General features: G+C 39.3%; 5 protein-coding genes across 15 annotated transcripts in view; 2 read left to right on the top strand and 3 right to left on the bottom strand.

Moving 5' to 3' along the window:
- Window positions 1-16,732: 16,732 nt before the first annotated feature.
- mtnr1aa (melatonin receptor 1A a) lies at window positions 16,733-41,455 on the bottom strand. The gene is made up of 2 exons (XM_046842496.1): window positions 40,584-41,455; window positions 16,733-17,960 (listed from the first exon to the last, which is right to left on the bottom strand). Exons 1-2 carry the CDS (start codon window positions 40,759-40,761, stop codon window positions 17,098-17,100), a joined length of 1,041 nt encoding a protein of 346 aa, XP_046698452.1. The 5' UTR covers window positions 40,762-41,455; the 3' UTR covers window positions 16,733-17,097.
- A 4,320-nt stretch (window positions 41,456-45,775) lies between these two features.
- Window positions 45,776-103,210, top strand: LOC124381476 (dentin sialophosphoprotein-like). 6 transcript variants are annotated; one of them, XM_046843163.1, is made up of 20 exons: window positions 45,776-45,923; window positions 48,282-48,367; window positions 48,674-48,766; window positions 77,449-77,523; window positions 78,580-78,672; window positions 79,257-79,331; window positions 80,722-80,829; window positions 81,535-81,609; window positions 82,658-82,750; window positions 83,342-83,416; window positions 95,974-96,066; window positions 97,262-97,360; window positions 97,561-97,668; window positions 97,781-97,867; window positions 98,548-98,652; window positions 98,870-99,347; window positions 100,863-100,940; window positions 101,022-101,088; window positions 101,174-101,233; window positions 101,700-103,210. In XM_046843163.1, the coding sequence occupies exons 3-19, from the start codon at window positions 48,675-48,677 to the stop codon at window positions 101,215-101,217; spliced, it is 1,845 nt and encodes a 614-aa protein (XP_046699119.1). In that variant the 5' UTR covers window positions 45,776-45,923; window positions 48,282-48,367; window position 48,674; the 3' UTR covers window positions 101,218-101,233; window positions 101,700-103,210. The 6 variants fall into 6 exon arrangements, with proteins under 6 accessions (XP_046699119.1, XP_046699122.1, XP_046699123.1 ...); XM_046843166.1 differs by lacking the exon at window positions 48,674-48,766 and adding an exon at window positions 76,850-76,924; XM_046843164.1 differs by lacking the exons at window positions 45,776-45,923; window positions 48,282-48,367; window positions 48,674-48,766 and adding exons at window positions 75,056-75,203; window positions 76,640-76,704; window positions 76,850-76,924.
- On the top strand, window positions 52,660-73,208 carry LOC124381475. Of its 2 annotated transcripts, XM_046843161.1 has the most exons (17): window positions 52,664-53,044; window positions 54,407-54,481; window positions 54,878-55,000; window positions 55,327-55,419; window positions 55,505-55,594; window positions 56,433-56,522; window positions 61,361-61,940; window positions 63,175-63,276; window positions 63,370-63,433; window positions 63,559-63,639; window positions 65,589-67,511; window positions 67,758-67,914; window positions 68,073-68,327; window positions 68,432-68,671; window positions 69,739-69,996; window positions 72,186-72,479; window positions 72,595-73,208. In XM_046843161.1, exons 3-17 carry the CDS (start codon window positions 54,921-54,923, stop codon window positions 72,707-72,709), a joined length of 4,422 nt encoding a protein of 1,473 aa, XP_046699117.1. In that variant the 5' UTR covers window positions 52,664-53,044; window positions 54,407-54,481; window positions 54,878-54,920; the 3' UTR covers window positions 72,710-73,208. The 2 variants fall into 2 exon arrangements, with proteins under 2 accessions (XP_046699118.1, XP_046699117.1); XM_046843162.1 differs by lacking the exon at window positions 54,878-55,000 and having other exon boundaries at window positions 52,660-53,044.
- A 2,293-nt stretch (window positions 103,211-105,503) lies between the features above and the next one.
- LOC124381480 lies at window positions 105,504-119,687 on the bottom strand. Of its 5 annotated transcripts, none has more exons than XM_046843174.1 (23): window positions 119,617-119,687; window positions 118,513-118,553; window positions 118,162-118,284; window positions 115,998-116,084; window positions 115,794-115,877; window positions 115,610-115,675; window positions 115,382-115,432; window positions 115,082-115,165; window positions 114,217-114,880; window positions 114,051-114,123; window positions 113,850-113,942; window positions 110,638-112,563; window positions 110,394-110,550; window positions 109,852-110,277; window positions 109,103-109,507; window positions 108,468-108,920; window positions 108,040-108,291; window positions 107,699-107,938; window positions 107,304-107,561; window positions 106,935-107,225; window positions 106,349-106,606; window positions 106,152-106,232; window positions 105,504-106,023 (listed from the first exon to the last, which is right to left on the bottom strand). In XM_046843174.1, exons 3-23 carry the CDS (start codon window positions 118,266-118,268, stop codon window positions 105,957-105,959), a joined length of 6,123 nt encoding a protein of 2,040 aa, XP_046699130.1. In that variant the 5' UTR covers window positions 118,269-118,284; window positions 118,513-118,553; window positions 119,617-119,687; the 3' UTR covers window positions 105,504-105,956. The 5 variants fall into 5 exon arrangements, with proteins under 5 accessions (XP_046699130.1, XP_046699131.1, XP_046699132.1 ...); XM_046843175.1 differs by having other exon boundaries at window positions 118,513-118,582; window positions 119,617-119,632; XM_046843176.1 differs by lacking the exon at window positions 118,513-118,553 and having other exon boundaries at window positions 119,617-119,674.
- Window positions 119,688-128,597: 8,910 nt separating this feature from the next.
- klhl5 (kelch-like family member 5) overlaps window positions 128,598-129,936 on the bottom strand; it is a 19,907-nt gene continuing 18,568 nt past the window's right edge. The window contains 1 exon segment of the mRNA XM_046843178.1: window positions 128,598-129,936. This exon segment is cut by the window's right edge and continues 528 nt beyond it. The gene's annotated coding sequence lies outside the window, so the exon portion shown is untranslated.

Here is a 129,936-nt window from a genome sequence, read left to right on the forward strand (position 1 = left end):
AGCGCTTCCCTTGTGTATGTGACTTGTACGTTGTGTATACCCTAGCCTAACCTTGATGTGGTCCTTTGTTCTTGCCTTTTTCTGGTCTGTTTTCTAAGTTGAAGTTTTCATTCAAGAATCTGCATTTGTATCTGCCTGTCTTGTGACAAGAACCTCAGATCCATACTGTATGCATATCCAAAAGCACAAGCTAAGAGCTAACGTAGGATCATCTTCAGTGGTGTTCTTATTAGATTGAGGTTTGGGTTTGTGAATGAAACTTAGCATAACGGTCCTTGTCGAAGGTCATTCGCTGTTTGCAAATGGCTGCCAATAAGGTGTGGGAAAAGTGGGGGCGGGGCTAAAGACTTAAAAAAATATATATATTAATTCAGACTGTATTCTCAATAGTGGTACAAGATGAGCTTTGATCCTAAAATGAGCATTTTATTTGACTCTTTTGCCTCGAGTAGCATCTCACTGGGACTTTGTCGCTGTCACTGGTGCGTCACAGACATGTCAATCAAACGGAATGATGTTCGGTGGTAAAACTCTAAAATGTACGTCATCTCTGGAGTCCTGTACGCGCTTTACTGCAGTATTAAATGGAACGAGGTGCTTCTGTCAGCTGTTACCGATCTGTTCAAGTTCTCGCTGTCAGGGATTCGTGGGAAAGATCCATCAGCGTGCCGAGTACGGAAATGCTGCTGCAGGCCATTAAATGAATTAATTAGTGTTTGCGAGTAAAAATATTAAATATGAGACACTTTGGCCAAGAAAATCTGAGTGTACGAAAGGCAGGACGGGGAACAAATCAAGAGTTCTGATCTCCTTAAAATGTATCAATATAGATGCTGATGAACAGCTGACAAACTACTCACTAGTTAAGAAGCTGTTCACTTTAATTAATTCATCAAGCAGCTCGTTAAAAACAAGAAATCTGACTCAAACTATATAAAACTTCAACACGCAACTGGTTCTGCTGTTTATCCATTTTCCCTAAAAACATTTCTGATGTTTATTTTCTTTTGGCTCTTTACAGAGATGAAGCGGTTATAAAAGAATGTACACATTTGTTCCTTATATTTCAGAAAACTTTGTTTATCTTAATGATTGAGCCAGTGGCCACTGTGGTGAGGAAAAACTCCCTGAGGCTTCATGTGAAAGAAACCTTGAGAGGAACCAGACACAAAAGGGAACCCATCCTCATCTTTAACATGGAATGTCCATGAAAACAAAATAATTAATGTATTGAAAACTTCATCTTCACTGTTGATCATTGTATTATTTTCTTACACTATAGTCAGCAGTGGTGGTCCAGAGGTTAAGCATGAAGACTATGGTCACTGTTCATAATGCCACAAGGCACAGCATTGGCAAGCTGGGATATCTAAAAACAAAAAAAAAAAAAACAGCAAACGGGGACTGATGATCATCATGGCACTTGTTAGTGGGCGGATTTATTCATTAGTTTATTCATTAGCATCAAGTAAACATTTTGTCCTCAAAATTGATGGACAAGCGTAAGGATTTGAGCGAGTTTGACAAATTGTGACGTCTAGACATCTGGGTCAGAGCATCTTAAAAACTGCATCTCTTGTGAGATGTTCCTGGTCTGCAGTGGTCAGAATCAAAAGTGCTCTAAGGAAGGAACAGTGGTGAACCGGCGACAGGTCACAGCCGAGGATCATTGATGCACGTTGGGGGAGCGAAGGCTGGTCCGTGTGGTCCGATTCAACAGATGAGCTCCTGTAGCTCAAACTGCTGAAGAACTTAATGGTGTTGATGCTCGATGGCTCATGACTGTTTTGGCAGCAAAAGGGGACCAACTCAACAATACATTTTCAGGGACGTCCTGTTCTTGACATTTTCCACACATGTTAAAGTAGTACACTATTTGAACAAAAGTATTGGGACACCAGGCTTTTCCAGACTTTGGATGTATGAAATTTTCCATTCAAGTGAACTAGGAGACCCAAAAAACAATGTCTCTATGTACAAAGCCAGCTTCATGAAGATAGCCTTTCCATGGTTTGGAGTGAAAGATCTCTGACTATATATCTCCATCCCCACTGATCACCTTTGGAATAAATGTGAATGCTGACTGCACCCCCAGGAACCTCTTTCTAGGACTTTACTAACACTCTTGTGGCTGAATGTGCACAAATCTTCATGTCCTGTACGATTGTGTGCCTCCAACATTGTGGGAAGTGTTTTGAGTGAAACCACATATAGTTGAAAAAGTCAGGTGTCCCAATACGTTTGTCCAAAGAGACTAGATATAGGTGAAAAAAAGTTTACTGAGATATTCTTATTTTATAGGAAAATGAATGCTTCTTGATGAGCCAGACTTGTGCTAATGTTCATGCTTTGTCCAATTTGATAATCTCTAGAAAACTGTGTAGGTTCTACACACACACACACACACACACACACACACACACACACACACACACACATCCGCATAGTTATACAATCAGTACCATTGTTGCTCATCTTTACCTTGTGCTTTCAATCCTTGTGTTAATGGAGGATTTTGGTAACCTCTTGACCTTGGTTTAATGATCTTCTTAAACATGCTCGGTCGTAGGTGTCAGGCAAGAGAAGAAGAAGAAGAAGAGAGAAAAACTCTCCGCTTTCTTTCAGTTTTCTTTCAGCTCGTCTTTCTTTCAGTCTCAGAGACAATGCCGATCGGTTTATGGATTTGACTTAAATCTATAAAGCATGTGATGAATTTGAATCGCTTATTAAGAAGAAATACCCCGGGGCATGTTCTCCGTACACGCCTTTCTTTCCTGAGCCATTAATATTGTAGCCCGATCCATGACCTCAAAATGCGATTCTTCTCAGAACTCGTTCGGAAACGCATCCATGAGGACAATCCACGTTCTCCTCTTGTGATGGATATTAAAGGAAAAAGCGAAGTTATTTACTGATGCATTGAAGAGTAACGGATTTTACATTCGGGTGTAATTTAGGTTCAGATCATATATGCAGGTCTGCCAGAGAATTAGCTGTTACCATAGCAACATCCTCCTATGAGTGTTATTGGGAACTAAGCGAATTAAAAAAACTTTTGGTACGTTTGTGAATGTTTTAAAATCCATCCTGGAGAGTGTTGGAATGAAAGAAAAATCAAACTACACACGATATAACACACACACACACACACACACACACACACACACACACTTGATGCTGTTTTGCTGTTTTTTTATCTCGCTGTCTTCTGTGAATTTTCTACACTAGGGAAAGCAGAGCTCACGTGCCAAGCTAACAGCAACAAGATGCTAAAAATAATGCATACACACACACACACACACACACATAAACACACACACACACACACACTCACATGTATATTCACATGGCCTCTCACACAACAGTGTGTCTGTCTACATTGCAGGAGGTTAAAACAGTTAAACATGCACCGACTTGTGTAAACGCTGGTTAATATACAATTAGATACACAATAAACACCACAACGTTTATTGGAAATACCCAGAATTCAATTTGCTTGATTTCTGCTGATTTGGATGAAGTCGATCAACGTTTTGGGTTCACATAAAAAGTCTTCATTGGAATCTAGAGTTCGTTGTCACTGAAGAGAGGTGGGCAAAAGAACCACTCCGTCCAGGTTCTATCGACTTCTCAAAGTTAATTGGGACAGAAAAGTGAATTTATAAATTTCTAAAGAGAACATGTGCATCAAACAGAGCTGTGAGGAACATCAGCAGGATGTGCGAAATACGGACATTTGCTGTGTGGTAGAAGTGGGTGCTAATGCTAATTCCAGGAAGAACAAAAAGTTCGGAATCAGAATGGAGCGTGCCTCACGTGTTTCAGATCTATTCATCAAAGTCATAAAAAGTCTCAGGGCTTCTGTAGGAAATGGGTTTGGGGTGGAGCTATGCACGAGCTCAGACCTCACCAAACAACTACATTAACCAATCATCTTTACTGCTTTTTTTTTTTTTCAGCTGTCCACATAATTACTCCTGAATTTGGGAGGTTGTAATGCAAACATGTCATTTGCATTAATTTGTAGGGTTCATAAGCGTTCCAGTTTCTATAGAAACATCATGTACGTGCAGAAAAAAGAATCAGTAAACTTTGTGTTTAATATTAATGAAAGGAAGGAGTCTCCAGTGCAAGGTAAATCTAACGGAAGGTTTCAGGATTTTTTTGGGGGGGGTCACAGGACAAGCTTTTTAAAATTTTGTTATTAAATTCAAGAAATAAAGTATGAGGAATTGTTGCAGATGTAACTACAAAAGGATCACAATTAAACAAAATGTTAAGTACGTTCTGGTTTCAGACAATTTTTTTAATGCTAGCTTTTTTATACATCCGTCCTTATGAAGTATGTGAAGATCAAGCCATTGCCTGCATGAGCAGTGTTTGAAAATCAAACCCAGTTTTCTAGTTAGTGCACGATTATGAGGGCTCTTCCAGCAAGTGCACTCATGAAACTCTATAATCTGATTTTGTGGTTAGAAATTGCCTCCTGGCAGAGGTCGCATGTATCGCTTTTTTGTTTGGCAGAGAAAAAAATGATGATTATGGTGTGGTTTAAGTCTACAAGATTGATCCGTTCATGGATCGTTCATTTCTTTTCTGACATTCTGAATTTTAAAAGTGGAAATAAACAAATTTTATTTCTGTCTTCGCTCAACCAGACAAAGTGTAACAAATAAAAATCTCACAATACTAAATATAAGCAAAGCACTAAAGTACATTATATTTTCAATCTAACATCTAAAATACCATCCAATCCAAACCTGGATGTGAACGAGAATTTTATTGGTGGTCTCTTTTTAGGAAGAATTTTACATTCTAGAGACAATTTTCCAAATTATAAATATGTTACAAACTAAATCATCATATTCAGAGAACGCAGACAATCTAGTAGAACATGTGGAGCTTGGTGGGGCAGGGCAGAGTTTGATGGGGCAGAAGGTGGTTGTTTGTGGTTGTTCAAGGGTCCCACAAACCCAAATAACTCCGTCACGACTGAGTAAACTGAGGAGTATTGGAAATATTTTGAGCAGAAAAAAAAAAGTTTTTACATAGACTTATTCATTACATTTTCAAATTCCACACACAGACCATGTTTATGTAGCGTTGGTACTGTATATTTAGCCCTCGCTCATTTATCTGAGTGGGGTTTATTTTTGGACTTTGTTGCTAACATCAAATATTTAGCAACATGTGCCTGAACGTGGCTACTTTTAGCCCATAAACGGCACGTTCCCCGAGCACTTAGAACATCCGAGAGCTTAAAATAGACCTCACGTTTTGTGCAGAGCGCTTGCTAACCCTCCGGGGCATTCAGATCACTCAGCAAACCTGTCTCGCTCTGTAGCTGACAACGCTTCATAGTAGTACAGGATTAGCTCAAACTTCAGCTCCTCTCTGAAATAGTATCGTTGAAAAGTGTGAAAACGCCGAGAGTTTATGGAGTTTGAGAGACATGTGCATGTTCCTCTTGATCCTATGCAGCAAATGGCAATGTAAGGGGTTGAAGATTGACTTTTACCAAACAAATCTAGAAATGTCCAGAAAATTATTTACATTGAAAAATCCTCCCTTAGCTTTTCGCAGTCTTGAACATTTATTTTCTTTAAACATTCAGATGAAATACTTTGCCGTGCCTCTTCTAAATCTTGCTAAAGATGTTCTTCACTAGTTGGAGATTTCTTTTTTAATCCCAGACTAGTACAATAGAGTTTAGTGGCAGTGACTGGGCAGGCTAAATAACACTCCAGACGACTGTTTGCTTTCTTAATAATTCTTTCAGAGATTGGTCGTATGCTTCCGCAGTCCAGACTTAATTACATGGCTTTGAAGTATGGAATGGTTGCCATGTTGTTCAAAATTCCTTTCACTATTTGACCTATAAGTATATAACTTCTGGTAGATACTAAATTGCATTTCGTTGCTGTGTACCTATACTATGCAACGACAGTACAGTTCTATCTGTCTGCCTGTCTGCCTGTCTGTCTGTCTGTCTGTCTATCAGTTATAGACAGAAACATGTGAAGTGGAACATGACAGAGCTACATGTATTTCATCCAAATGCTACTCTTGATAGTTTAAAATAAATTAATGCAATAAACCTGTATGTTGCCTCTAAACAAAAGGAACATTCATGTGTCCCAAAAACCATAAAAGACTAGATGTTTCCAAACTTTAACTAGGAACTGTGTATCTTACAACCAGGAAAAAACGTTTGCACGAATGGAATGGACTTTGACTTTGCCAGTACTTGGTTACTAGCATATCTGGAAGTTGAGTCATGTCACTTGGACTTGTTCTATTTTGTAAATTGGAAACCTTTTGTTACTCTTCTGAGCAGCTTCTTTAGTCTTGGTTAATAGCATTATGCTGGTATTTACATTTCACACATTCATTCCTGGTTTCCTCATCTTTTGTCTTTATAGCTGATTTTTTTTTTTTTTTTGCTAGCTATAAAAAGTGTGTGTATTTAGCCTACCATAGTTTTTATTTGATTAGTAATAATACTAACTAAAATATTCTCCTTATACGAGAGCATGTTAGCATTTCCAACCCAACAGCTCACTCGATAAACAGATTTGATGACACTGTCATTTTCTATCGAACTTTTCCTGCTAATCACTGTTACGCTAAAAAAATCAAATTAATTAATTAATGAAAAACTGCTGAGCGTCACAATGATGGCACTCGGAAACGCAGGGGTGATTTTATGCCGCGAACATCTCCACCCATGTTGCCGGCTGTTGTGAGTGCTGAAGAGCATCTGTGTAAATATTCAGCTAATCACAGGCTTTGCCGTGCAAACACGCTCAGTATTTAGTGAGCTTTTGCACCTCAGCATACGCGATGCGGCACGGGAACGAGACACACCGGACGCTGAAAAGAAAGACCACTTGATGAAGCAAGGCAGAGGTCAGATGAACTCAATTATTAGCAAGAACCAGGTGATTGTGTTGTGGGAGTGGGAATAAAATGTCAATACCAGGATGCAGTGACTTCTCTCATCTAATGTTCCCTGCGATTCTGGATCAGAGTGACTCTGACCTGGGTACTTTATGTAGGGGGTTTGAGGGCATTGAGAAATTTGAGCTACATTTGTGGAAACTTAAATTTACTTACAATTACGGCAGTTGGCATACACCTTTATCCAGAGCGACTTACAAATATCTAGTTTAAACAACTGAGCAGTTGAGGGTCAAGGGCTTTGTTTAAGGACCCCACAGTGGCAGCTTGGTGGTGCTGAGATTTGATCTCCCAACCTTCTGATCAGAGATCCAACATCTTAGCATTCCTAGGACTGGGGGCATGGGGTATCGCTTTTTCCTTACATCTCTAAAGGTTCAGAGTTCAACTTTTACATTTACGGAATTTGGCAGATGCCCTCATCCAGGGTGACTTACATTATTCTCATGTATTACAACTGAGCAGCTATGGGTAAAAGGGCCATGCTCAGGGGCCCAAAAGTAGCTAGAGGAAACTAGAGGAAAACCTGGTTTTCCCCAACAGTCCAAAGACATGCTATCTAGGCTAAATGGTGTTTCCAGTCTGTTGATACACTTTGTGATTGTGCCCGGCAATGGGTTGCCAATGATGTTGCCTACCTTGTCCCTCAAGTTTTCTGAGATAGGCTCCAGGATTCCTCCCCCAACCCAGTGTTAGCTCTAGAAAACAAATGGATAGATAAATACTTGAAACGTGAAAGCTTTATCTGAAGTGCAGAAACTGTACCTTCTTTCTTTCAAGGAATTTACACAAATTCCAAAGATATAACCTTCTACCTAGCTGCAGATCTCGATATGAATCAAATCTTTATTGCTTCTCGTCCATGTTGACCTTAAGCGTTAAAAAAAACAAAAAAACAACTTGACCTTTTAAAATGCTCAGAAGGTGTCACATGTTCATTTTCTGCTGTGATGGCTCAGCATTGGAGTGCACGTGACCCTCCAGAAACATTCCTTGAACGATGGAGAGATCACACCACATCTTGCTTTAGCTTAATTACTGTTAAGCGAAATGTGAATGGGTTTCATTGAAAGCGGGGGCGTCTAAGACTCGGGGCACAGAGCAAGTGCAAGACCTGGTCTTTGGCCTATTTTTAAACCAGGTGTAATTGCAGGTGTTGTTAAGATGCACATTTCCATGGCAACTTGGTTATCTTATTCTGGAAAAGAAACAGCAACGTGTTTGCACACTGCACATGTATAAATAGAGCATGGCACACTATAACCAAGATTCAATTACATTTTATTTGTATAGCGCTTTTTACAATGGAAATATATGTTTTTATAATGGTAATAAGGTTATATAAAACAATGTGTAAGTTATAAAAGAAAATTGCCTATACGTTTGTTCTTTATAATTGTATATCCCTGAGCCAGTGGCAACTGTGGCAAGGAAAAACTACCTGAGACGTTATGAGGAAGAAACCTTGAGAGAAACCAGATTCAAAAGGGACCCTGTCCTCATCTGGGCGGCACTGAATGTCCATTCATTTTAATTACATTGTTGAGGTGTGCAGTAATGGGTGCGTAAATGAGGATTTACTCATGCAAACTGTCCTGAGCCACTGTAGTAGTTTTTCTAAAATCTTGGAGATAAAGGGGAGGTTTGATATTGGCCTGTAGTTGGACAGCTGACAGGGTCAATATCAGTTTTTATACGTAGGGGGATGATAACTGCAGTTTGAAAGATTTAGGAACAAAACCAGTGCTGATGGAAGAATCTATTATATTTAGAACAGGATCAATTACATCTGGAATTATCTGTTTGAAGCAACTTGTATGTAAAGGATTTAGAACAAAAGGTGGAAATAAAGAAAAATCCATTCACTTGAACAGGAGTAAATCTTTGTAATTAATTATCTGTTATAATTAAAGCAGAATCTACAGGGTTATTTATAGAATCAAATGGATTTGAATGAATTGAACAGTACAGTACAGGTGTCTGGTTACTATAAACATTATGTAATGCCTTTTGGGCTGATCAGTGCACAGTCTGTCATTCAGACCTTCTGTGACATCAATACTGAACTCTACAAGTACAACTAGTTTGCAGGTCAAGAACTTCACCAGTGTCCAAGCTGTAGTATGTAATAATTTCTCAGTGTAGAGCGGGTAAATATCGGTGAAAACTTTTTTTCATTATCTTAATCAGTTCTCGAACAGTGGATGTCTGAGGATAATGGCCAAACTGGTTCAAGCTCATTGCAAGGATACAGTAACTCCTCTTTCCTCCAATGGCCACTCTTTACAACCACAGCATCTCAGAATGATCGGGAATATAGGAAGGTAAAAATCGGATCAGAAGTTAACAAGCAAAAATAGCATGTTAGCTTTTCAGTCTAACATAATCATTTCATTGTGTGATGTATAATATGTAAGCGTGTGACAATTTGCGGTAGAAACTACTTTGGTTCCACATCTGGACCTTTTAAATTTTGTATAATGCTTTTCACAGTGGAAATGGTCTTCAAGCAGTTTTACAAAATGTATGTATATAGAACAACAATGAAAATAAGTGAATTGTGTGTATCGCCGTTGAGCAAGTCCTGGGCCAAGACAAAACGGTATGCGGAAGAAACCTTTAGAGGAATTAGATTCAAAGGGCGAAGCACATGCTCATCTGGGTGGTTAATCCTCATTGTTAGGTTAATGTTCTGAAGCTTGGAGGACTGCGATTGTAGAAACACACAGCAACTATTTTATTTTAAGGCAACATGAGAGGTTTTTTGATGCCAGATGATGATTGGGGAAAGCGGCGAATCCGGAATCTTTTCCCCCATAGGAGGCTGTGCACGTTAGCGTTAAAAGCAGGTAAGTGGAGTGTGTGTGTCTCGGTTTGTCCCTTCACAACCAAAATAACCCTCGCGTCCTCAGGGATCCGTACAGCAATCTAAAAGCATGCTCTTCTCCACCTCGGTCCACTTCAGTCCCACAAGCTTTACACTTTATTTATTTAATTGTGTGTGTGTGTGTGTGTGTGTGTGTATTTGAGAAGAAGCTCTGACGTTTTTTTTTTTTTTGTGAATTTGATTTTATGCACAAAACAGTCTCATTACTCTACAGATCAGGCTTTAATATGGCAGTGATTTGATGCCTTGCCTAATAAAAGACTAATTAACAGCTCGAGTTCACCTGCAGTGAAGATGTATTGACAAGTACACGTCTCATGCTGGAATTAGCCTTCTGACGGCTAACAAACACACATCCATTGAGAGTTCAATAAGTTTGTTCGAATTTCAACTAGGTTTTTTTTTCTCTTCTTGTATCTTGTTATATGCAAGAAACCAAAACTGGAACAGTCCGGTTCAGACCCCAGGTTGTGCTAGACCATTAATACCAATGGTTGCTTTACATTTACCCTAAATACACCAGACAGGTCATACCAGGTCTATAAATTCTGCTGGAGGACTTGTTCCGTAAACATCTGCTTGCAGAAAACCTCAACATTTTGAACCCATTTACAGTGTACATCAACCGTACTATGATGACGGCTGTCCTTTGCAACACTGACTTACGAAGGTTGGTGCTCCTTGTGACTGTGCGTGCAGCCTTGTGCTGCCATCTGTTGCCGTTTTACAAAACTAGTCTCGAAACTTTTTGCTAAAGCAACAAGAAATGTTCTTATGATGTGCAAAGGGACTGAATGATGTGGAGGTTGAACAATTCATTTTGAGAATTTCATTTGTGATCTGAGAAACGCTCCAAAGCAACGGAGAAAAACTGTAAGCTGGTGTTCCAGCAATTCAATTTACAGTCTTTTTTAGGTTGAGCCTTTTGTCCTCCATTTGTAGATGTATAAGGTTCATCTCCATGTCATTTTTTTAAGTTTCCTTTTAAAGATGGATGTTATACAGCTATTTGGCAGGCAACTAGAAAGACAAAATAAGTTAACACAATTGAAAAAGTCTATAATACTATCACAAACCAAATATTTAAATGAGAAAGGACAGCTTTCCCCAGGGTGAGGGATGTGGGGGTGGACCCCCAACTGTTTCACGGGCCTCAGCCTGTAAACAAAAGTACATGAATTACTAAATTACATGATTTCAGTAACAGTTTATATTTCGATGATATGACCCTGTTGGAGAATGTTATGTTTCATTTTGACCAGGCTCAGAGTTCTTCTGGCTCCATAAGGATTAAACCTGCTAAAACATGAAGCTGTGGTTAAACATTTAAAGGATTTAGTTATTTAGTGCTTTATTATTTTAATGTTTTTTACATATCATTTTACAAATCAACCAAATCAACAACTCTGACTCTGAGACATGGACAAAAAATGGACTTCACAAGATTTGTGAAGGAGTGTGTGGTATCTGGGACCTGTAAGTTGTATGTAAGTGAAGTGGGGCCTCCATGGATCAGACTTGTTTGTCCATAACATCCCACAAATGCTCGGGGGAAATTTGGAGGTTGAGTCAACAAATTTGTCTGCTTCATCAGCCTGTTCCTGAACAATATTTGCTGTGTGGATGTGCAGGGAGCTTTATCCTGCATGTCCTCATTTGGTAGATGATGAATGATGAATGTGAGGACCCAAGGTTTCATCACCCAGGGCATCACACTGTCTCCTCTGGATTGCGTTGCTAAATTACTGAACAGACTTGAGACTGACGAGATCTCGTCTGTGGGATCGGAACGCTTAACTAGAGTTTTTTTGCTCCTACATTTACATTTACTTTATCCAGAGTGACTTACATTTATCTTATTCACACAACTGAGCAGCTATTGGGTTAAAGGCCTTGCTCAAGGGCCCAGGACTGGCAGGTTGATGTGGCAGGGATTTGAACTCATGACCTTCGGGTCCAAAGTTACTGGACTCTGTTTCCTAGTTCACTGGTTTTCCTTTGTTGACCAAATTTAGGTAAATGCTAGCTCCTGCTGGACCTCATATTTGTTTTGACCTGGTTGCCCAAACATCAGTCGGGCCCTGGTTAAAATCACTCAGATCTTTTGGCTTTCCTATTTTCCATGTCTTCAATTTTGAGACCTGAAAGTCTACTTGCTGATTGATAGAAACCATGACAGGTTCATTGTAATGATATAATCAGTGATATTCAGATCACCTGTAGATTTGGTGGCCAGGGTTTCCTTATTAACCATTTAAACTTTTTTTGTTTGTTTGTTTTTTCTTTCTTTTATTTAAAAAATCACAATCAGGTCTTCGTCTATCCCCGATTCTATAATACCGACATAACAGCACCATTTATTACTTATTAATAAAAAAAACCCCTCAATTTTAACGTTTATTCTTTAAGAAAAATGGTCAGTACACATCGTTCTCCCACATATCTCTTACACACACACACACACACACACACACACACACACACACACACACACACACACAAACTAGGCCATGAGAAATGGATTAAACCCCAGAAACTATACAGATGGGAGATTGGACATTTTATAATGACTCACTGATAGCATCCTAATCCATTCATGCTTTTTCTGTGCATGCTGCAAAATACTGACACACACACACACACACACACACACACACACACACACACACACACACACACACACGCGCACGTGCCCACGCCTATAACCCCATCATAATCCAGTCATCAGAAATAGCAGAAAATACACACACACACACACACACACACACACACACACACACACACACAGAAATATTTTTAATGCAATTCAGTGTGAGGTTTTTCTCCAGTTTGTGCTTCTGTTCTGGGAAAATCCCATAATTTGAAAAAAAGAAAGGATTTCACATCAATCTTCCTCATCCCCCTCTTCCTCCTCCTCTTCCTCCTCCTCCGTCTCTATTTGCCGTAACATTTTTTAGTGTGTTGGCTTTTGTATTTGTTGTGGAATTTCAAACCCATGTTTTGAAGGTGTCAGGATGAAACCTGTCAGTGTGCGGGAGAGCGAATCCTCTGATCCTGACTGGAAAGAGCTCTGTGTTATCAAACAGCAACCGCTGTGTCGGCAAATATTTCAGTAGGGAGAGAAAGGGGTGAGAGAGAGAAAAAGAGGGGAAGAAATGGAGAAAAGAGTGCAAAGGGAGAGAGAACTAGAGAGTGGTTGAAGAAGGAGCGAAAGAGAGAGTACGAAGCGAGAGAGAAGTGTTACTGGAATTTAAACCCATGAGCTTCCAGTTAGAAGTCTTCAAACTTTACTTTTATCAGAGACTCATCATTAACAAAGGAGGCTACAAGGACCTTTTTGAGTTGATTGTCGCTCAGTTCTTGATGTTTTTCCTTTAAAGAATTCTTCTTTGGTGATTGTCTCCTGACTTGACGACACAGGACGTTCTCCAAGTCAGGGTTCTGCAGAAATAATAAATTAATGAATGAATTTGCTTTACGTAATTTTTTTATTTATTTCTTTAGTCCCGTTCTAGACTACAAAACTCTTGTAATGTCCGAATAACATCCAGGAGAAGATTCTACCATCGTCAAGGGTTCCTGAGTTCCTCAGAGACCTGTATATTATAAGTTCCTACAGGATGTTCATCACTGTTTAAAGAAGCATAGAGGAACCCTATTCAGGTGGGATTAGTTATAAGTGGTGTACATCTGCAGTGAAGCGTACCAGCATTTAAGTGTTTCGGGACTCCACACGTGCAACCCGAAGTCAAACGATTTCCGATTCGTTTTCCAAGTGCATCCCAGGATTTCCTTATCGATTTCCGTTCGATGTCGGCTTTGTGTCGCACGAGTGCATAAAGAGCGTAAAAAGAAAGCTTTGGATTAGAAAGCATTAAGTGTCGTCAAAAAGAACAATGGAGTCGAATCAGATCTTGAATTAAGGGGGTTTATTAATGACTTGCTTTTATGAATAATTAATTGCTTTTATGAATAATTAATTGCATTTATGAATAATTCGAAGAACAATCATTGGGTGACAGCAAGCAATCAGTTTTATTCGATTTTTTGTGAGGAAATAAGAATTGTGGTGATCCGAAATGCTCTGACGTTTTTTCTCTTGAAAAAAGAAGTAAAAATACCATGAGAAACTGCACTTGTTTTTCGGCTTATTATTGCTTAAAACAGAATTCATGACATTTATTTAGCAGTCCATTTATTCCACCTCACCCAGGTAAAAAAATAAATAAAGGTTTGCCTAATTTCTTGCAATTCTGAATTTATTTTGCGCAATTCTGACTACTTTTACGCAATCAGACAGTCACCCACTCTGTAGTGCCAGAAAGCTTCACAAATGAAGATTAGGCAAAGTGTTTATTTTTTGTGGCGGGTTTCCATAGAGACTAGTGCACAAAGCAGCTTTCCAGAAATAAATAGATTGAGAACATTCGTCTGAAATGAATTTGTTCATCGCTAATGTGCGAGCCAGAGGTGATGTTGTGGTTAAGACACTTGACTTCAGATTAGAAGCTTGTGACCACCAAAGCGACTGCCTGGCCCTTGAGCAAGGTCCTCAACCTTTAACTGCTCAGCTAACTGTAAGGATCAAGGGTCTCCAAATGCTACGAGGGTATGGTGAGGGAAAAACATCCTGAGGTAATATGAAAAAAAACAGAAGAAGCAGACTCGAAAGGGAACCTATCCTCATTCTCGAATAAATCTCTTCTATACCTGCGTACCAAACAATTATTAGCCAAAAAATAACACCTGAAATGACTGTCTATGGAAACCCTGAAGATGACCGTGATGAACATGGAGACTTGAATGCAAAACTGTTCATCAGTGACCAGTTGATAACCACAACAATACCGAAACTTGAATGAATAGATATCCGGTGTTTAGATGAGCATGGATTCGCTTCCGAGTCCCAAGATTTGTACCTCATAAAGTCTCAGGAAGACACATTTCTTTAAACTCTACATCCTGAATCAGTTGATTTCCAGAGATCTGCTTTGCTCATAATAGCCATGCTGACTGATGCATACTTGTGAATGCAGCCCTGAAGCCACGTAGCAGAACAGGATTAACATGAGGAACAGGGTTCATGGCGGAACCATACAGGTATACCTTTCATTTAACGAGCGTTTTATTGAAAATATTTGTGTCTCTGCTGTGAATGTTATTACCCTCATTAACTGTGTTCCAGAGCCACAGCAGGGGCAATAAAATGTTGCTTAAACTTATCGTTATCGCTAACTTTCAGATCTCCACACAGCAGTGTTTTTTTTGCTAGCTCACAGAGTGTTACTAGCATTCAGGAATCGTAGTGATTGATGGTGATCAGTGGTTCAGATGTTTGTTTTACAGACTTGATTATATTTCTTGCGTCTGTCACGGTGCAGATAAGCCGGGAACGGAGCTCACGCGGAGGCGGCTACGGAAATACCACGTCTACGCTCCAACCGGGTTTATTTATTTTTTTATTTATTCTTCTATTATTTATTTTATTTATAAGATATTTTCTTGTTCTCTGTTTGATTTGCTCTGGCGCCGTGTTTTCTGAGTGTCAACAGAAAGTGAAGCTCATATCGAAGCCCTCTGATCATCACACGCTTTTATTGTTCATCCCTCGTTCTGCATATAGACCTTATGGTTCATCGATATAAGTGTGTGTGTGTGTGTGTGTGAGAGAGAGAGAGAGAGAGAGAGAGAGAGAGAGAGAGAGAGAATAAAAACAGATAGAGAGATATGCTGAGAGAGACATTGAGATAGAGATGGAAAGAGTGATAGAGAGAGATGATGAAAGACATCCTGAATGAAACAGAGAGACAAAGATAAAGTGATAGAAACAGCAAGAAAAAAAGAGAGAAAGAGATTGTCTGATTGGGTTTCTGATTTGATTGGGTTGATTGAATAATTGTCTGATTAATTAGTTAATTAATTGATTGATTGATTGAGGACGCAAAACTCTTAAGCAGATTAAAAGAAATCCAGAGAAACATGAGAGAAATTGTTTATTTTTATACAGGTATTGTGTATTGAGAAGACGTGTGCAGGGGATTGTGGGTAAGCAGCGCTCCAGATATAGTGCTTGCTGGTTGAAGTGGAGAGTGAACGCTTACATCATAGTGTCCAGTATAAAAACACAGAACGGTAAACGGCATAGCAGCGTGACGCAGCAGAGTGTCGCTGGTGTTCATGTCCTTTTTTTTTTCATCGCATCACGAGTCTGTCGTTCCGTCAACAACCACGTCCGACCTTGAATCCATTAACATCAACATTTATTATACTTTACTAACTAAACTAAGATATCCAGAGAGAGAGAGAGAGAGAGAGAGAGAGAGAGAGAGAGGCTGAAAGAGAAACGCGAATCTGGATACATTCGAAAAATAGTTTTCGTCTAAAAAAACGCCCCGAAATTTCCCAAAAGTCGCTCATCCACACTGAAGACACTTCCATTCCTGTAATCCTCACGAGCAAAACGCAAGATCCTCAGACCCGTGTCACTTTGAACCATTGCGGCAACGACAAAAATATTTTTTTAACGTTTTCGAAAGCCTCCGTTGTCACACAGCGACGCAAAAACTGCGTTTTCAAATGTATCCACTTGGGGCAGCGTTTTTAAAAAGCTATGTTTCCATTGACAGTTGAAAAACGCTGTGGACAAAGAAAAAGAAAAATTTTCAAACGGAAAACATAGTGTGGACATGGCCAAAGAGAGATATCTAGAGAGAGAGAAAGAAAGACAAAGAGAGAAAGAGACATAGACAAAATGAGATATTTAGAGAAAGAGAGAGGCTGAGAGAGATCTAGAGAGACATACAGATAGAGAGATATCCTGAGAGACAGAGAGAGACGTGCAGAGAGAGCGAGACAGATAGAGCGAGACAGATAGAGACATAGAAAGATACACAGAAAGACTGAGACATAGTAAGATATTCAGAGAGACAAATAAAGAAAGAAAGATGCTGAGAGAGAGACAGACAGAAAATTCTTCACGTGAAGAAAATGAAAAGGATAGGGAGGTGCTAAGAGACTATTCTATTCTTTTTTAACAAATTTCCTTTTGTTCTATAGAAAACAGACCCAACAAATGATTTACATTAAAAATGTACTCTTTTCACAAAAAACGAGAAAAAACACGTGTTGAGAAAAACACGTCACGTTTTCCCCTGAATGGTTTTGATTTTTGTCCTTGGTTTATAGTAAGAACACATAGTAAGTTTTCTCACACACACAAACACACACACACACATACACGGGTTCAGTGGTCAGACAGAGTCCACTTTGACCTGGTTGTTGTTGGTGATGGGCGGCGACGGTTTGCTCCGCAGTCTCTCCTGAGCATCGTTCGAGTTTTCTGGGAAGAGTGCAGTGGGCGTGCAGAGCGACCAGACGATGCGCTTGTATTCTCGCCGGAAGTTCTGGTTGAGCGCGCCATAGACGATGGCGTTGAGGCAGCTGTTGAAGTATGCCAGGAAGTAGCTGGCTACGAAGAGCCACTCGGGAACGGCGCGCTCGGGCGCTATGGCTACAGCCAGGCCAATGGCGTTGAGTGGCGCCCAGCACACCGCGAAAAGCACGAAGACGGCGAACATAGTCACGAAATTGTGCACGTCCTGCGGCGTCACACCGGCCGGCCGGGTCTCGGGCCTTGCACGTCTCCGTGCCCGGATCACCAGCACCCATATGCGAAGGTAGCAGTACGCCACCACCAGGATGGGCAGCAGGAAGTGAAAGGAGACGACGGCGAGCGTGTACGCGGCACTGGCCGACTGCGCGAAGGTGCATGAGTAGACTCGCTCGTCGTAGCGAAGAGATCCCACAAACACGTTGGGCACCACGGCCAGAACGCTCAGCGCCCAGATGAGACCCACGTAGCACGCTGAGTTGCGCTCGCTGAACAGACGCTCGTAGCGCAGGCTGTGGCAGATGTAGCAGTACCGGTTTACGGCGATGCCGGCGATGTTGAAGATGGAGCCCACTACGCTCACACCCATCAGGAAACCGCTGATCTGGCACTGCGCATCGCCCACACGCCAACCCTGGCCAAAGATGGCCACCAGCACCAAGGGGTACGGGTACAGAGCTACCACCAGGTCGGCAACAGCCAGACTCACCACAAAGATGTTACCTGAGAGAAAAAAGAGAGAGAGAGAGAGAGAGAGAGAGAGAGAGAGAATTAGTTAATGATTCCACTCACCGAGAGAAATCTTGATTCAGCTTCCTGTTTGGCTCGTTTCCTTTGACACCAATGCGATTTCAAAAGTACCAGAGCTTTAATCAGGAAGTTTGGGTCAGAATGTGCTGAGGTTCTCTGCTGGACTTCCTTCACAGCTCATGGATCTGATCACTCCTGACAGCCGAGGTCTCCAGGGTCTCCATGATGGCTCCTCACACCTACCAGTTCCTAAAACTGCCTACCTTCAAACAACACAAAGGGAATAAAGAGGAAGAGGAAGGAAATCTCCCCTGGCCCGAGCAGAGATGAGCTTTTGCTGATGTGTAGGCTGTCAATCAAACTTCACACAAGGTTTTTTTTTTTGGGTTCCTTTTTTTTTTCCATTTTAAGTTAAACTTTTGCTGGCTTTTTTCAGCAACTCTTCATTTCCTCAGGGACCGTCACAGGAAAGAAACAAGTTTTGGAATCTTTCAGCATTGTGAAATCTTTGTGCTTTTAATAAAGCTATCATATACTAGACATGAAGAAAAATAAGATAAAAAGAGCCTGATGAGGATTGCGAAGCCAAACATGGCTTTCACTTAGCGTCTGCAGGTGGCACTGACATTTATCATCACCTCTTCAACTTTCAGCTTCACATTCATCAGAAACTCTCTTCACCTCCACTACACTCTTACTGTACTCTTCCTTCAGAATCACCCCTACACCATTTCTCTTTCCATCCACACCATGATAGAACAGTTTAAACACCTCCAATGATCCTGGCCTTACTCTCTTTCCACTTGGTCTCCTGAACACACAAGATATCTACCTTTCTCCTTTCCATCATATCAGCTTCTTCTCTCCCTTTACCAGTCATAGTACCAACATTTAAAGTACCAACCTAAAGCTCCAATCTCCTCCACTTCTCCTTTTCCTGCCGTCTCTGTAGACGTCTTCCTCCTCTCTTTCTCCTCCTTCAGCCAACAGTAGTCTAATTTCAACTGTTACCCTGTTGGCTAACGATACCTTTTAGGTTTATAAGGTTTTGAGGTTTTAGAAATTTTTGTGATCTGCATATTCGATTTGGCGCCTTTTTTTTACGCTGGATGCCCTTCATAACGCAACTCTCCCCATTTATCTGGGCTTGGGACCGGTGTTAAGAGTGCACAAAATACTGTTGTTTTTTTTAAAGGTGCCAGTTGCAAAATAATGTATTTATTTATTTATAGCCTGGTAAAAAAAATCAATTTAAAATATAAATCTTTTATTCAAAAGTTGCGATCTGTAACATATAAGAAACAAAAAATGGCTGGTTTCATGTTTCTCCATCCCGGAAATGACAAACACTGAATCTTGTACAAAAGGAGGGACAAATTACTCAAGCGCTGTCACGCACATTGCCAGCTTGCATGCTGGGAATTGAGCTGGGATTAGACGTGACAGCTGCATGTCGCAGACATTCACTGTATGAGATGTGACATACAAACAGCCCTCATTACACTTCACTGTCTCGCCTGTGATCTCACGAGCTTCCTCGCCACGTGTCTGAGACTGAGATGAAGAGAATTTAATGTCCGTCTCACTGCATCAAAACAAAGGAAGTAAACACAAAGTAGATTGGTTCTAGAACTTTATCCACAACATTACTGAATTGGAATCCAGATAGTCCATTTATTTTAGTTACAGTCCTGGACATGGAAATACACAGTGCACTCCATGGAACTTCCTAGTCCTGTGTAGTACATTGTGAAACGTTCTGCAACTGTGTGACACCAGACTACATTCAGAATAAGAAAACTTTAGAAACTGGCTGATTTTAGAGTTGGAACATTCCAGAATCACAAAACGTAGGAAGCATTCCCAAAAAGAACATTTGACAATTCAAAATATTTAAAATTCAAAATATTTCACTTGCAGAGAGGTCCAGAACTTTCTAAGAACAATTTCTGAAGGGCAAATGACTCCAGAACAGGAAGTTCTAGAAAGCATTATGGACCTTTAATTTAAGAATTAGAATATTCAAGAATATTTTGCTACTAAAATGTTGCTGCTTTACAACTCCCCAAATAGATTTTTCTCCTCAAACCTTTAAAGGTAAAACCTTTTTATTTTTTTGGAAAAGGTTCTGGTTCTGGAATCAATGCTCTGGTAAATGTTCTTAAAATCCATTTCTGGAGCCTTTTGTCAATAGGCGCAGTACGCTCTTCCGGATCACGCTGCAATCTTCTGGGTCAGTGGCCATCTTGTTTTGATATTTAAGGACACTGTCCTCACACCATTGCAGCCTTCTTCTTGCATTGTCTATTCTTGCCAGCTCCTTTTACCTGCTACCCTGTTGCCAACCCTGCCTGTTTCGCTCTTTCTTCTTCCTTCCCTATATTGCTCTGTTTTGTTCTGAGTCCGATTTCTGTCTGCCCTGTATTTTGCCTGTGGAATACTATTAGTGGATAGTTTCTGACTTGATTCATCTCTGTTCTTTACATATGCCTCTGATTTTGCTTTTCTGCCTTGGTTGTTTCCTCCTGCTAAAGATTATAAACTTGATCTTCTGTCTATGTGCTGCAATTGGGTCCAATCTGCCACCCCTGACACTTCCAATATTTCATTTACAATGTTCCTCTGATGATTTTAGTCTCCTGACTTTACTAATGTTTCAGATACTAGGATCTTTTCAATTAAAACTGAAACTCTCAGGAGTTCCTCATGGATTTTTATGGGCCTTGAATCCATATCCTGGATGGGTGGACTCAGGGGAAAGTTTTGTACCTGGTACATCCTTCGCCACAGGAAAGTAATCAGTTTGACCTTGTTGCGGACTTGCGTGTGGAAAAATTAGTTAAATCTAATTATCGATCTTTATTACTAACATTGTGTGATGACCTCATCAGCTCCAACATATTTCCAGTTTGATGTGATCCAAAAATTAGATTAAGTATAATCGGACACTGGTGTTGGAGTGGAAGATTATCTTCAATCATATACGATTTTTCCAAAACAACAGTGGAACAATTCCAGACTAAAAATTTGTGGTGGGTGTGTGAGCTGAAGCAATATATCTAGAATACATTCCCATTGTAGCCAGAAATTCGGGGGAGGGGAGGGGGTTCAAGTTGCCATGGAAATGTCAAGATCTTAAGAAAAAGTCAATCCTTTCCCAAAGCCCACACAGATATGGACGGGATTAAAATAAAAGACAGAAAATGGCATTTCTGTCACAAAATTGGATCTTTGAAGGTGGTTCCAGAGGGGCTTCAAAGTGACTAATCTTCATGTGTGTGTGTGTCTGTGTTCTCTGATAGAGCAGCACCCACTGGCCACCACACTGCTCACCCTGTGCCAGTAGAAACTCCTCTCCTCTTGGTTCTCAGCAAGACAGAAATGACCTCCTGGAGATTCTGGCTCACAGAGCGAGGTCTGGCAGACCACAGCAAGAACTTCCCCAAGTGGTGCAAGATGATGGTGTGGATGAGTTGAACCAAGATGATGCCTCCGAGACTCCTCCTCACACTAACACTTGTCTACCTGATTCATTTTGATGATCTGTTTCTGCTCTGAGCTCTGCACTTTCTGCTGCTCCTGACAAAAGCCTACAGATATACGCCTCACATCCTCGCACTGCCTTCAGAGGATCATCCCACTCTACAGTTCTACCAATGAATGGCAGATGTGATTAAAATGGCTGTTTTGTGTAGCCAATGTTCGATCGATTTGCTGCTTTGTTCTAAAGACTGTACATTTAGCACAATTTAGTTATAGGAACTGCAACAAATAGGAGTGATGCTAGATTTAGTTTTATAGCAAATAGTACACACACAGTTTTTATGACGTAGAGAAGCATTTCCATGTGTACAGAATATGTAAGCAGTGTGTAAGGACTGTGGATAGAGTATGTGCAGAGTATGTGAAGAATGTATACAGAGTGTGTGAGTAGTATGTACAAAGTGTGTACAGTGTGTGTAAGGTATGTATACAGAGTTTGGACAGTGTGTGATGATTGTGTACAGAGTGTGAGATGACTGTGTGATTACTTTGTACAATCTGTGTGAGGGGGTTGTAGAATGTGTGTAAGGACTATGTACAGAGTGTGTGTGAGGACTGGGCACAGAGTGTGTACAGAGCAGAGTGTGTGAGGACTGTGTACAGAGTGTGTCTGAGGACTTTGGTACAAAGTGTGTACAAAGTGTGTGAGGACTGTGTACAGAGTGTGTGTGAGGACTGTGTACAGAGTGTGTGTGAGGACTGTGTACAGAGTGTGTGTGAGGACTTTGATACAGAGTGTGTACAAAGTGTGTGAGGACTGTGTACAGAGTGTGTACCGAGTGTGTGAGGACTGTGTAGAGTGTGTGTAACGACTGTGTACAGAGTGTGTACAGAGTGTGTGAGGACTGTGTACAAAGTGTATACAGAGTGTGTGAGGACTGTGTACAGAGTGTGTACAGAGTGTGTGAGGACTGTGTACAAAGTGTATACAGAGTGTGTGAGGACTGTGTACAGAGTGTGTACAGAGTGTGTGAGGACTGTGTACAGAGTGTGTACAAAGTGTGTGAGGACTGTGTACAGAGTGTGTGAGGACTGTGTACAGACTGTGTGAGGACTGTGTACAGAGTGTGTGAGGACTGTGTACAGAGTGTGTGAGGACTGTGTAGAGTGTGTGTGAGGACTGTGTACAGAGTGTGTGTGCAGACTTTGATACAGAGTGTGTACAAAGTGTGTGAGGACTGTGTAGAGTGTGTGTGAGGACTGGGTACAGAGTGTGTACAGAGTGTATGAGGACTGTGTACAGAGTGTGTACAGAGTGTGTGAGGACTGTGTAGAGTGTGTACAGAGTGTGTGAGGACTGTGTACAGAGTGTGTACAGAGTGTGTGAGGACTGTGTAGAGTGTGTACAGAGTGTGTGAGGACTGTGTACAGAGTGTGTACAGAGTGTGAGGACTGTGTAGAGTGTGTACAGAGTGTGTGAGGACTGTGTACAGAGTGTGTACAGAGTGTGTGAGGACTGTGTACAGAGTGTGTACAGAGTGTGTGAGGACTGTGTACAGAGTGTGTACAGAGTGTGCGAGGACTGTGTAGAGTGAGTACAGAGTGTGTGAGGACTGTGTACAGAGTGTGTACAGAGTGTGCGAGGACTGTGTACAGAGTGTGTGCAGAGTGTGCAAGGACTGTGTACAGAGTGTGTGCAGAGTGTGCGAGGACTGTGTACAGAGTGTACAGAGTGTGTGAGGACTGTAGAGTGAGTACAGAGTGTGTGAGGACTGTGTACAGAGTGTGTACAGAGTGTGTGAGGACTGTGTACAGAGTGTGTGCAGAGTGTGCGAGGACTGTGTACAGAGTGTGTGAGGACTGTGTACAGAGTGTGTGCAGAGTGTGCGAGGACTGTGTACAGAGTGTGTGAGGACTGTGTACAGAGTGTACAGAGTGTGTGAGGACTGTACAGAGTGTGTACAGAGTGTGTGAGGACTGTGTACAGAGTGTGTACAGAGTGTGCGAGGACTGTGTACAGAGTGTGCGAGAACTGTGTACAGAGTGTGTGAAGACTGTGTACAGAGTGTGTACAGAGTGTGTGAGGACTGTGTACAGAGTGTGTGAGGACTGTGTAAGTGTTCAGTTCAGCATTCTTCCTCCAGTTTTTGTCATTGCCCCTCAGTGGTGGGAGTTTTCTCTGTTATACAAGAGGGACAGAGCAGAGTTACTGTTGTAAGTCCAGTGGATGTAATTACAGTGTATCTGCTTTCCTGTGTGTGTGCATGAACCGCTTGGACCCCGGGGGAGTGTGGGAATGAACATGCTGTAGACTGGTCATGCTGTGTGTCTGAGACTTGTCATGTCTGATCTCACAATCGCCAGGATCGTCTGGTCTGGATCTTTAAGATACTACAGTTGGTGTGGATTTTACATTATTTACTGAAGAAATACACATCATATCTTTTAAAACACACACACACATCGCTCACTGAGTAAAAGAAATAACAAATGAGAGAAGTCATACTCCTGTCCTCAGAGTTCCCTATCTTCCTGTCTTTTTTCTTACCATCTCTTTTCATCATCTGTTTATCTGTGTTTTTCTTCCCTCTGCTTATTTACCTCTCTTTCTATCACTCATGCTATCACTTCTTGTCATCCTCTATCCCCCCTCTATCTGTCTCTCTTTTTCTCTCTGATTCTTTACTGTGGTCTCTGTCTATCTCTCTGTCTGTATCTTTCTTTCTCTCTCTCTCTCTCTCTCTCTCTCTCTCTCTCTTTTTTTTAAAGAAAAATATGTTTCTCTTCAGGTGGTCTCATTCCATGTGACATGTCTGTCTGTGTGCATCATTCAGCCTGTGCCTCCTGCTGCTAGCTAATACACTTACACACACACACACACACACACACACACACACACACACCTGTAAAAAAAAGTCTGCCAATAGTGGTTTGCTGTTTGTTGGTTATCACGCAGCTCTGACCTAATAAAAAAAAAAGACACACACACACACACACACACACACACACACACACACACACACACTTTTAGGTTGTTGACTTTCATAGACATCTACAGGATATTGTGCAACATGTTTCATTGTAGAAGATTCTCCTGTCAGCAGAACCTTCCATTGGAGGAGATTCTGCAATCAGGACAATATCCTGAATCTCTACATTCCATTGGAGGAGACACTTCTGAAAGCAGAATTTTCCATTGGAGGTGATTCTCCTGGTAGCAGAACATTCCAGTGGGAGCAGGTTCTCCTGACAGCAGAACGTTCTATTAAAGGAGATTTTTCTGGAAGCAGAACGTTCCATTGGAGGAGATTATCCTGTCAGCAGATCGTTCTATTGAAAGGTGATTTTCCTGAAAGCAGAACATTCCATTAGAGGAGATCCTCCTAAAAGCAGAACATTCCACTGAAGGAGATTCTACTGTCAGCAGAACATTCCATTGGAGGAGATACTTATCAGAGCAGAACATTCCAGTGGAAAAGATCCTCCTGAGAGCAGAAGGTTCTACTGAAAGATATTCTCATGACAGCAAATTGTTCCATTGGAGGAACGTCATCTAAACTCTGTGAAGCTGTAGGTGTAAGAAGATCTCCACCTTCTCAAAGATCAAGTGTCCTCCTCTGCCTTAACTAAACGCCAGCTACACCACGTGCCAGTCCGTGGCTTTAAGGGACCTCATAGTGGATGTGCAACCAGTAAATTCGTGACAACGTGTGATGATTCCATAAAGAAAACCATTTCCGCTTCTCTTTTCCGCTTTTCTGAGCGATATTGAGGATGTTTTTTGACGGTAGTGATTTCACCTTACACTGGAACAGGAAAAGTAAAAAAAAAAGCCATAAAGTTTTACACTTCACTCTTTTATTACTTTGCAGATGAATGGTTTCTTTGTTGCATGGGAACATTTACTGCTTTATCAAGCGAGATTTAGAGCTCAGAACGACGAGAGAGAAAGATGCATGGAGAGAAAGAGGATAGAAACAGTGTGTTCCTGCAAGTGTTTATTTATTGAAGATTTCCATGTAACAAACAGAATGAGATAAAGGTATTAAAGATAGAGGAGACAGGATGATAGAGAGATGGAGAGAGGGGAAAAGGGAAAGGAAGAGAACGAATGATGGAGGGATGGAAAGATGAAGGAGGGAAAGAGGAAAGTAAGAGAATGTGAGAGGCAATGATGGAAGGATGTAGATATAAAGTGTGGGGCCTGAAAGAGAGGAGTAGTAAAGGGAATAAGAGAGGAATGATAGACAGATAGATAGTATTAGGAGAGAAAAAGTAAATGGAAGATGAGAAGATGGACAGATAAATATTGGGGAGTGTATGAAGAAATGAAAGAGAGAAAGTTTAATGGAGGGATGAAGAGATAAATAGAGTGAAGAGTAAGAAAAAGGAAAGATTGAGAGTTAGTGAAGAGAACGAGGAACGGAAATGAACAAGAGAGGGAATGATGAAGAGATAAAGAGAGGATAGAGAGAGAGAAACAACAGGATAAAGAAGTTAAGGATAAAGAAATAATGGGTGAGATACAGAAACTGAGAAAAATAACCCACACCAGAGGAAATGATTGAAGGATGGTGAGATAAATGATGAGAGAGATAGAATAAAAGGGAATGGTGGACAGATATTGACAAACGATGACATTTTTACCTCAAAAAGTGTAGGCTAGCAGCCCATGATAAGTGTAACCTACAAAGTATTGTTTAACCAAACCAAAGCCTTTTGTTCACAGTTCTGAGGTAAATGTTGATATTCCTGACATGTTGATCTCATTTCCATCGTCACTGCTCTGTTCCAATATGTTTTTTTTTGTTTGTTTGTTTATTTTTGTACAGTTGATTTACAGTTTGCTAAGTCACTTGTCAGCTTTAGCTAGCTCGTCCTTCAGGGAATTTTTTTTAACTTTTGTACGTCGCTCTGGATAAGGGCTAAATGCCGCAAATGTAAATGTTTTACAATTACATCATTTGGTAGATGTCTTTATTCAGTACGACTTAATTTTTTATCTCCTTTACACAACTGAGCAAGTATGGAGTTAGGGGCCTTGCTCAGGGGCCCATGAGTGGCAGCTTGGTTTGGCTGGAATTTGAAATCATGGTAATGTTTCAGGAAACCAGAGTGAATAGTGAAGTGAGTAAAATGAGAAAAGAAAAATAGAGGCAGGAGGAGAAAGTCAGTCATTAAAAAAAACAAAATAAGCAACAGCTTGTAAAAGAGAAAGAGAGGCGGCATTTATATCATTCTTAAGACTCCTGTCTTCTGTGTTTTGTTTTTTTTTCTCATAGACATGAGACAGAGCCGGATGAGCGAGAGATGGGCGAATAGATAGAAAGGAACATTTATAACATTTATAAAAGACTCTTTATTTCTTTTAAAAACGTTGCTTGTGGAAGGAACAGAGATGGGCTTTGTTGCTTTTCAACAGAGAGATAGATAGATAGATAGATAGATAGATAGATAGATAGATAGATAGATAGATAGATAGATAGATAGATAGATAGATAGATAGATAGATAGATAGATAGATAGATATGCATGCATGCCTTGCGTTATCCATGCTCAGAATCATGTGTGAAATCCGACCAATTGGCAAGTCGTGACATTATGGGGGGGCGACGTCGCGCAAATCAGGAAGCTACAAAAGCAACATTAGCTTCTGTTTGTTCAGGTAAGAGATTTGTGTGTGAATCTGTACAACCATGGCTAAGGACTGCAGCTATGGGGAGATGCCCATGGTCGAAGAGACGCTAGCTGGCTATATCTCCACAGGTGTTGCATTGCTAAAGGCTCCGGTATTGCCTACTAGGCCATTGAAAGCCACTTTGACAATAGTAGGTAAGGCTTACATGGCAGTAGGCCAGGCTGCGGATTGCCTCCACACTATGAGTGTGTTGCAGGCATACCAAGCTGACCTGCTGCGGGAGTTGGACGAGGGTTTCAGCTCTGGGGCTGATGATATTTGGGGGGTTATGTTGCGCTGCTGCCTCAACCCTTAGGGCCACCAAGGACAAGTCGCGGGCCGTAGGTCGGTCAATGTCAGCCTTAGTACTCACAGAAAGGCATTTTTGGCTCACCCTGTCGGAGATTCCTGACAGGGAAGGGCGTTTCTGCTGAATCCCCCGATAGCTACTTCTGGCCTTTTCGGCGACGCAGTTGACGCGGTCGTAGATAGGTTTCGGGAGTCAGCAAAGCAGTCAGTGGCATTTAAGCAATACTTCTCTCGCCACTCTCTTGGGGCTGCTCGGCTTGAGACCATCCTCCATACCAGAGCCCTCTCCACGAGGAGGTCGTATGCCTCTAGATGGCAGGTGTTTTCCAGGTGGTGTAAGCACCACCAGTTAGACCCAGTCAACTGCCCGGTTGGTTCAGTTCTGGAGTGCTTGAAGGAAGGAGGCTGAGGCCTGGCATATGACCCAGAGTGCCTGTGTGGGATTTGGCAATCTTGTTGGCGGCTCTATCTGAGCCCCCCTTCAAGCCTTTGGCCGAGGTGGCCCTTAGGTACCTGTCGGTAAAGACCGCCTTTCCCTCGGCAAAATTTTCCCTTAAGAGGATTGGGGACCTACAGGCTCTGTCTGGGGCCCCGTCTCTCCTGGAGTTTACCCCTGGCATGGCCAGTGCCTTTCTCTACCCTAAAACTGGGTATGTACCTAAGGTGCCTACGGCTCCCTCATGACCTGTCATTTTGCAGGCATTCTGCCCTCCTTCTTTCTTAGCTCCAGACCAGGAAAAGCAAAATCGACTGGATAAGTATCTCCACAGGACGAGTCCGTGGTCAGACACACTAGGTGGTCAGTATGGCGTGATTGGACACTCATTCTCAAAACATTTCGATGCAGCTCGAGTTCCTGAAAGGGAACGTCTCTAGGTTATGTGCATCCCTGCAGCGCTTACCATTTTTTTTCTTCAAAAGCTAATGTCGCTACCATTTTGTAGTTTCCTGGTTTACGAGAGTTCGCCCGCCAATGATGTCATGACTTGCCTATTGGCCGGATTTAACACATGATTCAGAGCATGGACAACGCTGGGCGTTCCCAGGGAACTAGGGTTACATATGTAACCTAGAGATGTTCCCACCTGTTATTAACACTATATTTATAAACAATACAAGCGAACATAGTAGCGGTTGCAACAACAGAAAAGACACCAAAAACACGGATTATGTCTGATTGATGTGTGCGTTTGTGTGTGTGTTTGTGTGAATCCTACAGAGCATCCTACAGGGGATAAATACATGATTTGACTTGACAGCAGAGAACATGTCCTGTGTAGTGCAATCCAGGCAATAAATTCTTTACAGGATGTTGTTCTCTTTTAGAGGAAACACAAAGAGAAATATGCAGCATCTTTACTATTAAAATTCTAATAAACATTTGAGCATGGATGCAGTATTTGAAGGCTGTGTGAGGAATTCAGTACTCTGTCAAAATGTTATATATTATATTATATTATATTATATTATATTATATTATATTATATTATATTATATTATATGAATGCCTCTAAATGATATAAAGCAGGTCAGCATTAAACATTCAGCTGTTTCATTGTGGGAGAGCGAAAAGGAGTGAAAATGATATTATTCTCTTTTGCAGCATCGTACCCCCAGCATTTAAGCAGATTACAGCTGAGCCCATCTGCTTTATGGCAGAAGACAAAAATAAAGAGACAAAAATTAGTGTTCCACATTGAAACAGATCAGAGGCGAGATGTCCGGTCATAGATTTTTAAGCCTTCTGAATGGCTGACACATGGGTTTTTGCATGTTTTTGGTTTACACTGAATTACGCTGGAGGCATCTATATGTAGTTACAAAATCAACTTCTATAGTTCCAGAAACAACATCAACATCTTTAGTTACAGCAACAACCTACTACAGTTACACCATTAACTTCTACAGTAAAACAAGTTCTATAGTTACACCATTAACTTCTATAGTAACATCTTATATCAAACAGTTATAGCAATAATTTCAATATTAGCACAATCAGCTTCTATAGTAATTACAACTTCTAGACCTAAAGCAACAACATCTATAGTAATTACATTGTTACACCGTTAACATCTGTAGTTACAGTTATCAGTTTCAATAATTATAGCAAAAACATCTATATTTCCATCATCAAACAAAACAAAAAAAATTAACATTTTCAGAAAAAGGGGACAATAAACCAATACAATCCACAGTGTGCAATGTTTACTTCTTTACCTACAAAAGTAATATAGTGAACGTATATTTTGTGTAAATATCTACTTTGGACCACATCTAATTCTCCATTGATGTCACACAGATGTGTTGATGTGGCTTACTACCAGTATGGGACTTTCTGCCATGTATAAACATAAACTCATCGTCAAACCTCTATAGAAGCAGCCATCTTGGATCAATCAGCCCCCTTTAGAGCCTATGATGGAAGACTGAAATGTAGAGGAAAGCTTTTATGTACGGGATAAAACACTTAGGAGTAAGCAGTTAAAAGAAAGTCCTTCTTTTGACCTTCAGTGTCTAAACTCCTTTATGGTACAGTAACCCACACTATTATTCTTTCTGCCTGACTTAATAAATCACAGATTGGAGAGTTTTATATGAGAGCCATATATTTGATTGCCGTGTAAAAATTCCCCTTTTACTTGTAATAGTAAACATCAAAGGACAAATTGGTAAAATTTTATGAGTTATTGATTACATTTATTGACAGGTACAATGGTGTCAAATGGACCCTTACCTTCCAGGGCAAATTGGGGACGATTATAAGACTGCAATATGTTTGATTGACAAGTGCAATAGTCCAGTATCAGTTAATGAACATCCAAATACAGCACCAAAGAGAAGAGCAGGTATGTTACCAAATCAATCTGGAAGTGTAATGGTGAGTAATTGATCTACTTTTCTCTGTAATTATTGGTTGTCACGATCCATGTCACGTCCTTTTTTGTAAACTAGAAAATTACAACAAAGAAAAAAACCATGCTAACAACAAACAAACTAGCTATGCTCTGATGTCTCAGAGTGAATAGGTACTGTATGTAAACGGTATGACAGTGTACATTAGAAAGACGAAACAAACCAGAAACATGTCGACTATCGGTTGCCAGATCCAATGAAATCCTTTTTTAATATCTCATAATTTGACAAACATAAATAGATAGATAGATTCTTTATTGTCATTGCATAGCATACAATGAAGGTTTCAGTCATTATGGTGCATAAAAATAAAAAAATAAAGTATTAAATATGTAAATATACTTACAATAATTACTTCAAATTTGTATTGAATGTGCTGCTATTTGAGGTACATTTGTGTTAATTTCATTTAACTTCAATTAGCTAGTTATACTACATAGACGCTAATCCTTTATACCACAAAAACAGCTAATATATTCTCCTAAACATCTATGGAATTGATCACTGCTACTTGGATAAACATGGATAACATGGAAATCAAGAAAGATTCTGAAGCTTGTGGCCAGAAAAATCTGAAGTCTCTGTAGGCTGAACATAGCCAGAAATTGAACTACATACTTCTGCACTTGAGCTGCTTTTGGTATGTAATCGGACATGTAAATAGCGTGTTGACGCTGCCTAAACTGCCTGCCAGCACGTGAGCGAAAGCAAACAATGCGTTCAGAGAGAACATGTACCTGACCGCAGCAGGGGAGCGCAAATACACGGCCTAAAATCTAAACATGTCAGAGGAAAATGTGGCGTGTAGAGTGGGTTATTACACAATTCACTTGTGGAGTGCATTAGGAATGTTCTTTCAGGTTTACAAAAAAGGAACTGAATGCATAAGGGAAATCAGGACAAAAAGCATGCAAATGCGATTGAGTAGCGATGCGGGAGGCAGGAGCTCTTCGTTCTGGCGCACATTCTGGGACGCAAAAACAGAAAGACGCGAAAAAGTGATAAACTTCATTTAATTACTGACCTGATTCACAAACTGTCATGAGTCATTAAGCAGCCTGGTTGAATCAGATACAGGCCAAACACAGAAGACTGATCTGATCTAATGGTTTAGGAAGTGCCTGGATGGAGTTTGAGAATTCCAGATAATAATCAAGGTTGAAAGGTTTGAAAGGAGGTATTTTCTGGAAACCCATCAGACAATCCCACTGAAATGCCATTAAGACCCATTGGGCTGCCATATTAACACCTATTTAAAAAAGATACAGTCCACCATCCTGCTCCATTACAGGATTTTGATGGTTCCTGGTGGTTCTGTTGTTTTGGTTAGTCATGATTTTTCTATTTTTTCTATTCAGATGTTTCATGTATTCCTTCCAATAAGTTTGATGTCACTGAATTTTTAATTCTACTGGAAAACCATTAGAAGCATGTAGAACTAGTCATGATGAATATCTTGAATGCCTTTGGAGAATCATTGAAAAATCTGCCATGTGTTAAACTCTGAAACTGAAATGAAACTGAACCATCTCAGAACGCCACCAGGAATCCACAGAAACATTTTTATATCAAATTCCAAACACAATTCGTCCCAGTGATTTAAGATCTAAGGTGTGACTGGTTCTAGATACACATGGCTTTATTTACAGTTTTACACCCTGTAAATAAAGCCATATTTGATTGATCCCATTGGACAAGCCTGTGTCCTGTTTTACAAGAAACATCAGATATCAATAATAAATCAAGGATAAAAACGCGAAATATTTCGAATCCTGCCAGAAAACCATCAAACACGTCTGAAGCCGAAGGCTGTAAATCCCACTGGGAAATCCCTTCAAAAACTTCAGGTCAGCAAAACTGGAGGATATTTTACACATTTTATTCGATAAGAAACAACATTATTAATAATTTAAAAGCTTATATGAACTTATAGAAACATGTTCCGTCCCAGTGTCATGATGTGAACTACATTGTGAATCGAAGACGTTTGATGACCTCGTTGTCCCACTTTCGTATTCTGCCGGAAAGCCTTTTAAATACACCTAGGAGTTAAAGCTCAATACATGTGAATCCCACTGGGAGTGCATCAAAGATGTCTGGAATTAGTCACAGGTCAGCAGATAAATCATTAGGACACAGTAGATTGTAATACGAACGCCAAAAAAAACACAGGAAATGAATTCACTGAACATTTCAGGAGCCGAGGTTTCTATAATAAAAACAATCATAAGAATAAAAGAATTCCAAAGAATAACTCTTTACTCTCTTTTACGGAGTATTATATAATAAAAGAGTATTCTGATGTATTAAGCTGTACATGTTCAGTCCTGCATGTTTAATAGGATTTGTGTGCTGGAATTAATGTCAAATGCACCTTAATTTAACAGTGAAATTTGCAGCTTGATTGACATGTTAGATCACCTTGTTTTATCTCATGGATTCTACCTCATTAAATGCACACTTACAAATATCAAGGCTGTGTGTTGGATATTTAAAAATGAATCCATACTAGAACTAAATGCAAAATGAAAGGTAGTCGTATTTTTCTAATTTTTTCCAATATGTCGTTAACATTATTTTTGTTACTTTATTACAATTATATGACGAAACCATTAGGAATTTGTGAAAAACCATCTAACCATATTAAGAATAGCAAAATTCACTGATTCAATTCATTCATTCACGTTGACATTTGTTTCGCGATGCATCGTTTTTACCATATTTGCATTGGTAAAAAACTATTTATTTATATGTTATTATTAGTAGATGCGCTATACTTTTATTATTTCGAAAGTGACTAATAATTTGTGACCAGTATTTTAGACATAGATTGTCCCACAGACACGTTCTCTCATTACAGAGGCCGAGGCGTGTCCTGAGTGTCCCACAGAATATAGATTAACATGGCAGAGGTAGAGCTGCATCTTCCTGAAGACAGAACAGGAAAAAAAACTCTGGTTTTATTAAATCTTTTTTTCCTGTTGTACTACATTAACTGATGATTTTCTGTCTGTCTAAACCAAAGAAATAAAAGTGAACTATCTGAACCATATTGAATTGCAGAGCAATATATTTTTTCATCACATCGTATTGCATTGAATTTCATTGTGTTGAATAGAATCTGATCGGTAAATAAAGGTGAATTATACGTTAGATGCTTCACATGTGTCTTTAATGTATCGTATCCTTGACAATGCATCAAGATGTGAATTGCATCGGCTTTAGTTGTTTAGATGCACATCCTAATATAAAACATGTTAATATTATATAATACATTATATAATACATTATCCCCTGGTCAGTCAGTCTGAATAGTGGATTGTGATTGGCTGGAAGGAGTTCAGGTGTGAGTTCAGTGTGTCGAGCACAAAAGCTGAATCAGCGTTCTAAATGTGTTTCTAAATTAATGAGGAGTTTAGCATGTGGTGGAACTTATATGGTGAATACGATGATTTTGATTAACGGCTCGAATCACAAGATGAATTTGACGAACTGGAGATGATCGAATGAGAAATGGAACGAAAAACATCATCAGGACTCAACAGCTCTTTTATTAGTAGAGACGTGACACATACACACATTTTCTCTCTAATACTTATTTATTAACACTCATGTAATGATGTATAATCTGATGGTACTACTTTATCTCTGTGTGTGATTTGGAGCAGCAGAATTCTAGCTCTAAATTGGTGTGGAAGATTAAGCTCTATTTTGATCCATTCGGTCAGTTTTGCTCTGCAAACATCAGTGACAGCTTTAACCCTTTAATGCTGGAAAGTGACCATGGAATAAGGTGATAATCCACGGCTAAGTGTGAGGCCTTACACCATTATAATGCTCACTGCTTCACCTCAGGCTGTTCTTCACCTCCACATAGTCCACTAACATCCTGTAACACCTCACACCGAGCCCTGGATTATCACCATGGATAATTTCTGTGTTTAAAAGTGCATTTAGAGGAGGAACGCTGACGCCTGATCTGTCCCAAAGAGCAGACATCACCTACAGCACTCTAACATTCATGTGTGGAAAAGGTCAAGCAGCTAGCGCTATGGCTCAGCACGATGTGGTCCACCGCCTAGTTGAACCTAGTGTACAATTGTCATGTGCTGTTAGACTGTGACATCCACAGTGCTGTTGTGGTGAGGGATTTAAAAAACGTGTCATGTTCCTGTCAGACTGTCTAGCCGGGGTAATGGTACACAACACCAGCATTGCTAACAACTCGCTGCTCAAGCTCTCTTGTTAGCAGCATTGCTAATAAGTCAAGGCACAAAAACTAGAAGGTACAAGCATGTTTTTCTGTATCAAAGAGAACAGAAAATCTCAAAAATGTCCTCTTGTTGATCCACTTCTTCCACACACTACATGGACAAAAGTTTGTAGACACCTGAGCATAAGATTGGTATGTGCTTCTTTTTGAACATTCCATTCCACATTCAGTCCTAATTTTCTCTTATAATAAGCTCCACTCGTCTGGAAAGATGTTCCACTAGATTTTGTGTAGATTTGTGCTCATTTAGGGAATTTGTTAGTAAAGTCAGGTGCTGATGTAGGTGAGGTGAGGAGGCTTCTGAGGTGCAGTCAGAGGAAAACATTTATTCCAAATGTGTTTAATAGGGTCAGAGTTCTATAGCAGGAGATCTTACACTCCAGCCCATGTAGAGCATATCTTCATGGAGCTGGGTTTGTGCACTGGGATATTGTAATGCTGGAACAGGTTTGGGTTTCCTAAGGTATATCAAGGTTCTTATCAAGGTAAGGGAAAATTCCATGCTACCACATCCAAAGACAACACAATTGTCTGCCTACAAACTGCCTATATGATTCACTTCTGGATGGAGCTCTTTTCAATCTGAAACCACTTGCTGCCAAACAGCCTAAAGATCCATGAGGTTCCTGTGGAGGGTTTAACTCAAGAACCATAAGGATGAATTTGGACTTTAATTCATATCAGTTTGTACAAATGGCTTTGGGCTGCTGTTGCTATGAACAGATTTGCATTCAAGTCTCCATCAGTGAACAGTTAATAATCTCAACAATGATGGAACTGTAATGTATGGACATTCATTGCCACTCATGAGGATGGTTTGCCTTTTTGATTCTGGTTTTTCTCAATGTTTCTTCCTCTTGAAGTTTTAGGGAGCTTTTCCTTGCTGAAGTCACTTCTTCTTCTTTCGGTTTCTCCTATTAGGGGTTGCCACAGATCATCCTTCACCATACCCCCCTGTCCTGTACATCTCTCCCTTTATCCCTACCACCTGCATGTCTTCTCTCACCACATCCATAAACCTTCTTGCCAATGTCACTCATAAGGGATACAATTCTAGAGACTGATTTATAAATTAAAAATGTATAGTCATTGTTGATTTATCTCTGTAAAATTGCTTTAGGAAAATGTTAAAAGCAGCGCAAAACAATTAAAGTTAATTAAATAGGAGTTTGATCTTGTATGCATGGAAAAATACCTCACAAGATGCCGAGCGGGTGGAAAGAATAAAAATTCTGCATTTATACCGATGTTTTTCTAGACTAATTTGTATTTTCTGACAGGATTTTTGTTTCAAATGTTTACAATATCCACGGCTAATGCGAGCTAGCTGGCTAAGCCATACTGACAAGATTTCCTGTGTGAAAACATATGGATTCTCACATATACATATACAGGATGCACTCTTAAAAATACTGTATTACATAATAGTTATTAGCATTGAAACTGACGCTAAGAGATGATCTGATTTTTGTGAAACATGCCCATGGCCCATACTTAAATTAGGAGCACTGTTCAGAGTTCCTGCTTTTCGCTCCGTAAACACACACCTGTTCGCTATGACTCACACAGGCTGCTGTGTAGAAATGAAAAGTTTTTTCCTTCACAGATGGTCAGAGTGCGTGTGTCCATAAAGCGCTAATCCAGAGTGACACTGATTAAACAAGCAGTTAGCATGAAAAACTGCATTAGCAATTATCTTACGTAGCCTATTCTGAGCACACCACATCATTATCACTGTTTCTTTTTCTTGAGGAAGCGTGTAGTTGTTACTTTTAGCGACTGGTAGAAGAGAAAAAATGGAATAAAGAGTGGAACGTATAAATTATATTCATATAGTCATATTGTCTTGGGATTTCTGACTGAAAGTAATCTATGTGATTGCAAATTAAGAGCTAATATCTGCCGTTAGCATGAATTTCGGCACGAGATTTTTCTTCCCGTCTCCAAAAATAAAATCTAAAAGGAATATGAGGAGTGAAGAGTTCCTGAGTCGCATGTGCAGACATTCTATATATTCTAGACAGTTATGGATTTCTGGTAGAACTACAGCAGGAACTTCCAAACACTGATGTTCTCATTCCCAACACTTCTTCAGTCACACGCCTGGTCCTGTGATCACATTGCTCATAACAGTGCCCTCAAGCCTGTTCTCCTCCAGCACACACGGAGCCCGACAGTCCAACACCCAAAAAAACACCACACACACACACACACACACACACACACACACACAACACAGACTTATTATTATCAGAATGCACAGAAACTGAATGGAAGAAATTGAAGAAAGAGTTTTTACACACACTTACACACACTTACACACACACACACACACACACACACACACACACACACACACACAGCCACAGCCAGATAAACACATGCTCACAGATTATGCACACAAACTTACATACTGTACACACACTAATGCATTCACAATATGTACATGAACATATACACTCTTACTCACATATTGTATACACACACACACACACACACACTCTCACTCACACACACTTTCTCTCTCTCTCTCTCTCTCTCACACACACACACACACACACACACACATAATGTGCACACACACACACACACACACACACACACACACACACACACACTCCTCTCTCTCTCACACACACACACACACACTCTCTCTCTCTCTCTCTCTCTCTCACACACACACACACACACACACACACACACACACACATGTACAAACACAAAACACATACACAGGCACACTCATAATCTGCACACAAGCATACACACACACACAAACACACACACACACAGTAATTCTAATAATAAAGCATCATTGTAGCATATAGTTTATTAATAAAATCGATAAGAAAAATAAAAGCTGAATTGATGGATAAAGAAATAGAAGAAAAAAAGGAGTGAGTGATTAAAGGAATGAATGAGAAAATTACCAGATTATCAACCAATAATTTCAATGCTGGTATTATATCCCGTCAGGGAGTGAATTATTGAGTGAAGGAACGAGAAAAATGTCAAATAAATAAAGAAATATTACGTGGAACGAATAAATGAAATATATCATGAGTGTTATTTTTCCACTCGGAACGATGAATGTGCTTTAAAAGTGAACTTGACGTTCTTGGATAAATTAAAAAATTCACTCTGATGAAAGTTTTCTGAACAAAATAACATTAAATAAAGCAGTCAAAAATCTTCAAAAAGAGTAGTTTATAGGCCAAAACTCATTCATTAAAATTAATATGAAATTAAGAAAAAAATTTTTTTTTTAAATACTGAACTAATTTTCTTTAAAGGCTACAACATTGTTCACAGTGTGTGGAAAAATATAGCAAATAAACCAACAAATTTCACTAAATACAATACAATCTCAACAACGTGAATACATGAACGAGTGAATAAATAAATGAATAAATAAATGAATAAATGAATGAATGAATGAATGAATGAATGAATGAATGAACAAATGAAAGTTCCAACTGAGCAACCAACCAACAAACATGCTCTTATAGTATATTTAGTAAACATATTAATAAATTAACGTATTAACACAAATGAAGAAGTGCAGCCACATTATGAATGAATGATTAAAAATGTAAATGAATGACTGAATGACTCTTGGGGAAAAAAAGACAAATACAGTGATTGAAAAAATTCTAATCTACAAACTACATGAAGAATCATTTTACTGCACTGAGATTAAAGAATTGAAAAGATCACACACACACACACACACACACACACACACACACACACACACACACACACACACACCATCATCATCAACATCATCATAAAGCAGAGATTTCTGAATGCATGATGGTAAAGAGAGTGAGAGAAAGGATAAATGAAACTTTATGGAATCTGTTTAATGCTTAATGCACACACACACACACACACACACACACACACACACACACACACACACACACACACACAAATTATCACTATTGGCCGAGGAACTAACAGCGTTTTTGTGAAATTTTATCTGATCTGAAAGTAAGCTTTCACAACCCAGCCATAAGTATTCGGACACCCATCTTTTCCAACCAGTGTGTTTTTTCTTCAAAATGTTCCCTCAAAGTTAAAGGTACACACTTGTACAGGACGTTTCTGGATTTGGAAGAACGACATTTTCCCTCAACTTAAACTTGGAGACCCAAACCTGTTCACGCATGACAACGTCCCATGCACAAACCCAGCTCCGTAAAGATCTGCTTTACATGAGTTGGAAGATGTGGAAGATCTCCCGCTACAGAGCTCCAACCCTATTAAAGACGTTTCGGATAGATTTGTTCATCACCCCAGGCCACCTCACATCACCTACATCAGTACCACACTTTACTAACACCTTGTGGATGGATGAAAGCTCCACACAAAACTTAGTGGAACATCTTAAACAGAAGAGTGGACGTATATAAAGATCTCAAGCATCTGTTTATCTGTCACACAAGATCCATCTCAACATTGAGCATTCAGAAAACTAACTTTGGTGTTTGGGACTCCATGGAGACCCTAGATCTTGCAGCTAAATCAGCCTAAAAAGTAGATGTTTGTGGAACTTGAAACCCTCTCAGGTTTTAGATATCTCTTCATGAGCCATGGTTTGGATGATTGTGATGAGGTTAATAAATGGCAGCTGAAGGATCCAAGCTGGAAAAAGTGGGATGATGTGTTTTCTATTAGAAAAACAAAACAAAGAAAGCCGTCTGGGGCTTCTGAGGTCCAGGAGATCTGAGCGAGCCGCAAAAGTGGGTTGAAATTATTCGATTTCTCGTGTTTCACCATTATGAAATCAGACTAAAGTTCTTGCAAACATCGTTCGTGTCTCATGCTCACACGTACTCACTCGATTTATTACTCACTATAATTTGAAGGAAAATATGTTTGTTTTTAGCACCATAAAGATTCAAGACTCGACTTTTATCCTTGTCAGATGTTACTGGTTGTCCCTCAAAGAGATGTGATGCAGAGGAAGTGGAAGCTCAGTGGTTAAGACTTTGGACTTCTGATTGGAAGGTCGTGAGTTTAAATCCCAGGACCACCAAGCAGCAAATCCTGGACCTTTGAGCATCTGAGCAGTACAATTGCTTAGTTGTACATCTGCCAAATATAATCATTATACATGTACATCTGATGTTTCTTCAACTTGTGACCCTTCATTCTGAACATGGTCATGAGTTTCTCAGGAAAAACAGACAGGAAGTAAAACATGAAGATAGTATGCATAAGAAAAGCAAAAGAAAGAAAGAAAAGAAAGAAACGCGTTTGCCAGGACAACGTCTTAATTGACGCAGGTGCGCGCATCAATTATATGCAGGATTGCGCGCGCGCGAACAGAGAGAGAGAGAGAGAGAGAGAGAGAGAGAGAGAGAACACGGGAGCGCGTGAGTGTGTACAGTGTTTTAGATTGGGTCAGGCTTTAATGTCCACTCCGAGCTCATTTCCTGGTGAATATTAAAAGTGAAGAAAATGTTGATATGATGGTATCTGACCAGCAAACCCTGCATCATGATCCACATGGACATGACCATTCCATAATGGAGTCCATAATGTCATAATAGCAGATTCACAAGAAGGAGAAGAAGAAGAAATTATGTGTTTTGGTGATGCTGATAGAGCGATGGAGAGATGGACTGATGGAGAAATGAAGTGATGAAAAGAGTGATGGACTGATGGAATGAAGGACCAATGAAGAGGTGGAGTGATGTACTGATGGAGTTAACTTCTACACTGTTTTTTAATGAAGAAACAAACCTGAAAGTTGTGAAGGGTTCCTCATATGAAGATCTGTTAGAAGACTAGATGAACCCCTTAAATCTTATGTCTTTTTTTATTTCAGATGCCTCTGCTCCAGATGTTTGGTGTGCATGCAGTACAGTGGCATGAATGGTGGTAACAGTCAGCATGCCATGTCTGGATTGCGCGCGCACGCGTCACTCACCGGCGTTCCGAAGTTTTTTGTTCCGGTAGACGGAGAAGATCACCAACAGGTTGCCCAGGACATCCACCACCACGGTGAAGATGAGGAAGCAGCCGAGGGTTGTGGCGACCCAGGGCGCGCGTTGGAGCGCGCTCTCTCCAGCGGTGGAGATGTTCACCCGGCTGGCGTTTAGAAGCATCGCGAGCCGCTGGAAAGCTGCAATCCCTCACTCCAACATCTGGATCCGCTGTGCGTCCATCCCCTCTCACTGCCTGCTCTCAGCCGCGGGGTGAGGAGTGAGTGTCCTCCGGTGCGCGTCTCTCCATCGCGCGCGCGCGCGTGTGTGTGTGTGTGAGTGTGTGAATATTATGTACTCCACCGTGCCCGCGCAAAAAACTTTCAGTAACTCCGGCCAGTGCGCGAGGTTGCCAGATCCTCTTCTCCTTCCTTCCCTGTTTGACTTCTTCTTCAGGAGAAAAAAAACATCTAACTGTGACTCCCAAAGTGGGAACACCGCTTTGAGGGGCGGGGCTTATTTTGTTTTACAAACGGCGCGCGTGCCTGTGTGCGCCAATCACGTTGGAAGTGTGTATCGACCTAAGAGCATTGTGGAAGTCCAAAGACACACCCACACACACACACACACCTACAATTTAGTATCACATTCACCCACTGGTATGTGTTTAATTAGTTGGAGAAAACCAGTGGACCCAGAGGAAACCCACTCTGACATGTGGAAGGGGTGGGGTATAATTGTGCACCTTATTATTTTTCAGTTCTACTGTACTTTATATGTGATTTTTCTCAAATTCACTGCATTGCAACACCTTCTCGGCCAGTAAGACCTTCTCTGCTAGCCCAAGCCCTATCACAATTTATACTCATTATTATTTCTATATCCGAATAATAATTATTAGCTGTTTTTTTTTTCATTTCACAACAACTGACACCGGAGAAGAAAATGATCTGGTCGCAGAAACACTTACAGGGACTTTTACAAGATTGACAAAGCTGTTCATGAGGAAAAAAGTCGACAAAAACAGTTCAAAACAGTCGTTAAGCTTTTTCATGAACTGTTTCTACTTTTGTGTTTTCTTTCCTATAGAATTTGCAGAAAAACACACAATTTGCCTTCATTTCAAATCCCCAAGAAAACAGAATTTCTATGAAAAAATGTAAAAGAAAAAAACCCCGGGGTGATGTTCTGAGGTGAATATCAGTGCTTCTGCTGGAGATGATGTATGTGGAGGTGCAGTTGTGGCTCCAGTGAAAGGAGACGCGTTGAATTTTGTTCATTGGGTTTCTTGCTTTAGTAATGACTTCATTCTCACTATGAGATCCTGTGTGTGATGCAGCGCTCTGATCTACTGCACTTATCTATTATACTGATGTCTAAAGCCGTGGCATCATAATGATGGTAATAAGATGAGGATTGGTTCAGGGAGGACACCACTGAAGGTCCTGGGGTGAAATGGACAGCCTGACGGGCTTTGTAAAAGCTACCACATCCTCAAAGGCTTCTAACTGACCGTTAAAACAGTCCATCTTTTTATTATTATTGTTAGTGTTATTATTAATAATAATAACACTAATAATGATAATTTATGTCAGTTTCATTTTCGGCCAACTTTTATAGGCTGTTCGGCTTTTCTTTTAATGTGTAAGTGGCGACATCTGCTGGGCTCGAAGGGACACTACACCTACATTCAAGCATTTCAACAAGAGTGAATGTTTTGGAATATTTTAATTGAATTAAATTGAAAATAAAATGGATATTTTGGGAGAGTTTTAGCAACTAAATCAGAAATGCAAGGCTTGAAAAAAAGTTTTTTCGCATTCTGTATTATTGTTTAATTGTTTTCACTAAAAATAAAAAATAAGTTTATTATAATGTATTATTATTTTTTACCTTTTAAAGAAGTTCAGTCACTATTGCATTAATAGAACATTTTTCTGTTTAATCTATTTTTTTAAATAAACTCTTTTTAAATATGTTAAAATGTTTTATTTATATGCATGAAAATGTATTAAAAATATTTACAAAATGAATTGAGTATTTCTTTAATTCTTCTACTAATCAAAAGAGCCATGCGAGTTCTACCTTTTTAATATTTCTATAAATTTACTGTTTAATTTGATTCAGCATTTTTATTTATTTACTCAAATTATATATGAGGAAATTATTTAAATAAACACTACAAATTCTAACAGTATTTCATATAATAATAATAATAATAATAATAATAATAATAATAATAATAATACAGCCAGAAAGAGTTTAAATCAGAGTAATGCCAATGCATGCACAATATTAGCAAATGATTCCCTCTGTAAATAATAGGGGTAACATTATATGTCCAAAATAATGTGCACCCCTGACTATTACACTCGTGTGTGTTTGGTGAACATCTCATCCCAGATTTATTTCCTTTTTACTGCTATTAAATTTCACTCTTCCGGGTGGCTTTCCAATAGATTTTGGGGTCATGGCTGTGGGGATTAGTGATCATTCTGGTGCAAGAGCTTTAGTGAGTCAATGTACTGATGTAAGGATGTTGAGGAAGCTCCTGTTCCAGTTTAATTTTAAAGTGTTAATTGGTACATTTTATTTCCTCCAGTCCAAAAATCGAATGTCAAGGTGAGGTGTCCACATACTTATGAATGACAAGGTGAGGTGTCCACATACTTATCAATGTCAAGGTGAGGTGTCCACATACCTTTGGCCACACAGTATAGAAATGGTATGCAAGGGTGCAGGGGTGTAGATTACATGTCCCCCGCACTTTTTATAAAAAGTAAATTCGTCCCCCTCACTTTTTTAATGGAGAGAGTGTGTGTGTGTGTGTGTGTGTGTGTGTGTGTGTGTGTGTGTGTGTGTGTGTTCACGACATGGTAAGGTTTTAATAGAGCAATGTATATAAATGCAGAGTGATTTAAAATTCAAAGAGACAAGATAGTCTATACATGACGTTCAAGTATCCATGGCAATCAGTCACTCACTTGTCACGTCATCATCACGCGCCCTGGTACTGTAGCTCGAGTCGCATCCGCGGTCCCGATGAGCTCAAAGCGGCAAAAACCGCTTCACTCCTTTTTTACAAAAATGTCGAACAGTGTAAGTTGCATATGGATCCGAATTGTGTTGCACAGTGTTTAGTAGCTCTGCCTGTTGCTCTTGTTGAATAATTAGCAAGTTTTAAAGGATTATAAGGAAAAATAGCTGCTTGGACAAACGTTCACTTTTTCTGTGTTTTTTCCTTAAACTCTTTTATAATGGGGGTTGTGGTGCAAAGGATGCTGGGTAATGTAGTCCGGTGGATGAGGGTGGATGACGGGAAATGTTACAGTATGCTGATAGGAACTGATTTTTATTTTATGGGCTGCTCTTTCATTATTGCACTCATTTTACATTTTAATGTGTTGTCAAGAATGAGCAAGAAAGAGACAGCCTCGGTTTGTCAGGGCAGATTCAGTATGTTACACAAGACACTTTACAGGTGAGAACAGATGTGGCATTTAACACCTGGCTGTTTTTTTTTTTATTTTTTTTTTTACATTTTATAATGTATAATCTATTAATACGCAAGTCTCCATTACTGTGTGCCATGTACTGTGCATACACAATACAATTTAAAATATGTAAACAATTTACTCTTAGTACGATTATAAGGACATCTTTGTACTGTCACATTACTACCTTGGAGTACCAATGTGTACCTTAATGTACAACTGTACATTTTTGGGGTGCTAAAAGATGTCCTTTTAAGGGTCCTGTCCCAGTGGCAAGCTGTTGTATTTCTGTATTTCTTTCTGTTTTATAATCAAATATAATCATAAAGCATATAAAGCAAAACAATTATGATTAAAAATAAAACCTGTCAATTACACAAGGGTTAACTTTAAAAAAAAAATTGGTAACACTAGACATTTCGTCCCCCCCACTTTTGAAAGACCACCAGAGGGCGCAATCACATTCACAGTCCTCTTTTCACTTCCTTTTTCGTTTGTGTACACCTGTTCTGTGTTCCCTATTTAAGTACAGTCTTTTGCCTCCTTGGTGAGGCAACATTGTGTAGATTAGAGTTTCACTGAAGGCCTCCGTGTAAAAGTTCTTGCCCGAGCCAAGAAGTTCTTGGTGATTATACGGATACTGAAGGACTTCAGGAAGTATTAAGGTCACCTCATGTAACCTTTATCCATCTTCAAATATACACTTACACACAATATACACATTGAGTGTATTTATTAGGTTCTAGATACAATAAAATACGAACTTATAGTAAATGTGTTCCAAAAGTATCTGGACACTTGACTTTTCCACATGTGCTTCTTCCTTAATCTGATGCACAGTTTTACAAAGCTTTCCCTTCACCCAAACCTGTTCAAAGCTATGACGATGACCCTGTGTACAAAACCAGCTTTATGAAGATCTGCTTTCCATGGGTTGGATTGGAAGATCTCCTGCTATGGAGCTCTTTTGACCATTCGTTTCCAGAAATGTTTGGCCATACACTGTAATGTAGTGATAACATTGTAAGCGTTACACAACAAATATATATAAAACAAACGGTTTATAAGCGATGCTTCATATCAGAAACTAAAAATGTGTAAAAATATAAATCAGTATGTTCATATTAACGTAAGAATGATGTATTGTGTATAATATTTTAATGGTTTTTGTTTTCTTGTACAAACAGGCGGCAGGACAAAAATAAGATGGCGGCTGGAGCGAGAACGCGTTGTTATGCTATGAAAACATGGCTTTGAGGGGTTTTTTTTTAAATCTTTCTCAATTGTCTTACTTTAATGGGTATGTGTTTATCTGATCGTTTTTTAAATAAAGAAAAAAAACTATTTCTGTTACGTTTCCCACTTTTTATTTATGATTTTCCCAAATACCGTCCCCACACAGAGCTCGAAACTGACCCCTAGCGGACAGTCTGTAAAACAACAACCACTAATTATTTAAGATAACGGATTTCTATAATAAACTTTCTGTATAATAATATATATATATATATATATATATATATATATATATATATATATATATATATATATATGTATAATGTATAATAATATATATATATATGTGTATAATGTGTATAATAATATATATATATATATATATATATATATATATATATATGTGTGTGTGTGTGTGTGTGTGTGTGTGTGTGTGTGTGTGTGTGTGTGTGTGTGTGTGTGTGTATCTCCTTGTTCTCCTGCCTACTTTTCTCATCAAACCTGTTTCTCCACCTTCTGTCTCCTTATGCTCACCTGCACTTCCTCGTTCCATCACCAGGTCTCCTTACTTTCTCTTTCTAGAAGTTTTAGACGCGTCTGTGTTTTTTTGCGGAGGTAAGAAAAGTTTTAAACACGCTTATAGGTCGTTATATAACTTTATTTTAGCGGTTTATATTTAATATAATGACTCATTATATTATTATTATTATGTAGTGAAGAAAAATAAAACAAACCAAAATAGGAGGCCATTAACTAGGCTTCATAAACTGCGTCATATTTCTTGGTAAAAACTTGTAATATGGTATTATATAATATATTGGTGTCGATGTATTGTTTGCACCGTTGTTTTTGTTTTTAAGAGCACATTGTTTATTTGTACATTACTGTTTTAGTCGAGGATTTCTATTAATAACATTTTTATGTTTTTTTCCGGGTTGCCAGGTTATACCGAGATCCGCTTATTTGCGTAACCACACATAGTGAAAAACCTCTGTCCCTGACTGGAACAAATATTTCATGAAACTTTTATTTTTGACCTGGTTAAAGAGTTTAATAATTTGTTAGCTAAGCGGCATCCTTTTTTATTTTCTTCAAATGAAGTTACAAGTACTGATCTGAGCCGGATCTGGCAACCCCGTACATCTTATATTCAGTGAGGAAAATAAGTATTTGAACACCCTGCTATTTTGCAAGTTCTCCCACTTAGAAATCATGGAGGGGTCTGAAATTGTCATCGTAGGTGCATGTCCACTGTGAGAGACATAATCTAAAAAAAAAATCCAGAAATCACATTGTATGATTTTTTAACTATTTATTTGTATGATACAGCTGCAAATAAGTATTTGAACACCTGAGAAAGTCAATGTTAATATTTGGTACAGTAGCCTTTGTTTGCAATTACAGAGGTCAAACGTTTCCTGTAGTTTTTCACCAGGTTTGCACACACTGCAGGAGGGATTTTGGCCCACACCTCCACACAGATCTTCTCTAGATCAGTCAGGTTTCTGGCCTGTCGCTGAGAAACACAGAGTTTGAGCTCCTCCAAAGATTCTCTATTGGGTTTAGGTCTGAGACTGGCTAGGCCACGCCAGAACCTTGATATGCTTCTTACAGAGCCACTGCTTGGTTATCCTGGCTGTGTGCTTCGGGTCATTGTCATGTTTGAAGACCCGGCCTCGACCCATCTTCAATGCTCTAACTGAGGGAAGGAGGTTGTTCCCCAAAATCTCGCAATACATGGCCCCGGTCATCCTCTCCTTAATACAGTGCAGTCGCCTGTCCCATGTGCAGAAAAACACCCCAAAGCATGATGCTACCACCCCATGCTTCACAGTAGGGATGGTGTTCTTGGATGGTACTCATCATTCTTCTTCCTCCAAACACGCTTTAGTGGAATTATGACCCAAAAGTTCTATTTTGGTCTCATCTGACCACATGACTTTCTCCCATGACTCCTCTGGATCATCCAAATGGTCATTGGCAAACTTAAGACGTGCCTGGACATGTGCTGGTTTAAGCAGGGGAACCTTCCGTGCCATGCATGATTTCAAACGATGACATCTTAGTGTATTACCAACAGTAACCTTTGAAACGGTGGTCCCAGCTCTTTTTCTCCTCCTGTGTAGTTCTGGGCTGATTTCTCACCTTCCTTAGGATCATTGAGACCCCACGAGGTGAGATCTTGCATGGAGCCCCAGTCCGAGGGAGATTGACAGTCATGTTTAGCTTCTTCCATTTTCTAATGATTGCTCCAACAGTGGACCTTTTTTCACCAAGCTGCTTGGCAGTTTCCCCGTAGCCCTTTCCAGCCTTGTGGAGGTGTACAATTTTGTCTCTAGTGTCTTTGGACAGCTCTTTGGTCTTGGCCATGTTAGTAGTTGGATTCTTGAACTCTGATTGTATGGGGTGGACAGGTGTCTTTATGCAGTTAACGACCTCAAACAGGTGCATCTAATTTAGGATAATAAATGTAGTGGAGGTGGACATTTTAAAGGCAGACTAACAGGTCTTTGAGGGTCAGAATTCTAGCTGATAGACAGGTGTTCAAATACTTATTTGCAGCTGTATCATACAAATAAATAGTTTAAAAATCATATATTGTGATTTCTGGATTTTTTTTTTTTGATTATGTCTCTCACAGTGGACATGCACCTACGATGACAATTTCAGACCCCTCCATGATTTCTAAGTGGGAGAACTTGCAAAATAGCAGCGTGTTCAAATACTTATTTTCCTCACTCTATGTAGGTTAATAGCTTTATTGTTTTTTATTTATTTATTTTTAATATTTTGTTGTATCGCGTTCATTATTTTTGTAAAATACAAACCTATAATAAAAACTTTCAACATGGAGGTATAGAGCAGTAAGATCTTGAAATGCTCACCATGGATTATCACTTACTTATGATGTGGGGGTCTTTATTGATTTGTGTGCAGTTTTTAATTAAGGTTCTGCCATTTGATTTTAAACAGAAAAAATAAAGCCACAGGTACTGTACAGGAACAAGACTGACATCTGTAAAGTCTGAGCAGCCTGTGGATCCACCAGCAACCTGCAGGTATCTATCTATCTGTCTGTCCGTCTGTCTGTCTGTCTGTCCGTCCATCCGTCCCTCCGTCCGTCTGTCTGTGTGTCTGTCCATCCACTACATGGAGAATTCATGTTCATCCTGAAGGCATTTAATGGGATTGAGGTCATGACTTTGTGTGGGTCAGTCAAGTTCTTCCACAAGTTCCTCTGACCACACACACACACACACACACACACACACACACACACACACACACACTGATCAGCCATAACATTAAAAGTGCTGGTTTCAGTGCATTTCTAAATAACAGATGATTTCTCTGGGGGTTTTCAGGATGTCGGATTCGAACACATCACCCAGCTTCACCCTGACTAAACCGTCAGTGGATGATTCCAGTGATAGCAGTGATGAACCGTGGAACATTCGGTGAGTTGGTTATGGTATAGTGATAATCCAGAGCTACAGCAGGTGTGAAGCAGTGAGCAGTATAATGGACCTGGATTTTATCCCATGGTCACTTCCTGATGTTGAGGAGTTAAAGCTGTTATTGATGTTTGCAGATAAAAAACTGACTGAATGGATCAAAATAGTATATATATTTTTTTCTTTTATTTATATTTAGTTATATTTATTAACATGAGTTTTTTGAAAAAATATATTAATTAGATATATATTAGTCTATTAATAATGAAGCTGTTGGAGTTGAATCCTGGTGCTCTTTTTCAGTCCGTTTCTCATCTGAACATGTTCCTCAGTAAAGGTGTACACTTGCTGTCTCACTCCAGAAGGAACTTGAACTGGATGTTACTATGGTTACGGTTGTTTATAAGGCTGGCCATTAAGATTTGAAAAGCACCAATCAGCTCCACCCAAAATCCATCAAGTCTGTGATCTGTATTCAGTGTGTGTGTTTTGTGTAAATGTTGTTTAAAGAGATTTTTTTTATTTATGCAGCACAAAATATGATCTTCTATCAAGCAAACGTCACACATCCAAGAAGTCAATGGATCGACACAATGCATTTAAAAGGTGTGTATTTTTTTTTTTTATATTTCTATAAATATATCTATATTATAACTGTGCTAGTTTACACATGTTTATTATAAAATAAAAAGTAAAAATATATATTGAATATCACATTTGTCATGAGAGATGAGTGGAAAGAGATTTTGTGTATATATTAAGTTAAATGTGCAACTACACACAGTACAATATGCACAGAAATGCTTTTAAAGTTCTCACAAATCTCAGCTTGTTAAAAAGTTCAGAGTGCAAAATCAAACATGATGCAGTGCCTCTGGAGTAGATAAGAGGCTGAAATGCTCTGAATAATCTGATATTTACATCTTTACAAGTTCCATGTTTTATATAAAAAACAGTCCAAGTCACTTCTTCATGTCTCATCGTCTGTGTTAGATATTTGGTAATGAGGTGCTTCATTATTTCACTTGGTTTCTGTTGATGACTCTGACCTTCGTGTTGAAAATGATTCATTTCTTTCACTTTTCTTTCCCTATTTGAATTTGAACATGAGAAATTTATCTGTTGCCATTTACAAATTAAGTTGATTAGCTGGTCTCTGCTTTGCTATAACACATGAACAGCAACGTAGCTAATATACAAGCTCGCTAAAACATGCAAGTGTGTACAAGAATAAAGATCATTTAGGGAAAAAAAGTTCAATTTTGGTAAAATCCGTTTTTGTTTTTTTTCTTAAATAGGCTGAAACTTTCTCATCGTTTTTGCCGGATGTGTTCTCATAGTTAAAGTAGATATTATAAGTTGTGCAATAAACTGCATGGTCAGCATGAATACTGACATTGTGGCATTTAAACTGTGGTATATTGTATTATTAACAGTGGTGGGCAAAGTACACCTTTTATATTACACCTTTTTTTTTCCCTCATTTGCACCTGAATTTGACACCTTTTTAAATGATGCCATTCCTAAACCCTGTGTTATGGAAGTAGATTGAGTGTGTTTTTGATAGAAAGCATTGTGTCACTGCAAGTAACAAGTAACGTCTAAATGTTGTTGTATTTAGCTGTGAATTCCACTGAGATCTAAGCTGTGGCTTCTGATTTTTTTTTATTTATACACAGACAATCGCTCAAGATTGTGAAACCTTCGATGTGTTTTTTCACTCATGTGAAAATGTCATGAAGGATCCTGTGTCCATCCCCCGTCAAGACACTTTATGTAAAACCTGTATCCAGAAACACTAATAAAGATTGTTCCTGCCCTAAACTGCTCTAAGAGGTTTGAAATATTCCCTGATTTACCACTAAACAAAACACTGGATCGATTGCTGAAGCAGATGGACTTCAGTCATGCACTTCCTGCTCATAGCTATGCTGGGCCTGGAGATGTAGCCTGTGATATCTGCATTGGGGAAAAGATCAGAGCTACAAAGTCATTCCTGACCTGTGGTGTATCTTCCTGTGAAACCCATGTGAGGCATCACTACACTGTAGAAGCCTTCAGTCACCATGTACTAGTGGATGCAACAAAAGATCTGAAACAGAACATCTGCCAGCAGGATGACGGAGGTCTGGATGAGTTAATTCTGCCAATAAACAAAGTTACGGTTATTTAAAAGCAACTATTAAGAAAAGCATCATTAATAAGTAGAGAAAATGTGGCACCACAGAAACATTGCAAAGATCAGGACGATGCTCCAAAGCAGGTGTGAGGACAGGGGGAAATTTATCAGGGAAGCTACTAAGATGCCACTGAAGGATTTACAGCAGTTTCTTGCAGATACTGGTCACTCCTTGAAGGTGATTACCATCTGTTGTCTGGGCTGTGGGGTATTCTTGTGAAGAACAATATGCAAGCTTGTCTAAATTCGCTTAACGCTACACGTGTTAAGTTCTGACAAGACAAAGGTTGAACTTTTTAGCTATAATTCTAAAAGGTATGTTTGCCCCAAAGCCAATACAGAGCATCATCCAAGGAACACCATACCAACATGACGTATGGTGGGGTAGTCATGTGATTATGGGGCTGCAGCTTTTCAGCTGATCAGAGGAATTTCACATTTCCACATTAGAATGACCCGAAGCACACATTAATATCAACATAGGTTTAGAAAAGGATAATCAAAGTTGTTTTCTGGCCCAGCCAGTGCTCAGAACTCAATCCCACCAAACACCTATGGAATAACATTCAAAGAGCCATATACAGGAGATCCCATTTCACTTTGAAGGAGCTTCAAATTTTTTGCAAAGAAGAGTAGGATAAAATTTTAAGTCTAAATGTGTGTAGTTGAAAGAGGCTTATTCATAATGCCATAATAAAAGCATAAGGTGCTTCCACAAGGTAGAAGTTCAGGAGAGGTGTTCAGATTGTTACGACCCAGTCTAGGGTTAGGTCAGGTTTGGGATTCAAAAGAACGGATCTTACAAAAGCTAACCCAAACACACCACAAACACCACACACAAAAAGGTTTGCTACACAGGTGTTGGTATATTGTAACACTCATATGTATACAGACTTACAGGCTTGGTCTTCAGGGTGGGCCAAGGCCAAAATAATAAACCTCCTATCTACTTATTCATTCATCTGCATTAAGTACTTAATACTTAGGGAATACAGTCTGGTCTTCCACACACACACACACACACACACACACACACACACACACACACATACACACACACACACCTATAATTTAGTATCGCATCCACCCACTGGTATGTTTTTAATCTTTCCGGGAAAACCAGTGCCTCAGTTTCTGGGGTACAAACGTTGATTTAACAGCTAATTCATGGTCCATCATGTCAGAGGTACAATAGAGTTACACATGATGGACATACAAAAGATGTACGTTTAATTCCAACTCCCCACTGACAAGCAAAGTCACAGTTTAATTCAATTTTGCTTTATATTTACTGGCCGACTTATTATTATTATTATTAACGACAATAATAATAATAATAATAATAATAATAATAATAATAATAATAATAATAATAATTTCTAAGTATATTTCCATTCTCTTCACATTGTTAACGCTGATTGGCTTCTCTTTTAGGGTGTAAGTGGCGACATCTGCTGGAGGAGAAGGGACATCACTACACCTACATTCACTCATTTAAAAAGAGGATATAAAAACAAATTAATGTAGTGATTTGAATTAAATAATAAAAAATATATTTACATATTTATTTTTACTTTATTTACTATTTATTACATTTTCTAAAAATACCTGACACTACCTCATCAGTTTATGCATTCTTAAACTACATATCACAAGTAGGATTGAAAAGTTGAGATATTAAATGATAGAAATTATTGAAATAAATAATAACAGCAGGGCTTTGGGTGGGACCGTTGTAGACTGATCATTGTTAATTGGCTGTAGGCTGCCACCCAATCAGAAGTTAGAAATCATGCTGATAATTTCTGGGTTATTTTTTCCCTTTGGATAAAATAATAAAATCAAATTTTATTATTTAGTAATAAATAATAGGATATTGATACAGTAAAGCCTTCAAAAAATAATTGTCCAAGACAAAGCAAACTCTATTTTTCAATATCAACTTTGATCAGCAGACTTGTGTAGCATGGTTTATTTGTATTTATGGGGTGTTATTTGCTCCTATCCAGCTGGTGGCGGTAATGCACCAAAATACTGAAACACGAAGAAGATAAACTGAAAGTAAAATTTTTTTTTTACCCACGTCTTTTCGGTGGTCGATGGTGAGTGTAAAATTAAATTACAAATACATTTAAGCTTCACTGTCAACTTTGTTTTGGTTACGCGGGAAATGGGTGTTTCTTGTAAAATATATTTTTGTATTGAAACAGTTGTAGTCAAATGGAAAACAAGTTCGGACTAAACCTTTGTACGTGTTTTGAAAACAAACCTACCTCATGTAGTAACTCGATTCTGTTGTAATAATCTACAAACCCAGATACATGTACTTAGTTTTTTTTTAGTTTTTTTGTTTGTTTGTTTTGTTTTTGTTTTTTGTTGTTGTTTAAGTGCTTCTTGTATAATTCTTTTTACATTATATTTGTAGACTGGAACTTTAGGCCCAAACTGAAATCAGAGAGCCACCATTTTAAGTTTTCAGACAACCGGTTTTGTGTCTAAAATCGTTCACATTTTACTGAAACCGGTACTTATACAGATATTGCTTGTAAATCCTGGTACTTATGGAAACTGTAATCGATTCTACTCTTTATAACTTGGTGTGAAAAGATATGATGTGCAAAGATGTTAAACATTTCAAGTTATTGTTATAACTGCTGAACTTACTGTACTGCAGTTTACAAATGCTTCAAAGCAAACTTTTTTTTCAATAAAAAAGGCCTTTTTAAAGAAAAAAGAGATTTCCTCATCATTCCACAGCACAATCATTTTGAACAGCATGTGTACAGGAGCACAACAGAATGTAAATAGAGAATTCTCTAGCAATTAGGGGAACTTTTCTATTGCCTACTCGACCTGGACCTGCTTTTTTCACCGTGGTGAAGGGCAATACATCTTTCACTATAAAGGTAGTGAGAGCCCTGTGACACACTACTGTTTTTTTCAGGGGTCATCTTCCTACACTTCGCTATGGTGAACGGGTTGCTGCCGGGTGTCTGACCGTGTCTTGGTCTCATTCCTCACTAACAGTGAAACCTTTTCTATCTTAGCGTTTCCTGTGGGGTTATGTAGCTTTAGATTTAAACACTGATCTGGTGTCTCCAAAGACTACTAAAGTACATTGAGTAAATGCTGGCCACATGATGACATCATTCAGGTACAGAAAATGACAAGCAGCAGCTTCTAATTCCCAGTTAACACCAAAGTATACAGAGATAAATCTATGCAAGTTTCAATAACAGTATCACTTGTCTTGAAGCTTATCTGTAGTTTCTAAGATACCAGTTCAAAAAGATATCAGTTCTCGGTACCCATCCCTAGCCATTAATGGGAGTAACTTGGACTTTAACAATGTTCAGGTAGTTCGTAAATCAGTTACCTTCTTGTGATAGTCAAGGCTTAAGGTTTCCCAGCAGAACATCACATGCTATAGAAGAAAATGTGTTTTGTTTTTTTTGTTTTTTCAGACCAGGCCACATTCTTGAACTGTTCCAAGGGCCAGATCTGATGGTCAATGTAGAAGATTTGGGTGATGTACAGGGGTAAGCATGGGCTTTCTGAAAATTCTGCAGCTATGCAACTTAATACACAGGAAACTGCTTGTATTGCGGCAGATTGGTATATATTTATCATCAAATGATTCGTTTTGTTAGGGATGCTTTGAAAAAAATTTACTCTGGTACCGAAAGTAAAAATTTCGTGTGGCAAACGCTGGCATCATCTGTCGATGCAGTTTTATGAGAAAGTTAGCTCGCCATATTTAGCGAGCGTTCCGGAGAGTCCATCGCTTGCTTGCTTGCTTGCTCACACTTTTTTGAATAAGAATTGACATTTTTATTTCTTTTTTATTTTTATTTTTGTATCTGAACTGTGGTTTTGCTGTGTTGAATTTTGTTTTATTTACTGGCAGGTGTGTTTTGTTTTCTGTTTAAAATAAGGTGGCAAGAAATCTACCATCCATCTAACAAAATTAGCTAGACAATGGCCCGGGTGGTTAAAACATCCGACATGATTCGAGTAAATAAATCGAGTGCTAAGAACGACAACCAGTCAGACGTTCAGTGAGTTAATTTATTTAATGTTCTTTTTAATACTTAATAATTATAATACCTGTGACAGCTCTGATCTTGGATTCTACAAACTCGCAGAGTTTAGTTTTTTATAGCTTAACAAACTTGCTATTATTTATAACTATTAAACAAGTAAATATTTTAAAGTATTTCTTAGAAACACATGTATGCTTACCATTTACGGTAAAGAAGGTATGCATGCCTGAAAGTATGTAGTGTATCCATCAATTTTTACTAATATGCCAATACTGCATGGGATTACATTTAAAAAGGGACTCTGTATTCAGTAAAAAATATTAATAGCAGGATTTTTACAGACAACAGAATGTGCTTTTGGCACCAGTTTCATCCTACTTCTCTATGACAAGTAGCCAGTCAATGCACCATCGAATGAATGAAGGGAACACAAGGTAAGGACGTGTTTTTTCAGCATTTGATCATTGTATTGAATGTGAACAATGGATGCATGTTATAATATTTTGATGTCACATACAGAGCCAAGCTTGAAGCACCATCTCCAGCTCCAACATGTATGTCATTCAAATCGGAGCAATCAAAGGACCAATTTATTGGATTTAATGGGAGGTATGTTTATAAATTTCACTTTATTAGATCCAAAGTTAGGTGTTCAATCCTCACTATCTCCAAGCTTCCACTCTTGGGCCCTTAAGCAAAGCCCTTAACCCTCTGTGCCCCAGGGATTCTGCATCATGGCTGACCCTGCGCTCTGCCCACATGCTCTGAGCCTATGTTTCCTAACATCTCTGGGATATGTAAAGAAAGAATATCACTATGCTTTAATGTACATGTGAAAAGATTTTTCTTCTGATCTCTTTGTTCGCAGGATGTGGTCACTACCACATGATTGTCTGATTAGATATTGCAATTACACCAACGTGCTGGTAAACAGGTGTTTATAATAATTTAATAAAAGTTTGGTTAATCATGTTTTTCTTTGTCACTGTTCTCTATGACTGAACAGAGGAAGTTTACAGTTCATCGCATATTTATTAGAATTTATTTTTTCTTGATTTCATGATTTTTGGCATTTTGTACAGTTCTTTATTTGTGTTGGAAAATGGTACAGTTGGAACATGCGTAGTGACCTAGAAAGATCTTGTTTGTTATTACTGGGGCTAAATTCTGTAAAACAGCTTAGACAAAGAAGAGTAAAGTTTTATTTTGTTCAAACAGTGCAGTGGAGTTTTTGGTGAATTCTGGCACTTATTCTACAGACATATAGAGATAATCATATTGGGATTATTTATAATTTAGAAATAAAAATAGAATCACTAAGTATGTAGTAAATGCGCCATCGAATGAATGAATTGAACAAAAGGTAAGGACGTGTTTTTTCAGCATTTGATCATTGCTTGAATGTGAACAATGGATGCATGTTATAATATTTTGATGTCACATACAGACCCAAGCTTGAAGCACCATCTCCAGCTCCAACATGTATATCTTTCAAATCAGAGCAATCAAAGGACCAATTTATTGGATTCCAGCGAAGGTGTGTTTAAATATTTCACTTTATTAAAGTTTCTATAGGTTTTTTAGCTCAGACTAATCTGTACATTTAACTCTGATCTCTCTGATCAACAAGGCGTTTCAGCCTCTGCTCACCTTTATCACCTTACATGATCTCAGTTCATCTTTATTTGAATATCACTTTAACAATATATATTGTCCCAAAGCAGCTTTCATTACATGTTCATTGTAAGTTGATCCCTAATGAGGCATTTAGTAGCAAATGTGGGAAGGAAAAACTCCCTGAAATCTTGAGAGGAACCAGCCTCAAAAGGGAGGTGTGCTGTTCAGTGATGGGCACTTAAATGCAGATCTGTTCATGCAAGCTGTGGTTTTGTGCCATTGTAGCAGACTGTTGATATTACAGTCTGAAGCTATTGTCAATGGAAGAGAGAGAGAGTTAAAGATGACAAAAGACTTGACAAAAAAAAGTGTTTTAAACTTAAATTTGAACGTTGAGTCTATGTCTGAGTCCAGAACACTAATTGGAAGGTTGTTCCATAAATGTGTGGTATTTTAAGAGAAATTTCTGTCTCCTTCTGTAGTCTTCATTATTTTAGGTACCAAAAAATAGCCTACACATTTTGATCTAAGTAGATGTGGGGGACCAACAGCTCAGTATATGTCAGTAGTAGTCTTTTGTAATCAATGCAAGCTTTAATTGGGAACAGTGTAGACTGGTTAAAACAGAGGGGTTATGTGGTCTTTGACTGCTCCTCAACATTGTTTAGCTGATCTTTCTCATCTGACATTGCTGAAATATACAACTGTGTATCATCAGCATAGCAATGGAAGCTTATACCATGTTTATGTATAATTTTACTCAGAGGCAGCATATATCAAGAGAAAAGCAGTTGGCCCAAGACAGATCCTTGGGGAACAACATACTTTACCTTAGAGAGTGCGGAGATCTCACTATTTATATCAACAAACTGATATAAATAGTGAGGCAGATAAGAACTGAGTCAGGAGAGAGCTCAGAGGCCAGGAGCAGGTCATTTACCACTTTAACCAGCACCGTCTTTGTGCTATGATAAGACCGACTAATACATTTCATAAATTTTATTTCTGTTTAGCATAACTGCTAAACAAGCAGTTATGTGCTGAAACATTTTCTAGGATCTAGGAGATAAAAGGGAGGTTTGATATTAGCTTATATTTGGACATCTGACAGAGTCAAGTTCAGGTTTATTAATTAGGGGGTTTATAAGGCATACAAGGCATCTAGAAACACATAATTCATGTAAAAACTAAGTTACAGTTAAAAACAGTTACAGAAAAATGTTCTCACTACAAACCTGTATTTGATGTGGACAAAACTAAATATTGAAGACAACACCGTTCCACATAAACAAATATTTTTCAAACTAATGCTCGAAATCCTGCCCAATTTGTTTTGGATTGGTGGATTGATGAGGTAAAGACTGTTGCTTCTGATTCAGTTGTGACTGGTAGCAGTGAATATTCGTGAATATTCTTTTGCACACACTTCACCTTCAGCAATCATGCACTTTCTTATATTGTAGCAGGTTTTGATGAATGGTGGTCTGGTTACAGCATGAATCAACAGAGGCCTAATACACTTATATTGCCAAAAGCATTGGGTCACATAGTCATAAGTATGGTATGTGATTTTTGAGCATTTTATTCCACATTTACATGTAGTGTAATTTAATAATTTGTAGCGTAACCAATTTGCTCTTCTTATTCCCTCCACTCTTTTGGGAAGATGTTCCACCAGATTTTGTTGTGTGCTTATGGATATTTGTGTTTATCAGTCACAAGTGTATTATGAAAGACAGGTACTGATGTATCTGAGGAGACCTGGGGTGCAGTCAGCGTTCACATTCATCCCAAAGGTGTTCAGTAGGGATGAGATCAGAGCTCTATAGCAGCAAGATCCTCCTCTCCAAAGCATGTAAACCAGATCTTCAAGGAGCTCACTTTGTGAACAGGGGCATCACCATGCTGGAACAGGTTTTGGGTTTCCAAGTTCAAGTGAATGCAAAATGGCATTATAGCGCCATCTAAAGACGTCCTGTGCAATTGAGTGCTTCCAGATTTGTGGTAACAGATTGAAAAAAAAACACAGAGCAGGAAAGAGCAGGTGTCCCAATACTTTTGGAAATATAGTGTATGTTCCACCTTGTATGCTTACTTTCACACAGTAGGTAACATTTAGATAGGGGAGTTTGCGGAAGGTCAGGGGTCTCAATCATTGTTTCTACTTCCATGAGGTCATGCTGATTATAGAAATGCCCAGCTTTCCTGCCAAACCTACAGACCTTCCTAGATTTTGCCTTGGCCCTGGTGAGCAAGGAAGGTTTCATCTGTTGCCCATACGGCCCATACTTTTGAACTGAACATGGTGAAAACACGCTGGAAAGTCCCCCTCCTCTTTAGCCCAGAGGACACGTCGTTCGTGATTTCCAACAAGAATGTCAAGTTTGGGATTGTCTGACCATAGATCATTTTTCCACTTTGAAACAGTCCATTTTAAATGAGCTTTGGCCCACAGGACACGACAGCGCTTCTGGACCATGTTCACACATGGCTTCCTTTTTGCATGATAGATCTTTAGTTGGCATCTGCAAATGGATTGCAGATGGATGCAGGCGGATTGTGTTTATGGACAGTGGTTTCTGGAAGTATTCCTGGACCCATTTAGTAATGTCAGTGACACAATCATGCCAATGAGTGATGCAGTGTCATCTGAGGGCCCAAAGACTACAGTCATCCAACAAAATGTCTTCAGCCTTGTCCCTTATGCGCTGAGATTCTTCCAGTCTCTCTGAATCTTTTGATGATGTTATGTACGGTAGATGATAAAATTTGCAAAGCCTTTGCAATTTGACGTTGAGGAACGTTGTTTTTAAAGTATTCCACAATCTTTTTACACACTCGTTTACAGAATGGTGATCTGCCCATCTTTACTTCTAGGAGACTCTGCCTCTCTAAGAAATCCCTTTTATAACTAATCATGTTACAGACCTGATGTCAATTAACTTTATTAGTTGCTAGTCTTAAAGATTTAATTTTATTCAAATTTTAAAAACATCCCAACATTTCCCGAATTCGAGTGTACTCAATAAAAAAATTACTCCAGTAAAAGTGCTTCCTTTAAAAATCAAAAGTACAAAAGTTTTTGCTTTCAAAATGTACTTAAGTATCCAAGTACTAAGATTTATTATGGTTATAATGTTTTATTTTTATCACAAGACTGTGGCTTAATCAACTCACTTTATGTGAAAAGACTGTTACCCAGCACACTGATCTATTAATAGAATGATAATAATGAGTAAACACTGGTTAATATCTAGTAAATTATCATGAGCCCAAAACATTATTTTCATGCAAATAAGGCCACAGGTGTTTTGGCGAGTTCGAGTCATGGGTTTTTTTCCATTATTTATTCCTCTCTAATTGTTATTCTTGCTGTTAAATTGACGCTGAATTGTATGTATGTGCTCAATAGATACCAAAAGGTCAAAAGTTGTTGTTTTCATGAGCCGTTTGTTTGGACAGGAGCTACAGATGGACCCGTTGTCTTTTTGGGTCTCAACAAATGTAATAAGCGTTTATTTGATATTCTAGCCTTTGCTGCTCGAAAAAAAAAAATATTATTAACCTGGGTCAAAGACAAACCCCCATCTTTGAAAGGATAGCACTAGATTATTAGAGAAATTATTTCCCTAGAGTTTTTGACCTGTGTTAATCATCAAACTACTGCTTTTATATATATATATCAAAGTTTGGACTCCATACCTCGATTTTATCAATGTCTTTTTAAGTAATATTTTGAGTTTTGTTGTGCTATATGAATGTTCTGAAATAATAAAAAAAATCTTCTTTTGTCAAAGGCCTTCTTAAATAAAAGCTCTGTAGATAAAAAAATAACAAAGTAAAATAGATACCACCAGCTGGCAATAGCAAGTTTTAGCGTGAATGATGCCCCCTGGGTGAATCACGCCATGAGCCAACGTCTCCCCCATTGATTAGTTTTAGTTTTGAAAAAAAAAATTCTGCTTCATCTGCCTTCTAAACGTATTCTCAGAGCAGTCCAAAAATCTGGACACATTTCTGAGCTCCATTTCATATATAAAATCACCCTAAATGCATTTATCACACAATTAGTTACATTTTATTGTGCACAATTTGTCAAACTTTCAGAACTAAGAACCATAAACTCTAATTGTAGCCATAAGATACATACAACATCTATATCCTTATAATATATGTCTTTTAAATGAGCCTTTAAGCTGCACTGGAGATTCTCCATACTGACCTCAGTTCAGGATCTCATCAGTACAATCACAGAAAACCTTTAAAACATCACCTCAATTAAAGGTAACCAAATCAGTAAGTGCTGTTTAACTACAATCCAACTACACTAGTCAGGTTGTAATTGTTTTGTTGCTACACACATTAAGACAAACTACATACTTTAAACTATAATGTTATTCAGCTAAAAAAAAAATTGTTGCTCTATGCGTAAAAGCACAGCCGACAATAGCATAATCTAAGTGATATACAGTTATTAGCCTATTTCATTAAATGCATTATTCTTTACTATCCTCATAATGAGATAATTGATCGAGCTGCATCTTTGCCCCTTTCCCCCGTGATTCTTTCCTCTTTTTTTTTTAATTGGGCTCCTGAGGGTTTAGACCTTTTTGTCACTCATAATTTTATAACCCTAACCCTAACCCTAGATTTGAATGATGACATTGAGGGTAAAAATTTAATATTTCATTACTATTTTGTTTAGATTTAGTCTTTCTGGCTTCTCATGACTGATTGTTTGATTTGCCTTAAACACAGTGTGTTACATTCAAGTCTGTTGATGGATGATCATTTGAAGTGTCCGGAGTGTAAAGATGTACTGAAAGTGCCTGTGTCCATCCCCTGTGGACACAGTTTCTGCAAATCCTGCATCCAATCCTACTGGGAGAAATCACCCCATAAAGGAATCTATTCCTGCCCTCAGTGTAAGAAAAAATTTAAACCTTGCCCTTTATTAAGCCTTAACTTGGCCCTTAACAATGTGATCAAGCAGGCTGGGTTCAGCCCTGCTCTTCCTGCTCAAAACTATGCTGGACCTGGAGATGTGGGCTGCGATATCTGCACTGGAAAAAGAAAGAGAGCAGTGAAGTCATGCTTGACCTGCAGCATAGTATATTGTGAAAACCATGTGAGGCAGCACTACACTGTAGAAGCACTGCAAAGACACACACTCATTGACATTACCGAGGATCTGGAGTCGAGAATCTGCCAGCTGCACCACAGAGCTCTGGAGGTGTTCTGCAAAACTGACCAGGCATTCATATGTCTTGTCTGTGTGATGGAGGGTCATAAAAATCACGATACTCTGATGGCCAAAAGGGAAGCTCAGGATGTTAAGGTGGGTTGTTAACAGTAACTAGAAAGAAACTATTAGAAAATTTTAAATTGTTGTATTGGTTGTGAAGAAACAACTCTAGATTACGTATGTAACCCTAGTTCCCTGAGGGAACGAGACACTGCATCGAAACGCTTTGGGAACACGCCCAAGTGTTCATGCTCTGAAATAATGTGTGTAATCAGTCAAAAATTGGGCATCACCAGCGGAGTGATGTCACATCCAGGAGTATAAAACGCATATCGAGTGAAGGCAGCGGCAGCTTCTGTAAGAGAGAAGGAAGCGCTGCAGGGATGCCGGAGTTGTGGCATAGAGACGCAGCGTCTCATTCCCTCAGAAAACTAGGGTTACATAAATAACCTAGAGACGTTCCTCTGGTGTGCCTAGAGCCGGTCTCAGTGCCCTGAGACAGCTCTAGGGGTGGCGAGATCTCCTGGACCACAACGATGCCGGGTAGAGACCAAGGAGAGAGCTCGCTGGAGCTGGCCATGCCCTAAAGCACCGAGGGTGGCAAGGTTAACAGACCAGGTCCCTGAGGGAGCTGGAACAGGGCGAGCACTGGATAGAGCGGTGTGGCGCGCCCCTTCACAGCCGGATGCCCAGAATGTCTCGTGTCAGGACTTTTTCACAGGGGGAGAGCGAGTCACAATGCTGAGATTCTGCAACTCCCGGTGGGAGGTGGAGGGTTGCCGAGCAGCCCCCAGTGAGTGGCATGGGAGATGCCGCTGGAATGCCACCACCCACCGAGCTTACGGAGTTGCCGAAGAGGCCAGAAGAGGTTAGCGGGGCATCCAGCAGTATGGCCCTGTCTCAGACATCTCTGACAAAGTGAGCCACAGGTGCCTTTCTGTGGAAACCGTTCACTCCTCCTCAGAGGAAGTGAGGCGGAGCTAATGCTCTCATCGCAGGGGGAAGAAAGCGCAAAAAGGTGTGATTCCGAGCCTGTGAGTGAGTGCTGGACCAAGCAGGTGAGGTTGGAGAAAGGGACAAGACCGTCTGAAAACCCTCTGCGAGGTCCATTTGCGAGCCCCAGGAACTTCTGCGCCATTTGGAGCTTTATATAGGCATTAATTACCAGAGTATGTCAACCATGTGCTCAATCACATGACCTTGTTCAGTGGCATGCAATAGCTAAATAGAATTGTATGTGCCTGTTGAACTGATCCTGACAGTCAGCAGCATGTAGTATTTAAGTAACATTATTTTTTCTTCTCTTATGCTTTTTCTTATGTGACAGGCCAGCTTATCAGACCTACATGAAGATAAAATCAGGTCTTCAAATGAGAGAACAAATGATCAAATGCAGCAGAACTATGTAGAGTTGACCGCAAAAGTCAAGGTAAGCTCACCGTGGCTATCAACATATCCAGCAACAGTGGTGAACAAAAAAAAGTACTAAACAATAAGCCATTTAATTCTTTGCTATTTGCAGAGAATTGAGACAGAGTTGTCTCACCTATCAAAACAAATCTACAAAGGATTTGAAGATGTTAGTGGTAAGTTGGAATACTGCAATTAAATTAGTTAGAATTTATACTTTTCGGTCAGTCTATACACTGTACAGCATTAATTAATTACTTAATGTTTGTCTTCACACTAAAACCTTCAAATATAACCTCAGAGTTTGTCGAAGTTGCTGCACTTGGTCGCAAGGTTGAACTTGGGTGGTTGTATAACTTCCGGAGTGACTACCTCAGCTCTGGTAGGAAATTACAGCATTTATTTATCTATATATACCCATTTCCATATAGTTCCTGAAACCTGTTTGAGAGCGAACATTAGCAGTGTTGACACCCTGTATATTTGAATGCAAGAAAATACCATGCAAATAATTGTAGCTGTCTCACTAGCTCAGGGTGGAAGAGGTCAGGCGATGGATTCACCAAGCAGAGAGGCCTTTATTTACATTTACAAATACATTTACAGGTATTTAGACGACGCCAGTGTCCAAAGCGACGTACAAAACTGCTTTTAGTAAAATAATATAAACATTAGTGCATCAGCAGGCACATGGACGAGCGTGGGTTACTGAATAAAAGGCAGAGGAAACAAGTGATGTTTTTCCTGCACCACCCGGTGTTAAAGAAGACTCAAGACATTTACAGCCTGCCAGATTATCTCACCGGATTGTTTGCCCCTGAGAGTACTCGTGCCACCCTGCCTGTTCTTGTTCCTGTTCTAGTTCCTGTGCCTGATCCTATTTTCCAACCCTGTCTTTGATCCCTGTTCTTGCCCTGGCTACCCTGATCTCTGGCCCTGATCCCACCGAGGGCAACGCTCAGCTCCAGAGTTCCACCGAGGGCACCGCTCGGCCCCCACCCCCAAGTTTCTCCAAAGTGTTCACCTGGCCCCTGGGATTCACTGACTACATCGCTCCACCTCAAACCTCTGCAGAGGGCGTTGCTTCACCTCATAACTTTGGCTTTCTAGACACCTGCCCTTCAAGTAGGTTCGTTCCACGCTATGTCTGGCCTTTTTCAACCACCAAGGTGTTCTACCCAGTGACTGTGGAACCAGGAGCTACTGAGCAACTCATAAAATAGCTCAACATTTAAGATCATCATAGATCCAACACCAAGTCCTTCATGCCAGAGCCCTAAAAAATAAAAAAAAAGAATAACTGAGGTCCAATGCCAAACTCTACATGAAGTGGGATCTAGTTTAGTACCAAATGATCCACAACACTGCACTGTTTGGGGAGAAAATTCTGTCCAGAATATTTAGCCATTGCTGGGGCCCTGAATAACTCAATTGAAATATTGGCAAAATGGTATAACCCAAATAAAGTGGAAATGGCTGTTTCTTTAGCAGACATTGGACTTTACATGAGTAAACATTAGTGCAAATTGAATGAATCCCTAGAAACGTTGGTGGGTCTGTGAGTCTGTGATATAAACATCATGCCCCGGTCATAACACAAAATATAACAGATAACACAGATGAGAGCCTCTGCCACTCTCCAAGCTAAAATATTATGGAAAGGCACAGCTTCCTGCTATCAAGTTGCAAAATTAATCAAGATGAACACAAACAAATTTCTTTGCATGCACGTTTTTAATGGTAGTGTTCATACCCATCCTTTCAAAGCGGACTTTAATTAAGGGTATGAAGCACAATTACTTTATTTGGGGTGGCCAGCTAATTCACCAGCTGTCATTTCGTCATGTCGCACACCACCTGGGAACACTGCTGTGAATGCCCAGCCAATATAAATGAGCCATTATATGATTTAGTGTTTTATTCTGGCAAAAATGCCCAGTCATAGTAAACTATAATAAAATTGACCATAATAAGCCACAGGTGAGAAGCAATACTCATTACTTGCCGGTTTGCCTGCCACCAATCCATCCACAGCAGAAGCTCAACTACCAACTTTATTAATATTTAACTATTAAGCAACATTGCTAATTTGCTTGTACTATTAAGTACATATTTATTTTGAGAATTTCTATTGCAGCATTTAAAGCATTTTAATAGTGTTGAACTTAAATGTTTAACTGTAAATGTTAATGCATGTATATCAAAAATACATCAAATTTAAACTCATGGTAAAGTTGGTAAAGGCTTATTAAAATGCATTTATAGTTTTGTTGCGATGCTTGATTTAAAGTTCTTGCTTGATTAATTAATTGATACTATGTGACTTTTTAGATGTGTTCTGGGACGAGGACAAAGTATCCTCTATGAAGGTGTCAATCCCAAGACTTCACAAGGATGTGAGAATTTTAGATAAAGACTCTCTACAAAACAGACTTGCCGCTCTGGACCTGAGTGTATCTCTCAGGGCTAGTGTTGTATCAGGGCTGGTTAAGATGACTGGAGCTTCTGCATTTATTAATCATCTCATTCAGTCAGAGCTGCAGGACAGAATCACTGTGCATTACAGAACCTCCACCAGACTGGACATGATCAGTCATGACCTGCTACACGATGGATTTCCACTCTCAGTGACCGACTCGACCACAGCAACACACGTGGTTGTAGCTGTGCTGTACGGATCTCAGGCATTTTTTGTCTTTGATAACAAGAAGGAAACAATTCCTGAAAACACAGATCTAAAAGACATAATCAAGAAGGTCACTTCTTCCAGTCAGACACATCTGATCTCCAAGTTCACTGAAAAAGAAAAAAAAGCTGCTATGTCATGTGTTTGTGCTGCTTTTATTGATGGAGATGTTCTCCAAAGTACTTTGGATTTTGACACAGCTGTAAATCTATATAACTCACTTGAAACTTCAGGAGAGGTCCCTCTTAAATTCTGGCTGTACCCTTTGAATAGTCTGGACCAAACGTCATCTTATGTTGTTAGAAATGTTAATGAAGATGAATTACTTAATGCCGAGAATGTTCTGGAACATCTGGGGAGACAAATCAACTTTTGTCATAATACAATGTCTATTTTCAACAGCCATGATGTATTTACACAATTTTCACATGTAAAAGACACTCTGTGTGAGTTTTCTTCACTACTGCAGCAATACCAGTCTATTTTTCAGAAAAGGCTGGCATTCTGTATTAAGACCATACGAGAGGGAAAAGAAGTATTGGAAGAATTTCTAAAAACTAATGCTAATTCACCATTTAGCGTAAATAAAACACATCAATGGCTCCTGAACAAAAGCACTGAAATTAGGGCTTTGATCCAATGCAAATCTGCTAATGTCACTATTGTAAAAGGTCAAAATGACTTACAGCACATTGTACAAGACTGCCAAGCAGACAAAGTTTTGTGTTTCATTCTGACATCACTGGAGGGTGAAGATCCATTTCTTTCAGCTCTAACAAATCATATTTTAGCATTGAACACAGTGATCAAAACAGAGACACAGCAAGCAGTCATGGTTTCAGAAACAGATCAGAAAATCCTCTCTGACCTTGAATCATTTCTTTTAAATAAGGAGGCAGATGAGAACACACAGAAAACCATGTTTGTTGCTGCATCCGTACCTGATCCATGTTTCCTTGGCTCTGCTATACAGCTTTACCAGAGTGACAGGTTATTGAGAGAAAAGCAACACCTTGAGCTTAAGGTTGAACTCCCTAAAATAATTGCTGTACAGCAGACCTATGTGACAATCAAGTTGCAAACTGCAGAACATTACAGAGTGGAGTGCAGATCAGTTAGGAAAGATAAAAGCCATGATGTGAAATGGAGAGTCGTTGTTTGTTCTGAAGAGAATTGTGTGGTTAAGGGTCTTGTGCCAGGGACACGCTATCAAGTCAGATGTGCTCTAATGACCAGTGATGGCATGAGTGACTATAGTGAAATTGCAGAGTTCCAGACAGTCTCCAAACACCGACCTGGACCTCCTGAAGTGCTTAAACCCAATAAGGAATCTCTCTACATTGCCTGGCAGAGGGCAGAATCTGATGAAGACTCCCCTGTGCTCTGCTACAAAGTGGAGTATTTGGATGCAGGTCTGGAGGGTTGGCAGTCCATTCAAACTGATGGACCTGTATGTGAATGCACCATAAATCTTCTACACAGCAACTGTTACAGATTCAGAGTCTCTGCTGTATATGGAAATGGAGACATCAGCATTCCAAGTGAGGAAACAGAAATTCCTGTACATGGTAAGCATGATTATAGTCTACAGTTACATTAATTCACATATACCGTAAGTATCAAGATTTGTGATTAGGCCATCCTAGAAGAATTTACACCTACACTGTTGCTCTCATATACAGTAGATATAACATGCCTGGCCTTTTTTTTGTAATTTCTTATAATCTCTTAAACACTTTAAACGTGATAGGTTTAGTCTGTCCGAAGTTAATATTCTGCACAGGTGATAATCAGGTTTTTTTCTTTTGTTCCAGTCTGGAAAATAAACCTTTCAAAGAGAAAAGCCTCTCTTCTTGTAGAGCTGCTAAAATTACAAACTGTAATGAAACCAGTGGAAATAACAGGCTGGACAGACGCTAAGATTGAAATACAGAGCTTATTTCAGTGTCTACGCTATACCACCCAGCTGAGGTTAGACTCTGATTGTTACTAAATTTGTAAATATCTTGTAAATTGCACTCGATTAAACCAGTAAAATGTGATTATAGATTTAAATTTTTGGCATTATTACATACTGGACACAGTAGCTGTTAATGTATGTGTCGTGTTTTTCCCTGTGGTCTTTTCAGTCTAAGTAGTGATGTGATGGTGAAAATGGTACATAATATGGGGACAATAGAAACTGGTGGGCCAGTGACACTCAGGGAGCTTTCAATTGTCGAGAGAAGCACACAGCTGTCAAATGAAGCAGCATCCAGGATCCAGAGCAGCTTGGCTTCTCTCCTGCAACTATGGACAATAGAATGTCTAGATCTGACTGAGTACAAGATGGAGGTCCAGTCATACACTGTGCTAATAAATCAGCAAGCCCCTCTGTTCATTAGGTCTGTATGGTTGAATAAATGAATGACACTGCATATTATGGATGTAGGTAGAATGTATATTTTTGCTATAGCTTTGCAACTTCTTTGGAATTTTGCATACATAGATTCTCTGAAGAAACTCTCAAGAAGCTGGTGGTGATGGTCTATGAAGCTCAGGATGAAGAGCTTACTCGCTGTTTCCTGCAAAAAGTAGACGGAGACCTGATTTCCTGCTCTCTGGCCTGGGAAGTGATTCATTATTTCCTGCAGTATCGTACTGTTACTGTGGATTTCAGAAGAAGCACAATTAAAGAAGAAAATATCTGTGACATCCTGCCTTTGCTAAATAGATTAAAGCTTAGAAGGTAGGAGACAAATCCTTTATACAGTCCTTCTATTATAAAAAATAAGGATTATGTATCAGGATGGAATAAAAAAAATTGTGGTATGGTATAATAATTGAAGGGAAAATATTTCAAGTCAGAATGAGTGAGATATATTAGTAGTCAATGTTAAAATATAATAATAATAATAGTAATAATATTAATAATGATAATAATAATAATAGTAATAATATTAATAATGATAATAATAATAATAGTAATATTTAATATTAATAATGATAATAATAATAGTAATATTTAATATTAATAATGATAATAATAATAATAATAGTAATATTTAATATTAATAATAGTAATATTTAATATTAATAATGATAATAATAATAGTTAATGCCCCGTATCTTTAAACTGAAGCAAAACTTACTGTAAATAAATTACCTACCAGGACAGTAATATGAACAATTATGCAATAATAACACTTAACAACTGTTAAGTAACAATAATAACTAAGATATTAAGTCATAATTATTAGATCCTTTCTGTGATTTTTTTCCCCCTCTGTGAATGCAATGTGCTTTTGTACAAGTGGCCTTGTGTGAAAAAAAAATACTTACTTCCTTTGTTATTAGAACAAATATTTTACACTAAATATATTTATTTATAAATCTTTAAATATTTCTACAACTAGCTATTACACCGATTCACAATAAGAACATCATACATCATAGTTTAGTTTGGGTGAAAAATACCATTTTACGTGTGTGAAACTCGGTTCAAAAAGATAAAAAAATAAATATTTTATTTCTTTAAAATACGAACAACATTGCAGACATCAGTTTAGGCCAGACTGTGCTTTATCTGTAAACTATTCTCTATAAAGTGACTGTATCAATTCTTCTGACTCTATCTTACCCGGTGTGGATGTCAGTTCATTAAGTACAATTTGGCATCATTTAAGACCTGTCTGGGTATGTTTATTATTGCATTTTAGGCATTGTTCAGCATTAAAAGTTGTCTATTTATTGTGGAATGAACTCCACAACTCATAAGGACTGTTCTCATTCACAATACGTTTATATTATCTATAGGTTGAACTCCAATTTTTTCCTGTCAGTCATGAAAGAGATCTGCAAGACTGGTTCTGTGCAATTCGTGTCCAGCTTGTTGGGTTTAGCAGAGAACTGCATCAAACTGGATAACAGGATGCTAAACTCGGTCGACTGCGCTGCACTGCGCTTCACCCTGGAGCACAGCACGAGCATCTCTCTCAACCTGCTGTGTGCTTCCATACCGGAGGGGGAGCTAGAGAGCACTGTGCCGCTGCTCAGCCATGTCTCCCATCTAAGGTTTATACTTATGTTACTACCAACTAATCTATTAATAAGGGTCAATCAGTGATTAAAATCAATAGTTTAAATGCAAATTAAAAACTTCTACATTTGTCAAAGCTTAAAAACCTAATATTAGACCTAATAACCTACAATTATTACAGTGTATGGTTGTATCAAGCCAAGATTAAAGACTTCTTTGAGAGCCTTAGAAAAAAAATTTTGATACTGATGTCTTTGCTTTCCACACCAAAAGCTTACAGCTAACATGTATAGTCCAGGGCACTCCTTACACTCCACTTAAATAAGTAGCCCATCAGCCCCACTGCCTTATTTTCTTTTTGGTCATGGATCTCAGGCAAGCAACAACTGCTGCCATCTTATCAACTTGGGGATGTGCCTGCCCATGATCTCCTGCTAGTAGCCTCCAATGGCAGACTATACGAGACAAAACAGACTATACAAGACAAAACAGACTATACGAGACTAAACAAAGAGAACAGATTATACGAGACTAAACAGAGAAAATACAGACTACACGAGACTATACAAGACAAAACAGACTATACGAGACTAAACAGAGAAAATAGACTATACGAGACTATACAAGACAAAACAGACTATACGAGACTAAACAGACAAAACAGACTATACGAGACTTACAGACAAAACAGACTATACGAGACTAAACAGACAAAACAGACTATACGAGACTTACAGACAAAACAGACTATACGAGACTTTACAGACAAAACAGACTATACGAGACTTTACAGACAAAACAGACTATACGAGACTAAACAGAAAATAGACTACGAGACTATACAAGACAAAACAGACTATACGAGACTAAACAGAGAAAATAGACTACACGAGACTAAACAGACAAAACAGACTATACGAGACTTTACAGACAAAACAGACTATACGAGACTAAACAGAGAAAATAGACTAAACGAGACTATACAAGACAAAACAGACTATACGAGACTAAACAGACAAAACAGACTATCGAGACTTTACAGACAAAACAGACTATACGAGACTAAACAGAGAAAATAGACTACACGAGACTATACAAGACAAAACAGACTATACGAGACTAAACAGAGAAAATAGACTATACGAGACTATACAGACAAAACAGACTATACGAGACTAAACAGACAAAACAGACTATACGAGACTTTACAGACAAAACAGACTATACGAGACTTTACAGACAAAACAGACTATACGAGACTTTACAGACAAAACAGACTATACGAGATTTTACAGACAAAACAGACTATACGAGACTAAACAGAGAAAATAGACTACGAGACTATACAAGACAAAACAGACTATACAAGACTAAACAGAGAAAATAGACTATACGAGAATATACAAGACAAAACAGACTATACGAGACTAAACAGACAAAACAGACTATACGAGACTTACAGACAAAACAGACTATACGAGACTTTACAGACAAAACAGACAATACGAGACTTTACAGACAAAACAGACTATACGAGACTAAACAGACAAAACAGACTATACGAGACTTTACAGACAAAACAGACTATCGAGACTTTACAGACAAAACAGACTATACGAGACTTTACAGACAAAACAGACTATACGAGACTTTACAGACAAAACAGACTATATGAGACTAAACAGAGAAATTAGACTATACGGGACTATACAAGACCAAATAGACTATACGAGACTATACAAGACAAAACAGACTATACGAGACAAAACAGCTTATACGAGACTATACAAGACAAAACAGACTATACGAGACTATACAAGACCAAATAGACTATACGAGACTATACAAGACAAAACAGACTATACGAGACAAAACAGCTCATACGAGACTATACAAGACAAAACAGACTATACGAGACTATACAAGACATACAACAGACTATATGGGCCACTGTTCCTGTCCCTCTTCCCTCCGCGGATCTTCCCAGACTTACTCAGTTGGCAACATTCTCACACTGTTACAGGAATCAACTTTTGTTTGCATTGGCCTAACTGTTTCATTTTTGGTTGCTGGTACACTAGCTTTTTTTTACTGACTGTATATAAATGTTTGTCATATACAATTGAGAAAAAATATGAATATTCTAACTGCTTGGAAAATATTTGATATACATATGATATTTGATCACAGTCTTTTTTTAAGATGCCTATATGCATGTTCACAGGGTTGACAGGCTGCTGTTGGTGAGACTACTCCACTGCTGCAGTGCTCCAGACCTTCAAAAAGAGACATCAAACCTGCTCACTGCTCTACATCACAAGCTTGACTTCTCCTGCCAGAATTCCCTGGACCTTACAGCAGACACAACAACATACATTTTATGTGCTGAGGATTGCAAAGTTATCTGCATGGCCATTCAGGAAGCTCATGAAAAAATATGTCTGATTCTGCATGACTGTGAGATAGAGGAGGCAGGAGTGAAGCAGCTTTTCCCCATTCTAGACACAGTCACACTGCAGTAAGTCTAAAACCACTTTGTGTGTGTGTGTGTGTGTGTGTGTGTGTGTGTGTGTGTGTGTGTGTGTGTGTGTGTGTAATATAATGTATGTCATTTTGAATGTCTATGTATTTAGATGCAGTGATGCCCTGCTGCATAAACTTCTGCCCTCTGTCCCTGTGGAAGCGGAATTAAAGTCTAAGGCTCAGAGAGATGGAATGGACCTTGGTCCTGGCGCTGTAGATAACTGACACTGGTTCTGAAACATTCTGAAGAGCTGTCAGTAATTTAGATGATCTAATTATAATCATTCTACTAAATAGAGCAAATCATTTATTTATTTTTTATTATTTTATCATTGATTTTCCAAACCTTTTGGGCAAATAGTCCCAAACTGATTTTATAGATTTTTTGTGACCCTTACATTTGTTTTTTCAATTCCAGAGAACTATTGTAATATTTGAATGTCAGTAGCATACATACTAATGTTTACATTTAAAATTGTGTAATGTTTAAAATTGTGTTTACATTGTTACTTTGGGTCTTCATATGGGTCGGGGCTGGTTCTAGACATTGGATGCAAAATTTATATTGGAGGCCCCCTGGCCTCAAGCAGTTAACACAAACATAATTTCTAACCTTTTTATTTACACAAAACCTGTTATCAGTACTTTTATGTATTTACCTAAATGTGCATATTAATTCAACTTTAACTAAAGTCAAGACTAAAATTAAATATATATACAGACACACCTTCTCATTCAAAGAGTTTTCTTTATTTTCATGACTATGAAAATTGTAGATTCACACTGAAGGCATCAAAACTATGAATTAACACATGTGGAATTATATATGGAATTATATACATAACAAAAAAGTGTGAAACAACTGAAAAATGTCATATTCTAGGTTCTTCAAAGTAGCCACCTTTTGCTTTGATTACTGCTTTGCACACTCTTGGCATTCTCTTGATGAGCTTCAAGAGGTAGTCACCTGAAATGGTCTTCCAACAGTCTTGAAGGTTCCCCGAGAGATGTTTGGCACTTGTTGGCCCTTTTGCCTTCACTCTGCGGTCCAGCTCACCCTTAACCATCTCGATTGGGTTCAGGTCCGTGACTGTGGAAGCCAGGTCATCTGGCGCAGCACCCCATCACTCTCCTTCTTGGTCAAATAGCCCTTGATGCCTTCAGTGTGACTCTACAATTTTCATAGTCATGAAAACTCTTTGAATGAGAAGGTGTGTCCAAACTTTTGGTCTGTACTGTATATATATATATATATATATATATATATATATATATATATATATATATATATATATATATATATATATATATATATACACACACACACAGTGGGTATGGAAAGTATTCAGACTCCCTTAAATTTTTTACTCTTTGTTATAATGCAGCCATTTGCTAAAATCATTTTTCTTCCTCATCAATGTACACACAGCACCCCATATTGACAGAAAAACACAGAATTGTTGACGTTTTTGCAGATTTATTAAAAAAGAAAAACTGAAATATCACATGGTCCTAAGTATTCAGACTCTAAGTATTCGTATCAGAAACTAAATAAAAAGAATGTGCAGGACGATGATGAATAATTCAGAATTACGTCTTCGGGTTCTGTTTTCATTTTGCCCCACAAAATGCCCTTGTACTGGTTTCCAGTTTGTTTTATTGATTGGAGGAGAACATTTACCTCTTTTTCATCTTTAATCCTGACTCCTTCGTAGACGGAGCCGAAGCTTCCTACTGTGTACCGGGAAGCAAATGAATCTGCAAAAATAAACAATAAATAAGTTAATGAAACATGAGGAATGAAAGATCGTCACGCTCGGTGTCCTCGTGGTGGATTCTAGTGTACCCTCTGCGCTGGTGTTCTTCTCCAGATTATCGGACTGGAGAGCATCCGTGTTCGAGCAACATTCTGTATCCTGAGTCTCAGAAACCTCGTCATTGCTGGGGGATTCCTTGTGTGGGAAACTATTTGTATTAGCATTTGATCGCACACACACACACACACACACACACACACACACACACACACACACACACACACACACAATGATCAGCCATAACATTAAAATGCAAGGATATATTAAGGCAGTGAGTTGTTACAGTTGGAAGTCTGGAAATTTGAGGTCCACTGGGGGGAGAATCCTGCTGCCCCATGTTCACCATACCAACTTCTTTACTGGACCAGGAGCAGGTTCTGATGATCATTTTCTTTTACCCCAATTTAACTAGAAATCTTGTTGTTTTTCAGCAGATCATCAGGAATAAATCGAATATGTGCAGACAGAATGTTTAAACTGTACCTGATAGAGATATTGCAAAAGTTTGTGAGAGGAAAAAGAGCATAAATAAAGCACTTGGTACCACAGTGATACATGCAAGAGGGAGAATAAAGGTAACTCCTCTCTCTCTCTCTCTCTCTCTCTCTCTCTCTCTCTCTTCTTTTTCTGTGTGTGTGTGTGTGTGTGTGTGTGTGTGTCATAAAAAATAAAAAAGAAAAGCTAATGAAAGTATAAAGGCTGCGTTCATGATCATTGTATTGTCGCATTTCTAGTGCACTAGTTAGAGTGTAGAAGTCATGATGTTACACCCTAAAGAGTGCGCATGTGCAGGAAGCAGGTGTTTATTTGGGATTAAACCATGAAGCGGAAGAGAAAGTCTGGTCTCCATTTTGTTCAGTATTCAAGTGGAGAAGAATAAAAAGCTTCCAACTCGTTTATCGGTAATTATCTTTATTTCAGCTGTTCAGATGTAGCACAGTGCATATTTAGTAAATGCACAGATAAACAATATGCTAATTGTGTGTTAATGTTAACATTATTTCAAGTCGTCCCAAATAAAACACTGCATGTGAAACGGCTTTGGTGTGTTAGTGTTAGTGTGCTATGCTACAAGCTATTGTAAACAAGCTAACGTTCACTAGATAAGTGATATTTTATTCACTAATAGAGCAGATTCATGGAAAATTTTGCCGCAACTAATTTATGAATGAGTCTGCATCAACTACATTAAAGAGAATCGCTTTATTTAAGGTGAATAAAATACCCTAGTTAATGGAGTTGAACATTAATTGGGCCGCAGACACACACCTGACTCGTGTGTGTAGAGTAGGTGAGATGAACTGGGAAAACAGGCAGTGGGTCAAACCACTGTAAGAAAGGGGGGGGGAACTCAACTGTTTCTAAATCCATTTTTTGCATTTGTTTGTTTTTCTACTTACACAATTATTTAGGTATACATACATTTATTTTTTACAATACAGAGTGCGATATTTTTTTAAATATTTTTTGGGGGGGGACATGTCCCCTCCATCCCCCTCCGGGATTTACACCCATGATGCATAGCCAAATATACGATGCTTTAAAGATCCGTAGGAAGCAGATATCGATGCGATGCGATACGATTCATGTCTATTACAATGTAGTGGGATCGAATTTCGATTTCATTCAAAACAACGTGATTCAATGCAATACGATGCAAAGGAAAAATTCGATGCTCTGCAATTCAATATGGTAGATAGTTTACCTGGACTTCTTTGGTTCAGACAGACAGCACATCATCAACTTGCTGACTTTAACACATGGCCCTTACAAACAAGCCTTTGAAGATGCAGCTTTACCTCTGCCATGTTAATCTGGATTCTATGTGACTCTCACTGGCAGCAGAAACGAGGGGAAATCAATCTACAGGTAGTCGTCGACTTACAACCTCTTTAAAGCTACTTTACAACCATTCGACATTACAACCACAATCGCTAGCCGCGGCGTACGACATCTTCCGGCATCATTTCACAGTACTGTACATATGGCCTACTCTACTTACGACTGGTCTGTTGGAACCAATCGTGGTCATAAGTCGACGACTACCTGTACATATTAAAAATTGCTCACAAACTATTGGTCACTTTCTAAATAATAAAAGTAAAGCGCATTTACTAATAATTATAATTTTATATATATATATATATATATATATATATATATATATATATATGGTGCATGGAGGTGATGTTCATGTGTCTATGCTTTTTACTACTGTAGCGTGTTTTCAAGTATTCGTTTCTTTTCCTTCGCTGTTCCTGCTGGGGGGTTGTAACCTCAGGCCACTTCTGTTTGATTTGTATTGTGCAATTAAACAATCGACTCTGTAACAATGCAGGTTTGAAGAAATCCGGACATCCTTAACGAGCGACCGCAGAAGACACCCTGAGGAAGAAGTTTGAGGTGGGATTATTCACTGAAGAAGGGGCCACTTTTTTTTGGCCATGTACAATTTCTTCACATATGCAGCAGCACAGCGGTGTTCCACTAATATCAGTGCTGGTTTCAGTGCATTTCTAAATAACATGATTTCTCTGGGGGTTTTCAGGATGTCGGATTCGAACACATCACCCAGCCTCACCCTGTGGTCAGTGGATGCATCCAGTGAAACGGAGGACCTGAGGTGAGTTGGTTATGGTATAGTGATAATCCAGAGCTACAGCAGGTGTGAAGCAGTGAGCAGTAAAATGGACCTGGATTTTATCCCATGGTCACTTCCTAATGTTGAGGAGTTAAAGCTGTTTTTAATGTTTGCAGATAAAAAACTGACTGAATGGATCAAAATAGTATATATATTTTTTTCTTTTATTTATATTTAGTTATATTTATTAACATGAGTTTTTTGAAAAAATATATTAATTAGATATATATTAGTCTATTAATAATGAAGCTGTTGGAGTTGAATCCTGGTGTTTTTCAGTCCGTTTCTCATCAGAACATGTTCCTCAGTAAAGGTGTACACTTGCTGTCTCACTCTAGAAGGAACTTAAACTGGATGTTACTATGGTTACGGTTGTTTATAAGGCTGGCCATTAAGATTTGAAAAGCACCAATCAGCTCCACCCAAAATCCATCAAGTCTGTGATCTGTAGTGTGTGTGTGTTTTGTGTAAATGTTGTTATTTAAGAGATTTTTTTATTTATGCAGCACAGAATATGATCCTCCATCAAGCCCACGTCACACATCCAACAAGTCAATGGATCGACTCATTACATTTAAAAGGTGTGTATTTTTTTATATTTCTATAAATATATCTATATTATAACTGTGCTAGTTTACACATGTTTATTATAAAATAAAAGGTAAAAATATATATTGAATATCACATTTGTCATGAGAGATGAGTGGAAAGAGATTGTTGTGTATATATTAAGTTAAATGTGCAACTACACACAGTACAATATGCACAGAAATGCTTTTAAAGTTCTCACAAATCCCAGCTTGTTAAAAAGTTCAGAGTGCAAAATCAAACATGATGCAGTGCCTCTGGAGTAGATAAGAGGCTGAAATGCTCTGAATAATCTGATATTTACATCTTTACAAGTTCCATGTTTTATATAAAAAACAGTCCAAGTCACTTCTTCATGTCTCATCGTCTGTGTTAGATATTTGGTAAAGAGGTGCTTCATTATTTCACTTGGTTTCTGTTGATGACTCTGACCTTCGTGTTGAAAATGATTCATTTCTTTCACTTTTTTCCCCCTTTTGATTTTTAACATGAGAAATTTATCTGTTGCCATTTACAAATGAAATTGATTAGCTGGTCTCTGCTTTGCTATAACACATGAACAGCAACGTAGCTAATATACAAGCTCGCTAAAACATGCAAGTGTGTACAAGAATAAAGATCATTTAGGGGAAAAAAGTTGTTCATTAATTTTGGTCTGTATTTACACTACATGGAGAATTCATGTTCATCCCAAAGGTGTTTACTGGGATTGAGGTCATGACTTTGGGTGGGTCAGTGAAGTTCTTCCACACTAAGTTCCTCTGACCACACACACACACACACACACACACACACACACACACACACACACACACACACACACACACAATGATCAGCTGTAACATTAAAATGCAGGGATATATTAAGGCAGTGAGTTCTTGCAGTTGGAAGTCTGGAAATTTGAGGCCCACTGGGGGGAGAATCCTGCTGCCATTTTTTATCCATGTACAATTTCTTCACATATGCAGCAGCACAGTGGTGTTCCACTAATATCAGTGCTGGTTTCAGTGCATTTCTAAATAACAGATGATTTCTCGGGGGGTTTTCAGGATGTCGGATTCGAACACAACACCCAGCTTCACCCTGCGTAAACAGTTAGTGGATGATTCCAGTGATAGCAGTGATGAACGGGAGGACCTGAGGTGAGTTGGTTATGGTATAGTAATAATCCAGAGCTACAGCAGGTGTGAAGCAGTGAGCAGTAAAATGGACCTGGATTTTATCACATGGACACTTCCCAGTGTTGAGGAGTTAAAGCTGTTATTGTGTTATTGATGATCAAAAATTGACTGAAGGATCAAAATAGTATTTTTTTTCCTTTAATTTTATTTTGAATGCAGTTTATTGGAGATAGAATTCTGATGCTCCCAAATCAGACACAGAGATAAAGTCAGATTATATTTATTTACATGAGTTTTTTTTAGAAATATATTAATTAGATGTATATTAATCTTTTAATAATGAAGCTGTTGGAGTTGAATCCTGGTGTTTTTCAGTCCGTTTCTCATCTGAACATGTTCCTCAGTAAAGGTGTACAATTGCTGTCTCACTCTAGAAGGAACTTAAACTGGATGTTACTATGGTTACGGTTGTTTATAAGGCTGGCCATTAAGATTTGAAAAGCACCAATCAGCTCCACCCAAAATCCATCAAGTCTGTGATCTGTATTCCGTGTGTGTGTGTTTTGTGTAAATGTTGTTTAAAGAGATTTTTTTTATTTATGCAGCACAGAATATGATCCTCCATCAAGCCCACGTCAAATATCCACCAAGTCAATAAGTCCACCCTTTCTATTAAAAAGGTGTGTATTTTTTTTATATTACTATAAAATATCTATATTATAACTGTGCTAGTTTACACGTGTTTATTATAAAATAAAAAGTAAAAATATATATTGAATATCACATTTGTCATGAGAGATGAGTGGAAAGAGATTTTTGTGTATATATTAAGTTAAATGTGCAACTACACACAGTACAATATGCACAGAAATGCTTTTAAAGTTCTCACAAATCCCAGCTTGTTAAAAAGTTCAGAGTGCAAAATCAAACATGATGCAGTGCCTCTGGAGTAGATAAGAGGCTGAAATGCTCTGAATAATCTGATATTTACATCTTTACAAGTTCCATGTTTTATATAAAAAACAGTCCAAGTCACTTCTTCATGTCTCATCGTCTGTGTTAGATATTTGGTAATGAGGTGCATCATTATTTCACTTGGTTTCTGTTGATGACTCTGACCTTCGTGTTGAAAATGATTCATTTCTTTCATATTTTTTTTCCCCCTTTTGAATTTGAACATTAGAAATTTATCTGTTGCCATTTACAAATTAAATTAATTATCTGGTCTCTGCTTTGCTATAACATATAAACAGCAACGTAGCTAATATATAAGCTCGCTAAAACATACAAGTGTGTTCAAGAATAAAGATCATTTAGGGAAAAAAAGTTGTTCATTAGTTTTGGTCTGTATTTACACTACATGGAGAATTCATGTTCATCCCAAAGGTGTTTAATGGGATTGAGGTCATGACTTTGGGTGGGTCAGTGAAGTTCTTCCACACTAAGTTCCTCTGACCACACACACACACACACACACACACACATGCACACATGCACACACACAGGTGATTTTCTCAGGTGTTTTTCAGGATGTCAGAATTGAACATAAAACCCATCGTCCGTCTCCATACCCCCTGTCCTCTACATCTGTCTCTTTCAAACCAACTACCTGCATGTCTTCTCTCACCACATCCATAAACCTCCTCCTTGTTCTTCCTCTTTTCCTCCTTCCTGGTGTCTCCATCCTCAGCATTCTCCTACTGATATACCCCATGTCCCTCCTCTGCACATGTCCAAACCATCTCAATCTCACCTCCCTCACCTTGTCTCCAAAACGTCCTACATGCACTGTTCCTCTAATAATCTCTATACATTTCTAATCCTGTCCATCGTCGTCACTCCTAACCAACATCTCAACATCTTCAGCTCTGCTACCTCCAGCTCCTCTCAGTATCTCAGTACCTTCATGTGCTGTGGTATCCATGTGTTTCTGAAGTGGCTAGTGAGTGAATTAGACGGTGAATTAGACGGATCTCAGGACCAGACAAATAATTATTTCATTATAGAATAAACAGTTGCTTTTTCTAAAGATTTCTTAAGTAAATCTGTCATTTCTTAAATGTTTTTCAGGCTATTACACTCTAAAATTTCACCCAGATCTCAGCGTACTGTGACTAACTGGTCAGATTTCCTTGTGCGCACACGCAGCTCTTCGAGTTATGAAAGTGGGAAATCGAGGTGAGTTCATTGTTGTTGCTTTGTTTTTTTGACCACATTGTTATTCAGTTCCGATTGTTAAATTTATTTTGCAAATTAAAAATTAATATTAATACACTTCTAATATAGAAGCAGTTCATTCACAGGGATCTGTTCAGCCAGTGTTCCTTATAATCCGTCATTCTTTTTGTACAGAAACATTTATTTAATGCGTTTGTTTGAATTTTATTTGATTCACCAGAAACGTTTTTATTTTTTACATTTTACTGCAGCACAAGTGAAATTCTTTTCTTCTCGTATCCCAGCTTGGGGATCAGATGAGCATGGTCACCCAGTTTATAAATAGAATTATAACTCTAGAATTGTTTAGTATCGATCTGGAGATATTCATCTGGAGATATTCATCTGGAGATATTCATCTGGAGATATTCATCTGGAGATATTAATCAGAAAGGAATTTTATTTTATTTTTCACGTTATGGTTCACCTGCATGTCAGTTTCTTGAGTCCAGCGTTACTACAGCAGTAACTTCCTGCCTCGAAATAGCAGTAACACAACACAACTCTTAAACACAACAAACTGCATTTTGTTTTGTGCGAATGTTGAGATTTGAAAAGCACCAATCAGCTCCACCCAAAATCCATCAAGTCTGCAATCTGTATTGTGTGTGTGTTTTGTGTGAATGTTGTTTTAAGAGATTTTTATTTTATTTTTGATTAATGCAGCAGCGACTCTGGTGCTCCATCAAGCATATCTTTCAAATCTGACCGGTCAATGGATCGACCCATTACATTTAAATGGTGTGTATTTTTTTTATATTTCTATAAATATATCTATACTATAACTGTGCTAGTTTACACGTGTTTATTATAAAATAAAAGGTAAAAATATATATTGAATATCACATTTGTCATGAGAGATGAGTGGAAAGAGATTTTTGTGTATATATTAAGTTAAATGTGCAACTACACACAGTACAATATGCACAGAAATGCTTTTAAAGTTCTCACAAATCTCAGCTTGTTAAAAAGTTCAGAGTGCAAAATCAAACATGATGCAGTGCCTCTGGAGTAGATAAGAGGCTGAAATGCTCTGACTAATCTGATATTTACATCTTTACAAGTTCCATGTTTTATATAAAAAACAGTCCAAGTCACTTCTTCATGTCTCATCGTCTGTGTTAGATATTTGGTAATGAGGTGCTTCATTATTTCACTTGGTTTCTGTTGATGACTCTGACCTTCGTGTTGAAAATGATTCATTTCTTTCACTTTTTTTTCATCATTTGAATTTGAACATGAGAAATTTATCTGTTGCCATTTACAAATTAAATTGATTATCTGGTCTCTGCTTTGCTATAACACATGAACAGCAACGTAGCTAATATACAAGCTCGCTAAAACATGCAAGTGTGTACAAGAATAAAGATCATTTAGGGGAAAAATTTGTTCATTAGTTTTGGTCTGTATTTACACTACATGGAGAATTCATGTTCATCCCAAAGGTGTTTAATGGGATTGAGGTCATGACTTTGTGTGGGTCAGTGAAGTTCTTCCACACTAAGTTCCTCTGACCACACACACACACACACACACACACACACACACACACACACACACACACACACAATGATCAGCCATAACATTAAAATGCAGGGATATATTAAGGCAGTGAGTTCTTGCAGTTGGAAGTCTGGAAATTTGAGGCCCACTGGGGGGAGAATCCTGCTGCCATTTTTATCCATGTACAATTTCTTCACATATGCAGCAGCACAGTGGTGTTCCACTAAAATCAGTGCTGGTTTCAGTGCATTTCCAAATAACAGATGATTTCTCTGGGGGTTTTCAGGATGTCGGATTCGAACACAAGACCCAGCCTCACCCTGACTAAACCGTCAGTGGACGCTTCCAGTGATAGCAGTGATGAACGGGAGGACCTGAGGTGAGTTGGTTATGGTATAGTGATAATCCAGAGCTACAGCAGGTGTGAAGCAGTGAGCAGTAAAATAGACCTGGATTTTATCCCATGGTCACTTCCTAGTGTTGAGGAGTTAAAGCTGTCAGTGATGTTTGCAGATCAAAAACTGACTGAATGGATCAAAATAGTATTTATATTTTATTTATTTTAAATTTTATTTTGAATGCAGTTCATTGAAGATAGAATTCTGATGCTCCCAAATCAGACACAGAGATAAAGTCAGATTATATTTATTTACATGAGTTTTTTTTAGAAATATATTAATTAGATATATATTAGTCTATTAATAATGAAGCTGTTGGAGTTGAATCCTGGTGTTTTTCAATCCGTTTCTCATCTGAACATGTTCCTCAGTAAAGGTGTACACTTGCTGTCTCACTCTAGAAGGAACTTGAACTGGATGTTACTATGGATACGGTTGTTTATAAGGCTGGCCATTAAGATTTGAAAAGCACCAATCAGCTCCACCCAAAATCCATCAAGTCTGTGATCTGTATTCAGTGTGTGTGTTTTGTGTAAATGTTGTTATTTAAGAGATTTTTTTTATTTATGCAGCACAGAATATGATCCTCCATCAAGCCCACGTCACACATCCAACAAGTCAATGGATTCACTCATTACATTTAAACGGTGCGTATTTTTTAAATATATTTCTATAAAAATATCTATATTATAACTGTGCTAGTTTACACATGTTTATTATAAAATAAAAGGTAAAAATATATATTGAATATCACATTTGTCATGAGAGATGAGTGGAAAGAGATTTTTGTGTATATATTAAGTTAAATGTGCAACTACACACAGTACAATATGCACAGAAATGCTTTTAAAGTTCTCACAAATCTCAGCTTGTTAAAAAGTTCAGAGTGCAAAATCAAACATGATGCAGTGCCTCTGGAGTAGATAAGAGGCTGAAATGCTCTGAATAATCTGATATTTACATCTTTACAAGTTCCATGTTTTATATAAAAAACAGTCCAAGTCACTTCTTCATGTCTCATCGTCTGTGTTAGATATTTGGTAATGAGGTGCTTCATTATTTCACTTGGTTTCTGTTGATGACTCTGACCTTCGTGTTGAAAATGATTCATTTCTTTCACTTTTTTCCCCCATTTGAATTCGAACATGAGAAATTTGTCTGTTGCCATTTACAAATGAAATTGATTATCTGGTCTCTGCTTTGCTATAGCACATGAACAGCAACGTAGCTAATATACAAGCTAGCTAAAACATGCAAGTGTGTACAAGAATAAAGATCATTTAGGGGAAAAATTTGTTCATTAGTTTTGGTCTGTATTTACACTACATGGAGAATTCATGTTCATCCCAAAGGTGTTTAATGGGATTGAGGTCATGACTTTGTGTGGGTCAGTGAAGTTCTTCCACACTAGTTCCTCTGACCACACACACACACACACACACACAATGATCAGCCATAACATTAAAATGCAGTGAGTTCTCGCAGTTGGAAGTCTGGAAATTTGGGAAAGTGTAAGAATCTAAATGTTATGAACAACTGTCTGTTTGGGTCTGTTTGGGTCTGTTTGTGATGATGATCCACACTATGCGGCACAGTGGATTGTTTCTTAGCTCGTTTCAGTGCATCTGTAAATACAGGTGATTTCTCAGGTGTTTTTCAGGATGTCAGAATTGAACATAAAATCCATCATCAGTCTCCATCCCACTCTGTCCTCTACATCTGTCTCAAACCAACTACCTGCATGTCTTCCCTCATCACAACCATAAACCTCCTCCTTGTTCTTCCTCTTTTCCTCCTTCCTGGTGTCTCCATCCTCAGCATTCTCCTACTGATATACTCCATGTCCCTCCTCTGCACATGTCCAAACCATCTTGCACCTCTCTTACCTTGTCTCCAAAACGTCCTACATGTTCTGTCCCTCTAACATTTATAATCCTGTCCATCGTCGTCACTCCTAATGAACATGTCAACCTCTTCAGCTTTGCTACCTCCAGCTCCTCTCAGTATCTCACTACTTTCATGTGCTGTGGTATCCATGTGTTTCTGAAGTGGCTGGTGAGTGTTTTAGATGGAGCTCAGGACTACACAAATAATTATTTCATAATAGAATAAACAGCTGCTTTTTTCCAAAGATCTACTAAGTAAATCTGTCATTTCTCAAATGTTTTTCAGGTCATTACCCTCTAAGATTGCAGCCAGATCTCAGCTTACTGAGACTAACTTGTTAGGTGTCCTTGTGCGCACACACAGCTCTTCGAGTTATGAAAGTGGGAAATCGAGGTGAGTTCATTGTTGTTGCTTTTTGTTTTTTTGACCACATTGTTATTCAGTTCCGATTGTGAAATTTATTTAGCAAATTAAAAATTCATATTAATACACTTCTTCTAATAAACAGTTTATTCACAGGGATCTGTTCAGGCAGCGTTCCTTATAATCCGTCATTCTTTTGTACAGACACATTTGTTTAAATTTTATTTGATTTACCTTCATTTTTCACATTTTATTGTAGTACAAGTAAAATTCTTTTCTTCTCGTATCCCAGCTTGAGGATCAGATGAGCATGGTCACCAAGTTTATAAATAGAATTATAACTTTAGAATTGTTTAGTATCTATCTGGAGTTATTAATCTGGAGATATTAATTTAGAGTTATTAATCTGGAGATATTAATCCAAAAGGAATTAATCTTTTTATTTTTCACGTTATGGTTCACCTGCATGTCAGTTTCCTTCTTCCAGCGTTACTTCAGCAGTAACTTCCTGCCTCGAAATAGCAGTAACACAACACAACTCTTAAACACAACAAACTGCATTTTGTTTTGTGGGAATGTTGAGATTTGAAAAGCACCAATCAGCTCCACCCAAAATCCATCAAGTCTTCGATCTGTATTCCGTGTGTGTGTTTTGTGTGAATGTTGTTATTTAAGAGATTTTTATTAAATTTTTTGATTAATGCAGCAACGACTCTGGTGCTCCATCAATCATATCTTTCAAATATGATCAGTCAATGGATCGACCCATTACATTTAAAAGGTGTGTATTTTTTTTTATATTACTATAAAATATCTATATTATAACTGTGCTAGTTTACACGTTTATTATAAAATAAAAAGTAAAAATATATATTGAATATCACATTTGTCATGAGAGATGAGTGGAAAGAGATTTTTGTGTATATATTAAGTTAAATGTGCAACTACACACAGTACAATATGCACAGAAATGCTTTTAAAGTTCTCACAAATCCCAGCTTGTTAAAAAGTTCAGAGTACAAAATCAAAATCCTTCAGGAACTCGAGCTGCGTCGAAACGCTATGGGAACGAGTGTCCAATCACGTCACACTGACCAGACCCTGCCGAAAAGTGAGGGCCTCGGCACCAGCACGCAGGACAGAGGAGCCCGGGGTGGCCCTGAGGTCAAGGCCATAGAACCTGACAAAGGTCAGTGGGGTGGACCAACCCGCAGCGTCACAGACGCCCCGGAGTGCCGCCACACTCCGGCGGGGCGAGCCCTGACCGCGATCAGAGCGGGGACCAGGACTCGCAGCCGAACAACTGCACCGACCACCTCCAAGGACTTGTCCTGTGGAGATAAGCACCCAGTGCTCGCACTGGACAGTGCCGGGTCTCGTAACCCCTGGTCGGGGGCTATAAACAGAGGAGGGCAGAATGCCTGTAACACGAAACATCGTGTGGGAGTACCCAGCCTCGTGTAAAGAACACACTGGCCATGCCAGGGGGCAACTCCAGGGGGACGAGGCAACTGCCAAGTCCCAGACAGGCACTCTGAGTCGTGTCCCAGGCCACAGCCTCCGGGCGCCGCGGAGGAAACGTGTCACCAATGGGACCTACCCAGCAAACACGGAAACCTTCAGGGCTGAAGGGGTTAGCCCTGCGGCAAACTGTACCTGCAAAAACACCAGAACTGAACCGACCGGGCAGTTAACTGGGTCCAAGTCATGGTGCTCACACCGTGACGCGAACAGTCGCCATCGCGGGCGACGACCTCCTCGTGGAGGGAGCTCTGAGTGAGAAGGGCCTCTACTACCGGTAGAGAGAACAGCTATGAACTGTGCCCCTCAGGGGCCACAGCCTCCACAACCCGGGCGGGTGAACCAGGGTTCCCCCCGCCATCGAGGTGCTACCAGGAGGAGACAGACTCCCTCCCGGCAAACTCAGTCCAGAACTCTGGGGGGTAGGCGTACAGGCGTAGCCTCAGCCAAGACCGCCCCATGGCAGCCGCTGTCTCGACAGGGCGTCTGCTCAGACATCCAACCGTCCCGGGATGTAACCGGCTTTAAATGAGAGGAGTTCGTCCCGGGACCACAAGAGGACCTCCTGCGCCAGTTGTTTGCAAGGGCGAGACCGGAGGCCCCCCAGGGGGTTGATGTACGAGACCACCGCAGTATTGTCCGTGCAGACCAACACATAGCGATCTCTAAGGACTGGGAGGAAGTGTTGTAACCCCAACAACACTGCCAGCATCTCCCGGCAACCTATGTGCCACAAGAGACGCGGGCCGCTCCACAGACCCTGGGCGGAGTGGCCACTCATGACCGCTCCCCACCCCGTGAGGGAAGCGTCCGCCGTTAGCGTTACGCGACAACAAGGAGTCCCTAAAACCGGGCCTCGGGACAGAACGTAGGGTCCTACCATGCAACCAAGGCTCAAAGGGCACACCGCGAGACTTGATGGTACGATACAGACTCCCTCAGGGGGAGAACCCTCCTGCCCCGGAGCCACCACTGGAGGGGCCACATGCGGAGAAGGCCGAGTGAAAATACACTGGACGCTGCCGACATGAGACCCAGCAGCCTCTGGAACTGCCTCACAGTGACTAGCTGGCCTGCCCCTACCCTCCAACCGATGCAACCCACCGTCCTTCTTCGGAACAACGAAGCACGGGCTGTAGCAGCCTGACTCTCTGAACAAGGAGGGGGGAACCACCTAGATGGCCTGTTTCCTCAGGAGAGCTTGCACCTCCTGTCCCAGGACCAGAGCCTGCACGGGTCCCACCAGGGCGGGACACACCCCGTTGAACCGGGGAGGAGAAGACGTGAACTGAACTCCAGGCAGCCCTCCAGACTCCACAGGGAGAACCAACCCCTCGGGCAGGCCCTGACCCACTCAGAGCGGCTGGAGCGATGCTCTGCAGCCGACTACACCTCCTGAGAGGCGGCGGATCCCCCCGTCCGCAGCGATCATACAGGCGGAATACGGGGAGCAAACCGCTGGAGAAAGCTGCGCCCTGAACACGACACGTGGTAGAACTCGAACGGCAGGAGCAGTGTACTGCGGCCGTCGAAGCCCCCTGAGAGGCAGCGGATGACCCCCATCCACAACAAACTGTCGGGCGAAAATAAGAGAGTTAACCGCTAGAGGGAGGCAGCGTCCTGAACACCCTGTGGCAGGGCCGACAGACCGGCCTCCTGGTGGTGCCGGGGAGGGACGAGCACCGTAGCATGAGGTAGCATAACCCTCACCGGGCTATTTTGCTGTGCCTGGACGTACCAGGGCGAGGCTGCCGCCGAGCAGCCCCATCGGAGCAGCGAGGGTCTTCTGAACCCGCCAGCAATCACCCTTACCTACAGCGTTACCAGGTCAGGCCAGGAGGGGACACCATGGCATTCAGAAGGAAGCTCGCATCATCCCCCATAGCAGGCCAGCCTGGTATGCCTGCAACACACTCATCGTGTGGAAGCAACCTGTAGCCTGACCTGCCGCGTAGCCCTACCCACCAGAGCCAAGCGGCTCTTCGTTGGCAAACCGATAGCCGTCACAGACGCAACACTCGGGGAGAGATCGTCCTGTAGCCGCGCCACTTAGCTCCAATAACATTCGCACAGCGAAAGAACATTGGAAAAGCACGCGCGCACACAGCCCTCCCAGGACCCAGACACCTCGGTGCGCAGATCAGGGAAGGCACTGAGCGGCTAAGCTAAGCACGACCGGCCAAGCTAAATCCAGCTCCGACCCGGCCCGCGCCAAGACCACAAGGAGCTACACATACAGCATAGGCTGTGAGGAGTCCGCAGGCTCGCTAGCATCCATCATCTCATCCTCCTTGGAGAGAGAGACTCACGGCTAAAATGCTAACAGCCGATACCATCGAGAGCCGAAGCCGCGAGGAAGAGCGCTCACCTCGGAGAGCGCTCCCGGAAAATTCTCCCACCTCGGAGGAAGAATACGGAGCACCACGTCACACGCACCAGAGAAGGAACCGCCAAACGAGCGCAATCCCCGGGAACGGAGCTCACCGCAGCCGGAGGGCATAGCCGCACGGCTAAAATGCTAACAACCGATACCCTCGAGAGCCAACTAAGCACGCTCCTAAGCTAAGCAAACAACACATCGGCTGCGTGTCACCCCCCCGAAATGAATCGGGGCAAGCAGGAGACACGCAGACGGAATTCTGCCTGCATACAGTTGTGTTCAAAATTATTCAACCCCCAATGCTGTAAATGGTTTTAGGGAATTTAGTGTACATTTGTAATTGTATTCAGAATGAAATCCTACAAGGACCTCTTAAAGAACCATATGCAACTAAAATGACATCAATTAGTTTTGTAATACAGTAGTAAATGTTTCTTTTGTGAATTCTTCATTGACATAATTATTCAACCCCTTAAAGACTACCACTCTGAAGAACAGAGGTTCAATGAAGTGTTTTCAATCAGGTATTGAAAACACCTGTGGATATCAGGGAGCAGCAATAAAGCCTAATAAGCACCAATTAGGCAGCTTTAAAATGACTGTGATACTCAGCTCCTTCTAGACATTTACTGGTGTGGTTACAAACATGGTGAGGTCAAGAGAATGGTCCAGGAAGACAAGAGAACAGGTGATTACTCTTCACAGGAAGGGCAATGGCTATAAGAAGATTGCAAAGATGTTAAACATACCAAGAGACACCATAGGAAGCATCATTCGCAAATTCAAGGCAAAGGGCACTGTTGAAACGCTACCTGGTCGTGGCAGAAAGAAGATGCTGACTTCGACTGCTGTGCGCTACCTGAAGCGTAGAGTGGAGAAAAGTCCCCGTGTGACTGCTGAGGAACTGAGAAAAGATTTGTCAGATGTGGGTACTGAAGTTTCTGCTCAGACAATACGGCGCACCCTGCGTAATGAAGGCCTCCATGCCAGAACTCCCAGGCGCACCCCTTGCTGTCCCCAAAGAATAAGAAGAGTCGACTGCAGTATGCCAAAAGTCATGTGGACAAACCACAGAAGTTTTGGGATAGTGTTCTGTGGACTGATGAAACAAAATTAGAACTGTTTGGGCCCATGGATCAACGCTATGTTTGGAGGAGGAAGAACAAGGCCTATGAAGAAAAGAACACCTTGCCTACTGTGAAGCATGGCGGGGGGTCAATCATGCTTTGGGGCTGTTTTGCTTCTGCAGGTACTGGGAAGCTTCAGCGTGCAAGGTACCATGAATTCTCTTCAGTACCAGGAGATATTGGATGACAATGTGATGCAGTCCGTCACAAACCTGAGGCTTGGAAGACGTTGGACCTTTCAACAGGACAATGATCCCAAGCATACCTCCAAGTCCACTAGAGCATGGTTGCAGATTAAAGGCTGGAACATTTTGAAGTGGCCATCGCAGTCACCAGACTTAAATCCGATTGAGAACCTCTGGTGGGACTTAAAGAAAGCAGTTGCAGTGCAAGCCTAAGAATGTGACTGAACTGGAGGCTTTTGCCCATGATGAATGGGCGAAGATACCCGTAGATCGCTGCAAGACACTTGTGTCAAGCTATGCTTCACGTTTAAAAGCTGTTATAACTGTAAAAGGATGTTGTACTAAGTACTAAGATTGAATGTCACTTGGGGGTTGAATAAAACTGATAATGATGTGAGCTCAGAAAAGACATTTGTGGTTATTTCATTATAAATGTTATGTTATATTTGTCTGACCTACACGTGCCTCTTTGATTTAATTGTAAGCAGGATGACTGAATGATCATAATCAATGTCAAACCGACCAAAACAATCAATTTCAGTGGGGGTTGAATAATTTTGAACACAACTGTATAAGCTCATGACTGCAAAGATAACACACTCAAAGCGCTTACCTGAATGAGCAGAAGCTAATGTCGCTACCACTGCACAGCCATCTTATAACTTCCTGGTTTACGCAACGTCGCCTGTCTATGACGTCACGGCTTGCCTATTGGCTAGATTTCACACGTGGTTCAGAGCGTGGTCACGCAGGGGCGTCCCATAGCGTTTTGACGCAGCTCGAGTTTTAATGAACAGAGCTTTAATGAAATATACAGAGAAAACACACAAATACCCTCGGCGTGTAGGGAAATCCGGGCCGCGCTTAGGGAAGTCCCGAAATGACGTGGGTGAGTCTGTGAAAGAGCGGTCAGGGAGGAAGCGCGACTTGGGAATAAGAGACAAAATGTAGCGAGCAATAGCGTGTACATAAATAACGGCCGCCGGAGTGGAGTGAGTGAGTGAGGTGTTTATATGTGTGCGTGAAACGAGGGACAGGTGTGTGCAATCAGTACGATGGCGAGCATGAATACTCAAACTGTGGCATTTGAAATGTGGTATATTGTATTATTGGCCGTGGTGGGCAAAGTACACCTTTTATAAGTATAAAAAAAAGTATACCTTTTTTCCCCTCATTTGGCCCTGAATTTGACACCTTTTTAAATGATGCCATTTTTAAACCCTGTGTTATGGAAGTAGATTGAGTATGTGTTTTGATATAAAGCATTGTGTCACTGCAAGTAACAGTGTTTTCTAAATGTTGTTGTATTTAGCTGTGAATTTCACTGAGATCTAAGCTGTGCCTTCTGATTGTTTTATTTAACAGAGAATTGCACAACGCTCTCATGATTGAGGAATGTTTGAAGTGTTCACTCTGTAAAAATGTCATGAAGGATCCTGTGTCCATCCCCTGTGGAGACACTTTCTGCAAAACCTGCATCCAGAAACACTTGAATGAAGATTGCTCCTGTCCTAACTGCTCTAAGAGGTTTGAAATATTCCCTGATTTACCACTAAACAAAACACTGGATCTATTGCTGAAGCAGATGGACTTCAGTCATGCACTTCCTGCTCATAGCTATGCAGGGCCTGGAGATGTAGCCTGTGATATCTGCATTGGGAAAAAGATCAGAGCTGCAAAGTCATGCCTGACCTGCGGTGTATCTTACTGTGAAACCCATGTGAGGCACCACTACACTCTAGAAGCCTTCAGTCACCATGTGCTAGTGGATGCAACAAAAGATCTAAAACAGAACATCTGCCAGCAGGATAACAAAAGTCTGGATGAGTTCATTCTGCCAATAAACAAAGTTCCAGCTAAGGTTATTTGAAACCAACTATTGAGCAGTTTAAGGTGAAATATAGAGATTACTTCTACTTAACAATTATCCAGAGAAAACAAGAAATATTTAATAATTGGACACATTTTAAAAAATAACACCCTAAATGCATAAGTCTGCACATCCAAAGAAGAGTAGGATAAAATTCCAAAGTCTAAATGTGTGTAGTTAAAAGAGACTTATTCATAAAGAACTGATGCCATAATAAAAGCATAAGGTGCTTCCACAAGGTAGAAGTTCAGGAGAGGTGTTCAGATTAATGCAATCACACTCAGGTATTTTCTTTCAATTGTTCCCAGTGATTCAATATTTCTAAGACGAGAGGCTCTGCTAGAAAAAGGCTGACTAACAGTGATATTATAGTGAAGTGACTAGCCTCAGCTCATCATAGCAAATCATTCCTGATGTTGTATTCACATGAAAGACCTGTGCACATCTGTATGCAGTGTGTCATAGCTTTGTGCTGCCGGTGCTTCGCCAATTTTAATAGTTAGATATTTTGAACTTGTATAAGAGTCAATTATGCTGATGTATTATATCTCAGAACGAGATTCACAGTTTGGAGTCTCGTATATTGTAATCATTTTCTCTGTTTACTGTTGGAACTATGTTTTTTATTTAGATTGTAAAGTTCCACATTGTTGTTTAATATCAGCCTGAACAAAAGGTTTGTTTGTTGACAAGCATTCAAACTTAATAATCATGATTTTAACATTAATGTCTTAAGTACATTTGATTTCAGTTAAAATTAAACATTCAAAAATGATGTATCACATGCGCATGTATTCATCTATTAAATAAATTACTCATAAAAAGATTGTGTATGTATTTTGTGTTTATTCCTACTTTACAGTTATTCCTGCCTTCATATTTACACTCGCATAAATGATATCTATATTTTATCTGATTTGCAGTGTCTTTTCTTTAAATGGGGGTGACACATGATCGAACTTATACAAAGCATATTTTCATTAGGTAATTGTTAACATATTGTTACGTTAAGTGTTGTGTTTGTGTGGAATTGTGAATGTGTTTGTGTGGAATTGTGAATGTGGAATTGTGAAGGTGTTTGTGTGGAATTGTGAAGGTGTTTGTGTGGATTTGTGAAGGTGTTTGTGTGGAATTGTGAATGTGTTTGTGTGGAATTGTGAAGGTGTTTGTCTACACACATGTTGTTTAATGTTTTATTGCTTCCATCATTAAGTTCACTTTGTAGAATTTAAAGCCCAAATATTAATAACCTCTTCTAAGTGGCCAAATATACAGTATATCACTATTCAGTAGATAGAATTGGTGTAATTTGAGGCCCACTGGGGGGAGAATCCTGCTGCCCCATGTTCACCATACCAACTTCTTTACTGGACCAGGAGCAGGTTCTGAGGAGCATTTTCTTTGACCCCAATTTAACTAGAAATCTTGTTGTTTTTCAGCAGATCATCAGGAATAAATCTAATATGTGCAGACAGAATGTTTAAAATGTACCTGATAGAGATATTGCAAAAGTTTGTGAGAGGAAAAAGAGCATAAATAAAGCACTTGGTACCACAGTGATACATGCAAGAGGGAGAAAGAGAATAAAGGTAACTCTCTCTCTCTCTTATTTTTGTTTCTCTCTCTCTCTTCTTTTTCTGTGTGTGTGTGTGTGTGTGTGTCATAAAAAAAAAAGCTAGTGAAAGTATAAAGGATGCGTTCATGATCATTGTATTGTCGCATTTCTAGTGCACTAGTTAGAGTGTAGAAGACATGATTTTACACCCTAAAGAGTGCGCATGTGCAGGAAGCAGGTGTTTATTTGGGATTAAACCATGAAGCGGAAGAGAAAGTCTGGTCTCCATTTTGTTCAGTATTCAAGTAGAAGAGAATAAAAAGCTTCCAACTCGTTTATCGGTAATAATCTCACTTTATTTCAGCTGTATATATTTTATATAATGACTTTAATTAGATGTAAGTGGATATTAATTAGTATTAATATCATTCCTCAATAACACAAAGTTGTACTCTGTTTTCTATCCTCATTAACTGTTCGTTTTTTGTTTGTACTTTAATGACATTATGGGAAAAACATAATATATATAGTATAATACATCATAATTGTTTTGTTTTCCTCCATGTGCATTGCTGTTACATTGATTCAGAAATACAACCGTTGTTTTTTCCTAGAGAACCGGTTGCCTGGTAGTCAGAAATCCCATTATTTAGTCACAATATAAAAACTTTTTTAGCTTCACTCCAACAAAATATTTTATAAAAGTTTATTTATAAACTTTTATAAAATGTATAAATAAATTGTAGCTGGATAATGTATTAACTAATTAGCAGCTACTATTTTTTTCTTCGGAAAAAAAATAGTTAATTTAATCATTTGTCGGTGAGTTGGCAACCCTAAATATAAAGCTATGCATGGATATATATATATATATATATATATATATATATATATATATATATATATATATATATATATATATATATATATATATATATATATATATATATATATATATATATATATATATATATATATATATATATATATATATATATATATATATATATATATATATTCTTCTCCAAAGCATGTACACCAGATCTTCAAGGAGCTCACTTTGTGCACAGGGGCATCACCATGCTGGAACAGGTTTTGGGTTTCCAAGTTCAAGTAAATGCAAAATTTCATTATAGCGCCATCTAAAGTTTGAGTGCCTCCATATTTGTGGTAACAGTTTGGAAAAGAACCACAGAGAGCAGGAAAGACCAGGTGACCCAATACTTTTGGCAATATAGTGTACATATGTATATATGAACATTAGGAATATGTTCAAGATGTTTAGAAATTAAAATGTACAAATATTTATGAATGTATAATATGAGGTATGTACGTTGTATCTACAACAGAACCAAGAGATTACACAATGTGTTTACTATGTATATGTAATAGGGATGTGCATCTCCATAACTGAGGTTAATTTAATTTGTAACTCAATGCAAAGCCAAATATACGATGCGATTTTGTAAAAATTCGATGCTCTGCAATTCAACACGGTAGATAGTTCACCTGGATTTCTTTGGTTCAGACAGACGGCACATCATCAACTTGCTGACTTTAACACATGGCCCTTACAAACAAGCCTTTGTAGTGCAAATAAAACCAGGTGTTCGTTTCCGAAGTTGCAGCTCTACCTCTGCCATGTTAATCTAAACAGCAGAAACGAGGGAAAATCAATCTACTTATTAAAAATTGCTCACAAACTATTGGTCACTTTCTAAATAATAAAAGTAAAGCGCATTTACTAATAATTCTAATTGTATATATGCTATGAATTTACTTGCGTAATTTAATGAAATGAGAAGGTAACAATTCCTTTTTGTTTTTCAGATTCGTGTTCAAAAATTCACAGCCAAAATAAAACCCCTACAATTTAGCATGGAGGTGATGTTCATGTGTCTATGCTTTTTATTACTGTAGAGTGTTTTCATTTCTTTTCCTTCGCTGTTCCTGCTGGGGGTTTGTAGCCTCAGGTCAGGATTTCTACAGGTTTCTGCGATTTCCACTTCTGTTAGATTTGTGCAATTGAACAATCGACTCTGTAACAATGCAGGTTTGAAGAAATCCAGACATCCTTAACCAGTGACGGCAGGAGACATTGAGGAAGGGGAAAAAAAACTTTCTGAAATACACAGAGGAAGCAGTTTGAGGTGGGATTATTCACTGAAGAATGGGAGAGGATTGAGTTTGCCATTCTTTTTTTTTTATCCATGTACAATTTCTTCACATATGCAGCAGCACAGTGGTGTTCCACTAAAATCAGTGCTGGTTTCAGTGCATTTCTAAATAACAGATGATTTCTCAGGGGTTTTTCAGGATGTCGGATTCAAACACATCACCCAGCCTCACCCTGAGTGAACCGTCAGTGGATGATTCCAGTGATAGCAGTGATGAACGGGAGGACCTGAGGTGAGTTGGTTATGGTATAGTGATAATCCAGAGCTACAGCAGGTGTGAAGCAGTGAGCAGTAAAATGGACCTGGATTTTATCACATGGTCACTTCCCAGTGTTGAGGAGTTAAAGCTGTTATTGATGTTTGCAGATGTTTTCTTTTATTTTGCATGCAGTTCATTTAAGATGCTTCCAAATCAGACACAGAGATAAAGTCAGATTATATTTATTTACATGAGTTTTTTTTTAGAAATGTATTAATTAGATATATATTAATCTATTACCGTATTTTCCGGACTACTGCCGCTACTTTTTTCCTACGCTTTGAACCCCGCGGCTTAAACAACGAAGTGGCTAATTTATTAATTTTTCCTGGGTTTTTCCCGGTTTCACAAACTTCAAGCCAAAAAAACTGAACCCCATAACATTAGACCAATCAAATTTTTGAATGGAAACGAAAAAACGCACCTCACCTGTGTTCTGAGCTGCACGCCATCGGGAGCAAAACTTCTACCGAGTGATTTTTAAACGCACGACGATGCCAAAAGATAAACTCCCGAGAGAAATAGTTGTGAAAGGAAGGAGGAAGACAGTGAACAATGACTTTCTTGGTAGGCTACTGTGTAGATACAAGCCGTTGTAACGCGTTGAGTCTGGGTGAAGGGAGAGCTCGCTAACTCCAGTTACAACAGAAATCATATAAGCACAGACAGGTTTCCAAAACTCACGTTTTTTATTTTTCTTGGCAACAGCGTTACGGGTTAGTAAAGAAGACACTTAGAAATGAGCATCAGAAAATAATAAGGACATAATCCTCGGTCTTACACACACGCAGTAATACCGGAAAAATGCTGTGCCAGGCGATTCCCAAAATACCGCTATGCTCTTAATAGAAGCGCAACATATTGCATTTAGTGTCTCTCGTTAAAGCCTGTTTGTAAAATTCAGTGGGTGCGGCTTATATTTGGGTGCGCTTTATAGTCCGGAAATTACGGGAATAATGAAGCTGTTGGAGTTGAATCCTGGTGTTTTTCAGTCCGTTTCTCATCTGAACGTGTTCCTCAGTAAAGGTGTACAATTGCTGTCTCACTCTAGAAGGAACTTGAACTGGATGTTACTATGGTTACGGTTGTTTATAAGACTGGCCATTAATACTAATGTAACGGTGATGAATAAACAGAACTCGCTGTTTAATTCATGTTCTTCATACAGCCTGGTGCAGAATGGGATTTTACCAGCTTCACTGTGCAGTAATCAGGGAAAAGACCAGATATGTCCAGTTCTTCTCAACATGGATGAAGAGATTTCTGTGTAAGTCTGGATTCTCTGTTAAAAGAATGTGAAAATAAATTCTGCTGTAATAAAGCCCTGTTTTAACACTAGTTTTAAACACGAATCAGTAAATTATAGATGACAATAAAATGACTTTCTCTTTTTAAAAAATGATTCTTATATTAAATGACATTTTATTCTCAGATGAAGATCCTTATTTGTGATTGTGTTTAAATTAGTGTACAGTGGATCAAACCGAATTCACCTGCAGCTTCGTACATCTCAATGAGAAGTAACCAGTCAATGGACCCTCCACTAAAATTCCGTCAGAAGTCTGATGTGATGGGGTACGTGCACCTGCTTCAACTTAGATTTAACTATTTAGTGAAAACCAAATTGGTTATTGTATTATTTTATTGTTATTTGATCTTTTTTTTTTTTAATGTTAATTTTACACAGATTCAATGAAGCACTATCTCCAGCTCCAACTGTAGCATCTCTTCAGTCTGATCAGTCGATGGATCCACCTTCTAGTTTTAACCGCATGTATGTAGCAATTGAGACTCCTGACTTTTTCAGCTCGTTCTGATTTGACTCACATTCATTACAAGACTGAAATTGTCTACTATTACATTTACTCTGAATCAGCATTTTATTTATTTTTTTTTATAACATTTTGTGTCCACTGACTTGGGATGTTCTTTGTTCTATGCTTTAGAGCAGAGATGCCCAAACTATTTGGCCTGTTCACAAATCTTTTAACATGTTGCCAGTACCTTCGTCTGAAAGCAGACTTTGAGTTTGGTGAAACTTATCCTGAAACTTCTTATCCTGATTATTTATAGCTTGATCAGCTGTTTTTGTGCTATAAGTTTCACTAAACTATAAAATAGTCAAATGTTTTTTAATTCTTTATTTATCTTTTCATTTATTCATTTTGATCATGAAATCACAAATAAGGGAAACCATGGCTTTAATTAGAATATTATACAGTTTGCTGTAATGCAATATTTACTTCAAAGTTTTCATAGGAAAATGTTTTGGCACCTCTGGTTTAGTGCATGTTTAATGTCCAAACTGAGAAACAACTGACACGTTAAGAAAGTACCATCATGTGCTGTTTATCAGTTTATATATTAATATGAAATATTCACGACTCGAATCTTTGAGACTTTCCTCATTTCTATCACTTACTATTTATTTTTAAACTATTTTATTCGTCTTAGGGCGAAGGGCATGTCGTCTCCCAGCATGGTGGACTCGTTGTCTCCACGTCCAACGTCTGTCAAATCTGACCAGTCAGTGGTTCAAAGAAAGCCAGACAGAAAAAGGTGTGTACACAATAAAACAACACAGTGAACCGACTCTTCCCAAACGGTACCCATTAGTATGAGTTGATTTCCAAATACTGTAGATGTTACAATACTGTGTATTAGATATAAGATATTAGTAGACCACCCTTTTAAAGTTTCCCCCCATAATCACCGTTAATTCCACGTAAAAGTTAAAGTAGCCATGAACTAATTGTTGGATTTATATTCGGCACAGAGCCTGCTACACCATGAAACTGATGAGGGAACACTTGTGGTGTTCATGCTGCAAAAATACACTAATGGAGCCCGTGTCCATCCCCTGTGGACACAGTTTCTGCAAACACTGCATCAAATCCTACTGGAAGAAACCGAGTCCTGCAGGAGGCTACCGATGCCCTCGGTGTAGGAAAAGATTCCAAACCCGTCCTTCACTGAAACTCAACATCACTTTGGCTAACGTGGTGCAGACGCAGCAGCAGACCTGCACCAGTCCTCGTCCTCTGACTCGAAGCTACGCCGGACCCAGAGACGTGGCCTGTGATATCTGCATTGGGAGAAAGATACGAGCGGTAAAGTCGTGTCGGACCTGCTTGGTGTCATACTGTGAAACCCATGTGAGGGGGCACTATACTGTAGAAGTTCTGCGTAAACATACCCTTATAGAGCCAACTAATGGTCTGGAGCAGGGAGTCGCATCTAATACTCCAGCTGAGGTGGGTTATTATTGTTATTATTATTATTATTATTATTATTATTATTATTATTATTATTAATACGGGGGCCAAGCACCAAAGGTACAGTATTTTCTTCTTCTGACTAAAGTATCTATGACCCATAGAACGGTCTGATCAAAATGTATGAAATTTGGAACGCTGATTGAGGACAGTCTTAAGAAATGTTCGGACCAAACATAGACCAACTGCTTCCAAAGCTCTAGTGCCACCATCTGTTTCAAATTTAGGACAGAAAATATGAACTGCATGTCCAAATTTTAAGTGCCAGTCGTTTTTTTTTGTTGTTCTTTTTTTTTACCTATTTCTCCCACAGATTTTGTCCAAGCATCACTAAATTTGGCATATGTCTAAACCAGACCATCCCAGATACAAGTTTTAAAAATCATTTTGAATACTCCGACCATTTTGCACGTGACCCCCGAATAGGCCCCATGTCTGAGCACAATGAGACGTAACAATGGAGCTCTCGGGAGAAAACCATCCTGACAGCAATGGAACCCATCAGCTTTCAGATGCGAGTGCAAAATTAATATAAACAACCCTCAATCTTTCTATCTCACACCTAGTGATCTTTACATATCTTCTCTAATATCTCCTCCCTCACAATTTACATACACCAATCATTTTACGAGGTTTTGCATATCCCACCTTTTGCTTACGTGTTTTGTGGTAAGTTTTGTACCCATTAGTACTTTTTAGTAAAATTCCTCCCATTTCCAGGAGGCCTCGTTCACCTCCATACTAGATTTTGTTGTGTGTTTATGAATATTTGTGTTCATCAGTCACAAGTGTATAATGAAAGGCAGGTACTGATGTAGGTGAGGAGACCTGGGGTGCAGTCAGCGTTCACATTCATCCCAAAGGTGTTCAGTAGGGATGAGATCAGAGCTCTATAGCAGCAAGATCTTCCTCTCCAAAGCATGTACACCAGATCTTCAAGGAGCTCACTTTGTGCACAGGGGCATCACCATGCTGGAACAGGTTTTGGGTTTCCAAGTTCAAGTTAATGCAAAATGTCATTATAGCGCCACCTAAAGACGTCCTGTACAATTGAGTGCTTCCAGATTTGTGGTAACAGATTGGAAAAGAACCACATAGAGCAGGAAAGAGCAGGTGTCCCAATACTTTTGGAAATATAGTGTATATTCTGTTTGAAAATAATTCTGTACATTAATGTTCGATTGTTTTTCAGTGCACCGATGGTAGCGCGGTACTTAGAGGCAATTCAGCCGATTCAATGTTTTACCGACATGTGAAATGCAAATCCTGTCTGCAGTGCGGCTTTTCAGCAGCTGAGAATTTCTTTTTCGGTTTGTTGAAAATGTTTTTCGATATTTTTGTGCGATGTGATTGGGTACACATCATGGGACTCTTGGTGCTTTGCCCCCGAACATACAGCTTTTATTATTATTATTATTATAATAAATACATTTTAAATGTGTTTAAAGCATAAAGATGGGTTTTGTAAAAAAAAAACGTATATATTTTCTCCAGCAGTATGTCCCTCAGGATTTAATCACTCAGATGCAGCAACTCCAAAATAAAGTGAAGGAAATGGAGGTGAAATTGGAGGTAAGATCACCAGGCTGAAATCTCAGAACTCATAGTAATTGAGCTCACAAACAAACACACAGCTGTCGTTTTCTTCTCAAGGTCCTAGTGAGCAGCATCAGCGGCGTCCAGCGTCCAGCGAAGCGCAAACGCACAGAACTCGAAGACGGTGAGTCGCAACACCTGGGTGTAAATACTTTTCTGCTCGAGTCTGTTCACACAGTCACAACAAATCACTTTGTTTTTGTGTTCAGACTCGGTCTCTGAGGTGCGGGATTGTGCTGTACCAAACCAGTAGCTTCTCCAGTGATCCGGTAAGAAGAACGCATTTCCTCCATCCAACACCTTCATATCACAAATCTCCACAGACACACACACACACACACACACACTCTAGAGATCTATTCAAACCTCTTCCCTGAAGAGTGGAGCTTATTATAGGAGCAAACACAAACTAAATGTGGAATGAGATGTTCAGAAAGAAGCAAATCTTATGCTCAGGTTTTCACAACATGTGTTCATATAGTGTGTGTGTACAATTTATCTTTAATTAAATGATCAATGTTCATGTTGTGCATGTGTGAATAATCCCTACATTTATTAACAAGACTGACAGGAAGTAAAAAAAAATGTTGGGTTACATAAATTATGCAGTCACTTTTATTCTAAAATGTTAATAGAGACAAAAAGAAAATTTTCCAATCAAAAACACTGATTTTCTAAATTCAGATTATTTCATTAATATCTATTTTTGTTTGTTTGTTTGTTTTTAATTAAAAGATCTCCTCCTCGGGTCTGACTGTTCTTCAACGGTTTCCTCAGATTTGAGGTTCTCTATACTCCAAGTGCACCTGACTCAGCTTACGGACTTGTTTTTTTTTTTCCTTCTCCTTCTGGATCTAAAGTTTGTTTTTATCGCAATTATTCCAACCACAAAGCTGTAAAAGACTGAGAGAACCACTGCCTGCATTAACACATACCTGATGGGAGACAAACTCCGGAGGCAATAAAAAAAAAAGTGTCATAACACAAGAGGAATAAATTACAACAAGAATTCCAGGATTTGCTGAAAAAAACCCTGATATTATGAGTTGAACTCTCTTCAATCCTGAGCTCGGGCTCGAGACGACGTCTGATGCCGTGTCCACCTGAGTTCACTCAGGGTTCTCCGGTTTCCTCCCACTGACCAAAAATAAAGAATCCAGTATGCCAGTATGTAGAGGGGGAATGGTCTATTGCTCCTGAATGTAAGTGTGTGTGCATGGTCTCCAGAGACGGCTTGATGTGTTGTGTGTTCACCTGGTTTCAACTCTGACAGATGAATGTTGTGCGGTACTTCTCTTGTTTTCTAAACAAAAAGTCCATAATAACATGAGTGTGATGTTCAATAAATAAAGGCCAGTAGGTTATATAGGTAATATATAATTTTTAGCTAAAAAAAAATTCTTACTTTTATGTAAAACTGATTTACAGATGTTGCATGATGTTTCTGTTGCTGGATTCTGATTGGTCAGAACATTCATTATTGTTTTGTGCTTGTAAATTGAGCTGAAAAACTCGTTCAGCTTCATGGACTTTCTCACAGATCTTTTTGTTTAAGCCGAAAACCAAACTGAAAGCATTACTAATGTTAGTGCACACGTCTACCGTTGTGAAGCGTGATCACCTTTGACCCTGGCACATTGCCAAAGCTAGCGGTTTGAAAGTAGCGTCAGACGTAGTGGTGTGATTTCTCTGTAAATAAACTGACTGCTGTTCAAATGCTGAAATCTAAATAGCAGCCACCAGGATGGACAGATCGTGGATGAGAATGCAATTTAAGATTCGTTTTAAAACTAAGCTGCTTGTCACTTTTTTATATTAATAATAATCGTTTGTACGGAAATTATTTTGCACGTTCAATACACATTTACAGCTGCAATACTATAATATATACAAAAGTTTGTATAACGAGACATTGGTAAATTTAACTTTTACAGTATGTTATTTGTTTCATTCCTTTTTTTTACTGCTGTTTACAGACATTTGCTAATTGTTTTTAAACTGTTACATTCCTCTTATTTTTAATAAAGGTGTCATATTTCATTCATTCTGTTATTCAGCAGCTGTAACCAAATATATATATATTTTAGGGGACGCATAAATGTTCTTTTTCACGCAACAACCTCAGTAAAAAGTATTTCAAATGAATGTTTGAGGAAACGAAGCGAGTGTGAAAAAGATTTTTTACTGAAAAATAAACTGGACATTTTTATGTTTGTTTGGTCAAATTAAATCTTCATACCATTAAATGGACTACTTTTTTATTTATTTTTTTTTTTTCTACTTTCACTGGGTGTTTTCACGCTTTAAGGGCTCTGTATGTATCAGGAGCATTCAGGTGTTTGAAATCATCTGTCCAAACCAGTAAGATGTTTTATACTTTATTATTTTAATAAACTGATAAACCAGTTTTTAAAAAAGTGCAAATCTTAAAGGAAGTGTTAATACATATGTATATTAAGGCTGTCGAAATTAACACATTAATAACAATATGTATATAAAATAGGTACAATTATTATATCAAGGTAAAATAATTGGTATCATTGATCCCTAACATCCAGCGATGAACCCGCCGAGGTCACCAGACACACCGGTGTTTTTTAAAGCATTTTTTCCTCATAACAACACAACAAACTGAAATTATTTCTTTTTTTGATGGTACAGAACACAAAGAGCAACACATCATTCGAATCTGTGAAAGGTCTAATTTGTTTGCATGCATTTAAAATAACAAAACGCTGCGCTTTTGTAAAAAAAAAAAAAAAGAAAACAGACAGGGGGCGCTCTCTTCCGTCGCCATCATCTCTCTTCATAGACACGTAAATAAAACAACCTGAATCTCAGTGAATACTTACCTGACAGACAATAAAAATAGAAATAGAAAGCTTGAAATGAAAATAGAAAACAAAATTCCCTGATTCTGTGATCCGTATGAAAGTTAAGAGTTACAGTTACTCAGGAATCACCTCATTAACCATCAGTGTGGAAACAGCAAAGTTTAGTGACCTGATCATTTACGTCATGTTTTTAAAACATTAACAAGAATATTTAGCCTTAATGCTTAATGCATAATGAACATATCATGTTAAAAGCATCAATATTGTCTATAACTATGTGGATTCCAGTATTAAAAACGTAAAAAGTATTAATGCAAGATACATTTAGAACAGATACAAAGGGTGGGATGGAGTTAATTCACTCATGATTGGTGGGAGTGTAACTAACTCTTAGAAAAGAGTTAGTAAGGTAATCCTTTTGAGCTCCATTTTGTTTGGTCTCTTCCGCCCCATACGGTATAGTCCTTTAATTCCGCCCCATACGGTATAGTCCTTTAACCCCGCCCCCATACGGTATAATCCTTTGACTCTGCCCCCACTTGTTAGTGTGACGCACACCATGGTAATGGAAAGTCATGTCGCTTAAATGCTCTGAAATCGTACAAGGTTCTTAAGGAAAGTAAGGGATAATTAAGCACCTAGCTGGAACGGGAACAAGCTCTTACGGTGTTTCACTAAGAAAAGGTTTCTCATCAAGGAAAGGTAGATTTTGTGTTTCCCAAGGAAAGGCTGACGGCTGAACACAAAATAAAGTTTTGTGTTCTTAAAGACTTAAAGTCTTATCGTCCCTACATTGGCTTCCTGTTAAGTTTCGAATAGACTACAAACTATTACTTCTCACTTATAAAGCACTAAATGGTTTGGCTCCCATGTATCTATCCAGTCTTTTAACACGCTACAATCCGCCACGATCCCTGAGATCTCAAAACTCTGGGCTTCTAGTAGTTCCTAGAATAGCAAAGTCCACTAAAGGTGGTAGAGCATTTTCACATTTAGCTCCTAAACTCTGGAATAGTCTTCCTGACGGTGTTCGGGGCTCAGACACACTCTCCCAGTTTAAGTGTAGATTAAAAACATATCTTTTTAGCAAAGCCTACACATAACACACATCACATCATAACCTTGTGCTCCAGAACATCTGATCACATGCACATTATCAACTTGTGCTGTTAATATCATGAACAGCAGCTACGCTAATTCCTCTCCACTGCTTCTCTTTCTCTCCCCATCCCGAGACACCCTGAGGTTTGGCCAGCTCCAGTCACCTCCCACCTCGTGATGATTACGGACCTTTGAAGAAGTAGATGCCGAACTCGCAAACATCCCGAACCATCTAGAGACGTACCAGTGCCATTTGGATCCCGCTACATGTGTGGAGTTTTGACATTGGACCTCCTGGAGTGTTTAAAGGCTCTGGCATGGAGAAGCTGATGCTGGATCTGTGGTGACCACAAATGCTGAGCTCATAAAACTCGGAGCTACTAACCATATAGACTGTTTAAGACTGCAGAAAGAACATTACTTATAATCTTATACTCCAGTGCTCATGTTAGTTCTCACTCTCCAGTGTTCTGTAGTGTTGAAAGATTTATGATCAAACTCTTGATGTCACCCAGATGAGGATGGGTTCCCCTTTTGAGTCTGGTTCCTCTCAAGGTTTCTTCCTCATAACATCTAAGGGAGTTTTTCCTTGCCACAGTCACCACGGCTTGCTCATCAGGGATAAACACACACCATTCACCTTAACTGTTGATTTCTGTAAAGCTGCTTTGAGACAATGTCTGTTGTGAAAAGCGCTGTACAAATAAACTTGACTTGACTTGACTTGAGTCTCATGAACAACAAATCAGGGATGAAACAGGGAGAGGGTGTTCTCCTCCTACTCATTTATTTTGCTCTTTATCTCCTGACCAAAGGCTCTCCATCCAAAACTTCCTGTTGCACCATGTGAGAGTATGTGCATATTTCTATCTTCTAGGCTTCTCCTGATTTCATTTCTCTCATCTGCTAAATGTGCTGACATAATTCCAAACAGAAGTTATACTAAAAGCCTAACATCTCATTTGCTGTATTTTCTGCCGCTCTACACTTTACAGATCTGCAGGTGAAGCTAGAGTAATAATAGATCATCGATGGTGTTTCACTCCAGTGATCATCATCACCAGATCTCAAAGCGCTGGTCTGTGAGGAACAGTGATGAGTCTGCGATTCTGTTGTTGAATAAACTGTTGAAATACACAAACTATTAGTTTTGTATCTGAATATTTACATAGTAAATATATTAAACACATGAATTAGAACGAACACACACACACACACACACACACACACACACACACACACACACACTTACCACACAGTCTGAGTGTTGCTGCTTGAGACGGCATTGTAGATGTTTGCTGCTGAGACGTCAGTAAGGAGATTGTGGCTGAGGCTGAAAATCAAACAGACTGCGATTGAAACACCATTTATTTATTCTGTTTTTCATTGTGGGCACTAAACCTGACACGTTACAGTACGTCAGATCAGCCCTAAACCCCACCCACTCACTCGAGGACGCAGACTTTGTGAAGGCGTGGCATCAGCAGCTCCAGGGCGTGATCAGTGAGCTGGCAGTGGCTGAGGTCCAGTTCTGAGAGTCCCTCGGAATATTCCAGAAACAGCGCCAGTGCTTTGCATGCTTGTGGGTTCAGCTGGGTCTCGCTCAGGTCCATTCGGTCGCTCAAAGCATGCGCGAGAGACGTCACTCGCCTCACGTGGTCTGCTTCGGTAAGGATTAGGAATCGAAGCAGCACGGATTTACTGCACCTGTGACAAAGTTGGTATTTAGATAAATACAGGTAGGATTCTGACTCACAATGGAGTTGCATTTTAATGACATCATCGTAACTTAAAAATGTTATAAGTTGAGACTGTTATCAGTAGGGGGCAGTATACTGTAATTTGTTAATGACTGAACAAATTTACAGTACATAATTTACGAGAATACTGTAATTTACAGGGCAATTTACAGAATTGTAACGTGTAAACTTTACAAGGGAGCGATTGGACAAGTGCCGGGTCATGAGGGCGGAGCCAGATGAAACGTGACTTGTGACATGTAACTCATTCATTCTCATTTGTCCATTTGTCTTACTGTAGCGTGACTTTGTGTAGAATAGGGAAGAGGAGCTCCACTCCTGCGTCTTCAATCTCAAAGTCCTGAACGTTGAGCCTGATGTGAGTCTGAGCACTCTGAATAGCTCTGGAGATGACTCTGCAGTCCTCAACGCTCAGAAGCAGACCATTTACTGTCATGTCTGCTGTGAGGTCCAAAGCGTCATGGGAGGAGAAGTCAAGTTTATGATGTAGAGCTGAGAGCACAACTGCTGCCTCCTGATGGAGCTCAGGAACATGGAGCAGTCGCAGCATCAGCAGCCTGTCAACCCTGAGAACATGCCCATTGAACCATTAAAACAAAGATAAACATATAACAACCACCTAAAGCAGAGGTTTCCAAGCAAACCTGAGATCGGAGACGTGGCTAAGTAGTGGCACAATGCTCTCTAGCTCCCCCTCAGGTATGGAGGTCCACAGCAAGTTGAGGGAGACGCCCATGCAGTGCTCCAGGGTGAAGCGCAGTGCAGCGCAGTCGACCAAGCTCAGCTTCCTGTTCTCCAGGTTAATGCAGTTCTCCGTTGAGCTCAAAAGGCTGGAGACCGAGTGTGCAGAACAAGTCTCATAAAGCTCTCTCATGATGGACAGCACAAAGCTGGACTTCAACCTATGGACAGCAAACACACCACTGATTTATTCCCTTTGTCTCTTTATTCTAACTGCGCTATGCATAATTGGAGTCTTAAGAACTTATACCATTTACACCCAACAATGTTTAGTGATTATAAAGGTCTTGTGTCTCACCCTCTGAGATGAACTTTGCTCAGCACAGGCAGAAGGTCTTGTATGTTTTCCTGCTTAATGGTGCTTCTTCTGGATTCTACAGTGACTGTATGATACTGCAAGAAATGATTAATCACATCCCAGCTCAGACTGCATGAAGTCAGGTCTCCACCCACAGTTCGCAAGAAACAATGAGTAAGATTTTCATCCTGAGTTTCATAAACAACCTCGACCAACTTCTGAAGAGTATCATCTGAGAATCTACACAGAAACACACACACAAAAAGACCGTCTGGCACTTCGATTTAATGTTTTTGAGCTGTAATATTTATTATTTGAAAAGCAAGATCATGCTCATCCACCTGATTGTTGGAAGTTCTGGATGATTCAGGAGGCCTATCAGTGACTGGGCCGCCATCTTGTATTCAGTCAAGTCCAAACACTGGATTTCCCAGTGCCTCAGAATGAAAGCCAAGCTTTTGAGAATCTTACATGGCGTCTCGTCTGGTTTATGAACCCTGGGCTCGGTAAGCAAAAGCTTGTGAAGGATCACAGGAGCATGAGACCTCACTGGTTTAGCTTGAGCCATTCTCACCAGTACATCACTACACAGCCTACAACAATCAACAATGCAAAGGACATACTTAGCAATTTTACCCACTATAGGAACACAAACATATTAGCAGGATATAAATCTTTGCGTTACTGCGTTTGGTGATCGATCAGATTTAAGAATTCGACAGCACCATGGTATAAACAACTGGGAAATAAACTGAACCAGGTGTCAAACCTGAGCTGGGAGATCCGAGGCAGACACTGAAAGAAGCTTCGGGTTTTCCTCTTCTCTCTCGACCAGCCTGTCAGCTCTACTGCTTTCTTTACTGTTTGAAGTTTCAGAACTTCAAGGAAGATTGAAGCATTTTTGTCAGACAGGTTTATGGTCCAGACATCTGGAAGCGACTCGTAAACCTCCCGTAACACTGGAAGGACGCTCATGCCTGTTTCAGTCTCATAGTCCTTCGCATGCGAGTACAGCTCAAGCAGTAAACCACAGTGGGCCACATTGTCATATTCCTGATCGTCTCCATTACACGAGAAGGTTCTGAAGCTGCACAGGGACGCCAAGACTTCAGTAAAGCTCTCCCCTTTTTCTGCACTGAGCTCTGCCACCCCAGCGAACAGCTTCACCACAAACCGCAAGGTGCTTAACTTCCTTTTTTGTCCATGAAGAACGAAGCCAAATCTAAAAGGATTTTAAAACAAAGCAGATTATTGGATTATAACAGACAACTGCAGAGAGCAAACAGGAAATGAGACAGGATGTAACAGAAAACATAACGCATCATGTCTGACCAATCAGAATTAAGGACTCAACAGAGACATGACTTTTTTTATCACAGGGTTATCTTTAATAGATGAAGTCACCTGAGCTGGGAGATGTAGGGCAGACATTGAAGAAAGATCTTCATTTCATTTTCATCCTCTGAAAATCCTTTTATCTCCACTGCTTTCTTTACTGTCTGGAGTTTCAGCACTTCCAGGAAGAGGCCATTCTTTTTATCTGACAAGTTTAAGGACCAGATTTTAGGAAACGACTCAAAGACCTCCTGTAATGCCGGAAGGACGCTCCTGCCTGTTTGAGTCTCATAGTCTCTAATGTTTGAGTAAAGAAGCATCAGGAAAACTGATATTTCTTTGTCTGTCTTGAAACATTTCTCCACGATTGACTTAATCATTTCTTTCTGGTGGAGAGCCGCTTGCAGACATAGGTCCAGCAGATATCTTCTCAGTCTTGTCCTCCATTCTCTTTGTTGCTGGAGAGGAATAAAACTACGGAAACAAAGTATTAAGATGATGTTAGGATAAACATCAGGAAACGTCCACAAAACCGGTTGGATCCTGTTCTGTCCTACATCAGAGCAGCTCTAAATCCTCACCAGCCTCTCTTTTTACTGAGAAACCAGAAGCTGTCATGAAGATGCAAAAAAAACAAAAATTCCTGATACTGGAGACACTTGCATACTTTTTTAATCAGTTCATCAATCAAACAATCCCCTGCAAATTAGCTATTACTATTAAAACCATAACATTTGACATCCGACCAATCAGAATCCAGGACTCAACAGAGACTTGACTATTATATAACATTGTTATCTGTAAATTGATGAGGTCACCTGAGCTGGGAAATGTAGGGCAGACACCGAAGAAGAATTCTCGTTTCACTCTCCTTTGACCATCCTCTCAGCTCAACTGGTTTCTTCACCTTTTGGAGTTCCAGCACTTCCAGGAAGAGTGAAGTCTTCCTCTCTGAGAGATTTATCGACCAGACCTTGGGAAGTGTCTGGTAAACAGCCTGTAATGCTGGTCGGACGTTCTGACCTGTTTGAATCTCGTAGTCTTTTGCACATGAGTACAGGTCCAGTAGAAAAGAAGATTGTTCTCTGTAAGTCTTAAAGTAACACGAAGGCAGTTTGTGAAATGTTTCCTGAATTGTTTCTTTCTGATAGATGGCGGCTTGCAGACACAACTTCATCAGGAACAAGGCCATTTTCTTTCTCCAATCATAAAGGGATTCTTTAGAAGCCTGAGGTGGATCGATACTACAAAATAAAAAGAAGGACATGCAGCAGAAGAATAAACAATGTGGATCATTAAGAAATGCTTTTCTTCTCAAAATAATTCCAAACATGACCAAAATGATGCGTTTGCTCTTCACCTCAGCTGAGATATATAGGACAGACACTGTAGGAAACTTCTAACTTCACTCTCTTCATCTGTACAGCCTTGAAGCTTCACAGACTTCTTGGTTTTTCGGAGCCGCAAGTCTTCCAGGAAGACGGACGCCTTTCTCTTTGAGAAATCTATGGTCCAAACTGAAGACCAGGGAACAAGATTAGGAATACACTCATATGCATTATTAACAATGAACAGCTGTTAATAACAATAAAACTCATGCTTACCACGAACATGAAACTTGGTTTCCTCACTTGGAATGCTGATGTCTCCATTTCCATATACAGCAGAGACTCTGAATCTGTAACAGTTGCTGTGTAGAAGATTTATGGTGCATTCACATACAGGTCCATCAGTTTGAATGGACTGCCAACCCTCCAGACCTGCATCCAAATACTCCACTTTGTAGCAGAGCACAGGGGAGTCTTCATCAGATTCTGCCCTCTGCCAGGCAATGTAGAGAGATTCCTTATTGGGTTTAAGCACTGTAGGTGGTCCAGGTCGGTGTCTGGAGGCTGTCTGGAACTGTGTAATACTACTGCAGTCACTCATCCCATTACTGTCCATTAAGGCATATCTGACTTCATAGCGTGTCCCTGGCACAAGACCCGTAACCACACAATTCTCTTCAGAACAAGGAATGACTCTCCATTTTGTTTCAACAGAACTTTTATCTTCACTCACTGTTCTGTACTCCACTCTGTAAGGTTCAGTAGTTTGGCTACTTTTCCAACTTTGGAGCTTCATCGTTACCCGTGTCTGCTGCACTGCTATCATTTCCAGAGGGTCTGGTTTTATGTCGAGTTGTACATTTTGACTTACCAAATGTCCAGACTGGTAAAGACGTATAGCAAAGTCAGAAAAATTTACATCGGGGACAGATGCAGCAATGAACATGGTTTCTTGCGTTCCCTCATTAATCTTTTTATTTGACATAAATAACTGAAGACCGGAGAGGATTTTCTGACTCGTTTCTGAAATCATAAATACTTGCTGTGTCTCTTTGGTGAGCGTCATGTTAACTGATACGCTGTTCTGCTTCAGAGTTGAAAGAAACGGATCTTCACCCTCCAATGATGTAAAACTGAAACACAACACTCTGTCTGCTTGGTGGTCTTGAACAAACCTCTGTAGGTCATCTTGACTGTTTAGGATGTCGACGTTATCAGCTTTGCATTGGATCAAAGCTCTAATCTGAGAGTATTTGTTTTGGAGCCACTGATGTGTGCACTGGGGACTGAATGGCGATTGGTTGTTTCTGTCGAGAAGATCTTGCAATTTCTCCTCTTCTTCTTCTGCTCCTGACTCTCGTATGGTCTTGATGCAGGAGGCCAGCCTTCTTTGGAAGTTGGACTGGTATTGCTGCAGAAGTGAATAGAACTCAGACAGAGCTTTCTTTAGAGCTGGAAACCTTGTAAATATCTCATGACCACCATCAACAACCATTAGATGTTGACAAAAGTTGAGGTCTATATTTACTTTTTCCAGAAATTCCTCTGCTTTGCATAATTGGTCTTCACTGATGTCCTTAACAGTGCAAGCTGATGTTTGGTGCAGATTCTTTAGAGGGTACAGCCAGACTTTAAGAGGAACTACGCCAGGATTTAGAATTCTGCTGTCCAAAGGACTTTGTAGAACATCTCCATCAATATAGGCAGCACAGTGATATTCATTGAGCCTGGAGATCAGATCTGTCTGCCTGGAAGAAGAGATCATCTTCTTGACTATGTCTTTCAGTTGTGCATTTTCTACAGTTTCCACAGTTTTGTCTTTCTTTTTATCTAAGACAAAGAATGCCTGAGATCCGTACAGCACAGCTACAACTACGTGTGTCGCTGTAGTCATGTCAGTCATTGAGAGCGGAAATCCATGGTGCAGCAGGTCATGACTGATCATGTCCAGTCTGGTGGAGGTTCTGTAATGCACAGTGATTCTGTCCTGCAGCTCGGACTGGAAGGGATGATTAATAAATGCAGAAGCTCCAGTCATCTCAACCAGCCCTGATACAACACTAGCCCTGAGAGATACACTCAGGTCCAGAGCGGCAAGTCTCTCCTGTAGAGTGTCTTTCTCTAAAACTCTCAAATCAGTCTGGGGTCGAGGGATCAACAGCTTCATGGAGGATATTAGGGTCTTTTCCCACAAAATGACATCTGAAAATATAAAATATCACACAGCATCAGTGCATTTATCTGGCTTCAGAAAGACGTGGCATGTCGAACATCACATCACAAGTAAAATCGACAACTTGGGTTGTCCTTGTCCTCTTTAGCCCGGATGACATGGCGTCCCAGTTTTCCAAAAAGAACTTTAAATTTTGATTCGTCTGACCACAGAACAGTTTTCCACTTTGCCACAGTTCATTTTAAATGAGTCTTGGCCCAGAGAAAACGCCTGCACTTCTGGATCATGTTTAGATATGTTTTTTTTTTTTTTGACCTATAGAGTTTTAGCCGGCAATGGTGGTACCATTCACCATTGCCGGCTAAAACTCTATAGGTCAAAAAAGAAGCCATATGGATTGTGTTCACCGACAATGTTTTCTGGAAGTATTCCTGAGCCCATGTTCTGATTTCCATTACAGTAGCATTCCTGTATGCGATGCAGTGCCGTCTAAGGGCCTGAAGTTCACGGGCATCCAGTATGGCTAATAAGTTGCAAATTGGTCCTCCAGCTGTTCCTTATATGTACATTTAACCTTTCCGGCCTCTTATTGCTACCTGTCCCAACTTTTTGGAATGTGTAGCTCTCATGAAATCCAAAATGAGACAATATTTGGCCTTACATTTCAAAATGTCTCAACTTTCAACATTTGATATGTTATTTATATTCTATTGTGAAAAAAGTTTATGAGATTTATAAATTATTGCATTCCTTTTTTATTCACAATTTGTACAGTGTCCCAACTTTTTTGAAATCGGGTTTGTATTCCATGGAATCCAATGCGTTAGTGACACATAACACACAGGTGGTTTGTCGATTGACTGGTGGCTTATGTGTTTTTATATTAACATGTAATAGAACAGCTACTAATGACCACATGATACCACTTTCTCCAAGACCATCACTTCATACCGGAAACTGTGGATGACCCCAGAGGAGAGTACAGAGGAGCCTACAGGTAAGGGCCTAAGAATAGCAAAGGACAAATTGTCCCTTACCATCAGAGACACAAATCACACACATGCCCAGATAATCCACAGCCACATCTGTACAGTGATGACACACATCACATATAGCAGGTCATCCAGGCCATCACCAGCCTCTGCCTGTAACAATGATGGCTTCCTTCCAGAGGTGCTGAACGAGTTTACATTTGGTTTCTCAACAACCATGTGCTGTGTTTTACCACCCAGGCATCCACATAGTGGTACTAACCACCGCACACCACTGTAGTTGCACTTCATCGATAACACAACAATGAGAAATGTGTTCCTACCAGAGCGAAAGGAATCGCTGCGGCAGTCGTACAACATCCCAAGGTTCACGCGGCGACCGAGAGCAGCGACTTCGACAAACTCTGAAGTGAAATCTGAAATTGTTGTTATGAAGACAAAGTGATTGTTTGTGGTAGTGTGTGCAGTGCACAGAAATTTCAAACAAACTGAGTACATATAAAATACACTGTATTATAACACACCTGTAGGATCCTTTAGACCTCTGCAGAATCGCTTTGACAGGTGAGACAACTCCGACTCAGCTCTCTCAAGGTTCTTATACAGAAAAGAATGTGAGCAGTTCAAAGTGCAGGAAGTTTCAACCTACAGTTTAAAAGTTGTGTTTGATTTAGAGAGTTGTGTGTTCACCTTATTTTTTGCTGTCAGCTCTTCAATGTGTTTGTAAAGATCTGATATCTCTGTCCTACACTCTTTAAAACAGAATAGTATTTTGTGCAGGTATGCTTCATGACTTCCAACGTTGATCAGGAGAATGTCATGACCATTATGTCGCTGCATCACACAGTCGAGACAGATAAGTTGCTGGTCGGTTTTGCAGAAATACTCCAGAGCTCTGTGGTGCAGCTGGCAGGTTCTCTTCACCAGATCCTCAGTCACATCAGTGAGAATGTGTCTCTGTAGAGCTTCCACTGTGTAGTGCTGCCTCACATGGGTTTCACAGTAAGCTACACTGCAGGTCAGGCATAACTTCACCGCTCTCAACTTCTTCCCAGAGCAGATATCACAGGCCATTTCTTCAGGTCCAGCGTAGTTTTGAGAAGGAGGAGCGCGACTGAACCCAGGCTGCTTCAGCAGTCCATCCAGTGCCTGGTTTAAGTTCAGTTCAGGGTAAGCGGTAAATCTCTTCCTACACTGAGGGCAACACCAGCACTTTTTTTGATTTGCTATCTCCCAACAGATACAGGTTCTGCAAAAGCTATGTCCACAGGGGATGGATACAGGCTCCTTCATCACATCTTTACAAATGAAACACTTTAAAAAATCATCCTTCAGCAAGCTGTTGTATGAAGATCTGTATGTTTAATAGATATACAAATGATAATTATAGATTTTATTATGAGCTCTAATGATAATACACAGTCATCATCTGAGACAATTCATATTTTAAACGCATTGTATCAGAAAGAGAACATGCAATAAGAACAGAGTGTTTTTTCCCATCAATTAAAAAAAATATGATAATGATAACTACGAGATTGTTTTATGTTCCTACCTCAAGCTGAATATGGGGGGTACACCCATGGAGTGATCACTTCTATATGACAGGCAGGGGGACGGTATTGGTCCTGGTGTCATCCTGAAGAGAAATGTTAAGATAATTTATTAAAATCTAGAAATGCTAGACTGTAAATCTAAAACAGAGCAAAACATTGAAGTTACATGATATATTAGAATCTGTAAATAATAAATGACGCAGCTGGAGATGCGGTTTCTGGTTTTGTCTGTAATTTGCAAGATGAAACTGCAAAGGAAAAAGCAAACACACCTGCTTTTAATGTTTCCATTCACTGACCTTTCAGATGTAAAAGAAAAACTAGCAGAAGACGATGCTTCCTGTTTGATCCTGTTGCAAAAAAGACAGAAGAAAATCTATGTCTCTTCATGTTATGATCTGTACATGATATATATTATAAAGCGAGGAAACCGTATCTGATTGGGAAAACAGTTTAAAAGGCATTAGCAGCATGAAACCAGACCTTGCCGTGGTAAACATCTCAATTAAATGCATAAGTAAACACACCTGCTTTTAAATGTACTGGTTTCACCCATTGACAGGCCCAATGTGGGAGAAGCAAAACATCGAGAGCTGAGAAAAACAAATCACAATATAACCATGATTAACTTTAAAATACAAAAAAAACACAAAATATCACAGGTTTAATAATACACATTTTTATTAGAACGTGTTAAATTCAGACTCTTACAAAATCCTCCTACTGCATTTTCTGCCTATTGACCCATCACTATTAGCAGACGTACAGGGAGAAGCCCCTCGGTGCATATCTGATCTTGTAATGAATAAAACAGTATAAAATGTCTTACCACTTTATACACATTGTAAAATTTCACTACAATTAGACTTAAAAAAAGATCAAATCTGAGAGAAAAAAGACAACACAAAGGCTTACTGTGTAAAACCTCGTCGAACCATTAGCTGGCTGTTTCTACCAGAGCCGTATGATGGACCTGGTGAAGGAAGTCTCTCCTGAAAGAAACTGAAGTTCGTAGAGATTGTTTTTTTAATCTTTCTCCTCAGAAAATACCTCCACATCATAATCTTGTGATCTCTATGGACGATACTTTGATCTTCGGTCACTGCTTGTCACCTTGGGGTCCTTTACACATTGCTAATCTAATATCCTCATGTTGAACTCTTGTGTTTCTGTCTACACAGGCCACTCAGTTCCTTTTTTACTCCCTCGTTATCTCGAGACCAGATTAGTGCAGCTGCATCTTTTGTTTTAAACTTTTCTAGACTCTCCCCCAACCCAACCCACCCCACTGCTGGCTACACCAATGCTTGCCTTCAAAGTCAAAAATAGACCAGCACCACTCTACCTTACATCTTTCTGATTTAATGATCCTCCACCACTGTACCACAGTCACACCATCCTCTACCACTGTACCATACTCCCTCCATCCTCCACCACTGTACCACAGTCCCTCCATCTTCCACCACTCTACCTCACATCTTACAGATCTAATGATCCTCTACCACTGGACCACCCTTTCTCCATCCTCTACCACTGTACCACACTATCTTCATCCTCTACCACTGTACCATACTCTGGCCTCTACCACTGGACCTCACTCCCTCCATCCTCCACCACTGTACCACTAATCCAATTATCCTTTACCACTAGACCACAATCCCGCCATCCCTTTATCACTGTACCACTCATCTATCCATTATTTTTCCCTTCTCTACCACTGTACCGCTAATCCGTCCAACCTCTACCACTCTACCACTGATCCCTCTATCCTTTAACACTGTACCACTCATCTATACATCCGCTATCACTCCTCTACCACTGTTCCCACTGACCCCTCCATTGTCTACCACTGATAACTCTATCCTCTACCACTGTACCACAGTCCCTCCATCCTCTTCCACTGTACCACACTCCCTCCATCCTTTACCACTGTACCACACGCCCTCCATCCTTTACCACTGTACCACACGCCCTCCATCCTACTGTACCACATGCCCTCCATCCTTTACCACTGTACCACACGCCTCCATCCTTTACCACTGTACCACACTCCTTCATCCTTACCACTGTACCACACGCCTCCATCCTTACCACTGTACCACACGCCTCCATCCTACTGTACCACACGCCTCTATCCTTTACCACTGTACCACACGCCTCCATCCTTTACCACTGTACCACACGCCTCCATCCTACTGTACCACACGCCCTCTATCCTTTACCACTGTACCACACGCCCTCCATCCTTTACCACTGTACCACACGCCTCTATCCTTTACCACTGTACCACACGCCCATCCTTTACCACTGTACCATACTCCCTTCATCCTTTACCACTGTACCACACGCCCTCCATCCTTTACCACTGTACCACACGCCCTCCATCCTACTGTACCACACGCCCTCCATCCTTTACCACTGTACCACACGCCCTCCATCCTTTACCACTGTACCACACGCCCATCCTACTGTACCACACACCTCCATCCTTTACCACTGTACCACACGCCCTCCATCCTTTACCACTGTACCACACTCCCTTCATCCTTTACCACTGTACCACACTCCCCCATCCTCTATCCCTGCAAAACAGATTCCCCCATCCTCTACCACTGCTCAGCTGGTCCTACCATCTCTTTCGATACCAGGAAGACATATAAGTAAAACAACCACATTTAAGCTTAAAAATATCTTTTTACTTGTTTTCAGTTTTTACAACAGCCCCTGGCCACCAGTCACGAAGTATCAACAAAGCTTTTCAGTTAGCTTTCAGGGATTTTACGAACACAATAGTTTTTTGTTGTAAACACAATGCCACATTGATGTGCACACAATCCTTTGTTTTGTGGTGTGTGTTTTAAAAAAAATGCGCCAGCAAAATCTAAATCTGAGGCTGTAATAATAACAAACTGCATTTATTGTACTGCAGGCGAAAATATCAAATAAGGGCATTTTGCTGTTTGATATTTATATATTTTACTCAGAAAGTAATTATAAAAAACATGTCAGTTGTGTGTTTTGGTTTATAGCTAGAGGTTTATTCACTGGTTGAAAAGAATAAGTGAGAAATCTGTCTTACTTGGACATGGCGATGTCTCCGTTATCTCTTGGAAATGTGGGTAATGAGTCCATTAACCAGTCGCTGTTGATGACTGAAGGTCTGAATGTCCCCTGTTGTTCAGGCATTTTGTAATTCCTGATTCTGAAATGTGATAATCATATTAGAAGCGAAGGGAAAAATAACTGGTAATAAATAATTTTCCAAGCAACCACTTAATAAAACAGTATAGACATTGACAATAAAATGAAATAAATGATCAGCATTATTATTGTCACAATACACTTTACATACATTTTAGTTTTTTTTTTTATAATTAACCTTTTAATAGCACCACTAAGACGTGTATACAAGCTTTTCCACTTATCTTACCTGCTTTGAGGTTAATCCTCCACACCATCCTATGGTTGGAACTGAATTTGAAGCACACACATTATACATACTAAGAGAAGTGGAGGAAGACAAAGAGGTAAACACTTCCTATCACTTTTAATAAACTATTGCCACTTTGTCTATAATGGAGATGTGAAACCATGCAATACAATAGACCCCTGTATTCATGTGTGGTTCAGTGAATCTAATAAGTATTTGGACAGTGAGAATATTTTTGTAATTCTGCCTCTCTGTGCCATCAAACTCAAGCAATCATGACACACCGAAACCAAGGTTTCAGACTTCATCACATTAACCATCCAGGAATGAGACATTGTCCAGGTTCAAAAATAATGGGACACTTGACCAATGGTAAACAGTTTAATGAAGTGGTTTAATGATCCTTCATATATCAAAACTAATTACAAGATGTGCACAAAGAGAAGAGATGTGGAAACTCCCTGAACGTACTGTAGAGTGTAAAAGACAAGATGAAGAAATCTGTGGGCAGTGAAATAAGCAGATGTTTCTGCTGCTGCGGAAGCTGAATCATCTGTGGGAGTCATAACCAAAATTAACATTCAGAATTTTTTCCAATTGATTAAATGAGTGTTTGAATATGGGACACGGTGTAAAATGAGGTTTAGAGTGATTTTGCTTTTACTTTTCTCAAAAAATTGTCAGTAAAATGACGTGAAATTTAGGACAATAATAGACATTAATACTCTCAATAATAATTAATTGAAAGACGATTAGACGCGCAACCCAAAAAACCCCGACTCGACTTCAAACTGCGGCTGTGATCATTAAGATGCGAGTATGGAAGGTTTACGGAAAGACTTGGTCTGGATTCACACATCTCTGGTTATTGTGTCTTCTAACCCAATCAGGAACAGTTTGATCTCAGGTCTATCCCAGTGTGTGTATATACGTGTCTGTTATCTGCATTAAGCTGAAGAAGAACATTTGCTCCATGCTGTGTGATTCTTTCCTGATCAGAAAAGACACCACCGCCATCGCAGATCACATGTGGAAGATTTTCTTAAAATCTAACAGTACATAATAACTAAAAGAACCATTTTAAACATCATGTTATTGACTTACCCTGAACCAGGAACTCTAGTCTTTATCCTGGTCTCTGCTTCCTATTCGGTTGTTGGGTTGCCAGATCTGTTACAGCTAAAAGGAAAGAAAATGTGCATACATCTAATATTTCTACACGAGTATAATATACAAAGTATGTAAATAAACAGCCATATACTGTATAAACAGCAGTTCAGAATGACTGATTGGAAATTACAATGAGCTGATCTACAGTTTAGAAATCAAATGCACTTAATAATAAAAAATAAAAAAAACACATCCATACACACAGTATTGAGAAAAGTGAAGAAAAATAATAATAATAATACATACTAGAATGATGTCCATACAACAGACCTGGACTGTTACTGACTCTGTGAAATTTGCAGTAGAGCATTAACTCAGAATTTCCTGATAGATTTCTTACTGAATTACTCATCACCATGAAATTGACTCTGTCTAGACTGATATCGTCCGGGAAAATTCCATCTGGTCCAAATAATCCTTGAATAAGGAGCAACATGAGCACATATGTTCTTTATTATAATTATGAAAATATATATATATATATATATATATATATATATATATATATATATATATATATATATATATATATATATATAGTAGTTGTATATAGTGTATATGTGTAGTGTAAACATGGAAAAGGTGGCACCTGCAGAGGCCTCTGATGTTATATTCATGATGTTTACATTTTAGGGTGTGTGTGTGTGTGTGTGTGTGTGTGTGTGTGTGTGTGTGTATGCAAAGTTTATTTTATAAAGTTACTCTCAGTAGTCTATGATGTTATGTACATCATTTGTATGTATGTGTGTGTGTGTGTGTGTGTGTGTGTGTGTGTATGCAAAGTTTATTTTATAAAGTTACTCTCAGTAGTCTATGATGTTATGTACATCATTTGTATGTATGTGTATGTGTGTGTGTGTGTGTGTGTGTGTGTGTGTGTGTGTGTGTGTCTGCTGGGCCCTTGAGAATGGCCCTCAACCCTCAGTTTTATAAAATGAGGTAACTGTTAGTCAATGTGGATGTGTGAATCAGCAAAATGCTGTAATTTTATACTATAGCCACTTTACCATCTTACACAATTTTTCTTAAATAATGATTTATTTTGTTTGTTTTGGAACTTTAAGCTTTAAGTCTACAATAAATGTCTGGTATGGAGGAAGTAAATTGTCCAAATGAATAATGAATTGAAAGTGAAAAGTAAAAAGTGAAAAGCACTGAAAGACACGTGATTACTCCTCTGATGAGGTTGCCCTTCATTGACCTACAAAGAGAAAACTTTTTTGTTTTGTTGTTTGGTGAATGTAAAAGTGTTTTTTTTCATCCCAATTAAAAAATATAATTTTTTTGTTCCCACTTTCCTGTCTTTATTCTGTTATCTTGTTTGCGTATGTGGTAAACTACAAACTTACAACCACATAAAAAATAGAAAAAAAGTGTCTACGTACTTCTGCGTATTTAAAGGATTCGTGAAAAACACCGGACTGGCAACCCTCAACGATTGAACAACTTTCACTTTCGATATAACCGCAAACAACTGCTGCGTCCAACCGACTTCCTGCACAATAACGAGTTTCCCTAACGAGTGCAACCAGTGGGTTTCTCTCACTATACAGTATCTAGTGCACTACATGTAATAATACTGGTGTGATTTGGGTGCAGCCACGTGCCGCGTGCACACTTCTTTCTAAACCGCGTGTGAGTTTTGTGTCGTGTGAAGTGTTTTTCTGTGCCGTGTGCAAATGCTAATCCCGTCCATTATTAATCTATCGAATTAAAGTAATACATAAAAATAAATGAAATAAAGTCCTAAATATTTCTCTGACGTTTAGATGGATCACAGAAATCCCTCAAATAAAAAATAATTTATTCTTTTTTCTTCTTCCTGAATTCACTTCCTAAAATATTCCCTTAATCCAGTTTAATGCTGACGGTGTTTAATGTTAGAACCACAAACTGGCCGCATTTCTGTGTTGAACACATGAATAACAGTGGCTGGAGAGGGAGGAGAGAACAACATTCAAATAACACTCACTGACCAATCACGATCAGGCATTGCTTCTGACGTCACGGTGTAGGTGAAGCTCAAGTGCAGGCAGAAGGACACAATTAGAAGATCTTCATGGTGTTCAGTGATGATGATGGATTACTGATGGCAGTGTAAAAAGACAAACAGCATTCACACTTTTAATAGTAGAACATGTTTAACTATGGACAAGATCCCAAAGAAGCTTCATAGAGATCAAAGAGATTCAATTCGATTCAACTTTATTGTCATTGCATAAGTTACTGTAGAAAGTAAAGAAATGCAGTTAGTATTTAATTAGACGTGTATTGTAGCAGTGTAAAATATTTACATATGTACAGGTTGATAAATAATTACAAATAGATGAATAATATGAGATGAATATAATAAACAGTAGACGGAAAGGGGATTATACACGATGTGTACAGTGGTCATAGTTCAATGTAGAATATATTGTATATAGTTTCATGGAAAGGTTATTTACACATCTCAAATTTGGTGTTTCATCGTACTTTTTTCTCCCTATAAATTTATCATTGTTTTGCTTGTCTTTGCATTTTGCATGCATATACTTTGCCAAGGATCCTTTTTTTTTTTACTCTTGAGGCAGAGATTTGGTTTTTGGTTAAGAATGTAATGCATGTGTGATTCAAAATAAGATACTCAGACCTCTGACTATATATATATATATATATATATATATATATATATATATATATATATATATATATATATATATATATATATATATATATATATATATATATATATATATATATATATATATATATATATATATATATATATATATATATATATATATATATATATGTATATATATATATATATATATATATATATATATATATATATATATATATATATATATATATATATATATATATATATATATATATATATGTTTCTGTGGATCAGAATCAAATTTAATATTTTGTGTAAAACGCTGGTACACTTTTTGTCCACTAGGGGGTGTAATATTTGTATGTGTTGTAAATTAGGCCCAGTGTTTTGGATGCAAATGTCAGCCATGTTGGCGGTGAACTTCAGAATGTCAGAAGAGTTTATATCAGGAATTTCAGTAATACAGCATGGACAGGACTGGATCAGTTAAGGTTGTCCTTCAGCCCAAATCAGTCTAGAACATGTTATGAATATGAACATGTGTGTGATGGGTGTGTGTGATGGGAGTGTGTGAGGGTGTGTGTGATGGGTGTGTGAAGAGTGTGTGTGAAGAGTGTGTGAAGATTGTGTGTGATGGGTGTGTGAGGGGTGTGTATGAAGAGTGTGTGAGGAGTGTGTGATGGGTGTGTGTGAGGAGTGTGTGAAGGGTGTGTGTGAGGAGTGTGTGTGTGAGTGTGTGTGAGAGGTGTGTGTAAGGAGTGTGTGTGAGGGTGTGTGTGTGAGGGTGTGTGAGGGTGTGTGTGAGGAGTGTGTGTGTGTGAGGAGTGTGTGTGAGGTGTGTGATAGGTGTGTGTGAGGGTGTGTGAGGAGTGTGTGAGTGATGGGTTTGTGTGAGGAGTGTGTGAGGGTGTGTGTGTGATAGGAGTGTGTGAGGGTGTGTGAGGTGTGTGTGAGGAGTGTGTGTGTGTGTGTGTGTGTGTGTGAGAGGTGTGTGTGAGGATGTGTGTGAGGGTGTGTGATGGGTGTGTGTGAGGTGTGTGTGATGGGTGTGTGTGATGGGTGTGTGAGGTGTGTGTGTGAGGTGTGTGAGGAGGTGTGTGAGGTGTGTGAGGAGTGTGTGTGAGGAGTGTGTATAGGGGTGTGAATTGGGCTCATGAAGGTTTTTTTTTTCATCTGTAACTTTAATTGGATAAAGATCTCATTACTGATGTGACGTCACTCAACCCCGCCTTCCGGGCGGTGGGTGGAGACTCAGAGTCCTGTGTAAAACAGAGCGAGCGCTCGACTCTGATTGGCGACTCGCTGCATGATTGAGCAGTAAAGTTTTTATCCTCATAAATAAAAAAGGATCGAAGTAGTGAAGTTACAGTAAAAGTCTCCCCAAATGGAAACACTTAAATAAATAGATACGTGAAAAAGCGACTAAACTACAGTAACAAATTACATTTACTTCCTTACTGTCCAGCGCTGGTAATATTTCACTGTATCTCTACTTTAACTACATGGATTGTGTACTTTGTCCACCACTGCTCAGTATAAAATCAGCTAGCTCAGATGATTGAGATGTTAACCACACAAAACCACTTTTATTTCTCACTTGTAGCTATGACTAAACCCCAGCCTTCACACACGACCTCAAAACCACGTTTTCTTTGTCTTTTCTTTGATGAAACCATGCAAGCATTCGGAAGTGTTACAGCAGTTTTAATTAGCAGTGAATAACAAGAAGTTTAAGTCACAAGGAACATTGTGCTCTGCAACCAAATTGTTTTTTCCAGGGTGATAGATCATTAGATGATCTTATAAGATACCTTAAGTGTGTAAAACAACTCCAATCGGTGCACTGTAGTTTATTTACTATAAAAATATATATCAAATATATAATGTGATGTTGAATTGAGCAGATTTACTCATTTATGTTAGTGATAGTTACAGCTGAGCTGCTCAGTTTAATTCGTTTGTCACTATTTGGTTCTCAATGAACCACTAACAAGCACTTTTTTCACAGATCCACCATTTTTTGAAAAAACAAAACAAAAAAAGCCTGTCCTCTTGATGTCCACTAGGGGGTGTAGGTTATGCTTTTTTTCCTTGTTCAGTTTGTGAGTGTGTTATGATCTTTCTGTCCCTCCACCACACAATCGAGACCCATGAAGGCCAGGGCATTTTTTAGAAAGCCTCAGAAGCTCAGTGGTGCAGCTGGTTGGTTCTCCTCTCCAGATCCCCAGTCACATCAATAACACTGCAGGTCAAGCCTGACTTTACCGCTCTGATCCTGTTCCTGGAGAAGATATCACATTCCACGTCCTCAGGTCCGGCATAGCTTTGAGGAGGAATGGGCTGTTTCAGCAATTCATTCTGTTCCAGGATCAGTTCAGGAAAAGCTGTAAATCTTTTCCTGCAGCGTTCATAAGATGGATTGTAGGACTGGAGCAACGTTCTGCAGAAATCGTGTCCACAGGGTTGGATCCTTCACCACACCTTCACAAATTGAACAAAGTCGTCATTGCTGAATCTGAAGAGTATGTACATATCACTTCTCAAAGACAGGCATGGGAACGGTATCAGTCCCGGCGTCATCCTGAGGAGGAATGTAAAGTTTACTGTGTGAAGACTTTGGGTTAGATCACCATCTACAAGCCCTGATGTGAATCCTATCAAAGATCTATGGAAATAATATAAACAACAGTCTGAAAGATTCAAACCTGAGACTGGAGAATGTAAAACATCTCAAAGCGAATTTGACATTATGGCTTTTGTTTGACGTCTGATTATCATGTCTAAATTGTCTTTGCACTAAACAGGCATCAGTGTGTATTTGGGATTGCATCAGTTCCATGTTCTGGTCTTTTCCTGCAGTTAGAGATGGGCGACACGACGTCGATTCCAAGCACTTTGAAGACGGATATTGTCTATATTGATACAGATTTTTGTATGAAATCGTTTTCTGTGTTGGTTTTATAGCCTTTTTGAGAACCATTATTATTTGTATTAAATCATCTTCAGTTGGACGAGACTTCTGTTAAATATTACACAACTCAGATTCAGTGTGTCCCATCTTGGTTTTAGATCCTCCACCCTCCCCACCCTAAAAACCAAGGATGAAGTTTTTCCTCTTGAGCTTTTTTCTGTTTCTTCCTTGACTGTTTGATGTTCCTGCTTTGAAGAAGCTCCTCCTGCTTTCTAGAAAATTCCTCATAAGGTCCGATAATGCAAATATACAACCTAGTGACAGAACGCTGACTTGTCAAGGTTTTTTTATTCTTTACAGTTGGTCTCTTGTTGCTAAATTCTATTTAAAATCTACGAGTTTCTACAAAACAAACTCCATAAAAGGAAAAATTTACAAAAATTGGACAGTGAATGAGTGGAAGAAAGTTCTCTGGAGCCCAAATGTTTGTCCCTAACAGAAGAACTTGTAAGATAGAGAGTAAAAGAGAAGATCCCTCACCTCTTTGGGGGTTGTTCTGGAGACCAGGAAAGTGAAAGGAATCCTGAACCAACACGGCTCCAATTCCACACTTCAACACCATACAATTCTGTCTGGACTGCAGCTCATTAGATCAGACTTCACCGTACAAGATGATGAGCCAAATCGATGAATACGTTGGACTTCTGTAAGCGTTATTTAGAGGGCAAACAGAAGTCTGGAGTGATATCTATCATGGAACGACCTGCCCAGTCACCACACCTATATCCTACTGAAATGCTCTGGGAGGAACGAGACGATCTCCAACTAGTGAAGAACATCTATGGATAGTTACAAGAGGCACATTTCAGCTGAATGTTTGGAGAAACTGTCCAGGAGTGTGTAAAGCTGTTCTTCATGCTAAGGGATGATTTTACACTGAAAATAAAATGTACATTTATAGATTTGCATTATAAATCTTTATAGCGTTACTTTACCGATTTACATTAAAAACATAAGAAACGTGTGTGTGTGTGTGTGTGTGTCTCTAAAACTAACCATAAAAGACTCCAAACGTTTCTGCTTATTGACCATTTTAATATAAAACCGTATTTAAAATTATACATATGGAATGTGCAGAAAAAAAGCATTTAAGACACAAAACAACACGTACATTTTCTATACAATGTGTTGAAGTAAAAAAAAAATGTTGGTCAGGATATTTTACTGTACAAAATCTCATCAGGCACGATTTAATAACCAATTCTACAATATAAACGTCAACATTGAATATATTATCATCAGTAAAGGCAGTCCAGGTAGATGACAGCGGTTTCCTCCATGTGAAACTTTCGTTTAACTTTGGAGGTCGAATTAAATAAAAAAAAACAGAACAACTCTGATGTTTTAACGGATTGAGAAGAAGTTGTGAGGTAACATATGAAGCGTGCTCACGCAATCGGCTAACGATTGATGCTACGTGTAAATATTGTGTCCTAACAATTGAACGGAGATGTTTTTTGATGATTTACCCACATTCCTGAGGTAAATGTTGATATTCCGGATAGGATTATATCATTTTCGTTGACGTCGTGCCTTTGCGTCGGCCGTATAAACGTCTTTACGATAGCTAAATCGCCATTTATTGGGTTTCCCGTTGCCTAGCAACAAGGACCGTTGCTCCCATGGCATTAAAACGTAATCGCTGTGTTTCGCTTTGCAGCGGTACTCTGAACCGAAATGAAATCGTTTAGTTAATGTTGCCATTAGCGATTTACGATGCGTCGTTTAAACGCAGCTCGACTGAGATCGAATGCGAGACGCGTAGTGGAGCTCAGAGCCTCGGCGCGATCACTTTCAAAGAGCAAAATGAAACGCTAACGAGATCAACCGTGACGTCTGTCCAATTTTACATCGATAAAGCGGCACACGAGGTTTCGCCAAGAGGAAACGAAAGTGATTTTACGTTTTAATATTCCCAACATTTAACAGTATAAATGATTAACCCCCCAAAGCTCACATGCGAAGAAATAAAATGAACTTAATGAAACCTTTAGAGTGGATGAATCACAGGAAATCAGCGAGACATGATTGTGCCATGCTGTTTTATTCCTGATGTGTGTTTCAGGTCTGGATATATATTCAAGTACACTGAGCAGCATGGCTTAATAAGTGTATATTTGTATATTCAGTATACAACGCTGTACAGCAACACGTGTGTGTGTGTGTGTGTGTGTGTGTGTGTGTGTGTGTTGGAGTGTATCTACAGCAACCACAAACAGGTTGGAGTTAGGATTAGTGCTGTATTTACACCATGCCACAGCGGTGCATAGGGAAGTACTGCAGAATCACGACTCCAAGAGCCATGGTTTAGAGGAATATCGGAATATCCCATTGTTAATGGAAAAAGAAATATAACATAAACCCTTTTTCCAGGATAAGGAATATATCATATTTCCTTCTGAAACAGGGAATATGGCATATCCCAGTATTCCCAGAATAAGCAATGAAGTATATCCCAGTGTTTCCAAAATGGGGAATACAGTATATCCAAATGTTCCTAGGAACAGGAATATATTATATTCTAATTTTCCTGATATATAAAGAATATAAAACACTATTTCTGGAACAGAGAATATAACACGTGTTTTTTGTATATTCCAGAGTTTCTATGACCAGGAATATAGTATATCTGACTTTTCCTGAAATAGAAAATAAAGTATATCCCAGTGTTTCCGAATAGGGAATATGATATGTTCCAGTATTCCCAAGATCAAGAATATAATATCCTACTTTTCCCAAAATAGATAATATCTTGTATTGTATTGTATTCCAAGATCAGGAATACAATACAATATCATATGTTGTTAAATATTCTTGAAATCAGGAATGAAGTATATAATTATATTGCTCGTGTTCCCAAAATAGACAATATATAATATATCCTAATTTTCCTAAATTTGCAAAGTAATATATATCCCATTCTTCCCAGAATAAGGAATATTCTATATTTACTATACTCATATTTCATAAATATTGCATATCCCAGTATTCCCAGGATCAGGAATATAGCATATCATATGAAGGTGAATATTCTTAAAATCAGGAATTTTGTATACTCCAGCGTTCCCACAAACAGGAGTATACGATATCCTAATATTCCTGAGATAAAGAATATATTTATATCCCTGTGTTTCTGGAAAAGGGGAATATAGCCCATAGGGAATATTCTAGTATTCCATGATACGGAAAAAAAAAAAAAGGGAATATAGTATAATCCAAATATTCCGTTATAAAATAGAAAAAAATTCGTCCGAGAACATGCCATTGTATTCACTATACCAGTACTTCCATAACACAATATATAACCAGTGTTCCCAGTATAAGACACATAGAAGTATATGATATGCAGAACATCTGGATGTATAGTTTATTCCATTGTTCAAGATGAGAAATTGAGCAGCGTTCCTAAAACAACTTCCAGATTCACCGTGACAAAAGACCAGGATGAAAAGCTAATGGAAAACAAACGCATAGCTGCAGGTAGTAGGGAGGCAACCACCCTTGAAGTAACCGTGGCAACGAACAAAATAATGGTGGGATTCTGATTTTACTGATACTGGAGAATAAAACTAGACGTATCATTTAATGATTTTATTTTCATGTCATCCAGTTATGAGAAAGTAATGTGTATTAAACTGTGTCCCAGTATAATAATGAAAATAACACACACACACGCACACACGCGCGCACGCATGCACACACACACACACGCACACATTTTATATCAATCTGTCAGTCAAGCCACTGATTCTGCTCCCTGTAGCACTTCCAAGCTGAACATGGAAACAACCACAAAATCGAAGGCATTTTTCAGACTGGGGCACCACCTGACTGCAAATACATACACACACAGAAACCACAGAAGAAGAGGAAATGGCATAGGAGCCGGTGGTGACTGATCGCACCGCGAGCAAACGTGATAAAGCTGCAAACGTGTACAAACAACGCCTGGGGTCCATCGTTTAAATCCATCACGAAGAGCTTTGGGGCCAAACCACAAAGGCCACACCTTTGTCACAATGATTTGTTCGTCTCGAGTTTCTCTCATCAGGTGAATTCACAAAAAAAAAAAAAAGAAGACGAGGGATTTTTCATTTTTTCATTAAGGAGTTTACATGTCGATATTTTTTCTTGCTCACGAGAGCAGACTGCGTTCATATTCCTTACTTCCTAATATTTATAGTGCACTGAAGCACTGTTGGACTGAAACAAGAGGGAAAGAATCAGGAAAATCTTAATATCACAAGCGCGCACACACACACACACACACACTCACACACACTCACACACACTCACACACACACAGGGGTCTGCATGACGGGTTCTGCTGGCGAGGTTTTAATTTCCTCCTTGAAATCGATTTTAAACTTCTGCATTGCACACGCACACACACACACACACACACACACACACACACACACACACACACACACACACTCTTATGCATTTCATGTATTTCTGGCGGAGGTGGAGGAACACATAAGGAACCGATTATAGGGATCCATTTTAATTTTCACACTTGTTATTCTCTTCCATCTGTCCATCCCTCTATAAATCTCCCTACCCTTCCTTCCACGGTTTTCTCCCCCAAATCATCTGTCCATTCATCCATTCATTTATTCACCATCAATCTATTAAGCCATGTATCATTTGGTTCGACCAACCATCCTAATAATTT

Source organism: Silurus meridionalis, chromosome 28 (genome assembly GCF_014805685.1).
Source record: "Silurus meridionalis isolate SWU-2019-XX chromosome 28, ASM1480568v1, whole genome shotgun sequence".
Taxonomy (NCBI): Eukaryota; Metazoa; Chordata; class Actinopteri; order Siluriformes; family Siluridae; genus Silurus; species Silurus meridionalis.

Coding starts and splice junctions, on each gene's coding strand:
- LOC124381476 (XM_046843163.1), top strand. CDS start 48,675: ATGTCGGATTCGAACACATCACCCAGCTTCACCCTGACTAAACCGTCA. Junction 78,673..79,256: donor GATGAACGGGAGGACCTGAG/GTGAGTTGGTTA, acceptor TTATTTATGCAG/CACAGAATATGATCCTCCAT. Junction 83,417..95,973: donor TCACTCATTACATTTAAACG/GTGCGTATTTTT, acceptor GGGGTTTTTCAG/GATGTCGGATTCAAACACAT.
- LOC124381480 (XM_046843174.1), bottom strand. CDS start 118,268: ATGCCTGAACAACAGGGGACATTCAGACCTTCAGTCATCAACAGCGAC. Junction 108,921..109,102: donor CCCTACATCTCCCAGCTCAG/GTGACTTCATCT, acceptor AAATCCTTTTAG/ATTTGGCTTCGTTCTTCATG. Junction 107,562..107,698: donor AGCAAAGTTCATCTCAGAGG/GTGAGACACAAG, acceptor TGCTGTCCATAG/GTTGAAGTCCAGCTTTGTGC.
- mtnr1aa (XM_046842496.1), bottom strand. CDS start 40,761: ATGCTTCTAAACGCCAGCCGGGTGAACATCTCCACCGCTGGAGAGAGC. Junction 17,961..40,583: donor CAAAAAACTTCGGAACGCCG/GTGAGTGACGCG, acceptor TTTTTCTCTCAG/GTAACATCTTTGTGGTGAGT.
- LOC124381475 (XM_046843161.1), top strand. CDS start 54,921: ATGGCCCGGGTGGTTAAAACATCCGACATGATTCGAGTAAATAAATCG. Junction 55,595..56,432: donor TTTATTGGATTTAATGGGAG/GTATGTTTATAA, acceptor TGTCACATACAG/ACCCAAGCTTGAAGCACCAT. Junction 63,434..63,558: donor AGGATTTGAAGATGTTAGTG/GTAAGTTGGAAT, acceptor ATATAACCTCAG/AGTTTGTCGAAGTTGCTGCA.